Source organism: Rutilus rutilus (genome assembly GCF_951802725.1).
Source record: "Rutilus rutilus genome assembly, chromosome: 13".
Classification (NCBI taxonomy): domain Eukaryota; kingdom Metazoa; phylum Chordata; class Actinopteri; order Cypriniformes; family Leuciscidae; genus Rutilus; species Rutilus rutilus.
The window spans coordinates 37,172,213-37,316,391 of NC_140218.1; the positions used below are offsets into that span (position 1 = coordinate 37,172,213).

A 144,179-nucleotide genomic window follows, 5' to 3' on the forward strand; every position below is an offset into this window, starting at 1 on the left:
AATTTTTCGTCAACGATACCAGGGACACCGAAACACCGGGGAACATGAAATTTGGTGGGCATGTAGCCCCACTAGACTTTTACGGAAAAATTTCGTTTGGTCCCCGGGGGCTACTTCAAACAAGGCTAATTAGGCTATTTAGTAGGCCTATATTTAGGGCTGTGACGGTGGCAGGTTTTTTTGGGGGGGGGGGGGGGGGGGGGGGGGGGGGGGGGGGGTTTATAAAAAAAACAAAAAAAAACTTGTTTTATATTTCCACACAAAGACGCGTGATATAGGCTACACTCTGCGCTTTGAGAGGGATGTGGGACACGAGCAGGAAAACACGAAGATATTGATCTCTTTATGATATCTTCGTGTTTTCTACTTGATGTAAATTGGTTTGAAGAGCGCATTTTATCCTCCACAAGGGCGAGATATTTAGGCTATGTTTGAGATTGCGCTGCCAGAGAAAGTGAAACTAAAAATCACCCGCGCGTGTGAAACGCGCTTTACAGCTAAACTCGCGCCCTATGTCTAATATAACAAGCACTGTGTTAAAAAGAATTTGACATGCAAGTACAAATGTAGGCTATCTGTCCTACAGCGTTTTTCTACTTTACCACAAAGAATACGAATATAATAGGCCTAATTAAAAGCGAACCAAGAAACGTTTATAATCCCTTTAGAAAATGGGTGAGTGAGACGTGAGTGAAGATTTGGGAAAAGAAACAAGATATTCCATGCAGGGATGAGTCACGATTTTTGGATATTCGATTAGTTTATTTAATTATAGAATATTGAATAGGTTGTGCGATATTCTCTAAAATAAAATCTCCATGTTCTGGCGCTGATGCGACGTGTGCATGTAACCAGAGACGCTGCCAATAACATACAGCTTTCACAAAGAACCGGCAAAAGTAATGATTATGAATGTGTCAAATATATCAATGAGACATTTTAATAGAATAACTAATGGAGTAATATATTGTTAAATTCGCTGATATTCGGGTGACCAGATCGCAATCCAGAATTTAAAGCCGACAAAGCTATGGGTTCACGCACAACTCTCTCATTCGTCGTGACGTTATAACATTTCGTCTCGTCTCGTTTTGGTCAACGAAAATGAAGAGACATTTTAGCATAGTTTTTATTTTTTAAACCACATTTAGTCTCGTTTTTATTCGTCAACGATATTGCATTATGCATGTATTTTAGTCATCGTCACATGACCATGCATTTACGTCTAGTCTCGTCTCGTTTTCGTCAGGTGATAACGGTTCGTTGACGACAATATTTCGTCATAATTTTCGTTGACGAAAGCAACACTAGCCCCCCCAAACCCAAAAAATTCAGTTTTTTCCTAAATAACTACCTGAACCGTGGCACCGAGGATAAAGAAATTTTTATGGTATGTTGGTCTTAAGGGCCCACATCAACCTAGCCCATAATCACTCATTAGTGATTTGCGCCCCTTCCCATAAAAAATGAAAATGCAATATTATTCTGCTTTAATCGCCCCTATCTTCAGTTGAGATGTTCAGAACTGCACCATATTTCATGTGTATGATTAACTTGACATCCTCTGGGGGTATGCTAAGTTTCGTAGAATTTCATCCATGGGGGGGTATAAAATAAATTCATTTATGTGCACATTTAGTGACTGTACACTCATCGGCCTGTAGATGGTGCTGTTGAGCGAAGGGTTGCTGGTTTAGGATGATACTGTCACACACACACATGCAGGAATACAAACAAACGCGAGCATGCACACACACTGACATCCACACGCACAGACACACACACACAAACACACGCGCACACACATGTACGCACGCATACATACACGCACAGACACACACACACACACACACACACACACACACACACAGACACAGACACACACATACACAAACACACACACATACACACACACACACAGACAGACATGCACATACTACTACTTTTTTTAGGTATCAGCCATATTACCCGATTTACCAATACCCAATGTGTTATGCTTGGGCAGTATACTAATGAGGTGGGTGGGACATGTTTCATGCCATGTTAGATCACATCCTGAGAGTCTACGCTTTCAGAAAATATATAGTTTATATTATTATTTATTTGTTCTTCCCTTTTATTATACAACAGTTTCAACATTATGCATGTGACAGTTAGACTTATATTGGTAGATACAATGCCTTAAACATAGATAAAATTAGTATCAGTGAATTAATTTACATAACTTTTAATGTAACCTCTGTCCTCTGATTCTTGCAAAATCCTCACATTTCATATAATATTTTACATCCTATGAATACATTTTGGCAGCGTTATGGACATAACATGAAATACACACACTTTACAAGTGTCCTACAAACTCTGTAAATTATTAAACAAACTACCAATGTAGCATGAAAAAGACTTGCTTAAACACAATAAGTGTGTTTTTGAAGCTCATTTTTATAATACATTATGTAGGGAAAACCACTGTTATGAATGTGACATTTTCACATTACGGATGTTAAGTGTCTAAACTAATGACTTTTGATATAAAACTTAAATAGTAATAGCAAATAATTACAAAACTCTAAATCATCCATTCCTGTGACACACTTATTGTGTCACAGGAATACTCCAGACAGTCTTTTAAAATATACAACTTATATACATAAACACGCAATACAGCCAAATTGCTCCACATCATTTATTTTTGTGGAAAGCCAGTGCAGGCCTGAGCGGCGGTCATATTTTGTACCGCCATGCGGGACATCTAGTTAGTGTTAATGTCGAGCCCTGAATTATATTATATTATATTATATTATATTATATTATATTATATTATATTATATTATATTATATTATATTATATTATATTATATTATATTATATTAATCTGATTAGTTGACAAAGATTCTAAGGTGTGCAATTATTTTCTGGGAAACGCACGGCTAAAGTAGTTCCAGGCAGGTCTTGACTGCATTACATGTCCATATCACTTCGCCAAATGATTTCAGTTAATTCAAAGGTCCTTAAAGCAACAACAGCAAAAGAACCAAAACCCCCCTGTGAAAAAGACATTCAGCATTCAGTGATATGGCTTCTCTGTCATGTGTCTGTATAACAGCAAACCCAGGAGTGTGTCCAGTCAGAACATATGAACCAAGAAAGTGTGCCTGGATACGTTTCGTGTCGTGTGCCGATGACAGTGACTGTGCCAACAATGAGAAATGCTGCAACAATGGATGTGGACTTCAGTGTATGGCTCCAGTTATAGGTATTTTTATATTATATTATATTATATGGCTAAAAATGTTTGATGGTGTTTTTAAACGAAACCCCTGCTCTCCGGTTGGGAAGCGCTGGTTTAGAACAGGGGTGTTCAATCCTCGTCCTCTTAGGGACCCACCAATCTGCACTTTTTATGTGTCTCTATCTGACAGTCTTAGAACAGTTCTCATCTAATGAGCTGATGAATGCTTGACTTTGATTGGTTGAGGAAGATTCTAAGGTGTGCAATTATTTTCAGGGAAACGCACAGCTAAAGTAGTTCCAGGCAGGTCTTGACCGCATTACATGTCCATATCACTTCGCCAAATGATTTCAGTTATTTCAAAGGTCCTTACAGCAAATTATTTCCTTGTTTTTTGGAAATAATGATTAGCAGAATAATTGACTCCGGTCCGTTGCATTTTGAGAAAATAATGCACACCCGAGGTGTTTGTTGCTGTAAAACGTATTTCAATAATATATACAACTTACAAATATATTTTTTTACATTGAAAAAAAAAAAACATTCAGCATTCAGTGATATGGCTTCTCTGTCATGTGTCTGTTTAACAGTAAAGCCAGGAGTGTGTCCAAGCACAAATGATAAAGCAGAAAAGTGTGCCGTGATGGGTTTAGCGCTGTGTGCCGACGACAGTCAGTGTCCCAACAATGAGAAATGCTGCAGCAGTGCATGCGGTGGACGTCAGTGTGTGGCTCCAGTTACAGGTATTATATTATTATATTATACTACAGGTCTGTTGAATGCTTTAATCTGATTGGTTGACAAAGATTCTAAGGTGTGCAATTATTTTCTGGGAAACGCACGGCTAAAGTAGTTCCAGGCAGATCTTGACCGCATTACATGTCCATATCACTTCGCCAAATGATTTCAGTTAATTCAAAGGTCCTTACAGCAACAACAGCAAAATAACCAAAAGCCCCTGTGAAAAAGATATTCAGTGATATGGCTTCTCTGTCATGTGTCTGTATAACAGCAAACCCAGGAGTGTGTCCAATCAAAACATATAAACCAGGAATGTGTGCCCGGATAAGTTTCGTGTCGTGTGCCGATGACAGTGACTGTGCCAACAATGAGAAATGCTGCAGCAATGGATGTGGACTTCAGTGTATGGCTCCAGTTACAGGTATTTTTATATTATATTATATCATATTATATTAAAAGTGGCCCTGGACTTTCTGGCACAGAGCGGCCCACCACAACCGGTCCACAACAAATCACACCATAAACCCACCAGATCATTATGCACGGAGCAATTTTTAACAGCACTTAGTAACATAAAAATATAATATAATACCGAAATATAAATGCTATATATATATATATATATATATATATATATATATATTATTATTATTATTATTATTATTATTATTATTATTTTTTATTGAAATGCTTATCATTAACATTAACCCTCTGGGGACCAAGGTGTTTTTGGAGCCCTTGAGATGTTCTGACATGCCTTGAAATTTGTGCTTTTTTCAGTTATTTATAAACATGTTAATGGCAAAGGTGTAAAATCACTCTATATAGCACAAACAGGGCTACCAAAATATGCGAGCAATGTGTATGTAGATGTTTGTATTTTTAAGAGAATAATGTTTATGCGTGGTTATTGGAAAAAATTTAAATGAAAGTGGCTGAATTAAGACCACAAAACACATATTAAATATGTGTCCACAAGACTTTTGTCTAATTGATGTTGTACCTTTGAGTACTGGCTTCAAAATTATGTGAAAATAGTCTTGCTTTATCATTCACAAAAAAAAAATACATTGATTTAAATGGTGTAAAACAGGTTTTGCTTGGAAAGCCAATATGCGAGGGGGCGTGAAGGAGTAGTTTACACCTGGGTTGTCCCACCCACTCTGCATAATGACTCTGCATAATTAGCCATTCATTCAGGTGTGACACTGACTGAGCCACAATGCAAGTACAATGTATTTAGAAGAATACTTATATTGACCATTTAAGATTTCGCTTACATCTATCTTGTAAATATGTTTTGCTATTTTATTAAAAATGTTACAATTACAACAATAATTACAATTTCAACAATATTTCAAGTGTACTCTTTCTTTGTAAAAAAAAAAAAAGAAAGAAAAAAAAGATTATAGGCCTACATTTTATCATATGTATTCATTAGTTTGAATATAGCCAACATTGGAACATCTAACATCTTAGTCTATGACTTTATTTTTGACAAAAATAGTGTGACTAACGCCTGACTAACGTTGTTTTATTGAAATATCAGGGCATATAAATGTTAATTTATGTTGCTTATACAAATACATTTTATTTCAACATATTTCAGTCGATTTTTACTCATCTCAGTAGGCTATGGCAAAGCAGTTTATTCTTTCACAAACAGACGCGCGATTCATATTTAGGCTAAACACTCTTTACAAATATGTACCCTTCATTCATCTCACAGAAACGCGAGTCATATTATAGAAATGCGATTCATCTTTTTGCGGTTTACATAGGCCTACACTAACGTTATTCCATAACGTTATTCCACACTTGAGAAAAGAAAACAGCCTACCTCACTCCTCAGCGCGATCTGCTGCTCATATCAGGATATTTCTCCTCATCAGCACTGTGGAAACTTTTCTCCATAAAGGCTATAATGTCTCACTCGTGACGCGCTTTGTTTACAGCTGATGTGGGTGTTTCACAGATCTGAAATGGTTCTCGGAATTTGCATTTGAAAAGCACGCGCTCTCCGGGGAGTGGTCACATTACTGTGAATCATCTCGTAATGAGGTTGACTGGAGTCGCTCTCTTTGTATACAGATTACAGAAACTAAGAATATTTGTTTTTTATATAAATTACTTCAATTAAAAGATGCGATCTCAAGTTTTATGCCCGTGGGTCTGTTTGCCTGTTTGACTGAATTTTCGCGGAGTTATAGATCATTTTCGAACGCGTTTCAAATGGGAGTTTACTGACAGAGAGAAGGCAGAAATCGCATCATGTTAATTTTTCTTTATTTGTCAAAAAGCAAAACACTTTATTTTTATTGTGAGTATACAGAAAAAAAATAGAAACTGAACAGGATCGATTGATGTATTACACGAAAATGAAAGATCAAAATTAACAGAGCATTTAGTGTTTATTTTCATTGCTAAAAAAAAAAAACGAGCAAAACGCGCGGGCGCGTTTTTGGTCCCCAGAGGATTAATGAATACTAGTCAAGTCAAGTCAAGTCAAGTCATCTTCATTTATATAGCGCTTTTAACAACGTAGATTGTTTCAAAGCAGCTTCACAGAGATAAGCGTATATAGTTTAAGGTAACAGAGATTGTTTTGGCTTTATAGCAGAGTTAAGTTATTTTCCATCTAAAGTTAGTTTTGATGTATTTGCTTCCGTCGCAACGATCATTTGTTATTAAATTAGGGGCCGCTAAGACGACACCATTCTCTCTACACAGACTTTAAACGCGAACCTGTGAGAAACGCTGATGGCGTTCACATGCGCATTTAGAATGGGTTCTATAGTTATGTGCATTTGAAAATATGCAGGTTTGGAATTCCCTACAAGCCAAGCCTAAACAAAGTACTTGTCTTTCCTTAAAAATTTTGATAAAGAATTTTATTTTATTTTGTTGCTTTGGGGTAGGAACGCGAAACAAATTTTCCCGACAACGCCTTATCTGTATAGTGGTAGAGGGTTCCTCCATAGGGAGAGACTAGTTGGCACTTCAGCACTGCGTTGTCATCGGTCCAGGCGAAGGTCCTTCGTCAGATCTGGATACGGCCTGGATCCGGCAGGCTGCAGGAAAACCTCGGGATAAACACAGACACTAAAATTAGCGTAGATGCCATTCTTCTCATGATGTAACGAGTACATCAGGAGTTATGGGGAGTGTTCCCGGTTCCGGCTGACCTAATCTATGCAGCCTAACATTAAATTATAGAAGTCTATAATGTATTATGTGAATGCTAGGTATATAATAATAATATAATATATAATAATATAATAATAATAATATAATATAATATAATAATTAATAAATGTGTCTTTCCTGGTGTATATGGCAACTAGTAAATGCTCTGGTATGGTCTAGAACAGTGTTTCCCAACCTTTTTTCAGTCTGTGCAAAATGCAGGCATGAAAACTGGTCAGGGGTAAAAAAGGTGAGAAGGATATCGCAGCAAAAAATCCAATCCAATCAACTTTATACATATCACATTTTTAAAAACAAGGTTACCAAAGTTGCACAAAGAATAAATAGAAAATATAATAACTAGAGATGCAAAAACCGGAATTGGCCCATTTTCACGTGATCGGCTGTGACCGGCGTCCGGCCGGTCAGTCTGACAAATGCCGATTTTATGCCGGTCAAATGCACTCGGGCGCCGCATGATTAATATAGGGCTGCAACAAACGATTATTTTGATAATCGATTAATCTAACGATTATTAGAGCGATTAATCGACTGATCGTCGATTATTTCACCGACTAATCAGTAAGTTTGGAACGATTATTCAGCTTTTTCAATTAGTTAAAACACTGAGTTATACATATTCTAAGTATAATATAAAAAAGAAAATCACTTCAGCTTTTGAAATGGTTGTTTTAATGAACTTTGAGCCAACTAAACGGGTCATTCTCTTTAAGTTTTCAGATTTCTGTCCAACTCAAATTACACACAAATGCTCTCTAAGCATTGTTTAAATATTCTGTTCTCTTTCAATAGAAAAAAAATAAACAAAAATTAATCAGCTGCATTACAGACAAACTTAATCTGCAAACAATTATTATAAGAATAAAATAAAATAAAAATTGACATGATAATTGAGCTGACAGAGACAATCTCATTCACCTTTAATTTTTGAAAGTATTTTGTAGCTGTCCAACAGTTTGAATCCCAAAAACATCGTAAAAGTGTGTGAATTTAGTCTTTTTTTTTTTTTAAACGAACAGGTACATAAAAAACTAGGCTATTGTGGGTGCGTTCGTTAATTGCCTCTGAGAGCACCAGAGCGGGCAGGCGGGCGGAAGTTCAAAAGCACAATGCAGGGCTCACAAAATCGCCTGCCCGACTACATTGAAAAAAAAAACATTCAGCATTCAGTGATATGGCTTCTCTGTCATGTGTCTGTATAACAGCAAACCCAGGAGTGTGTCCAATCAGAACATATGAACCAGGAAAGTGTGCCCGGATACGTTTCGTGTCGTGTGCCGATGACAGTGACTGTGCCAACAATGAGAAATGCTGCAGTAATGGATGTGGACTTCAGTGTATGGCTCCAGTTACAGGTATTTTTATATTATATTATATTATATTATATTATATTATATTATATTATATTATATTATATTATAGGGCTAAAAAGTGGCCCTGGACTTTCCGGCACAGAGCGGCCCACCACAACCGGTCCACAACAAATCACACCATAAACCCACCAGCTCATTATGCACAGAGCAATTTTTAACAGCACTTACTAACATAAAAATATAACACAATACAGAAATATAAATGCTATTTTTTTATTTTTTTTATTGAAATGGTTATTAACATTAATGGATAATAATTAATAAATGTGTCTTTCCTGGTGTATATGGCAACTAGTAAATGCTCTGGTATGGTCTAGAACAGTGTTTCCCAACCTTGTCACGGCACCCTTTGAAATTTTTCACAAATTTGTGGCACCCTACACTACTGTTGTCACGACACTACTTTGATACGAGACCTTGAAATGTAGCAATTTTCAATAGCACAGGGAAGAACCGCCTACTGTCATAGAGATATTTTTTATATTATCTAAAAAAAAAATTGTCCATCCATTGAAAATCAAGGAATTTCTTCTGAAGAGATCATTTTATATGATGACATATTTGATTATGGCTTTTATTCATATATAAACATTGTTCAATTACCATTGCAAATCTCACCTAAATGTTTGTTTACTGTGTATTTGTGTTTTTATATGGGGATCATTTTGTTATAATTGCACAAGATAGCTTGTTTTAATATATTTTTTAATGTAATCATTTCACAGTTAATCTTCAAATTAATGTAGAAACAACATAAAGACAGTATATTGTAAATAATTGTTTAATGGCATCTTTCTATGAATGAAGGCCAGTATCACTGATACCAATTCTGATACTGATGTCTTCAATTATTTATTTATTTTCAATTAAAAAAAATAATTATGGCCATTCAACACTACAGTATAATTGAAAGCTATCAATTGTAACATTTATTTGGCTCCAAAAAATATAACAACTGTTAATTTAAGTGAACTTAAAACAATTAAGTCCGTTGCATTTTGAGAAAATAATGCACACCCGAGGTGTTCGTTGCTGTAAAACGTATTCCAATAATATACAACTTACAAATATATTTTTTTACATTTAAAAACAAAACAAAAAACATTCAGCATTCAGTGATATGGCTTCTCTGTCATGTGTCTGTTTAACAGTAAAGCCAGGAGTGTGTCCAAGCACAGATCATGAAACAGCAAAGTGTGCCGTGATGGGTTTAGCGCTGTGTGCCGACGACAGTCAGTGTCCCAACAATGAGAAATGCTGCAGCAGTGCATGCGGTGGACGTCAGTGTGTGGCTCCAGTTACAGGTATTATATTATTATATTATACTACAGGTCTGTTGAATGCTTTAATCTGATTAGTTGACAAAGATTCTAAGGTGTGCAATTATTTTCTGGGAAACGCACGGCTAAAGTAGTTCCAGGCAGGTCTTGACTGCATTACATGTCCATATCACTTCGCCAAATGATTTCAGTTATTTCAAAGGTCCTTACAGCAACAACAGCAAAAGCCCCAGTGAAAAAGATATTCAGCATTCAGTGATATGGCTTCTCTGTCATGTGTCTGTATAACAGCAAACCCAGGAGTGTGTCCAATCAGAACATATGAACCAGGAAAGTGTGCCCGGATACATTTCGTGTCGTGTGCCGATGACAGTGACTGTGCCAACAATGAGAAATGCTGCAACAATGGATGTGGACTTCAGTGTATGGCTGCAGTTATAGGTATTTTTATATATTATATTATATTATATTATATTAAAGCAATATCTCACTCTAGCAGTGCGATATGGCTGTACATGGCTGTACAGCATGGTTGTGGCGGAGTGCCATAGGTAATCACAGTCATGGCGTTTTTTTCCACTGGGCCTTCCCAAGGCTCGAAATTGCGACCATTTTGGTCGCATATGCTCCTGAAATTTAATCTGTGCGACCTAAAAATATATTTGGGAGCATTTGTGCGAGTGCAAATAATGGTTGTGGTGCGACCTGTTTTCATTTCTCTAAAAAACGTTTGCAAATTACTTCACAGTGTGTACCTTATATGCGCTGATACGCGATGGCCGGACCGTCATTCTATCCAACGTTATATAACCAATCCCGGGGTTTTTCCTGCATTGATTTTTTTTGGTGGCCGCCAAAGCCTTTGATCGGTGCGTGAGTGACTGCTGCGCTTGACGAGAGAAAGCCCCGGCCGCGCGCGCGCACTCTCACGTCTTCAAACAACACGAGCGCTGTCTTGCTCTCTCTCCCTCGCGCATATTAATCAAAATCATTTGACACGATAGAAAAAGGGCGGAAGACCGAAGTTTCACGTGGAGCATTCGGAGATTTTTTTTTTCTCCTAAATTACCGCGGAGTGTGAATTGTGCTAAAAAATAAACTACCGGGATAATCACACAACGCTTGCTGTATGCTACACATCCACTAATGACATTCGCGATTCGATTCGCGAACTAATGACTAATTTGAACCGATTCACTTTAATGAATGGTTAAAACAACTGATCTGTCCAACACACTCACGAGACGTCTGAATCGGTGTATAACAAATCGGTACCACTTTACAATAATGTTCCACTTATTAAATTCTAGTTAACACAGTTGTACTATTAATAAACTGCACTTTGTTAATTTGTTAACCATTGTTAATGTTAATTTCAACATTTGGGCTACTAATAGCCTACATTATTGAATTTTTTTTATTTTATTTGTTAACATAGTTATTATTGCACTGTGAACATTAATGAACAATGAACAGCTGTATTTTTATTAACTAAGATTAACAAAGATTAATACAGCATATTAATAGCAATAGAGTGCCAAGTGCCAAGCAAAAAATGCAGGGACAGGTGTGTGGCAAACAAATCAGGTTCAATTATTAAGGCTTTTAATCGGCAGGATACGTCAAATATAACCATACTGTCTATGCATATAACACCGCATACACCATCGCCAAAGAAGAGCTTGCCTTCACTAAATTTATGTCAAATGACAAATCATGTGCCAATATCATCGGGGTGAGATGATATAGAGCCAGAAGACCAAATTTCAAATCTTGGCCACAGGATGAAATAAAATTTGTTAATATATAATTTGTAGTTGTGGTGCTCCTTAATTTTTGGTGGATGCTCCTAAATTTTTGCTGGTGCTCCTAACTTTTTGAAGTTGGGAGCACCAGTGCTACCAAGTAAAAAAGTTAATTTCGAGCCCTGATTCCATTTTACTGATGAAAGCTACAGTTGCTTGAACGCCCGGAGAGTGCGATGATGGAGGATAAACTTGTGGTGCTCTCGCGGGTTACCAGGAGCTTAACGACTTCACGAACCGTAACTACCACAATGTTAACAGAAAGTAAATAAAGCGTTTACTTGACTGACAGGACAGCTGTTTCAGTGGTTGCCTAGCAACATTAAAAACGCAGCGCATTGCTCGTTCTGTGTGATGGGGCAGTGCTGTGTGCCTCACGTTTTCAAACCTGAAAAATGCTTTAGGTGTGATCGGGGCCTAACCATATCATGTGTTAAAAATATAAAAACTCTTCAAACTTTTTATCGGCAGTTTGTTGTGTTAAGCTTCACCAGAACGCGGACGCACTGAAGCGTTTTTTTTTTTTATAGTTCAAAGTTTGATTGACAGATCAGATTGACAATTAATGTTATACCTTGACAAACTATACATCATTTAAAAGATATAAGACTCAAGTTTCAGTATTTGATCACTATTGTATTCTGAGAAACTTATAGTGATAGTTATTTCTTAATTTGTGTCAGGAGTTATGAAATGAAAAAATGAGGTGATACCTTTAATATGAATTATGACCGTCAGTCGCTCCCATTCAGAAAAAAAACTCCTGTGCTGTCGTCATGACAGCGCTTGACAAAACAACGTCCCTCAGGGCTTTTAGCTCAAAAATTTGCAGATTTGGAGAAATATTGATAAAGATAAAGATGTTTTGAAGACAATAAACATGATTGCAAAGATATTTGATTTACCTGTGTTCTACGAGCCATGCCAGGTATTTTCATAATAATAGATTATATTTATAATGTAATTCTAATCAATATAGACTTTATCATCGTGCAGAATACTATAAAATAATATATTTTCTGTCAGATTTTTTTTAATCTGAAGCCAAATCAGATCACAGAATGTTATTTAAAACACTCGACTTGCATTATAAAGTAAGTTTGGAGCACAAACATGGTTTCAATCTCATAAACTGTCATGTATTGATGGTGTGCTAAGCTAACATGCTAGCTAGCCCTAGGTGCACCTGCCACCTAGCAGTTATTCTTTTATGATTTTTTTCTAAATAGGAATGCTTACTGAAATGTTTCTTTATTCAAGAAGGGCATTTGATACAATTTCAAATGTGAAGTGAGAACTTTGATAAAAGAAATGAGGGATTGAAACAGCGTGAATAGCCAGTCGTTAGTAACTATAATGCAGACCAAAGAAATGCATATTTAGAGCCATAACCAGGCTGGAGAGGTGTGAATGTGTGCAGGAGAGACTGAGACTGAATAGGGCTCGTTTGCACCACAAATAGAGACTATAGACTGAATAGAAGACTTAGAACAGAGGTCCCCAACCCCCGGGCCGCGGACCGGTACTGGTCCGTGGGACATTTGGTACCGGGCCTCACAGAAAGAATATATAACTTAACGTATTTTCTGGACTATAAATCGCTCCGGAGTATATGTCGCATCAGTAAAAAAATGCGTCATGAAGAAGAAAAAACATAATATAGCCTAAGTCGCACTGGACTATAAGTCACATTAATTTAGAAATGTAGCCTATTTCACAAAAAAAAAATAAAAAAAAAATAATAATAATAATAATAATTGTTCGGATGGGACAGTTCACCCAGGACGTGAGCGCTCTGAAAGCGGCACAAAAAGACTGCTTTAAAACTTTCACAGAGAACTCAGACAGAAAGCAAAAAGCCTGTCTTTAAATTGTATTTCGTTTTTTATTAATTGTATCTTAATTTTAATCAATGTTTCATCACCCAATTGCCTGGATTTAATAAGAAGTAGGCTAAATATAATAGAAAATATTTAATCAGGACACGGAGGCGCGGGCGCGTGAACTGGAGCTGATCTCATAAATTAACCGAAATTCAGCGTATAAGGTAGCCTACTTGGCTCACAGACCTGAGACATAGAAAGCTTGAAATGTCTAATTTTAAACAGAACAATTCAAAACAAAAGAAAACTGACTGTTCTCTGCTTATGTAATTCGTAAATGGGCATTTCTCTCTGGCGCGTTCACAGGCATACTGCGAAGATCGAGTCAGCATTGTCAACTTCATCTTTGCACAGAAAACTCTTGTTTATTATTAAACAATTAAAATGTCTCCTACTATATTTTACATATTCATAATCATTAATTTTGGTTCTTAAAATCGGTTCTTTGTGACAGCTTTTAGGTGCTTTATTGGCAGCGCCACCCTTACATCGCATCAGCACCGTAAACATGGAGATTTTTTTCTTTTGGGGGGCTTTTTGTTTGTGTTCAGGCTTTCTCAGTTGTCTTTAGGCGCGATATTACGAGTACCCTGCTAATAAAATTGCAAGTAAGCCTACACATTGGATTCACGTTTATTATTATATTTAATTATTTTTTATATTTTTTTTATATTTTGTTGTATTTATCCGCCGCACCTTAAAGGCCGGTCCGTGAAAATATTGTCTGATATTAAACCGGTCCGTGGCGCAAAAAAGGTTGGGGACCGCTGACTTAGAAGATGGAAATAAACATCAGTTACATTTTAGAGTCTAATCAAAATAAAGTCATATGACATGATCTTGAAAAACATTTAACTAAATACAGAGTTTTAGACTTATCATCTTCAGATTTTAAATATAACATGGTCAGACATGTGGCTTTAGCTGCAGCGCATTTCTAGATTGATACAGTGGCAACTTCAATTTTATTTTCATGAAGATGTTTTATAAAAATAAATTTCTAATAACTTTACAAAACTTTGAAGCTATGTATAACTATAGCGTCAACAGCTCGACCTTCTTACCGTCAGTAATACATTTATCATCCACTATCGATAGCAACTTACTATAAATGTAACGTTGATGAAATCAGAATCATTCTCTCGTTTTAGTGACTCCCTAGTTATTTTTTTGTTGATGTTTTAATCAGGCTTCTTGTCCGGTCGGGCAAGAAAAATTCTCTTTTGTCCCTTCAAAACTTGACGTTAATGTGTTAATTATGAACGCCGCTAGCATAGCTAGCGAAAGTGGTCATATAGGGATTGTCAAAGTGTTTTTTTTTTTTTTTTTCGTCATCTACTGAATTTTTCGTCAACGATACCAGGGACACCGAAACACCGGGGAACATGAAATTTGGTGGGCATGTAGCCCCACTAGACTTTTACGGAAAAATTTCGTTTGGTCCCCGGGGGCTACTCCCCCCCCCGCGCTGGGCCCCCCCAAACCCAAAAAATGCAGTTTTTTCCTAAATAACTACCTGAACCGTGGCACCGAGGATGAAGAAATTTTTATGGTATGTTGGTCTTAAGGGCCCACATCAACCTAGCCCATAATCACTCATTAGTGATTTGCGCCCCTTCCCATAAAAAATGAAAATGCAATATTATTCTGCTTTAATCGCCCCTATCTTCAGTTGAGATGTTCAGAACTGCACCATATTTCATGTGTATGATTAACTTGACATCCTCTGGGGGTATGCTAAGTTGCCGTATGATTTCATCCATGGGGGGGTATAAAATAAATTCATTTATGTGCACATTTAGTGACTGTACACTCATCGGCCTATAGATGGTGCTGTTGAGCGAAGGGTTGCTGGTTTAGGATGATACTGTCACACACACACATGCAGGAATACAAACAAACGCGAGCATGCACACACACTGACATCCACACGCACAGACACACGCGCACACACACATGTACGCGCACACACATGTACGCACGCATACATACACGCACAGACACACACACACACACACACACAGACACACACATACACAAACACACACACATACACACACACACAGACAGACATGCACATACTACTACTTTTTTTAGGTATCAGCCATATTACCCGATTTACCAATACCCAATGTGTTATGCTTGGGCAGTATACTAATGAGGTGGGTGGGACATGTTTCATGCCATGTTAGATCACATCCTGAGAGTCTACGCTTTCAGAAAATATATAGTTTATATTATTATTTATTTGTTCTTCCCTTTTATTATACAACAGTTTCAACATTATGCATGTGACAGTTAGACTTATATTGGTAGATACAATGCCTTAAACATAGATAAAATTAGTATCAGTGAATTAATTTACATAACTTTTAATGTAACCTCTGTCCTCTGATTCTTGCAAAATCCTCACATTTCATATAATATTTTACATCCTATGAATACATTTTAGCAGCGTTATGGACATAACATGAAATACACACACTTTACAAGTGTCCTACAAACTCTGTAAATTATTAAACAAACTACCAATGTAGCATGAAAAAGACTTGCTTGAACACAATAAGTGTGTTTTTGAAGCTCATTTTTATAATACATTATGTAGGGAAAACCACTGTTATGAATGTGACATTTTCACATTACGGATGTTAAGTGTCTAAACTAATGACTTTTGATATAAAACTTAAATAGTAATAGCAAATAATTACAAAACTCTAAATTATCCATGATCCACAGGAATACTCCAGACAGTCTTTTAAAATATACAACTTATATACATAAACACGCAATACAGCCAAATTGCTCCACATCATTTATTTTTGTGGAAAGCCAGTGCAGGCCTGAGCGGCGGTCATATTTTGTACCGCCATGCGGGACATCTAGTTAGTGTTAATGTCGAGCCCTGAATTATATTATATTATATTATATTATATTATATTATATTATATTATATTATATTATATTATATTATATTATATTATATTATATTATATTAATCTGATTAGTTGACAAAGATTCTAAGGTGTGCAATTATTTTCAGGGAAACGCACGGCTAAAGTAGTTCCAGGCAGGTCTTGACTGCATTACATGTCCATATCACTTCGCCAAATGATTTCAGTTAATTCAAAGGTCCTTAAAGCAACAACAGCAAAAGAACCAAAAGCCCCCTGTGAAAAAGACATTCAGCATTCAGTGATATGGCTTCTCTGTCATGTGTCTGTATAACAGCAAACCCAGGAGTGTGTCCAATCAGAACATATGAACCAAGAAAGTGTGCCTGGATACGTTTCCCGTCGTGTGCCGATGACAGTGACTGTGCCAACAATGAGAAATGCTGCAACAATGGATGTGGACTTCAGTGTATGGCTGCAGTTATAGGTATTTTTATATTATTTTATATTATATGGCTAAAAATGTTTGATGGTGTTTTTAAACGAAGCCCCTGCTCTCCGGTTGGGAAGCGCTGGTTTAGAACAGGGGTGTTCAATCCTGGTCCTCTTAGGGACCCACCAATCTGCACTTTTTATGTGTCTCTATCTGACAGTCTTAGAACAGTTCTCATCTAATGAGCTGATGAATGCTTGGCTTTGATTGGTTGAGGAAGATTCTAAGGTGTGCAATTATTTTCAGGGAAACGCACAGGCTAAAGTAGTTCCAGGCAGGTCTTGACCGCATTACATGTCCATATCACTTCGCCAAATGATTTCAGTTAATTCAAAGGTCCTTAAAGCAACAACAGCAAAAGAACCAAAAGCCCCCTGTGAAAAAGACATTCAGCATTCAGTGATATGGCTTCTCTGTCATGTGTCTGTATAACAGCAAACCCAGGAGTGTGTCCAATCAGAACATATGAACCAAGAAAGTGTGCCTGGATACGTTTCCCGTCGTGTGCCGATGACAGTGACTGTGCCAACAATGAGAAATGCTGCAACAATGGATGTGGACTTCAGTGTATGGCTGCAGTTATAGGTATTTTTATATTATTTTATATTATATGGCTAAAAATGTTTGATGGTGTTTTTAAACGAAGCCCCTGCTCTCCGGTTGGGAAGCGCTGGTTTAGAACAGGGGTGTTCAATCCTGGTCCTCTTAGGGACCCACCAATCTGCACTTTTTATGTGTCTCTATCTGACAGTCTTAGAACAGTTCTCATCTAATGAGCTGATGAATGCTTGGCTTTGATTGGTTGAGGAAGATTCTAAGGTGTGCAATTATTTTCAGGGAAACGCACAGGCTAAAGTAGTTCCAGGCAGGTCTTGACCGCATTACATGTCCATATCACTTCGCCAAATGATTTCAGTTATTTCAAAGGTCCTTACAGCAAATTATTTCCTTGTTTTTTGGAAATAATGATTAGCAGAATAATTGACTCCGGTCCGTTGCATTTTGAGAAAATAATGCACACCCGAAGTGTTCGTTGCTGTAAAACGTATTCCAATAATATATACAACTTACAAATATATTTTTTTACATTGAAAAAAAAAAAACATTCAGCATTCAGTGATATGGCTTCTCTGTCATGTGTCTGTTTAACAGTAAAGCCAGGAGTGTGTCCAAGCACAGATCATGAAGCAGAAAAGTGTGCCGTGATGGGTTTAGCGCTGTGTGCCGACGACAGTCAGTGTCCCAACAATGAGAAATGCTGCAGCAGTGCATGCGGTGGACGTCAGTGTGTGGCTCCAGTTACAGGTATTATATTATATTATTCTACAGGTCTGTTGAATGCTTTAATCTAATTGGTTGACAAAGATTCTAAGGTGTGCAATTATTTTCTGGGAAACGCACAGGCTAAAGTAGTTCCAGGCAGGTCTTGACCGCATTACATGTCCATATCACTTCGCCAAATGATTTCAGTTAATTCAAAGGTCCTTACAGCAACAACAGCAAAAGAACCAAAAGCCCCTGTGAAAAAGACATTCAGCATTCAGTGATATGGCTTCTCTGTCATGTGTCTGTATAACAGCAAACCCAGGAGTGTGTCCAATTAGAACATATGAACCAAGAAAGTGTGCCTGGATACATTTCGTGTCGTGTGCCGATGACAGTGACTGTGCCAACAATGAGAAATGCTGCAACAATGGATGTGGACTTCAGTGTATGGCTGCAGTTATAGGTATTTTTATATTATTTTATATTATATGGCTAAAAATGTTTGATGGTGTTTTTAAACGAAGCCCCTGCTCTCCGGTTGGGAAGCGCTGGTTTAGAACAGGGGTGTTCAATCCTGGTTCTCTTAGGGACCCACCAATCTGCACTTTTTATGTGTCTCTATCTGACAGTCTTAGAACAGTTCTCATCTAATGAGCTGATGAATGCTTGACTTTGATTGGTTGAGGAAGATTCTAAGGTGTGCAATTATTTTCTGGGAAACGCACAGGCTAAAGTTGTTCCAGGCAGGTCTTGACCGCATTACATGTCCATATCACTTCGCCAAATGATTTCAGTTATTTCAAAGGTCCTTACAGCAAATTATTTCCTTGTTTTTTGGAAATAATGATTAGCAGAATAATTGACTCCGGTCCGTTGCATTTTGAGAAAATAATGCACACCCGAGGTGTTCGTTGCTGTAAAACGTATTTCAATAATATATACAACTTACAAATATATTTTTTTACATTGAAAAAAAAAAAACATTCAGCATTCAGTGATATGGCTTCTCTGTCATGTGTCTGTTTAACAGTAAAGCCAGGAGTGTGTCCAAGCACAAATGATGAAGCAGAAAAGTGTGCCGTGATGGGTTTAGCGCTGTGTGCCGACGACAGTCAGTGTCCCAACAATGAGAAATGCTGCAGCAGTGCATGCGGTGGACGTCAGTGTGTGGCTCCAGTTACAGGTATTATATTATATTATATTATACTACAGGTCTGTTGAATGCTTTAATCTGATTGGTTGACAAAGATTCTAAGGTGTGCAATTATTTTCTGGGAAACTAAAGCTAAAGTAGTTCCAGGCAGGTCTTGACCGCATTACATGTCCATATCACTTCGCCAAATGATTTCAGTTATTTCAAAGGTCCTTACAGCAACAACAGCAAAATAACCAAAACCCCCTGTGAAAAAGATATTCAGTGATATGGCTTCTCTGTCATGTGTCTGTATAACAGCAAACCCAGGAGTGTGTCCAATCAAAACATATAAACCAGGAACGTGTGCCCGGATACGTTTCGTGTCGTGTGCCGATGACAGTGACTGTGCCAACAATGAGAAATGCTGCAGTAATGGATGTGGACTTCAGTGTATGGCTGCAGTTACAGGTATTTTTATATTATATTATTTCATATTATATTAAAAGTGGCCCTGGACTTTCTGGCACAGAGCGGCCCACCACAACCGGTCCACAACAAATCACACCATAAACCCACCAGCTCATTATGCACGGAGCAATTTTTAACAGCACTTAGTAACATAAAAATATAATATAATACCGAAATATAAATGCTATATATATATATATATATATATATATATATATATATATATATATATATATATATATATATTTTTTTTTTATTATTATTATTTATTATTTTTTTTTATTGAAATGCTTATCATTAACATTAATGAATAATAGTCAAGTCAAGTCATCTTCATTTATATAGCGCTTTTAACAACGTAGATTGTTTCAAAGCAGCTTCACAGAGATAAGCGTATATAGTTTAAGGTAACAGAGATTGTTTTGGCTTTATAGCAGAGTTAAGTTATTTTCCATGTAAAGTTAGTTTTGATTTATTTGCTTCCGTCGCAACGATCATTTGTTATTAAATTAGGGGCCGCTAAGACGACACCATTCTCTCTACACAGACTTTAAACGCGAACCTGTGAGAAACGCTGATGGCGTTCACATGCGCATTTAGAATGGGTTCTATAGTTATGTGCATTTGAAAATATGCAGGTTTGGAATTCCCTACAAGCCAAGCCTAAACAAAGTACTTGTCTTTCCTTATAAATTTTGATAAAGAATTTTATTTTATTTTGTTGCTTTGGGGTAGGAACGCGAAACAAATTTTCCCGACAACGCCTTATCTGTATAGTGGTAGAGGGTTCCTCCATAGGGAGAGACTAGTTGGCACTTCAGCACTGCGCTGTCATCGGTCCAGGCGAAGGTCCTTCGTCAGATCTGGATACGGCCTGGATCCGGCAGGCTGCAGGAAAACCTCGGGATAAACACAGACACTAAAATTAGCGTAGATGCCATTCTTCTCATGATGTAACGAGTACATCAGGAGTTATGGGGAGTGTTCCCGGTTCCGGCTGACCTAATCTATGCAGCCTAACATTAAATTATAGAAGTCTATAATGTATTATGTGAATTCTAGGTATATAATAATAATTAATAAATGTGTCTTTCCTGGTGTATATGGCAACTAGTAAATGCTCTGGTATGGTCTAGAACAGTGTTTCCCAACCTTTTTTCAGTCTGTGCAAAATGCAGGCATGAAAACTGGTCAGGGGTAAAAAAGGTGAGAAGGATATCACAGCAAAAAATCCAATCCAATCAACTTTATACATATCACATTTAAAAAAACAAGGTTACCAAAGTGCTGCACAAAGAATAAATAGAAAATATAATAACTAGAGATGCAAAAACCGGAATTGGCCCATTTTCACGTGATCGGCTGTGACCGGTGCCCGGCCGGTCAGTCTGACAAATGCCGATTTTATGCCGGTCAAATGCACTCGGGCGCCGCATGATTAATATCGCGCAACATCAGCACCACACGTGCACACGGAACACACATGTAAGAAACCTCGTGAATTACGTCCGTTCAGACCGCAAGCGCGTATTTATTTTCGGCGTGCATGTTAATCAATGAGTGCATTCACAACAGGAGCAGGAGCGTCGCGAGCAGTGAAGCGCGTGTTTCGGCGCCGAGTCTATTTGCTGCACTGCTCACGCTCAATTAAAGGGAAAGCACACTTTTGATGGACAAAATAGCCTAAATAGGGTTTCACAAAAAAAGTGCCCAAAATGCACAGAATTTGCGTGTTTTAACAGGGTATCCGCGGGGTCTTGAAAAGTATTAAAAGGTGATAAATCAATTTTGGGAAAATTAAGACCCTTAAAAAGTATTAAAAAGTCTTATCACGGCTTTATAAAGTCTTAAATTTTGAAAGTATTTTGTAGCTGTCCAACAGTTTGAATCCCAAAAACATCGTAAAAGTGTGTGAATTTAGTCATTTAAAAAAAAAAACGCACAGGTACATAAAAAACTAGGCTATTGTGTAGTTCGTAAATTGCCTCTGAGAGCACCAGAGCGGGCAGGCGGGCGGAAGTTCAAAAGCACAATGCAGGGCTCGCAAAATCGCCTGCCCGACTACATTGAAAAAAAAAACATTCAGCATTCAGTGATATGGCTTCTCTGTCATGTGTCTGTTTAACAGTAAAGCCAGGAGTGTGTCCAAGCACAGATCATGAAGCAGCAAAGTGTGCCGTGATGGGTTTAGCGCTGTGTGCCGACGACAGTCAGTGTCCCAACAATGAGAAATGCTGCAGCAGTGCATGCGGTGGACGTCAGTGTGTGGCTCCAGTTACAGGTATTATATTATACTACAGGTCTGTTGAATGCTTTAATCTGATTAGTTGGCAAAGATTCTAAGGTGTGCAGTTATTTTCTGGGAAACGCACGACTAAAGTAGTTCCAGGCAGGTCTTGACTGCATTACATGTCCATATCACTTCGCCAAATGATTTCAGTTATTTCAAAGGTCCTTACAGCAACAACAGCAAAAGCCCCAGTGAAAAAGATATTCAGCATTCAGTGATATGGCTTCTCTGTCATGTGTCTGTATAACAGCAAACCCAGGAGTGTGTCCAATCAGAACATATGAACCAAGAAAGTGTGCCTGGATACGTTTCCCGTCGTGTGCCGATGACAGTGACTGTGCCAGCAATGAGAAATGCTGCAACAATGGATGTGGACTTCAGTGTATGGCTGCAGTTATAGGTATTTTTATATATTATATTATATTATATTAAAGCAATATCTCACTCTAGCAGTGCGATATGGCTGTACAGCATGGTTGTGGCGGAGTGCCATAGGTAATCACAGTCATGGCGTTTTTTTCCACTGGGCCTTCCGTTTTACTGATGAAAGCTACAGTTGCTTGAACGCCCGGAGAGTGCGATGATGGAGGATAAACTTGTGGTGCTCTCGCGGGTTACCAGGAGCTTAACGACTTCACGAACCGTAACTACCACAATGTTAACAGAAAGTAAATAAAGCGTTTACTTGACTGACAGGACAGCTGTTTCAGTGGTTGCCCCTGACAGGACAGCTGTTTCAGTGGTTGCCTAGCAACATTAAAAACGCAGCGCATTGCTCGTTCTGTGTGATGGGGCACAAATTAAAAATATAAAAACTCTTTAAACTTTTTATCGGCAGTTTGTTGTGTTAAGCTTCACCAGAACGCGGACGCACTGAAGCGTTTTTTTTTTTTTATATAGTTCAAAGTTACTATCAGATTGACAATTAATGTTATACCTTGACAAACTATACATCATTAAAAAGATATAAGACTCAAGTTTCAGTATTTGATCACTATTGTATTCTGAGAAACATATAGTGATAGTTATTTCTTAATTTGTGTCAGGAGTTATGAAATGAAAAAATTAGGTGATACCTTTAATATGAATTATGACTGTCAGTCGCTCCCATTCAGAAAAAAAACTCCCGTGCTGTCGTCATGACAGCGCTTGACAAAACAACGTCCCTCAGGGCTTTTAGCTCAAAAATGTGCAGATTTGGAGAAATATTGATAGATTCTCATAGGTTTTTACATCAGATTTCTATGGACAGGAATAATATTTATTGAATTTATACCCAAATGCGTCGATGTAATCATTATGAGTGCTGGATACTCTGATGTACTGTGTTTTCAATCCATACCAGCAGCCTGAGGGCACCCTATGCACAGTATAGTCCATATATGGAATACATGAAGAAGAGCCATAATCATGTGACATTCCAGGAAGTCCCTGACACATACAAAGCTAACAGAGATCGTTGTAACATGCAGATAAAGATGTTTTGAAGACAATAAACATGATTGCAATGATATTTGATTTACCTGTGTTCTACGAGCCATGCCAGGTATTTTCATAATAATAGATTATATTTATAATGTAATTCTAATCGATATAGACTTTATCATCGTGCAGAATACTATAAAATAATATATTTTCTGTCAGATTTTTTTTAATCTGAAGCCAAATCAGATCACAGAATGTTATTTAAAACACTCGACTTGCATTATAAAGTAAGTTTGGAGCACAAACATGGTTTTAATCTCATAAACTGTCATGTATTGATGGTGTGCTAAGCTAACATGCTAGCTAGCCCTAGGTGCACCTGCCACCTAGCAGTTATTCTTGTATGATTTTTTTCTAAATAGGAATGCTTACTGAAATGTTTCTTTATTCAAGAAGGGCATTTGATACAATTTCAAATGTGAAGTGAGAACTTTGATAAAAGAAATGAGGGATTGAAACAGCGTGAATAGCCAGTCGTTAGTAACTATAATGCAGACCAAAGAAATGCATATTTAGAGCCATAACCAGGCTGGAGAGGTGTGAATGTGTGCAGGAGAGACTGAGACTGAATAGGGCTCGTTTGCACCACAAATAGAGACTATAGACTGAATAGATGACTTAGAAGATGGAAATAAACATCAGTTACATTTTAGAGTCTAATCAAAATAAAGTCATATGACATGATCTTGAAAAACATTTAACTAAATACAGAGTTTTAGACTTATCATCTTCAGATTTTAAATATAACATGGTCAGACATGTGGCTTTAGCTGCAGCGCATTTCTAGATTGATACAGTGGCAACTTCAATTTTATTTTCATGAAGATGTTTTATAAAAATAAATTTCTAATAACTTTACAAAACTTTGAAGCTATGTATAACTATAGCGTCAACAGCTCGACCTTCTTACCGTCAGTAATACATTTATCATCCACTATCGATAGCAACTTACAATAAATGTAACGTTGATGAAATCAGAATAATTCTCTCGTTTTAGTGACTCCCTAGTTATTTTTTTGTTGATGTTTTAATCAGGCTTCTTGTCCGGTCGGGCAAGAAAAATTATCTTTTGTCCCTTCAAAACTTGACGTTAATGTGTTAATTATGACCGTCGCTAGCATAGCTAGCGAAAGCGGTCATATAGGGATTGTCAAAGTTTTTTTTGTTTTGTTTTTTCGTCATTTACTGAATTTTTCGTCAACGATACCAGGGACACCGAAACACCGGGGAACATGAAATTTGGTGGGCATGTAGCCCCACTAGACTTTTACGGAAAAATTTCGTTTGGTCCCCGGGGGCTACTCCCCCCCCCCGCGCTGGGCCCCCCCAAACCCAAAAAATGCAGTTTTTTCCTAAATAACTACCTGAACCGTGGCACCGAGGATGAAGAAATTTTTATGGTATGTTGGTCTTAAGGGCCCACATCAACCTAGCCCATAATCACTCATTAGTGATTTGCGCCCCTTCCCATAAAAAATGAAAATGCAATATTATTCTGCTTTAATCGCCCCTATCTTCAGTTGAGATGTTCAGAACTGCACCATATTTCATGTGTATGATTAACTTGACATCCTCTGGGGGTATGCTAAGTTTCGTAGAATTTCATCCATGGGGGGGTATAAAATAAATTCATTTATGTGCACATTTAGTGACTGTACACTCATCGGCCTGTAGATGGTGCTGTTGAGCGAAGGGTTGCTGGTTTAGGATGATACTGTCACACACACACATGCAGGAATACAAACAAATGCAAGCATGCACACACACTGACATCCACACGCACAGACACACATGTACGCGCACACACATGTACGCGCGCATACATACACGCACAGACACACACACACACACACACACACACACAGACACACACATACACAAACACACAGACAGACATGCACATACTACTATTTTTTTAGGTATCAGCCATATTACCCGATTTACCAATACCCAATGTGTTATGCTTGGGCAGTATACTAATGAGGTGGGTGGGACATGTTTCATGCCATGTTAGATCACATCCTGAGAGTCTACGCTTTCAGAAAATATATAGTTTATATTATTATTTATTTGTTCTTCCCTTTTATTATACAACAGTTTCAACATTATGCATGTGACAGTTAGACTTATATTGGTAGATACAATGCCTTAAACATAGATAAAATTAGTATCAGTGAATTAATTTACATAACTTTTAATGTAACCTCTGTCCTCTGATTCTTGCAAAATCCTCACATTTCATATAATATTTTACATCCTATGAATACATTTTAGCAGCGTTATGGACATAACATGAAATACACACACTTTACAAGTGTCCTACAAACTCTGTAAATTATTAAACAAACTACCAATGTAGCATGAAAAAGACTTGCTTGAACACAATAAGTGTGTTTTTGAAGCTCATTTTTATAATACATTATGTAGGGAAAACCACTGTTATGAATGTGACATTTTCACATTACGGATGTTAAGTGTCTAAACTAATGACTTTTGATATAAAACTTAAATAGTAATAGCAAATAATTACAAAACTCTAAATTATCCATGATCCACAGGAATACTCCAGACAGTCTTTTAAAATATACAACTTATATACATAAACACGCAATACAGCCAAATTGCTCCACGTCATTTATTTTTGTGGAAAGCCAGTGCAGGCCTGAGTGGCGGTCATATTTTGTACCGCCATGCGGGACATCTAGTTAGTGTTAATGTCGAGCCCTGAATTATATTATATTATATTATATTATATTATATTATATTATATTATATTATATTATATTATATTATATTATATTATATTAATCTGATTAGTTGACAAAGATTCTAAGGTGTGCAATTATTTTCTGGGAAACGCACGGCTAAAGTAGTTCCAGGCAGGTCTTGACCGCATTACATGTCCATATCACTTCGCCAAATGATTTCAGTTAATTCAAAGGTCCTTAAAGCAACAACAGCAAAAGAAACAAAACCCCCCTGTGAAAAAGACATTCAGCATTCAGTGATATGGCTTCTCTGTCATGTGTCTGTTTAACAGTAAAGCCAGGAGTGTGTCCAATCAGAACATATGAACCAAGAAAGTGTGCCTGGATACGTTTCGTGTCGTGTGCCGATGACAGTGACTGTGCCAACAATGAGAAATGCTGCAACAATGGATGTGGACTTCAGTGTATGGCTGCAGTTATAGGTATTTTTATATTATATTATATTATATTATATTATATTATATTATATTATATGGCTAAAAATGTTTGATGGTGTTTTTACACGAAACCCCTGCTCTCCGGTTGGGAAGCGCTGGTTTAGAACAGGGGTGTTCAATCCTGGTCCTCTTAGGGACCCACCAATCTGCACTTTTTATGTGTCTCTATCTGACAGTCTTAGAACAGTTCTCATCTAATGAGCTGATGAATGCTTGACTTTGATTGGTTGAGGAAGATTCTAAGGTGTGCAATTATTTTCAGGGAAACGCACAGGCTAAAGTAGTTCCAGGCAGGTCTTGACTGCATTACATATCCATATCACTTCGCCAAATGATTTCAGTTATTTCAAAGGTCCTTACAGCAAATTATTTCCTTGTTTTTTGGAAATAATGATTAGCAGAATAATTGACTCCGGTCCGTTGCATTTTGAGAAAATAATGCACACCCGAAGTGTTCGTTGCTGTAAAACGTATTCCAATAATATATACAACTTACAAATATATTTTTTTACATTGAAAAAAAAAAAACATTCAGCATTCAGTGATATGGCTTCTCTGTCATGTGTCTGTTTAACAGTAAAGCCAGGAGTGTGTCCAAGCACAGATCATGAAGCAGAAAAGTGTGCCGTGATGGGTTTAGCGCTGTGTGCCGACGACAGTCAGTGTCCCAACAATGAGAAATGCTGCAGCAGTGCATGCGGTGGACGTCAGTGTGTGGCTCCAGTTACAGGTATTATATTATATTATATTATACTACAGGTCTGTTGAATGCTTTAATCTGATTGGTTGACAAAGATTCTAAGGTGTGCAATTATTTTCTGGGAAACGCACGGCTAAAGTTGTTCCAGGCAGGTCTTGACCGCCTGTCCATATGTCCATATCACTTCGCCAAATGATTTCAGTTATTTCAAAGGTCCTTACAGCAACAACAGCAAAATAACCAAAACCCCCCTGTGAAAAAGATATTCAGTGATATGGCTTCTCTGTCATGTGTCTGTATAACAGCAAACCCAGGAGTGTGTCCAATCAAAACATATAAACCAGGAATGTGTGCCCGGATACGTTTCGTGTCGTGTGCCGATGACAGTGACTGTGCCAACAATGAGAAATGCTGCAACAATGGATGTGGACTTCAGTGTATGGCTGCAGTTACAGGTATTTTTATATTATATTATTTCATATTATATTAAAAGTGGCCCTGGACTTTCTGACACAGAGCGGCCCACCACAACCGGTCCACAACAAATCACACCATAAACCCACCAGCTCATTATGCACGGAGCAATTTTTAACAGCACTTAGTAACATAAAAATATAATATAATACCGAAATATAAATGCTATACATATATATATATATATATATATATTTATTATTATTATTATTATTTTTTTTTTTTATTGAAATGCTTATCATTAACATTAATGAATAATAGTCAAGTCAAGTCATCTTCATTTATATAGCGCTTTTAACAACGTAGATTGTTTCAAAGCAGCTTCACAGAGATAAGCGTATATAGTTTAAGGTAACAGATATTGTTTTGGCTTTATAGCAGAGTTAAGTTATTTTCCATCTAAAGTTAGTTTTGATTGATTTGCTTCCGTCGCAACGATCATTTGTTATTAAATTAGGGGCCGCTAAGACGACACCATTCCCTCTACACAGACTTTAAACGCGAACCTGTGAGAAACGCTGATGGCGTTCAGATGCGCATTTAGAATGGGTTCTATAGTTATGTGCATTTGAAAATATGCAGGTTTGGAATTCCCTACAAGCCAAGCCTAAACAAAGTACTTGTCTTTCCTTATAAATTTTGATAAAGAATTTTATTTTATTTTGTTGCTTTGGGGTAGGAACGCGAAACAAATTTTCCCGACAACGCCTTATCTGTATAGTGGTAGAGGGTTCCTCCATAGGGAGAGACTAGTTGGCACTTCAGCACTGCGCTGTCATCGGTCCAGGCGAAGGTCCTTCGTCAGATCTGGATACGGCCTGGATCCGGCAGGCTGCAGGAAAACCTCGGGATAAACACAGACACTAAAATTAGCGTAGATGCCATTCTTCTCATGATGTAACGAGTACATCAGGATTTATGGGGAGTGTTCCCGGTTCCGGCTGACCTAATCTATGCAGCCTAACATTAAATTATAGAAGTCTATAATGTATTATGTGAATTCTAGGTATATAATAATAATTAATAAATGTGTCTTTCCTGGTGTATATGGCAACTAGTAAATGCTCTGGTATGGTCTAGAACCGTGTTTCCCAACCTTTTTTCAGTCTGTGCAAAATGCAGGCATGAAAACTGGTCAGGGGTAAAAAAGGTGAGAAGGATATCGCAGCAAAAAATCCAATCCAATCAACTTTATACATATCACATTTAAAAAAACAAGGTTACCAAAGTGCTGCACAAAGAATAAATAGAAAATATAATAACTAGAGATGCAAAAACCGGAATTGGCCCATTTTCACGTGATCGGCCGTGACCGGTGCCAGGCCGGTCAGTCTGACAAATGCAGATTTTATGCCGGTCAAATGCACTCGGGCGCCGCATGATTAATATAGGGCTGCAACAAACGATTATTTTGATAATCGATTAATCTAACGATTATTAGAGCGATTAATCGACTGATCGTCGATTATTTCACCGACTAATCAGTAAGTTTGGAACGATTATTCAGCTTTTTTAATTAGTTAAAACACTGAGTTATACATATTCTAAGTATAATATAAAAAAGAAAATCACTTCAGCTTTTGAAATGGTTGTTTTAATGAACTTTGAGCCAACTAAACGGGTCATTCTCTTTAAGTTTTCAGATTTCTGTCCAACTCAAATTACACACAAATGCTCTCTAAGCATTGTTTAAATATTCTGTTCTCTTTCAATAGAAAAAAATAAACAAAAATTAATCAGCTGCATTACAGACAAACTTAATCTGCAAACAATTATTATAAGAATAAAATAAAATAAAAATTGACATGATAATTGAGCTGACAGAGACGTTCTCATTCACCTTTAATTTACAGTATGAAAAATTAACTGACATGATATTCTTCATAACATCTCCTTTTGTAAGTCTTCATGAATATGGAACAAAATACAGGCAAGTGATAAGACTGTAATACCTAATAGTGTTACAATAATAAAAACAGCCCTGACTCCTAAGCTAGATCAAGCTTTATTCTACGCAAAAATAAATCATCACATTACTGTAAATATATTATTATTGTTAATATTATTAATATTATTAGTTGTATTGCATTCTCTAATAAAGAAATGTACTGCTAGTTATTTAGCTCCAGCTGGAGAACATTCACCTCTCACCGGCTCCTCTTGTTTCCTCTTTAAGTGCTTTAACATGCATGTTGTTGTCCCGTGAAAAGCAAGTTCTGCCTTGCATGTATTGCACACAACAGCATTCTTGGTTTGAAGTTTTGTGAAACTTTCACACACCTTGCTAGTTCGGATTCGTTTGCACTCCGTCATAATTCGCGCTGTTTTCTTCTACCGCAATAGCATTTGTAACGGCTGCATTACACTCTAGCGCTACAGCGCCGTAGCGGTCAAATCGCGATATTGCAGGCCCTTACATTAGGTCACGTGAGATCAAACGACTATGTTCGACAATGTCGACTAATCGTTTCAGCCCATGATTAATATCGCGCAACATCAGCATCACACGTGCACACGGAACACACATGTAAGAAACCTCGTGAATTACGTCCGTTCAGACCGCAAGCGCGTATTTATTTTCGGCGTGCATGTTAATCAATGAGTGCATTCACAATAGGAGCAGGAGCGTCGCGAGCAGTGAAGCGCGTGTTTCGGCGCCGAGTCTATTTGCTGCACTGCTCACGCTCAATTAAAGGGAAAGCACACTTTTGATGGACAAAATAGCCTAAATAGGGTTTCACAAAAAAAGTGCCCAAAATGCACAGAATTTGCGTGTTTTAACAGGGTATCCGCGGGGTCTTGAAAAGTATTAAAAGGTGATAAATCAATTTTGGGAAAATTAAGACCCTTAAAAAGTATTAAAAAGTCTTATCACGGCTTTATAAAGTCTTAAATTTTGAAAGTATTTTGTAGCTGTCCAACAGTTTGAATCCCAAAAACATCGTAAAAGTGTGTGAATTTAGTCATTTAAAAAAAAAAACGCACAGGTACATAAAAAACTAGGCTATTGTGGGTGCGTTCGTAAATTGCCTCTGAGAGCACCAGAGCGGGCAGGCGGGCGGAAGTTCAAAAGCACAATGCAGGGCTCGCAAAATCGCCTGCCCGACTTCATTGAAAAAAAAAACATTCAGCATTCAGTGATATGGCTTCTCTGTCATGTGTCTGTTTAACAGTAAAGCCAGGAGTGTGTCCAAGCACAGATCATGAAGCAGCAAAGTGTGCCGTGATGGGTTTAGCGCTGTGTGCCGACGACAGTCAGTGTCCCAACAATGAGAAATGCTGCAGCAGTGCATGCGGTGGACGTCAGTGTGTGGCTCCAGTTACAGGTATTATATAATATAATATAATACCGTATTTTCCGCACTATAAGGCGCACCGGATTATAAGGCGCACCTTCAATGAATGGCCTATTTTAGAACTGTTTTCATATATAGGGCGCACCGGATTATAAGGCGCATAGAATAGAAGATACTGCAGTCAAACGTTTGACTGGGTTTGCGTTATGCAGTGGTCACCAACCTTTTCAAGCCTAAGATCACATCCAAAGTCCAAATGAATACCAAGATACCTTGTTTATACTCGACGCGTCCGCATGAGCGCGAAGTTAATAAAAAAAATAATATCCGTCTGCTCGGGCAGATTCGGCTTAACAGCGCGCGCGCCTCTGAATCCGAAGATGCATGACTTTGAGCCGAATCTGCCCGAGCAAACGGATATTAGTAGTACATCTCATCACACCGGCACCCAGTTTGCGCGTCTAAATCAGTTATATGGTCTGGTGTTCAGTCTAAAACAAAACAGTTGCGTCAAGTATAAATGCCTCGTCTGTTTGGGGAGTTGCGCGCGCAGTCAGCGGAGGCTCGCGCTCCGGTGTCAGGCGAAAGTATAAACAGGGTTTAAGTCAGCGGTTGTTTAACAGACGTTAACATAAGGCGCCAGATCCATATATAAGGCGCTCCGGATTATAAGGCGCATTGTCGTTTTTTGAAAAAAATAAAGGCTTTTAAGTGCGCCTTATAGTGCGGAAAATACGGTATTTTATATTATATTATACTACAGGTCTGTTGAATGCTTTAATCTGATTAGTTGACAAAGATTCTAAGGTGTGCAGTTATTTTCTGGGAAACGCACGGCTAAAGTAGTTCCAGGCAGGTCTTGACTGCATTACATGTCCATCACTTCGCCAAATGATTTCAGTTATTTCAAAGGTCCTTACAGCAACAACAGCAAAAGCCCCAGTGAAAAAGATATTCAGCATTCAGTGATATGGCTTCTCTGTCATGTGTCTGTATAACAGCAAACCCAGGAGTGTGTCCAATCAGAACATATGAACCAAGAAAGTGTGCCTGGATACGTTTCCCGTCGTGTGCCGATGACAGTGACTGTGCCAGCAATGAGAAATGCTGCAACAATGGATGTGGACTTCAGTGTATGGCTGCAGTTATAGGTATTTTTATATATTATATTATATTATATTAAAGCAATATCTCACTCTAGCAGTGCGATATGGCTGTACAGCATGGTTGTGGCGGAGTGCCATAGGTAATCACAGTCATGGCGTTTTTTTCCACTGGGCCTTCCGTTTTACTGATGAAAGCTACAGTTGCTTGAACGCCCGGAGAGTGCGATGATGGAGGATAAACTTGTGGTGCTCTCGCGGGTTACCAGGAGCTTAACGACTTCACGAACCGTAACTACCACAATGTTAACAGAAAGTAAATAAAGCGTTTACTTGACTGACAGGACAGCTGTTTCAGTGGTTGCCTAGCAACATTAAAAACGCAGCGCATTGCTCGTTCTGTGTGATGGGGCACAAATTAAAAATATAAAAACTCTTTAAACTTTTTATCGGCAGTTTGTTGTGTTAAGCTTCACCAGAACGCGGACGCACTGAAGCGTTTTTTTTTTTATATAGTTCAAAGTTACTATCAGATTGACAATTAATGTTATACCTTGACAAACTATACATCATTAAAAAGATATAAGACTCAAGTTTCAGTATTTGATCACTATTGTATTCTGAGAAACATATAGTGATAGTTATTTCTTAATTTGTGTCAGGAGTTATGAAATGAAAAAATTAGGTGATACCTTTAATATGAATTATGACTGTCAGTCGCTCCCATTCAGAAAAAAAAACTCCTGTGCTGTCGTCATGACAGCGCTTGACAAAACAACGTCCCTCAGGGCTTTTAGCTCAAAAATGTGCAGATTTGGAGAAATATTGATAGATTCTCATAGGTTTTTACATCAGATTTCTATGGACAGGAATAATATTTATTGAATTTATACCCAAATGCGTCGATGTAATCATTATGAGTGCTGGATACTCTGATGTACTGTGTTTTCAATCCATACCAGCAGCCTGAGGGCACCCTATGCACAGTATAGTCCATATATGGAATACATGAAGAAGAGCCATAATCATGTGACATTCCAGGAAGTCCCTGACACATACAAAGCTAACAGAGATCGTTGTAACATGCAGATAAAGATGTTTTGAAGACAATAAACATGATTGCAATGATATTTGATTTACCTGTGTTCTACGAGCCATGCCAGGTATTTTCATAATAATAGATTATATTTATAATGTAATTCTAATCAATATAGACTTTATCATCGTGCAGAATACTATAAAATAATATATTTTCTGTCAGATTTTTTTTAATCTGAAGCCAAATCAGATCACAGAATGTTATTTAAAACACTCGACTTGCATTATAAAGTAAGTTTGGAGCACAAACATGGTTTTAATCTCATAAACTGTCATGTATTGATGGTGTGCTAAGCTAACATGCTAGCTAGCCCTAGGTGCACCTGCCACCTAGCAGTTATTCTTTTATGATTTTTTTCTAAATAGGAATGCTTACTGAAATGTTTCTTTATTCAAGAAGGGCATTTGATACAATTTCAAATGTGAAGTGAGAACTTTGATAAAAGAAATGAGGGATTGAAACAGCGTGAATAGCCAGTCGTTAGTAACTATAATGCAGACCAAAGAAATGCATATTTAGAGCCATAACCAGGCTGGAGAGGTGTGAATGTGTGCAGGAGAGACTGAGACTGAATAGGGCTCGTTTGCACCACAAATAGAGACTATAGACTGAATAGATGACTTAGAAGATGGAAATAAACATCAGTTACATTTTAGAGTCTAATCAAAATAAAGTCATATGACATGATCTTGAAAAACATTTAACTAAATACAGAGTTTTAGACTTATCATCTTCAGATTTTAAATATAACATGGTCAGACATGTGGCTTTAGCTGCAGCGCATTTCTAGATTGATACAGTGGCAACTTCAATTTTATTTTCATGAAGATGTTTTATAAAAATAAATTTCTAATAACTTTACAAAACTTTGAAGCTATGTATAACTATAGCGTCAACAGCTCGACCTTCTTACCGTCAGTAATACATTTATCATCCACTATCGATAGCAACTTACAATAAATGTAACGTTGATGAAATCAGAATCATTCTCTCGTTTTAGTGACTCCCTAGTTATTTTTTTGTTGATGTTTTAATCAGGCTTCTTGTCCGGTCGGGCCAGAAAAATTATCTTTTGTCCCTTCAAAACTTGACGTTAATGCGTTAATTATGACCGCCGCTAGCATAGCTAGCGAAAGCGGTCATATAGGGATTGTCAAAGTTTTTTTTGATTTGGTTTTTCGTCATCTACTGAATTTTTCGTCAACGATACCAGGGACACCGAAACACCGGGGAACATGAAATTTGGTGGGCATGTAGCCCCACTAGACTTTTACGGAAAAAATTTGTTTGGTCCCCGGGGGCTATTACTTTTTTTAGGTATCAGCCATATACCGGATTTACCAATACCCAATGTGTTATGCTTGGGCAGTATACTAATGAGGTGGGTGGGACATGTTTCATGCCATGTTAGATCACATCCTGAGAGTCTACGCTTTCAGAAAATATATAGTTTATATTATTATTTATTTGTTCTTCCCTTTTATTATACAACAGTTTCAACATTATGCATGTGACAGTTAGACTTATATTGGTAGATACAATGCCTTAAACATAGATAAAATTAGTATCAGTGAATTAATTTACATAACTTTTAATGTAACCTCTGTCCTCTGATTCTTGCAAAATCCTCAAATTTCATATAATATTTTACATCCTATGAATACATTTTAGCAGCGTTATGGACATAACATGAAATACACACACTTTACAAGTGTCCTACAAACTCTGTAAATTATTAAACAAACTACCAATGTAGCATGAAAAAGACTTGCTTGAACACAATAAGTGTGTTTTTGAAGCTCATTTTTATAATACATTATGTAGGGAAAACCACTGTTATGAATGTGACATTTTCACATTACGGATGTTAAGTGTCTAAACTAATGACTTTTGATATAAAACTTAAATAGTAATAGCAAATAATTACAAAACTCTAAATTATCCATGATCCACAGGAATACTCCAGACAGTCTTTTAAAATATACAACTTATATACATAAACACGCAATACAGCCAAATTGCTCCACATCATTTATTTTTGTGGAAAGCCAGTGCAGGCCTGAGCGGCGGTCATATTTTGTACCGCCATGCGGGACATCTAGTTAGTGTTAATGTCGAGCCCTGAATTATATTATATTATATTATATTATATTATATTATATTATATTATATTATATTATATTATATTATATTATATTATATTATATTATATTATATTAATCTGATTAGTTGACAAAGATTCTAAGGTGTGCAATTATTTTCTGGGAAACACACGGCTAAAGTAGTTCCAGGCAGGTCTTGACCGCATTACATGTCTATATCACTTCGCCAAATGATTTCAGTTATTTCAAAGGTCCTTACAGCAAATTATTTCCTTGTTTTTTGGAAATAATGATTAGCAGAATAATTGACTCCGGTCCGTTGCATTTTGAGAAAATAATGCACACCCGAGGTGTTCGTTGCTGTAAAACGTATTCCAATAATATATACAACTTACAAATATATTTTTTTACATTGAAAAAAAAAAAACATTCAGCATTCAGTGATATGGCTTCTCTGTCATGTGTCTGTTTAACAGTAAAGCCAGGAGTGTGTCCAAGCACAAATGATGAAGCAGAAAAGTGTGCCGTGATGGGTTTAGCGCTGTGTGCCGACGACAGTCAGTGTCCCAACAATGAGAAATGCTGCAGCAGTGCATGCGGTGGACGTCAGTGTGTGGCTCCAGTTACAGGTATTATATTATTATATTATACTACAGGTCTGTTGAATGCTTTAATCTGATTGGTTGACAAAGATTCTAAGGTGTGCAATTATTTTCTGGGAAACGCACGGCTAAAGTAGTTCCAGGCAGGTCTTGACCGCATTACATGTCCATATCACTCCGCCAAATGATTTCAGTTATTTCAAAGGTCCTTACAGCAACAACAGCAAAAGAACCAAAAGCCCAAAAAAATTAAAAGTACATTGCCAGAAGATCATAATTTAATTACAATATTCTCAAATGCGTACACATTAAAAGATAACAAAAAGCTGGTTTCTAGATTGTATGGAAGTATGCAAGCTTCCAAGAATCATTCATCAATATACATCAAACAAAAATGGGAGAAAGAATCTGGCTCACAAATAACAGATGAAGACTGGACAGATATATGTGTGATACAGACAAATACCACAAACTCAAGATCCTGGAGGGAATTTGGATGGAAGAATTTAGTAAGATTTTTTATAACTCCCAAATTAACAGCACTTCATACAGGCTCACAGAGCCGTAGCTTTTGCTGGAGACAATGTGAAACCCCGATGGCTAATCACTATCATATTTTCTGGGCATGCCCAAAAATAAAATTATTTTGGCAAGGAGTAGTGGCAGAGATTGGGAAAATATTGGGAGTAGAGGTTGATTTTTCGTTCACTACTATATATTTAGGTAAAATACCAGGAAATGTTTTAGACAAGGATAAATATTTATTAAAAATATTGTTAGCAAGCAGTAGGAAAGCAATAACCCGTAAATGGTTGCAGATTGACCCTCCAACTAAGGCTCAATGGCTAGGGATCATTAACGAAATATACAGTATGGAGAGACTTACATTTATATTAAGGCTCAAACTGGACAAATGTAACAAGTTGTGGGAAAAATGGATTATGTATGTAAACCATTGAGGAAAGTGTGATATTGTATATCAAGATGTTGGAATTATTTTGTGATACTGTCTGATATTGTAGCATCCATGATAACTTTGTGTTCTTTGTTCCAATAAAAAAAAAAAAGAACCAAAAGCCCCTGTGAAAAAGATATTCAGTGATATGGCTTCTCTGTCATGTGTCTGTATAACAGCAAACCCAGGAGTGTGTCCAATCAGAACATATAAACCAGGAATGTGTGCCCGGATACGTTTCGTGTCGTGTGCCGATGACAGTGACTGTGCCAACAATGAGAAATGCTGCAGTAATGGATGTGGACTTCAGTGTATGGCTGCAGTTATAGGTATTTTTATATTATATTATATTATATTATATTATATTAAAAGTGGCCCTGGACTTTCTGGCACAGAGCGGCCCACCACAACCGGTCCACAACAAATCACACCATAAACCCACCAGCTCATTATGCACAGAGCAATTTTTAACAGCACTTAGTAACATAAAAATATAACACAATACAGAAATATAAATGCTATATATATATATATATATTAGGGCCGCAACGACGCGTCGACGTCATCGTTTACGTCGACTATGAAAATACGTCGACACGCATGAAATGCGTCGACGCATCACAAAAATTATTTACGTTTAAATATCGAGTAATGGCGGCTTCTGCTCTCGCTCATGGTGAAAATGACAGACCACGATCATCCAAAGTATGGGAATACTTTAAACTACGGCCGAACAGAAAGGTGCTTTGTTCACTATGCAAACTATGCCCCATTCGGCGACAATAAAATGGACTTTAATTTATAACTTAAACTTCAATCTGTCAATGAAGCTTTCAGTGCATTTGCCAGTTTTTAAAAGTTGTGTATGCAATGCACATGTACTATAGACTAGAGACCTGCACTCCCGCGGGACAGTCTATGGACCCAACGCAACAGAGTGCGGCGCGGGAACATAGATCTGATGGCCGAGTGCGGGCGGTAATGCACTCGTGTGTGTGCTGGTTGCGGGAGAATAAAACGATTCGTGGGACTCCCGCAAAATAGAAATATCTATAAATTGAACATCTAAAAACGAATAAATTCTCATTCATCTGTTGCACAAAAGCAACAATAACAACTAAAACAAAATAGAAACGATTTACAGGCCAGAGTCTCTATCTATTTATAACATGTTTGCAGCGTTGAACAATGTAGCCAATCACAGACATTGCTGTGTGATTTCTTGAACGCAATGTCCAATCAGATGCATTTAAGATAGAATTCCCTCACCGCTCAAAATTGACTTTTTGTTCAGTGCTGAATTCTGCATACTAGCAAATCATCTGGTTATAGCAAACAAAGTGTAGATATTATGAAAGATTCATTGTGCAGCCAGTTTCATTTATAATAACAGAGATTTGTGAGATCACGATGAACTGAGATGTCAGCTTTTTAGGAATTATTAAGGGAGAAATCCATCCCGCGCAGGTCTCTAATGTAGACTTTAAAAACAAACGACTAACGTTATATTTACATTAACAGTAGCCTAGGCTGCAATCTAGTGTATGTGAACCTTTTTGCAGATAAACACAAGTGCATTTAATGGACAAGTTAATTGAGTAAATCATACTCCCACTAAGGTAATTAATAACAGACCATAGAAAACACATTTCCTAAATAGGCCTGTGACTGTATACATCTTACATTTTATGAAATAGTTCCATTAGTTAAAAATAAAGTTTAAAATGCTTCCTGTTCGCATATTTCATAATAAAATGACAATAACCCTTTCAGAATTTTTTTTTTTTTGTCATCATTCATAGATTTCATGTTAAAATAATATACAGATGCACTACACTCTTCAAAATACAGCTGATATATTGTTGTACTTTATTATTTATTGGAAAGTTTGCCAATGGATAGATCAGCTAATCCCAAAAATAATCATTAGATTAATCGGGAAAAATAATCGTTAGATTAGTCGACTAATCGAAGAAATAATCGATAGATTAATGGACAACAAAAATAATCGTTAGATGCAGCCCTAATATATATATATATATATATATATATTTTTTTTTTTTTTTGAAATGCTTATCATTAACATTAATGAATAATAATTAATAAATGTGTCTTTCCTGGTGTATATGGCAACTAGTAAATGCTCTGGTATGGTCTAGAACAGTGTTTCCCAACCTTTTTTCAGTCTGTGCAAAATGCAGGCATGAAAACTGGTCAGGGGTAAAAAAGGTGAGAAGGATATCACAGCAAAAAATCCAATCCAATCAACTTTATACATATCACATTTAAAAAAACAAGGTTACCAAAGTGCTGCACAAAGAATAAATAGAAAATATAATAACTAGAGATGCAAAAACCGGAATTGGCCCATTTTCACGTGATCGGCTGTGACCGGTGCCCGGCCGGTCAGTCTGACAAATGCCGATTTTATGCCGGTCAAATGCACTCGGGCGCCGCATGATTAATATCGCGCAACATCAGCACCACACGTGCACACGGAACACACATGTAAGAAACCTCGTGAATTACGTCCGTTCAGATCGCAAGCGCGTATTTATTTTCGGCGTGCATGTTAATCAATGAGTGCATTCACAACAGGAGCAGGAGCGTCGCGAGCAGTGAAGCGCGTGTTTCGGCGCCGAGTCTATTTGCTGCACTGCTCACGCTCAATTAAAGGGAAAGCACACTTTTGATGGACAAAATAGCCTAAATAGGGTTTCACAAAAAAAGTGCCCAAAATGCACAGAATTTGCGTGTTTTAACAGGGTATCCGCGGGGTCTTGAAAAGTATTAAAAGGTGATAAATCAATTTTGGGAAAATTAAGACCCTTAAAAAGTATTAAAAAGTCTTATTAAATTTTAAAAATATTTTGTAGCTGTCCAACAGTTTGAATCCCAAAAACATCGTAAAAGTGTGTGAATTTAGTCATTTTTAAAAAAAAACGAACAGGTACATAAAAAACTAGGCTATTGTGGGTGCGTTCGTAAATTGCCTCTGAGAGCACCAGAGCGGGCAGGCGGGCGGAAGTTCAAAAGCACAATGCAGGGCTCGCAAAATCGCCTGCCCGACTACTAGGGGTGTGACGAGATCTCGTGTTACGAGATCTCGCGAGATTAAAACGCGACGAGATTTCTCGTCGAGGTAAAACTTTGTCTCGTGAGTTGTTGTGATGTCAGTGTGATGGAGCGTGAGGGTGAAATTAGTAGCCTATTGAAGATGCCCCTGCCACTTTTAAATCATTTATGTTCCGGGCCAATCACACACACACTCCGCGCGCACACACACACTCACTGTCCCTCGCTCACTCACTCGCGCGCACACACACACACACACACACACACACACGCTCACTGGCGGGCGCACACACGCACACTCACTGTTGCTCGCACTCTCACTCACCCACGCACACTCACTCTCGCTCACACTCAACCCGTCGTGGAGGACCGTTAAAGTTAAACATGCTGTCATGATGTCCTGGAGCATCGCAGACGCGTAGGTTGTCGCCCACTATGACACACTATTCGAAATGAAACGATCGAATCTTGCGTCCCGACGCCCGTTGTCCTTTACGAATCTCCACGAAACGGATCGTGCCAAAATCGCGCTAAAATATTGTAATCTGAACCAGGCAGGTAATAAACATTTGACCTATCACGCAAAGAACCTATTAAAGCACTAAGACATGGGAACAGTATAGCTAACATTCACATATCACAAGTCATATCGACATCGCAATATTAAACAATGTTATCGCACATCGCAGCTTTTCCTCATATCGTGCAGCCCTAGTTAGCTACTGCCCAAAGGTCTCAAATGCTGCCAGAAATCGTCGACATGCTTATATTCTTGAAAAAGAACATGACCAAAATCTTAGTCTGTTCTGTGTAGTTAATTTTATCTCTTTTTCATGCTTGAAAAAAAAAATTGTTTCTGTTTGAACTTGTAGTTTTGAGAGAGCAGTACTTTGATTATGGATACACACTTACTGTTTGCATTTAAAGTGTTATTTCAGTTATTTATATTTATTTTATTTATACTGTTTTATTTTTCTTTATGTTCGATTTGTGGAAAGGAGTTAGATTTCTCATGTGAAATCGTACAGGGGAGAAGCCAGACAGTAGAGTTTATAGCAAAACATTTTGCAGTGTTTGCATGTCCTTTACTGCATAGAATTCATTAAAATAGAAGTAAAATAACATTCATTACAAGTTGATTTCAAAATGAACCAGGGTAGCCGCGGGGTCTTAAATGTCTTAAAAAGGTCTTAAATGTCATGTTCCTAAATTAAGGCCTTAAAAAGTCTTAAATTCCGTGGTCCAAGTCTTAATTTTTTTAACGAAGGTCTTAAATTTCATTATACTAGCCTATTTATTCAAAGTCAACCAGACTGCAACGCAAGGTGAAATGGGGGGGGAAAACAACAACGTAAAAATTCAACAGGGTTTAGCGTAACGTCAGAGAACGTCTTGGAGTATACGCAAACAGTAGTTTGGATTTTTGCGCCGGCGGGATCAACCTTCAATCAGTCGAGAGGAGAGACATCATGGGGAAGTGTCGTTTTGTTCAGATTACAGTGAGCGAGTGTGTGTGTGTGTATGTGTGTGCGCGTGTGTGTGTGTGTGTGTTTGTGTGCGCGCGAGTGTGTGCGCGACTGCGCGTGCGAGAGCGATTGTGAGTGTGTGGGTGTGTGTGCGCGAGTGAGCGAGAGTGTGTGTGTGTGTGTGCGAGTGAATGTTTGCGTGTGACGGCACGCAATGACTGGTCGGAAAGCAACGTGTAGTCTGACATGTTTCTTGTCCACGACACGACAAGACTTTATGAGTCAAAATCGTGTAATCTGACAGATTGACACCGTGACTATTGTAACAGACACAAAAGTCTTGTAATCTAAACCAGACATTATCTATCTGACTGTCGCACTGTGTCTCTCTCGCTATTCTATCTATATCTCTCTTACCTATCTGTCTACCCCTCTCTTTCTCTCTATCTATCTATCTATCTATCTATCTATCTATCTATCTATCTATCTATCTATCTGTCTATCTATCTATCTGTCTGTCTATCTATCTATCTCTCTCTCATTGTGTGTCTCTTTTTATCTATCTACCCCTCTCTAACTTATGTCTCTCTATCCCTCCCTCCCTCGTTTTTAAGGTGTATTTACATTTCTTTTTATTCTTGAAAATGTAAATGGTTGAAGCAATTTGAATGCTGGGAAACTTTACTAAGACGATTTGAAAAGTTAGTTTATCTGTTTATTGTTATGAATGTTTGATATTTACCAAAAACATCACTTTGCAGTGTATTGTTGAATGAGTTTTTTTATAATAAATGTATTTTTAATTAAAACATTTGTTAGTAATAGTCATTGGGATTTGATCTGGTGTTTTACGACTGCATAATGGGTGCGATGTAGGTCTTAATTTTCATTAAAGTGGTCTTAAAAAGGTCTTAAAAAAGTCTTAAATTTGGGGTGATCAAACCTGGGGAAACCCTGTGAACCTAAATTGTTTTGCATTTTGTGATTTTCAGTTGAATAAAAGACTATTTTCCATTCATATATTTCATCATTGAGGATTTCTTAAAAATTGTGTAAAAATCTCGTCTCGTCTCGTCTCGTGGAGTAAGCATCTCGTCACACCCCTACCGACTACATTGAAAAAAAAAAACATTCAGCATTCAGTGATATGGCTTCTCTGTCATGTGTCTGTTTAACAGTTAAGCCAGGTGTGTGTCCAAGCACAAATGATAAAGCAGAAAAGTGTGCCGTGATGGGTTTAGCGCTGTGTGCCGACGACAGTCAGTGTCCCAACAATGAGAAATGCTGCAGCAGTGCATGCGGTGGACGTCAGTGTGTGGCTCCAGTTACAGGTATTATATTATATTATATTATACTACAGGTCTGTTGAATGCTTTAATCTGATTGGTTGACAAAGATTCTAAGGTGTGCAATTATTTTCTGGGAAATGCACTGTTAGGGGTTAACAGTTTAGGACCCAAGGACCAGATGTTTGAAAGAAGACCCGGAGTCAGAATTATAAAAAATTGAAGAAAAGTTTTACTGAAGATAGTTTGCAGTTTCATCAGCAGCAGTCAGCTTCAAGACTCACACAGGAGTTCGTAGGCCGCCCCGTTTACAGTTACAACGATCACAGCAGTTATACCATTTCCAAGGTCTAAGCTACGTCATTGCTTACAGGTTGAATGATTCTCATTGGCTAAGAAACAGATAAACATAGTAATTTTCCACACATATACAGATAGACAGAAGCATATCTCCATAGATTATGCAGCTGACACTCGGACCCTGAAGTTAGGCACGTCGTGACCTTCCAGGTCGCAGATTTGGGTTGCTGGGTGCCAGCATGTCCCGAACAACAACTCAATCTCCAATAATGCCAGTGGTTCCTTAACCTGTAACCAAGAAGACTAACACACACACTGACACACAGCTTTTCCAAGGCTGGATTTGGCCAGGCTCTAACTATAAACAGGAGTCTCGTCTCAAAACATCGAGATAAGCGTACTTCCTCTCAAGGATAGGAAACTTTAGTCTAACTGGAAAGTAAGGCTTTAACTGAGAAATGGTCCCTTAAACTATAGACTTCAGACCCCTATGTGTTTTAACATGTTGAAGACCTTTCTCAAACACAAAACATGTCCCTATTTAATTTCTGGAAGCCGGGCTAAATAAGAAAGCACTGTTACTGCATTCAGATATCAAATACAGACATTAAAGAATACATTAAAAGATCATTTCAGTGATCACACTGGTAACTTCTATAACAAAGTAAAATCGCCAGAGAAGTCATTCAATTCACTTGATATTTAGAAGGAAAAATATTGATTAATACCTTGATTATAATCACTCATTACATATACATTGAAGCAGCAGTGGAGTCCAATCCACTCCCTTCAGCACGGCTAAAGTAGTTAGAGGCAGGTCTTGACCGCATTACATGTCCATATCACTTCGCCAAATGATTTCAGTTATTTCAAAGGTCCTTACAGCAACAACAGCAAAAGAACCAAAAGCCCCTGTGAAAAAGATATTCAGTAATATGGCTTCTCTGTCATGTGTCTGTATAACAGCAAACCCAGGAGTGTGTCCAATCAGAACATATGAACCAGGAAAGTGTGCCCGGATACGTTTCGTGTCGTGTGCCGATGACAGTGACTGTGCCAACAATGAGAAATGCTGCAGCAATGGATGTGGACTTCAGTGTATGGCTGCAGTTACAGGTATTTTTATATTATATTATATTATATTATATTATATTATATTATATTATATTATATTATATTATATTATATTATATTATATTATATGGCTAAAAAGTGGCCCTGGACTTTCTGGCACAGAGCGGCCCACCACAACCGGTCCACAACAAATCACACCATAAACCCACCAGCTCATTATGCACAGAGCAATTTTTAACAGCACTTACTAACATAAAAATATAACACAATACAGAAATATACATGCTATTTTTTTTTTTTTATTGAAATGGTTATTAACATTAATGAATAATAATTAATAAATGTGTCTTTCCTGGTGTATATGGCAACTAGTAAATGCTCTGGTATGGTCTAGAACAGTGTTTCCCAACCTTGTCACGGCACCCTTCGAAATTTTTCACAAATTTGTGGCACCCTACACTACTGTTGTCACGACACTACTTTGATACGAGACCTTGAAATGTAGCAATTTTCAATACCACAGGGAAGAACCGCCTACTGTCATATAGATATTTTTAATATTATCTAAAAAAAAATTGTCCATCCATTGAAAATCAAGGAATTTCTTCTGAAGAGATCATTTTATATGATGACATATTTGATTATGGCTTTTATTCATATATAAACATTGTTCAATTACCATTGCAAATCTCACCTAAATGTTTGTTTACTGTGTATTTGTGTTTTTATATGGGGATCATTTTGTTATAATTGCACAAGATAGCTTGTTTTAATATATTTTTTAATGTAATCATTTCACAGTTAATCTTCAAATTAATGTAGAAACAACATGAAGACAGTATATTGTAAATAATTGTTTAATGGCATCTTTCTATGAATGAAGACCAGTATCACTGATACCAATTCTGATACTGATGTCTTCAATTATTTATTTTCAATTTTAAAAATTAATTATGGCCATTCAACACTACAGTATAATTGAAAGCTATCAATTGTAACATTTATTTGGCTCCAAAAAATATAACAACTGTTAATTTAAGTGAACTTAAAACAATTAAGTCTGTTGCATTTTGAGAAAATAATGCACACCCGAGGTGTTCGTTGCTGTAAAACGTATTCCAATAATATATACAACTTACAAATATATTTTTTTACATTTAAAAACAAAACAAAAAACATTCAGCATTCAGCGATATGGCTTCTCTGTCATGTGTCTGTTTAACAGTAAAGCCAGGAGTGTGTCCAAGCACAGATCATGAAGCAGCAAAGTGTGCCGTGATGGGTTTAGCGCTGTGTGCCGACGACAGTCAGTGTCCCAACAATGAGAAATGCTGCAGCAGTGCATGCGGTGGACGTCAGTGTGTGGCTCCAGTTACAGGTATTATATTATACTACAGGTCTGTTGAATGCTTTAATCTGATTAGTTGACAAAGATTCTAAGGTGTGCAATTATTTTCTGGGAAACGCACGGCTAAAGTAGTTCCAGGCAGGTCTTGACTGCATTACATGTCCATCACTTCGCCAAATGATTTCAGTTATTTCAAAGGTCCTTACAGCAACAACAGCAAAAGCCCCAGTGAAAAAGATATTCAGCATTCAGTGATATGGCTTCTCTGTCATGTGTCTGTATAACAGCAAACCCAGGAGTGTGTCCAATCAGAACATATGAACCAGGAAAGTGTGCCCGGATACATTTCGTGTCGTGTGCCGATGACAGTGACTGTGCCAGCAATGAGAAATGCTGCAACAATGGATGTGGACTTCAGTGTATGGCTGCAGTTATAGGTATTTTTATATATTATATTATATTATATTAAAGCAATATCTCACTCTAGCAGTGCGATATGGCTGTACAGCATGGTTGTGGCGGAGTGCCATAGGTAATCACAGTCATGGCGTTTTTTTCCACTGGGCCTTCCGTTTTACTGATGAAAGCTACAGTTGCTTGAACGCCCGGAGAGTGCGATGATGGAGGATAAACTTGTGGTGCTCTCGCGGGTTACCAGGAGCTTAACGACTTCACGAACCGTAACTACCACAATGTTAACAGAAAGTAAATAAAGCGTTTACTTGACTGACAGGACAGCTGTTTCAGTGGTTGCCTAGCAACATTAAAAACGCAGCGCATTGCTCGTTCTGTGTGATGGGGCAGTGCTGTGTGCCTCACGTTTTCAAACCTGAAAAATGCTTTAGGTGTGATTGGGGCCTAACCATATCATGTGTTAAAATATAAAAACTCTTTAAACTTTTTATCGGCAGTTTGTTGTGTTAAGCTTCACCAGAATGCGGACGCACTGAAGCGTTTATTTTTTTAATAGTTCAAAGTTTGATTGACAGATCAGATTGACAATTAATGTTATACCTTGACAAACTATACATCATTAAAAAGATATAAGACTCAAGTTTCAGTATTTGATCACTATTGTATTCTGAGAAACTTATAGTGATGGTTATTTCTTAATTTGTGTCAGGAGTTATGAAATGAAAAAATGAGGTGATACCTTTAATATGAATTATGACCGTCAGTCGCTCCCATTCAGAAAAAAAACTCCTGTGCTGTCGTCATGACAGCGCTTGACAAAACAACGTCCCTCAGGGCTTTTAGCTCAAAAATGTGCAGATTTGGAGAAATATTGATAAAGATAAAGATAAAGATGTTTTGAAGACAATAAACATGATTGCAATGATATTTGATTTACCTGTGTTCTACGAGCCATGCCAGGTATTTTCATAATAATAGATTATATTTATAATGTAATTCTAATCGATATAGACTTTTATCATCGTGCAGAATACTATAAAATAATATATTTTCTGTCAGATTTTTTTTAATCTGAAGCCAAATCAGATCACAGAATGTTATTTAAAACACTCGACTTGCATTATAAAGTAAGTTTGGAGCACAAACATGGTTTTAATCTCATAAATTGTCGTGTATTGATGGTGTGCTAAGCTAACATGCTAGCTAGCCCTAGGTGCACCTGCCACCTAGCAGTTATTCTTTTATGATTTTTTTCTAAATAGGAATGCTTACTGAAATGTTTCTTTATTCAAGAAGGGCATTTGATACAATTTCAAATGTGAAGTGAGAACTTTGATAAAAGAAATGAGGGATTGAAACAGCGTGAATAGCCAGTCATTAGTAACTATAATGCAGACCAAAGAAATGCATATTTAGAGCCATAACCAGGCTGGAGAGGTGTGAATGTGTGCAGGAGAGACTGAGACTGAATAGGGCTCGTTTGCACCACAAATAGAGACTATAGACTGAATAGATGACTTAGAAGATGGAAATAAACATCAGTTACATTTTAGAGTCTAATCAAAATAAAGTCATATGACATGATCTTGAAAAACATTTAACTAAATACAGAGTTTTAGACTTATCATCTTCAGATTTTAAATATAACATGGTCAGACATGTGGCTTTAGCTGCAGCGCATTTCTAGATTGATACAGTGGCAACTTCAATTTTATTTTCATGAAGATGTTTTATAAAAATAAATTTCTAATAACTTTACAAAACTTTGAAGCTATGTATAACTATAGCGTCAACAGCTCGACCTTCTTACCGTCAGTAATACATTTATCATCCACTATCGATAGCAACTTACAATAAATGTAACGTTGATGAAATCAGAATCATTCTCTCGTTTTAGTGACTCCCTAGTTATTTTTTTGTTGATGTTTTAATCAGGCTTCTTGTCCGGTCGGGCCAGAAAAATTCTCTTTTGTCCCTTCAAAACTTGACGTTAATGTGTTAATTATGAACGCCGCTAGCATAGCTAGCGAAAGCGGTCATATAGGGATTGTCAAAGTTTTTTTTTTTTTTTTTTTTTCGTCATCTACTGAATTTTTCGTCAACGATACCAGGGACACCGAAACACCGGGGAACATGAAATTTGGTGGGCATGTAGCCCCACTAGACTTTTACGGAAAAATTTCGTTTGGTCCCCGGGGGCTACTCCCCCCCCCCGCGCTGGGCCCCCCCAAACCCAAAAAATGCAGTTTTTTCCTAAATAACTACCTGAACCGTGGCACCGAGGATGAAGAAATTTTTATGGTATGTTGGTCTTAAGGGCCCACATCAACCTAGCCCATAATCACTCATTAGTGATTTGCGCCCCTTCCCATAAAAAATGAAAATGTAATATTATTCTGCTTTAATCGCCCCTATCTTCAGTTGAGATGTTCAGAACTGCACCATATTTCATGTGTATGATTAACTTGACATCCTCTGGGGGTATGCTAAGTTGCCGTATGATTTCATCCATGGGGGGGTATAAAATAAATTCATTTATGTGCACATTTAGTGACTGTACACTTATCGGCCTATAGATGGTGCTGTTGAGCGAAGGGTTGCTGGTTTAGGATGATACTGTCACACACACACATGCAGGAATACAAACAAACGCGAGCATGCACACACTGACATCCACACGCACAGACACACGCGCACACACACATGTACGCGCACACACATGTACGCACGCATACATACACGCACAGACACACACATACACAAACACACACACATACACACACACAGACAGACATGCACATACTACTACTTTTTTTAGGTATCAGCCATATTACCCGATTTACCAATACCCAATGTGTTATGCTTGGGCAGTATACTAATGAGGTGGGTGGGACATGTTTCATGCCATGTTAGATCACATCCTGAGAGTCTACGCTTTCAGAAAATATATAGTTTATATTATTATTTATTTGTTCTTCCCTTTTATTATACAACAGTTTCAACATTATGCATGTGACAGTTAGACTTATATTGGTAGATACAATGCCTTAAACATAGATAAAATTAGTATCAGTGAATTAATTTACATAACTTTTAATGTAACCTCTGTCCTCTGATTCTTGCAAAATCCTCACATTTCATATAATATTTTACATCCTATGAATACATTTTAGCAGCGTTATGGACATAACATGAAATACACACACTTTACAAGTGTCCTACAAACTCTGTAAATTATTAAACAAACTACCAATGTAGCATGAAAAAGACTTGCTTGAACACAATAAGTGTGTTTTTGAAGCTCATTTCTATAATACATTATGTAGGGAAAACCACTGTTATGAATGTGACATTTTCACATTACGGATGTTAAGTGTCTAAACTAATGACTTTTGATATAAAACTTAAATAGTAATAGCAAATAATTACAAAACTCTAAATTATCCATGATCCACAGGAATACTCCAGACAGTCTTTTAAAATATACAACTTATATACATAAACACGCAATACAGCCAAATTGCTCCACGTCATTTATTTTTGTGGAAAGCCAGTGCAGGCCTGAGCGGCGGTCATATTTTGTACCGCCATGCGGGACATCTAGTTAGTGTTAATGTCGAGCCCTGAATTATATTATATTATATTATATTATATTATATTATATTATATTATATTATATTATATTATATTATATTATATTATATTATATTAATCTGATTAGTTGACAAAGATTCTAAGGTGTGCAATTATTTTCAGGGAAACGCACGGCTAAAGTAGTTCCAGGCAGGTCTTGACTGCATTACATGTCCATATCACTTCGCCAAATGATTTCAGTTAATTCAAAGGTCCTTAAAGCAACAACAGCAAAAGAACCAAAAGCCCCCTGTGAAAAAGACATTCAGCATTCAGTGATATGGCTTCTCTGTCATGTGTCTGTATAACAGCAAACCCAGGAGTGTGTCCAATCAGAACATATGAACCAAGAAAGTGTGCCTGGATACGTTTCCCGTCGTGTGCCGATGACAGTGACTGTGCCAACAATGAGAAATGCTGCAACAATGGATGTGGACTTCAGTGTATGGCTGCAGTTATAGGTATTTTTATATTATTTTATATTATATGGCTAAAAATGTTTGATGGTGTTTTTAAACGAAGCCCCTGCTCTCCGGTTGGGAAGCGCTGGTTTAGAACAGGGGTGTTCAATCCTGGTCCTCTTAGGGACCCACCAATCTGCACTTTTTATGTGTCTCTATCTGACAGTCTTAGAACAGTTCTCATCTAATGAGCTGATGAATGCTTGACTTTGATTGGTTGAGGAAGATTCTAAGGTGTGCAGTTATTTTCAGGGAAACGCACAGGCTAAAGTAGTTCCAGGCAGGTCTTGACCGCATTACATGTCCATATCACTTCGCCAAATGATTTCAGTTATTTCAAAGGTCCTTACAGCAAATTATTTCCTTGTTTTTTGGAAATAATGATTAGCAGAATAATTGACTCCGGTCCGTTGCATTTTGAGAAAATAATGCACACCCGAGGTGTTCGTTGCTGTAAAACGTATTCCAATAATATATACAACTTACAAATATATTTTTTTACATTGAAAAAAAAAAAACATTCAGCATTCAGTGATATGGCTTCTCTGTCATGTGTCTGTTTAACAGTAAAGCCAGGAGTGTGTCCAAGCACAAATGATAAAGCAGAAAAGTGTGCCGTGATGGGTTTAGCGCTGTGTGCCGACGACAGTCAGTGTCCCAACAATGAGAAATGCTGCAGCAGTGCATGCGGTGGACGTCAGTGTGTGGCTCCAGTTACAGGTATTATATTATATTATTCTACAGGTCTGTTGAATGCTTTAATCTAATTGGTTGACAAAGATTCTAAGGTGTGCAATTATTTTCTGGGAAACGCACAGGCTAAAGTAGTTCCAGGCAGGTCTTGACCGCATTACATGTCCATATCACTTCGCCAAATGATTTCAGTTAATTCAAAGGTCCTTACAGCAACAACAGCAAAAGAACCAAAAGCCCCTGTGAAAAAGACATTCAGCATTCAGTGATATGGCTTCTCTGTCATGTGTCTGTATAACAGCAAACCCAGGAGTGTGTCCAATCAGAACATATGAACCAAGAAAGTGTGCCTGGATACGTTTCCCGTCGTGTGCCGATGACAGTGACTGTGCCAACAATGAGAAATGCTGCAACAATGGATGTGGACTTCAGTGTATGGCTGCAGTTATAGGTATTTTTATATTATTTTATATTATATGGCTAAAAATGTTTGATGGTGTTTTTACACGAAACCCCTGCTCTCCGGTTGGGAAGCGCTGGTTTAGAACAGGGGTGTTCAATCCTGGTCCTCTTAGGGACCCACCAATCTGCACTTTTTATGTGTCTCTATCTGACAGTCTTAGAACAGTTCTCATCTAATGAGCTGATGAATGCTTGACTTTGATTGGTTGAGGAAGATTCTAAGGTGTGCAATTATTTTCTGGGAAACGCACAGGCTAAAGTTGTTCCAGGCAGGTCTTGACCGCATTACATGTCCATATCACTTCGCCAAATGATTTCAGTTATTTCAAAGGTCCTTACAGCAAATTATTTCCTTGTTTTTTGGAAATAATGATTAGCAGAATAATTGACTCCGGTCCGTTGCATTTTGAGAAAATAATGCACACCCGAGGTGTTCGTTGCTGTAAAACGTATTTCAATAATATATACAACTTACAAATATATTTTTTTACATTGAAAAAAAAAAAACATTCAGCATTCAGTGATATGGCTTCTCTGTCATGTGTCTGTTTAACAGTAAAGCCAGGAGTGTGTCCAAGCACAAATGATGAAGCAGAAAAGTGTGCCGTGATGGGTTTAGCGCTGTGTGCCGACGACAGTCAGTGTCCCAACAATGAGAAATGCTGCAGCAGTGCATGCGGTGGACGTCAGTGTGTGGCTCCAGTTACAGGTATTATATTATATTATATTATATTATACTACAGGTCTGTTGAATGCTTTAATCTGATTGGTTGACAAAGATTCTAAGGTGTGCAATTATTTTCTGGGAAACTAAAGCTAAAGTTGTTCCAGGCAGGTCTTGACCGCATTACATGTCCATATCACTTCGCCAAATGATTTCAGTTATTTCAAAGGTCCTTACAGCAACAACAGCAAAATAACCAAAAGCCCCTGTGAAAAAGATATTCAGTGATATGGCTTCTCTGTCATGTGTCTGTATAACAGCAAACCCAGGAGTGTGTCCAATCAAAACATATAAACCAGGAATGTGTGCCCGGATACGTTTCGTGTCGTGTGCCGATGACAGTGACTGTGCCAACAATGAGAAATGCTGCAGTAATGGATGTGGACTTCAGTGTATGGCTGCAGTTATAGGTATTTTTATATTATATTATTTCATATTATATTAAAAGTGGCCCTGGACTTTCTGGCACAGAGCGGCCCACCACAACCGGTCCACAACAAATCACACCATAAACCCACCAGCTCATTATGCACGGAGCAATTTTTAACAGCACTTAGTAACATAAAAATATAATATAATACCGAAATATAAATGCTATATATATATATATATATATTTATTATTATTTATTATTTTTTTTTATTGAAATGCTTATCATTAACATTAATGAATAATAGTCAAGTCAAGTCATCTTCATTTATATAGCGCTTTTAACAACGTAGATTGTTTCAAAGCAGCTTCACAGAGATAAGCGTATATAGTTTAAGGTAACAGATATTGTTTTGGCTTTATAGCAGAGTTAAGTTATTTTCCATGTAAAGTTAGTTTTGATTTATTTGCTTCCGTCGCAACGATCATTTGTTATTAAATTAGGGGCCGCTAAGACGACACCATTCTCTCTACACAGACTTTAAACGCGAACCTGTGAGAAACGCTGATGGCGTTCACATGCGCATTTAGAATGGGTTCTATAGTTATGTGCATTTGAAAATATGCAGGTTTGGAATTCCCTACAAGCCAAGCCTAAACAAAGTACTTGTCTTTCCTTATAAATTTTGATAAAGAATTTTATTTTATTTTGTTGCTTTGGGGTAGGAACGCGAAACAAATTTTCCCGACAACGCCTTATCTGTATAGTGGTAGAGGGTTCCTCCATAGGGAGAGACTAGTTGGCACTTCAGCACTGCGCTGTCATCGGTCCAGGCGAAGGTCCTTCGTCAGATCTGGATACGGCCTGGATCCGGCAGGCTGCAGGAAAACCTCGGGATAAACACAGACACTAAAATTAGCGTAGATGCCATTCTTCTCATGATGTAACGAGTACATCAGGATTTATGGGGAGTGTTCCCGGTTCCGGCTGACCTAATCTATGCAGCCTAACATTAAATTATAGAAGTCTATAATGTATTATGTGAATTCTAGGTATATAATAATAATTAATAAATGTGTCTTTCCTGGTGTATATGGCAACTAGTAAATGCTCTGGTATGGTCTAGAACCGTGTTTCCCAACCTTTTTTCAGTCTGTGCAAAATGCAGGCATGAAAACTGGTCAGGGGTAAAAAAGGTGAGAAGGATATCGCAGCAAAAAATCCAATCCAATCAACTTTATACATATCACATTTAAAAAAACAAGGTTACCAAAGTGCTGCACAAAGAATAAATAGAAAATATAATAACTAGAGATGCAAAAACCGGAATTGGCCCATTTTCACGTGATCGGCCGTGACCGGCGTCCGGCCGGTCAGTCTGACAAATGCCGATTTTATGCCGGTCAAATGCACTCGGGCGCCGCATGATTAATATAGGGCTGCAACAAACGATTATTTTGATAATCGATTAATCTAACGATTATTAGAGCGATTAATCGACTGATCGTCGATTATTTCACCGACTAATCAGTAAGTTTGGAACGATTATTCAGCTTTTTCAATTAGTTAAAACACTGAGTTATACATATTCTAAGTATAATATAAAAAAGAAAATCACTTCAGCTTTTGAAATGGTTGTTTTAATGAACTTTGAGCCAACTAAACGGGTCATTCTCTTTAAGTTTTCAGATTTCTGTCCAACTCAAATTACACACAAATGCTCTCTAAGCATTGTTTAAATATTCTGTTCTCTTTCAATAGAAAAAATTAACAAAAATTAATCAGCTGCATTACAGACAAACTTAATCTGCAAACAATTATTATAAGAATAAAATAAAATAAAAATTGACATGATAATTGAGCTGACAGAGACGTTCTCATTCACCTTTAATTTACAGTATGAAAAATTAACTGACATGATATTCTTCATAACATCTCCTTTTGTAAGTCTTCATGAATATGGAACAAAATACAGGCAAGTGATAAGACTGTAATACCTAATAGTGTTACAATAATAAAAACAGCCCTGACTCCTAAGCTAGATCAAGCTTTATTCTACGCAAAAATAAATCATCACATTACTGTAAATATATTATTATTGTTAATATTATTAATATTATTAGTTGTATTGCATTCTCTAATAAAGAAATGTACTGCTAGTTATTTAGCTCCAGCTGGAGAACATTCACCTCTCACCGGCTCCTCTTGTTTCCTCTTTAAGTGCTTTAACATGCATGTTGTTGTCCCGTGAAAAGCAAGTTCTGCCTTGCATGTATTGCACACAACAGCATTCTTGGTTTGAAGTTTTGTGAAACTTTCACACACCTTGCTAGTTCGGATTCGTTTGCACTCCGTCATAATTCGCGCTGTTTTCTTCTACCGCAATAGCATTTGTAACGGCTGCATTACACTCTAGCGCTACAGCGCCGTAACGGTCAAATCGCGATATTGCAGGCCCTTACATTAGGTCACGTGAGATCAAACGACTATGTTCGACAATGTCGACTAATCGTTTCAGCCCATGATTAATATCGCGCAACATCAGCATCACACGTGCACACGGAACACACATGTAAGAAACCTCGTGAATTACGTCCGTTCAGACCGCAAGCGCGTATTTATTTTCGGCGTGCATGTTAATCAATGAGTGCATTCACAACAGGAGCAGGAGCGTCGCGAGCAGTGAAGCGCGTGTTTCGGCGCCGAGTCTATTTGCTGCACTGCTCACGCTCAATTAAAGGGAAAGCACACTTTTGATGGACAAAATAGCCTAAATAGGGTTTCACAAAAAAAGTGCCCAAAATGCACAGAATTTGCGTGTTTTAACAGGGTATCCGCGGGGTCTTGAAAAGTATTAAAAGGTGATAAATCAATTTTGGGAAAATTAAGACCCTTAAAAAGTATTAAAAAGTCTTATCACGGCTTTATAAAGTCTTAAATTTTGAAAGTATTTTGTAGCTGTCCAACAGTTTGAATCCCAAAAACATCGTAAAAGTGTGTGAATTTAGTCATTTTAAAAAAAAAAAACGAACAGGTACATAAAAAACTAGGCTATTGTGGGTGCGTTCGTAAATTGCCTCTGAGAGCACCAGAGCGGGTTCAAAAGCACAATGCAGGGCTCGCAAAATCGCCTGCCCGACTACATTGAAAAAAAAAACATTCAGCATTCAGTGATATGGCTTCTCTGTCATGTGTCTGTTTAACAGTAAAGCCAGGAGTGTGTCCAAGCACAGATCATGAAGCAGCAAAGTGTGCCGTGATGGGTTTAGCGCTGTGTGCCGACGACAGTCAGTGTCCCAACAATGAGAAATGCTGCAGCAGTGCATGCGGTGGACGTCAGTGTGTGGCTCCAGTTACAGGTATTATATAATATAATATAATATTTTATATTATGTTATACTACAGGTCTGTTGAATGCTTTAATCTGATTAGTTGGCAAAGATTCTAAGGTGTGCAGTTATTTTCTGGGAAACGCACGGCTAAAGTAGTTCCAGGCAGGTCTTGACTGCATTACATGTCCATATCACTCCGCCAAATGATTTCAGTTATTTCAAAGGTCCTTACAGAAACAACAGCAAAAGCCCCAGTGAAAAAGATATTCAGCATTCAGTGATTTGGCTTCTCTGTCATGTGTCTGTATAACAGCAAACCCAGGAGTGTGTCCAATCAGAACATATGAACCAGGAAAGTGTGCCCGGATACGTTTCCCGTCGTGTGCCGATGACAGTGACTGTGCCAACAATGAGAAATGCTGCAACAATGGATGTGGACTTCAGTGTATGGCTCCAGTTACAGGTATTTTTATATTATATTATATTATATTATATTATATTATATTATATGGCTAAAAAGTGGCCCTGGACTTTCTGGCACAGAGCGGCCCACCACAACCGGTCGACAACAAATCACACCATAAACCCACCAGCTCATTATGCTCAGAGCAATTTTTAACAGCACTTACTAACATAAAAATATAACACAATACAGAAATATAAATGCTATTTTTTTTTTTTTTTTATTGAAATGCTTATTAACATTAATGAATAATAATTAATAAATGTGTCTTTCCTGGTGTATATGGCAACTAGTAAATGCTCTGGTATGGTCTAGAACAGTGTTTCCCAACCTTGTCACGGCACCCTTCGAAATTTTTCACAAATTTGTGGCACCCTACACTACTGTTGTCACGACACTACTTTGATACGATACCTTGAAATGTAGCAATTTTCAATAGCACAGGGAAGAACCGCCTACTGTCATAGAGATATTTTTTATATTATCTAAAAAAAAATTGTCCATCCATTGAAAATCAAGGAATTTCTTCTGAAGAGATCATTTTATATGATGACATATTTGATTATGGCTTTTATTCATATATAAACATTGTTCAATTACCATTGCAAATCTCACCTAAATGTTTGTTTACTGTGTATTTGTGTTTTTATATGGGGATCATTTTGTTATAATTGCACAAGATAGCTTGTTTTAATATATTTTTTAATGCAATCATTTCACAGTTAATCTTCAAATTAATGTAGAAACAACATAAAGACAGTATATTGTAAATAATTGTTTAATGGCATCTTTCTATGAATGAAGGCCAGTATCACTGATACCAATTCTGATACTGATGTCTTCAATTATTTATTTATTTTCAATTTTAAAAATTAATTATGGCCATTCAACACTACAGTATAATTGAAAGCTATCAATTGTAACATTTATTTGGCTCCAAAAAATATAACAACTGTTAATTTAAGTGAACTTAAAACAATTAAGTCCGTTGCATTTTGAGAAAATAATGCACACCCGAGGTGTTCGTTGCTGTAAAACGTATTCCAATAATATATACAACTTACAAATATATTTTTTTACATTTAAAAAAAAAAAAAAAAAAAAAACATTCAGCATTCAGTGATATGGCTTCTCTGTCATGTGTCTGTTTAACAGTAAAGCCAGGAGTGTGTCCAAGCACAGATCATGAAACAGCAAAGTGTGCCGTGATGGGTTTAGCGCTGTGTGCCGACGACAGTCAGTGTCCCAACAATGAGAAATGCTGCAGCAGTGCATGCGGTGGACGTCAGTGTGTGGCTCCAGTTACAGGTATTATATAATATAATATAATATAATATTTTATATTATATTATACTACAGGTCTGTTGAATGCTTTAATCTGATTAGTTGACAAAGATTCTAAGGTGTGCAGTTATTTTCTGGGAAACGCACGGCTAAAGTAGTTCCAGGCAGGTCTTGACTGCATTACATGTCCATCACTTCGCCAAATGATTTCAGTTATTTCAAAGGTCCTTACAGCAACAACAGCAAAAGCCCCAGTGAAAAAGATATTCAGCATTCAGTGATATGGCTTCTCTGTCATGTGTCTGTATAACATCAAACCCAGGAGTGTGTCCAATCAGAACATATGAACCAAGAAAGTGTGCCTGGATACGTTTCCCGTCGTGTGCCGATGACAGTGACTGTGCCAGCAATGAGAAATGCTGCAACAATGGATGTGGACTTCAGTGTATGGCTGCAGTTATAGGTATTTTTATATATTATATTATATTATATTAAAGCAATATCTCACTCTAGCAGTGCGATATGGCTGTACAGCATGGTTGTGGCGGAGTGCCATAGGTAATCACAGTCATGGCGTTTTTTTCCACTGGGCCTTCCGTTTTACTGATGAAAGCTACAGTTGCTTGAACGCCCGGAGAGTGCGATGATGGAGGATAAACTTGTGGTGCTCTCGCGGGTTACCAGGAGCTTAACGACTTCACGAACCGTAACTACCACAATGTTAACAGAAAGTAAATAAAGCGTTTACTTGACTGACAGGACAGCTGTTTCAGTGGTTGCCTACAGATGGTGGACAACCAGAATGAGACTTTTACCGCCGCCGTTCCCGCGGCGGCAAAATTGGGATGTGTATTTGCTGCCTTTTACCGCTGAGTGGCGCTGTAATCACAGACTTTGAAAAGTGTCAGTTTATTCTCTTTATGACGTAATCTGCCGCGGCAGTAATCTGAGCTGAGAGGCCACAGATAAATTCAAGATAAATATTGTGGTTAAACGAATTCAAATTCATTAAATTTAAACAAAGTAGACACGTTAAAATTGTGTGCCCAGTTTTTCTATAATTTAGAAAGGCTATGTCAATAGGTTACTTGTCATTTACTTACATAAAATTAAAACATTTTCAGGACTTGCAGTTACTAACCGATGTTAGTCGGTTTAAGCATTCTTTGTTATATTCAGAATTAAATAGGCTTACATGTTGTTATGATTATCAATTGAATTATTTAATAAATAATCAACCACAATGCCTATTAGCCTACTGCCGCAGCAAAAATAAACCAGTCGAATTTCAAAGTCGTTCGCGAAATGACTAGGCTATACCGGGTGGCGCAAGTGACAGGGCAAAACAGCAGCAACTGCGGCATTTTAAAAGGTAAGTTTCCTATCTGTTTATTTAAAAAAATAAAAAAAAAAATAAAAAAAAATGGCGCAAGATCTTGTAAAAAAAAAAAGAAAAAGTTTTTCATTATTTGAACAAAAATGAGACTGATTGAATATGTAAAAATATAAACAAACAAAGCAGAGAATAAAACAAACTTTTAGGGAAAAAATATAGGCCTATTATGCTACAACAGAATTGGTTAACATTAACGAAAGCAAAATATGTAAAAATACATTTAAAACAAAATAAAAGAAAACAAATTCGTGGCCGAATTCAAATCGGTTCAAATCCCGAACAAACAGTAGTAGACCTAGGCTATTCAGACGATAGCTCTGTGGTCAATGCATTAACCTCTCCCTCTCGAAACTTCAAACGATCTGAGATCGAATCTCAGTGTAGCTGACAGTGTTTATGTTTTTCCGTTCTTGATGCTTAAATATGCATCTGTTTATTAAAGTCAATCCTCTTGTTTAATTATCAATTGTACATTACAACATAAATTTGCAACATTCCAGTTGAGCCGCTGCAAAGACGACACATCTGATGAAGGAAGACTGTCAGCCGATTGCACCAGAAAATGAAGAACACACACTGGAACGTTAGGCCATATCGCAACGAGTGAATCGTGGCCGAGTGGTTGAACTTACGTTACGATCATTTAGATGACACGGGTTCGAATCCCGAACTAACTTGGACTACTGATATTTTTATATTAGCCTATTAATGCGTTTAAACGACAAACAATAAAATCAGAACCAGTATTCTGTTGCGTTCATGGTTTCAGTGGCAGTAACAAATAGCTTTTGTTCCTTCAAAGATACAACATGCCTTGCTGAATTCACCTTACAATAAAACGAGGTGGGTCGCGAATTAAAGAGCTCTGTATCTGCTAAATTGAAATTGTGTGTGGAAAACCTTTAAATACAATCAATAAAACTACAATATATCATTTAATAAGATATAGGGCCTACTGTACATAGGCTATGGACTTTTGGAGATTTTGAGATTAATCCTTAAAAGAATTTTGCCTTTGCCTGCTCATCAGGCTGGCTCCGACACTCTCCATATGAAAGACGGAACATTAACACCTCTGTCCTGCACCCCCACGATAAAGCAACTATTGCCTTCTCCAAACCCCCCACAGGCTAGCTGAGTTTGCAAAACAAAACAAAGAGTTTGCCACTCGTCGTGGTGTGCCAAAACACTTAATTATAAACTTCAATATTTCATTCAAAACAATCTCAAAACGCTTTGTGACATTTTGAAAAACCGTGGATGCATTACTGCCACTGGAACCATAAACGCAACAGAATACTGGTTCTGATTTTATTGTTTGTCGTTTAAACGCATTAATGCATTAATAGGCTAATATAAAAAGTAGGCTATTAGTACTCCATATCAGTAGTCCAAGTAAGTTCGGGATTCGAACCCGTGTCATCTAAATGATCGTAACGTAAGTTCAACCACTCGGCCACGATTCACTCGTTGCGACATGGCCTAACGTTCCAGTGTGTGTTCGCTCAAACGAGAGAGAAGCGCTCTTCATTCAAATGAACGCGCCGCCGCGTTTGTCCAACACTAATTCAACATGCCAGAATAAAACCTGGCTTTAGAACAATGCATAGCGCCACTCGTCGTGGTGTGCCAAAAAAATTACAATAATTTAGTTTCATTTATTTCAGTGTTAATGTTTGAGTTAAAAAAAAAATCCTCTACAAATTAAATTAACACAAAGTCGGCTATAAGAGTCCTTTATAGGCTACGTAAAAAAGCAAAGGGCTTACAGTCTTAACATTTAGGCTACTTTGCTTAAATTCGATACATTTATTTTCAGTAGGGCCTAATAAATTTGTAGGGATGTAATTTCAGTATGCTTTACCAACGCTATGTATTCAGCTAAAGTTCCAAGAGGTCTGGTCTCTATATTTCCTTCCCAGCTGACACTAATATGCAAGTGCACAGCAAAATTCTATTCTAAAAAAAAAGTCTATAGGCCTACTATACTGCCTGAATTTAAATAAGAGAAGCAAATATAACAGACACTAATCATGGAGGCGCCCGCGCGGTCACTTGCATTGCACGTCAGCTGGAGCGCATCTCATCCTAACTTAACGAAACTCAGCGTATGCCTCACACAGACATGATAAATACATCAAATACACAAAGCTTGAAATGTCTTCAAACGAAATAATTCAAAACGAAAAGAAAAAGGCTACTCTCTGATTATGTCTATATGTGCATCTCTCTCTAGGTGCGTTCACTACAAATATGGCGATCGTCAACTTCAACTTTGCAGTCGACACTGTCAGAAAACACTAGTTTATTGATAAAAATCAATGCACGCATCACCGTATTTACAAATACACATCTTGCTTGTTGCACGCACACATGTCGAAAAAACGAAATATTATGTTGAAATAACATTATTATTAATAATACATCTTTTAGAATATTTGATTAAATGCTGATTGTTGCGCTTGTTCAATTTAATAAAATTAAAACTTTAATTGTGATAATTAAAATAATTGAAAATGAAATATTTAGTGGCCAAGTTTTGCTAATTTATTATATAGGCTATTATATGCCTATTGCCTATATTAAGTAGGTCATATTAAGACAAGGCATGTATTAGTTATTTTAGCTGTTATGAGAAAAATAAATCTAACGAAATCTAAAATCTAAATCTAATAAATCAAAAAAATAAATAAATCTAACGCCAGTTCAACATGCCAGAATAAAACTTGATTTTTGAACAATGCGTAACGCCACTCGGCCTGGTGTGCCAAAACACTACATTTTAAACTTCAATGTTTAATTCAAAACAATCTCAAAACGCGTTGTGACATTTTTTTAAAGCAGTAGCCTAGCCTATACATTAAGGGCATTGAAACCAGGATCTTAACTAAAACGCGTTCCGAGTAATCTCTCAAAAATTATGCCACACTACTCCATGTATTTTTTTTTTAAGGACTGCTTTTGAAATCACTATAAATTACTATGCAATTGTATCGCTCACGAGAGCTCTTCATTTATCTAATTTCTCAATAGAATAGTAAAAATATTCCGCGTCATTGCTCCTAATATCGTCTCTATTTTTAACTTTTGATTCTATTTTTTCAGTTCTAAAATGTATTCTATCTTTGGTTCTATTCTGTTGTAGCCTAATAGGCCTATTTATATATATGAAAAATATGCCTATTAGGCTTAGGGTTTTATATTTAACCCACTTACATTTTAAAATGCGGCAATTGCTGCTGTTTTGCACAATGTCCCTTTGCGCCACCTGGCGGTCATTTCGGGAACGACTTTGAAATGCGGCTGGTTTATTTTCGCCGCGGTGATTTCGCCGCGGCAGCTGGCGCGGCGGTAATAGGCATTTTGGTTGTCCACCATCTGTAGCAACATTAAAAACGCAGCGCATTGCTCGTTCTGTGTGATGGGGCACAAATTAAAAATATAAAAACTCTTTAAACTTTTTATCGGCAGTTTGTTGTGTTAAGCTTCACCAGAACGCGGACGCACTGAAGCGTTTTTTTTTTTTTATATAGTTCAAAGTTACTATCAGATTGACAATTAATGTTATACCTTGACAAACTATACATCATTAAAAAGATATAAGACTCAAGTTTCAGTATTTGATCACTATTGTATTCTGAGAAACATATAGTGATAGTTATTTCTTAATTTGTGTCAGGAGTTATGAAATGAAAAAATTAGGTGATACCTTTAATATGAATTATGACCGTCAGTCGCTCCCATTCAGAAAAAAAACTCCTGTGCTGTCGTCATGACAGCGCTTGACAAAACAACGTCCCTCAGGGCTTTTAGCTCAAAAATGTGCAGATTTGGAGAAATATTGATAGATTCTCATAGGTTTTTACATCAGATTTCTATGGACAGGAATAATATTTATTGAATTTATACCCAAATGCGTCGATGTAATCATTATGAGTGCTGGATACTCTGATGTACTGTGTTTTCAATCCATACCAGCAGCCTGAGGGCACCCTATGCACAGTATAGTCCATATATGGAATACATGAAGAAGAGCCATAATCATGTGACATTCCAGGAAGTCCCTGACACATACAAAGCTAACAGAGATCGTTGTAACATGCAGATAAAGATGTTTTGAAGACAATAAACATGATTGCAATGATATTTGATTTACCTGTGTTCTACGAGCCATGCCAGGTATTTTCATAATAATAGATTATATTTATAATGTAATTCTAATCGATATAGACTTTATCATCGTGCAGAATACTATAAAATAATATATTTTCTGTCAGATTTTTTTTAATCTGAAGCCAAATCAGATCACAGAATGTTATTTAAAACACTCGACTTGCATTATAAAGTAAGTTTGGAGCACAAACATGGTTTTAATCTCATAAACTGTCATGTATTGATGGTGTGCTAAGCTAACATGCTAGCTAGCCCTAGGTGCACCTGCCACCTAGCAGTTATTCTTTTATGATTTTTTTCTAAATAGGAATGCTTACTGAAATGTTTCTTTATTCAAGAAGGGCATTTGATACAATTTCAAATGTGAAGTGAGAACTTTGATAAAAGAAATGAGGGATTGAAACAGCGTGAATAGCCAGTCGTTAGTAACTATAATGCAGACCAAAGAAATGCATATTTAGAGCCATAACCAGGCTGGAGAGGTGTGAATGTGTGCAGGAGAGACTGAGACTGAATAGGGCTCGTTTGCACCACAAATAGAGACTATAGACTGAATAGATGACTTAGAAGATGGAAATAAACATCAGTTACATTTTAGAGTCTAATCAAAATAAAGTCATATGACATGATCTTGAAAAACATTTAACTAAATACAGAGTTTTAGACTTATCATCTTCAGATTTTAAATATAACATGGTCAGACATGTGGCTTTAGCTGCAGCGCATTTCTAGATTGATACAGTGGCAACTTCAATTTTATTTTCATGAAGATGTTTTATAAAAATAAATTTCTAATAACTTTACAAAACTTTGAAGCTATGTATAACTATAGCGTCAACAGCTCGACCTTCTTACCGTCAGTAATACATTTATCATCCACTATCGATAGCAACTTACAATAAATGTAACGTTGATGAAATCAGAATCATTCTCTCGTTTTAGTGACTCCCTAGTTATTTTTTTGTTGATGTTTTAATCAGGCTTCTTGTCCGGTCGGGCAAGAAAAATTATCTTTTGTCCCTTCAAAACTTGACGTTAATGTGTTAATTATGACCGCCGCTAGCATAGCTAGCGAAAGCGGTCATATAGGGATTGTCAAAGTTTTTTTTGATTAGTTTTTTCGTCATCTACTGAATTTTTCGTCAACGATACCAGGGACACCGAAACACCGGGGAACATGAAATTTGGTGGGCATGTAGCCCCACTAGACTTTTACGGAAAAATTTTGTTTGGTCCCCGGGGGCTATTACTTTTTTTAGGTATCAGCCATATACCGGATTTACCAATACCCAATGTGTTATGCTTGGGCAGTATACTAATGAGGTGGGTGGGACATGTTTCATGCCATGTTAGATCACATCCTGAGAGTCTACGCTTTCAGAAAATATATAGTTTATATTATTATTTATTTGTTCTTCCCTTTTATTATACAACAGTTTCAACATTATGCATGTGACAGTTAGACTTATATTGGTAGATACAATGCCTTAAACATAGATAAAATTAGTATCAGTGAATTAATTTACATAACTTTTAATGTAACCTCTGTCCTCTGATTCTTGCAAAATCCTCAAATTTCATATAATATTTTACATCCTATGAATACATTTTAGCAGCGTTATGGACATAACATGAAATACACACACTTTACAAGTGTCCTACAAACTCTGTAAATTATTAAACAAACTACCAATGTAGCATGAAAAAGACTTGCTTGAACACAATAAGTGTGTTTTTGAAGCTCATTTTTATAATACATTATGTAGGGAAAACCACTGTTATGAATGTGACATTTTCACATTACGGATGTTAAGTGTCTAAACTAATGACTTTTGATATAAAACTTAAATAGTAATAGCAAATAATTACAAAACTCTAAATTATCCATGATCCACAGGAATACTCCAGACAGTCTTTTAAAATATACAACTTATATACATAAACACGCAATACAGCCAAATTGCTCCACATCATTTATTTTTGTGGAAAGCCAGTGCAGGCCTGAGCGGCGGTCATATTTTGTACCGCCATGCGGGACATCTAGTTAGTGTTAATGTCGAGCCCTGAATTATATTATATTATATTATATTATATTATATTATATTATATTATATTATATTATATTATATTAATTATATTATATTATATTATATTATATTATATTATATTATATTATATTAATCTGATTAGTTGACAAAGATTCTAAGGTGTGCAATTATTTTCTGGGAAACACACGGCTAAAGTAGTTCCAGGCAGGTCTTGACCGCATTACATGTCTATATCACTTCGCCAAATGATTTCAGTTATTTCAAAGGTCCTTACAGCAAATTATTTCCTTGTTTTTTGGAAATAATGATTAGCAGAATAATTGACTCCGGTCCGTTGCATTTTGAGAAAATAATGCACACCCGAGGTGTTCGTTGCTGTAAAACGTATTCCAATAATATATACAACTTACAAATATATTTTTTTACATTGAAAAAAAAAAAACATTCAGCATTCAGTGATATGGCTTCTCTGTCATGTGTCTGTTTAACAGTAAAGCCAGGAGTGTGTCCAAGCACAAATGATGAAGCAGAAAAGTGTGCCGTGATGGGTTTAGCGCTGTGTGCCGACGACAGTCAGTGTCCCAACAATGAGAAATGCTGCAGCAGTGCATGCGGTGGACGTCAGTGTGTGGCTCCAGTTACAGGTATTATATTATTATATTATACTACAGGTCTGTTGAATGCTTTAATCTGATTGGTTGACAAAGATTCTAAGGTGTGCAATTATTTTCTGGGAAACGCACGGCTAAAGTAGTTCCAGGCAGGTCTTGACCGCATTACATGTCCATATCACTCCGCCAAATGATTTCAGTTATTTCAAAGGTCCTTACAGCAACAACAGCAAAAGAACCAAAAGCCCAAAAAAATTAAAAGTACATTGCCAGAAGATCATAATTTAATTACAATATTCTCAAATGCGTACACATTAAAAGATAACAAAAAGCTGGTTTCTAGATTGTATGGAAGTATGCAAGCTTCCAAGAATCATTCATCAATATACATCAAACAAAAATGGGAGAAAGAATCTGGCTCACAAATAACAGATGAAGACTGGACAGATATATGTGTGATACAGACAAATACCACAAACTCAAGATCCTGGAGGGAATTTGGATGGAAGAATTTAGTAAGATTTTTTATAACTCCCAAATTAACAGCACTTCATACAGGCTCACAGAGCCGTAGCTTTTGCTGGAGACAATGTGAAACCCCGATGGCTAATCACTATCATATTTTCTGGGCATGCCCAAAAATAAAATTATTTTGGCAAGGAGTAGTGGCAGAGATTGGGAAAATATTGGGAGTAGAGGTTGATTTTTCGTTCACTACTATATATTTAGGTAAAATACCAGGAAATGTTTTAGACAAGGATAAATATTTATTAAAAATATTGTTAGCAAGCAGTAGGAAAGCAATAACCCGTAAATGGTTGCAGATTGACCCTCCAACTAAGGCTCAATGGCTAGGGATCATTAACGAAATATACAGTATGGAGAGACTTACATTTATATTAAGGCTCAAACTGGACAAATGTAACAAGTTGTGGGAAAAATGGATTATGTATGTAAACCATTGAGGAAAGTGTGATATTGTATATCAAGATGTTGGAATTATTTTGTGATACTGTCTGATATTGTAGCATCCATGATAACTTTGTGTTCTTTGTTCCAATAAAAAAAAAAAAGAAAAAAAAAAAAGAACCAAAAGCCCCTGTGAAAAAGATATTCAGTGATATGGCTTCTCTGTCATGTGTCTGTATAACAGCAAACCCAGGAGTGTGTCCAATCAGAACATATAAACCAGGAATGTGTGCCCGGATACGTTTCGTGTCGTGTGCCGATGACAGTGACTGTGCCAACAATGAGAAATGCTGCAGTAATGGATGTGGACTTCAGTGTATGGCTGCAGTTACAGGTATTTTTATATTATATTATATTATATTATATTAAAAGTGGCCCTGGACTTTCTGGCACAGAGCGGCCCACCACAACCGGTCCACAACAAATCACACCATAAACCCACCAGCTCATTATGCACAGAGCAATTTTTAACAGCACTTAGTAACATAAAAATATAACACAATACAGAAATATAAATGCTATATATATATATATATATTAGGGCCGCAACGACGCGTCGACGTCATCGTTTACGTCGACTATGAAAATACGTCGACACGCATGAAATGCGTCGACGCATCACAAAAATTATTTACGTTTAAATATCGAGTAATGGCGGCTTCTGCTCTCGCTCATGGTGAAAATGACAGACCACGATCATCCAAAGTATGGGAATACTTTAAACTACGGCCGAACAGAAAGGTGCTTTGTTCACTATGCAAACTATGCCCCATTCGGCGACAATAAAATGGACTTTAATTTATAACTTAAACTTCAATCTGTCAATGAAGCTTTCAGTGCATTTGCCAGTTTTTAAAAGTTGTGTATGCAATGCACATGTACTATAGACTAGAGACCTGCACTCCCGCGGGACAGTCTATGGACCCAACGCAACAGAGTGCGGCGCGGGAACATAGATCTGATGGCCGAGTGCGGGCGGTAATGCACTCGTTAAATTAGTCGACTAATCGAAGAAATAATCGATAGATTAATCGACAACAAAAATAATCGTTAGATGCAGCCCTAATATATATATATATAATTTATTTTATATATATATATATATATATATATATATATATATATAATTATTATTATTATTATTATTATTATTTATTTATTTATTTTTTGAAATGCTTATCATTAACATTAATGAATAATAATTAATAAATGTGTCTTTCCTGGTGTATATGGCAACTAGTAAATGCTCTGGTATGGTCTAGAACAGTGTTTCCCCACCTTTTTTCAGTCTTTGCAAAATGCAGGCATGAAAACTGGTCAGGGGTAAAAAAGGTGAGAAGGATATCGCAGCAAAAAATCCAATCCAATCAACTTTATACATATCACATTTTAAAAAACAAGGTTACCAAAGTGCTGCACAAAGAATAAATAGAAAATATAATAACTAGAGATGCAGAAATCGGAATTGGCCCATTTTCACGTGATCGGCTGTGACCGGTGTCCGGCTGGTCAGTCTGACAAATGCCGATTTTATGCCGGTCAAATGCACTCGGGCGCCGCATGATTAATATCGCGCAACATCAGCACCACACGTGCACACGGAACACACATGTAAGAAACCTCATGAATTACGTCCGTTCAGACCGCAAGCGCGTATTTATTTTCGGCGTGCATGTTAATCAATGAGTGCATTCACAACAGGAGCAGGAGCGTCGCGAGCAGCGCAGTGCGAAGCGCGTGTTTCGGCGCCGAGTCTATTTGCTGCACTGCTCACGCTCAATTAAAGGGAAAGCACACTTTTGATGGACAAAATAGCCTAAATAGGGTTTCACAAAAAAAATGCCCAAAATGCACAGAATTTGCGTGTTTTAACAGGGTATCCGCGGGGTCTTGAAAAGTATTAAAAGGTGATAAATCAATTTTGGGAAAATTAAGACCCTTAAAAAGTCTTATCACGGCTTTATAAAGTCTTAAATTTTGAAAGTATTTTGTAGCTGTCCAACAGTTTGAATCCCAAAAACATCGTAAAAGTGTGTGAATTTAGTCATTTTTTTTAAAAAACGAACAGGTACATAAAAAACTAGGCTATTGTGGGTGCGTTCGTTAATTGCCTCTGAGAGCACCAGAGCGGGCAGGCGGGCGGAAGTTCAAAAGCACAATGCAGGGCTCGCAAAATCACCTGCCCGACTACATTGAAAAAAAAAACATTCAGCATTCAGTGATATGGCTTCTCTGTCATGTGTCTGTTTAACAGTAAAGCCAGGAGTGTGTCCAAGCACAAATGATGAAGCAGAAAAGTGTGCCGTGATGGGTTTAGCGCTGTGTGCCGACGACAGTCAGTGTCCCAACAATGAGAAATGCTGCAGCAGTGCATGCGGTGGACGTCAGTGTGTGGCTCCAGTTACAGGTATAATATTATATTATTTTATACTACAGGTCTGTTGAATGCTTTAATCTGATTGTTTGACAAAGATTCTAAGGTGTGCAATTATTTTCTGGGAAATGCACTGTTAGGGGTTAACAGTTTAGGACCCAAGGACCAGATGTTTGAAAGAAGACCCGGAGTCAGAATTATAAAAAATTGAAGAAAAGTTTTACTGAAGATAGTTTGCAGTTTCATCAGCAGCAGTCAGCTTCAAGACTCACACAGGAGTTCGTAGGCCGCCCCGTTTACAGTTACAACAATCACAGCAGTTATACCATTTCCAAGGTCTAAGCTACGTCATTGCTTACAGGTTGAATGATTCTCATTGGCTAAGAAACAGATAAACATAGTAATTTTCCACACATATACAGATAGACAGAAGCATATCTCCATAGATTATGCAACTGACACTCGGACCCTGAAGTTAGGCACGTCGTGACCTTCCAGGTCGCAGATTTGGGTTGCTGGGTGCCAGCATGTCCCGAACAACAACTCAATCTCCAATAATGCCAGTGGTTCCTTAACCTGTAACCAAGAAGACTAACACACACACCGACACACAGCTTTTCCAAGGCTGGATTTGGCCAGGCTCTAACTATAAACAGGAGTCTCGTCTCAAAACATCGAGATAATGCGTACTTCCTCTCAAGGATAGGAAACTTTAGTCTAACTGGAAAGTCAAGTCAAGTCATCTTCATTTATATAGCGCTTTTAACAATGTAGATTGTCTCAAAGCAGCTTTACAGAGATAAATGTATAGTTTAACGTAAGATTAAAAGTAAGGCTTTAACTGAGAAATGGTACCTTAAACTATAGACTTCAGACCCCTATGTGTTTTAACATGTTGAAGACCTTTCTCAAACACAAAACATGTCCCTATTTAAGTTCTGGAAGCCGGGCTAAATAAGAAAGCACTGTTACTGCATTCAGATATCAAATACAGACATTAAAGAATACATTAAAAGATCATTTCAGTGATCACACTGGTAACTTCTATAACAAAGTAAAATCGCCAGAGAAGTCATTCAATTCACTTGATATTTAGAATATTGATTAATACCTTGATTATAATCACTCATTACATATACATGGAAGCAGCAGTGGAGTCCAATCCACTCCCTTCAGCACGGCTAAAGTACCGTATTTTCCGCACTATAAGGCGCACTTAAAAGCCTTTATTTTTTTCAAAAAACGACAGTGCGCCTTATAATCCGGAGCGCCTTATATATGGATCTGGCGCCTTATGTTAACGTCTGTTAAACAACCGCTGACTTAAACCTTGTTTATACTTTCGCCTGACACCGGAGCGCGAGCCTCCGCTGACTGCGCGCGCAACTCCCCAAACAGACGAGGCATTTATACTTGACGCAACTGTTTTGTTTTAGACTGAACACCAGACCATATAACTGATTTAGACGCGCAAACTGGGAGCCGGTGTGATGAGATGTACTACTAATATCCGTCTGCTCGGGCAGATTCGGCTCAAAGTCATGCATCTTCGGATTCAGAGGCGCGCGCGCTGTTAAGCCGAATCTGCCCGAGCAGACGGATATTATTTTTTTTATTAACTTCGCGCTCATGCGGACGCGTCGAGTATAAACAAGGTATCTTGGTTTACATTTGGACTTTGGATGTGATCTTAGGGTTGAAAAGGTTGGTGACCACTGCATAACGCAAACCCAGTCAAACGTTTGACTGCAGTATCTTCTATTCTATGCGCCTTATAATCCGGTGCGCCCTATATATGAAAACAGTTCTAAAATAGGCCATTCATTGAAGGTGCGCCTTATAATCCGGTGCGCCTTATAGTGCGGACAATACGGTAGTTAGAGGCAGGTCTTGACCGCATTACATGTCCATATCACTTCGCTAATGATTTCAGTTATTTCAAAGGTCCTTACAGCAACAACAGCAAAAGAACCAAAAGCCCCTGTGAAAAAGATATTCAGTGATATGGCTTCTCTGTCATGTGTCTGTATAACAGCAAACCCAGGAGTGTGTCCAATCAGAACATATGAACCAAGAAAGTGTGCCCGGATACGTTTCGTGTCGTGTGCCGATGACAGTGACTGTGCCAACAATGAGAAATGCTGCAGTAATGGATGTGGACTTCAGTGTATGGCTGCAGTTACAGGTATTTTTATATTATATTATATTATATTATATTATATTATATTATATTATATTATAGGGCTAAAAAGTGGCCCTGGACTTTCTGACACAGAGCGGCCCACCACAACCGGTCCACAACAAATCACACCATAAACCCACCAGCTCATTATGCACAGAGCAATTTTTAACAGCACTTACTAACATAAAAATATAACACAATACAGAAATATAAATGCTATTTTTTTTTTTTATTGAAATGCTTATTAACATTAATGAATAATAATTAATAAATGTGTCTTTCCTGGTGTATATGGCAACTAGTAAATGCTCTGGTATGGTCTAGAACAGTGTTTCCCAACCTTTTTCCCAACCTTGTCACGGCACCCTTCGAAATTTTTCACAAATTTGTGGCACCCTACACTACTGTTGTCACGACACTACTTTGATACGATACCTTGAAATGTAGCAATTTTCAATACCACAGGGAAGAACCGCCTACTGTCATAGAGATATTTTTTATATTATCTAAAAAAAAAATTGTCCATCCATTGAAAATCAAGGAATTTCTTCTGAAGAGATCATTTTATATGATGACATATTTGATTATGGCTTTTATTCATATATAAACATTGTTCAATTACCATTGCAAATCTCACCTAAATGTTTGTTTACTGTGTATTTGTGTTTTTATATGGGGATCATTTTGTTATAATTGCACAAGATAGCTTGTTTTAATATATTTTTTAATGTAATCATTTCACAGTTAATCTTCAAATTAATGTAGAAACAACATAAAGACAGTATATTGTAAATAATTGTTTAATGGCATCTTTCTATGAATGAAGGCCAGTATCACTGATACCAATTCTGATACTGATGTCTTCAATTATTTATTTATTTTCAATTTTAAAAATTAATTATGGCCATTCAACACTACAGTATTATTGAAAGCTATAAATTGTAACATTTATTTGGCTCCAAAAAATATAACAACTGTTAATTTAAGTGAACTTAAAACAATTAAGTCCGTTGCATTTTGAGAAAATGATGCACACCCGAGGTGTTCGTTGCTGTAAAACGTATTCCAATAATATATACAACTTACAAATATATTTTTTTACATTTAAAAAAAAAACATTCAGCATTCAGTGATATGGCTTCTCTGTCATGTGTCTGTTTAACAGTAAAGCCAGGAGTGTGTCCAAGCACAGATCATGAAACAGCAAAGTGTGCCGTGATGGGTTTAGCGCTGTGTGCCGACGACAGTCAGTGTCCCAACAATGAGAAATGCTGCAGCAGTGCATGCGGTGGACGTCAGTGTGTGGCTCCAGTTACAGGTATTATATAATATAATATAATATTTTATATTATATTATACTACAGGTCTGTTGAATGCTTTAATCTGATTAGTTGACAAAGATTCTAAGGTGTGCAGTTATTTTCTGGGAAACGCACGGCTAAAGTAGTTCCAGGCAGGTCTTGACTGCATTACATGTCCATATCACTTCGCCAAATGATTTCAGTTATTTCAAAGGTCCTTACAGCAACAACAGCAAAAGCCCCAGTGAAAAAGATATTCAGCATTCAGTGATTTGGCTTCTCTGTCATGTGTCTGTATAACAGCAAACCCAGGAGTGTGTCCAATCAGAACATATGAACCAGGAAAGTGTGCCCGGATACATTTCGTGTCGTGTGCCGATGACAGTGACTGTGCCAACAATGAGAAATGCTGCAACAATGGATGTGGACTTCAGTGTATGGCTGCAGTTATAGGTATTTTTATATATTATATTATATTATATTAAAGCAATATCTCACTCTAGCAGTGCGATATGGCTGTACAGCATGGTTGTGGCGGAGTGCCATAGGTAATCACAGTCATGGCGTTTTTTTCCACTGGGCCTTCCGTTTTACTGATGAAAGCTACAGTTGCTTGAACGCCCGGAGAGTGCGATGATGGAGGATAAACTTGTGGTGCTCTCGCGGGTTACCAGGAGCTTAACGACTTCACGAACCGTAACTACCACAATGTTAACAGAAAGTAAATAAAGCGTTTACTTGACTGACAGGACAGCTGTTTCAGTGGTTGCCTAGCAACATTAAAAACGCAGCGCATTGCTCGTTCTGTGTGATGGGGCAGTGCTGTGTGCCTCACGTTTTCAAACCTGAAAAATGCTTTAGGTGTGATCGGGGCCTAACCATATCATGTGTTAAAAATAGGGGTGTAACGATTCATTTTAACAACGATTCGATTCGATCCGCGATTCGTGGTTGTCGATACGATTCAAGGACGATATTGGTTCATTTAGAACGATCCGATCCGAAACGATTCAGTGACTTGAAATCGATTCAGTGACTTTTTAGCCAAAAATTCTTGTAAGGGAATCAGGTATCAATTAATTATAGATATAAACAAACAAGTAAACAACAATTAATGTAAAATGCATTCACATTTTATTTTAATAAGTAGGACTGAACGATTATGACAAAAATGATAATTGTTGATTATTCCCTTGAAATTGTAATTGTGATTATTAATTACGATTATCACAACATAGAATGATGTTTTGAATAGTTTGGCCATGGGACCCACATTTCCCCATGGTCATCAAGCCGCGACCCACCTTTTTAGGAATTATATAAGCCTATTATAATACATTTGTTTACACAAAAATTGTTGACACACAAGTTCTGTCCCCCTTTACTTAACAATTTTTTTTTAAGAATATGACAAATACTGATAGACAGTAGGCACTGCGAGGTTAAGCTATTAAATAGCAGTCCCAAACTAGTTTTTGTTAATACAATCTTGGTATGAGCCACCACAGTCATATAAAAATATACAAAACCAGTAAGTGGCATTTTGTTATGGAAACAAACAACAATGCTACCATGGTGATACACAATACTTAGAAGAACTGGTAAAGAAACATGGAAACTGCTCCTGATAAATAGCAACACACATGACGTACCAATAACGAAATTTATTGGTATTTTACTTTTATTTCTTAACTTACTAATTTACGACGTTGCATGCTCGTATTTCTTTTGCGCTTTAGTGAAGTGATACAGCGCGCTCCGGCGCATTTGCGCGTGCAATTGAAGAGTGTGCGCTACTGCAGTATAGCGGCTGAGAGGACAGGACAGTCCGTTTTTCTGAGGCGAGAGACTTTGCGCTGCTTGTTGTCTTTGCGCTGCTTGTTGTCTTTGCGCTGCTTGTTGTCTTTGCGCTGCTGCTGGCGCGTCACGCATGGCGACGACGACACAGATAGGCAGACTGAATCGAGTAACGTTTAACGCCTTTATCATTAAAAGTGCAAAGAAAAAACATCCATATAAAGTCTAACGTGCTTAAATCCAATGCGCTATTTCCTAGTATCGATACAATCGATTCATTACCTTTTAAAACGATATTAGATCGATATGTCGTCTGGAAGGCCAACTTGCCGAGCACAGATCGATCCAGTTGGATCGTAGGAATATAAATCGATACATCGATGTAGTTGATGAATCGTTACACCCCTAGTTAAAAATATAAAAACTCTTTAAACTTTTTATCGGCAGTTTGTTGTGTTAAGCTTCACCAGAACGCGGACGCACTGAAGCGTTTTTTTTTTTAATAGTTCAAAGTTTGATTGACAGATCAGATTGACAATTAATGTTATACCTTGACAAACTATACATCATTAAAAAGATATAAGACTCTAGTTTCAGTATTTGATCACTATTGTATTCTGAGAAACTTATAGTGATAGTTATTTCTTCATTTGTGTCAGGAGTTATGAAATGAAAAAATGAGGTGATACCTTTAATATGAATTATGACCGTCAGCCGCTCCCATTCAGAAAAAAAACTCCTGTGCTGTCGTCATGACAGCGCTTGACAAAACAACGTCCCTCAGGGCTTTTAGCTCAAAACTGTGCAGATTTGGAGAAATATTGATAAAGATAAAGATGTTTTGAAGACAATAAACATGATTGCAAAGATATTTGATTTACCTGTGTTCTACGAGCCATGCCAGGTATTTTCATAATAATAGATTATATTTATAATGTAATTCTAATCGATATAGACTTCATCATCGTGCAGAATACTATAAAATAATATATTTTCTGTCAGATTTTTTTTAATCTGAAGCCAAATCAGATCACAGAATGTTATTTAAAACACTCGACTTGCATTATAAAGTAAGTTTGGAGCACAAACATGGTTTTAATCTCATAAACTGTCATGTATTGATGGTGTGCTAAGCTAACATGCTAGCTAGCCCTAGGTGCACCTGCCACCTAGCAGTTATTCTTGTATGATTTTTTTCTAAATAGGAATGCTTACTGAAATGTTTCTTTATTCAAGAAGGGCATTTGATACAATTTCAAATGTGAAGTGAGAACTTTGATAAAAGAAATGAGGGATTGAAACAGCGTGAATAGCCAGTCGTTAGTAACTATAATGCAGACCAAAGAAATGCATATTTAGAGCCATAACCAGGCTGGAGAGGTGTGAATGTGTGCAGGAGAGACTGAGACTGAATAGGGCTCGTTTGCACCACAAATAGAGACTATAGACTGAATAGATGACTTAGAAGATGGAAATAAACATCAGTTACATTTTAGAGTCTAATCAAAATAAAGTCATATGACATGATCTTGAAAAACATTTAACTAAATACAGAGTTTTAGACTTATCATCTTCAGATTTTAAATATAACATGGTCAGACATGTGGCTTTAGCTGCAGCACATTTCTAGATTGATACAGTGGCAACTTCAATTTTATTTTCATGAAGATGTTTTATGAAAATAAATTTCTAATAACTTTACAAAACTTTGAAGCTATGTATAACTATAGCGTCAACAGCTCGACCTTCTTACCGTCAGTAATACATTTATCATCCACTATCGATAGCAACTTACAATAAATGTAACGTTGATGAAATCAGAATCATTCTCTCGTTTTAGTGACTCCCTAGTTATTTTTTTGTTGATGTTTTAATCAGGCTTCTTGTCCGGTCGGGCAAGAAAAATTCTCTTTTGTCCCTTCAAAACTTGACGTTAATGTGTTAATTATGACCGCCGCTAGCATAGCTAGCGAAAGCGGTCATATAGGGATTGTCAAAGTTTTTTTTTTTTTTTTTTTTTGTCATCTACTGAATTTTTCGTCAACGATACCAGGGACACCAAAACACCGGGGAACATGAAATTTGGTGGGCATGTAGCCCCACTAGACTTTTACGGAAAAATTTTGTTTGGTCCCCGGGGGCTACTACTTTTTTTAGGTATCAGCCATATACCCGATTTACCAATACCCAATGTGTTATGCTTGGGCAGTATACTAATGAGGTGGGTGGGACATGTTTCATGCCATGTTAGATCACATCCTGAGAGTCTACGCTTTCAGAAAATATATAGTTTATATTATTATTTATTTGTTCTTCCCTTTTATTATACAACAGTTTCAACATTATGCATGTGACAGTTAGACTTATATTGGTAGATACAATGCCTTAAACATAGATAAAATTAGTATCAGTGAATTAATTTACATAACTTTTAATGTAACCTCTGTCCTCTGATTCTTGCAAAATCCTCACATTTCATATAATATTTTACATCCTATGAATACATTTTAGCAGCGTTATGGACATAACATGAAATACACACACTTTACAAGTGTCCTACAAACTCTGTAAATTATTAAACAAACTACCAATGTAGCATGAAAAAGACTTGCTTGAACACAATAAGTGTGTTTTTGAAGCTCATTTTTATAATACATTATGTAGGGAAAACCACTGTTATGAATGTGACATTTTCACATTACGGATGTTAAGTGTCTAAACTAATGACTTTTGATATAAAACTTAAATAGTAATAGCAAATAATTACAAAACTCTAAATTATCCATGATCCACAGGAATACTCCAGACAGTCTTTTAAAATATACAACTTATATACATAAACACGCAATACAGCCAAATTGCTCCACATCATTTATTTTTGTGGAAAGCCAGTGCAGGCCTGAGCGGCGGTCATATTTTGTACCGCCATGCGGGACATCTAGTTAGTGTTAATGTCGAGCCCTGAATTATATTATATTATATTATATTATATTATATTATATTATATTATATTATATTATATTATATTATATTATATTATATTAATCTGATTAGTTGACAAAGATTCTAAGGTGTGCAATTATTTTCTGGGAAACGCACGGCTAAAGTAGTTCCAGGCAGGTCTTGACCGCATTACATGTCCATATCACTTCGCCAAATGATTTCAGTTAATTCAAAGGTCCTTAAAGCAACAACAGCAAAAGAACCAAAACCCCCCTGTGAAAAAGACATTCAGCATTCAGTGATATGGCTTCTCTGTCATGTGTCTGTATAACAGCAAACCCAGGAGTGTGTCCAATCAGAACATATGAACCAAGAACGTGTGCCTGGATACGTTTCGTGTCGTGTGCCGATGACAGTGACTGTGCCAACAATGAGAAATGCTGCAACAATGGATGTGGACTTCAGTGTATGGCTGCAGTTATAGGTATTTTTATATTATATTATATTATATGCTAAAAATGTTTGATGGTGTTTTTACACGAAACCCCTGCTCTCCGGTTGGGAAGCGCTGGTTTAGAACAGGGGTGTTCAATCCTCGTCCTCTTAGGGACCCACCAATCTGCACTTTTTATGTGTCTCTATCTGAAAGTCTTAGAACAGTTCTCATCTAATGAGCTGATGAATGCTTGACTTTTATTGGTTGAGGAAGATTCTAAGGTGTGCAATTATTTTCAGGGAAACGCACAGGCTAAAGTAGTTCCAGGCAGGTCTTGACCGCATTACATGTCCATATCACTTCGCCAAATGATTTCAGTTATTTCAAAGGTCCTTACAGCAAATTATTTCCTTGTTTTTTGGAAATAATGATTAGCAGAATAATTGACTCCGGTCTGTTGCATTTTGAGAAAATAATGCACACCCGAGGTGTTCGTTGCTGTAAAACGTATTCCAATAATATATACAACTTACAAATATATTTTTTTACATAAAAAAAACAAACATTCAGCATTCAGTGATATGGCTTCTCTGTCATGTGTCTGTTTAACAGTAAAGCCAGGAGTGTGTCCAAGCACAAATGATGAAGCAGAAAAGTGTGCCGTGATGGGTTTAGCGCTGTGTGCCGACGACAGTGAGTGTCCCAACAATGAGAAATGCTGCAGCAGTGCATGCGGTGGACGTCAGTGTGTGGCTCCAGTTACAGGTATTATATTATATTATATTATACTACAGGTCTGTTGAATGCTTTAATCTGATTGGTTGACAAAGATTCTAAGGTGTGCAATTATTTTCAGGGAAACGCACGACTAAAGTAGTTAGAGGCAGGTCTTGACCGCATTACATGTCCATATCACTTTGCCAAATGATTTTAGTTATTTCAAAGGTCCTTACAGCAACAACAGCAAAAGAACCTAAAGCCCCAGTGAAAAAGATATTCAGTGATATGGCTTCTCTGTCATGTGTCTGTATAACAGCAAACCCAGGAGTGTGTCCAATCAGAACATATGAACCAGGAAAGTGTGCCCGGATACATTTCGTGTCGTGTGCCGATGACAGTGACTGTGCCAACAATGAGAAATGCTGCAACAATGGATGTGGACTTCAGTGTATGGCTGCAGTTATAGGTATTTTTATATTATATTATCTATACTATAGCCTACTACATTAGATTACAACATTACATTACTTAACACTATGGGGCTGTAGAATGCTTGAATCTGATTGGTCCATATCACTTCGCCAAATGATTTCAGTTATTTCAAAGGTCCTTACAGCAACAACAGCAAAAGAACCAAAACCCACGACGACACTGACCAAGCAAATAAATATAGTAAACCACAGGATAAAAACAACCAATTATTTCCTTGTTTTTTTGGAAATACTGTAATTATAAAGCAGAATAATTGACTCCTGTCTGTTGAATTATTAGGTGTTTATTGCTTTAGATCAGAAATGAAATGAAAGAAACAGCAAGTTACACACTGAATAAAACATTTTAAAGTAGAAAGACTGAAATAGTTATTTTGTAAAACATATTCCAATATTATAAACAACTTCCAAAAAGCGTACTTACTAAAGTTGTAAATAATATATACAAATTACAAATATACTTGTTTAAAAAAAACATTCAGCATTCAGTGATATGGCTTCTCTGTCATGTGTCTGTATAACAGCAAACCCAGGAGTGTGTCCAATCAGAACACATGAAGCAGGAAAGTGTGCCTGGATACGTTTCGTGTCGTGTGCCGATGACAGTGACTGTGCCAACAATGAGAAATGCTGCAGCAATGGATGTGGACTTCAGTGTATGGCTCCAGTTATAGGTATTTTTATATTATATTATATGGCTAAAAATATTTGATGGTGTTTTTACACGAAACCCCTGCTCTCTGGTTGGGAAGCGCTGGTTTAGAACAGGGGTGTTCAATCCTGGTCCTCTTAGGGACCCACCAATCTGCACTTTTTATGTGTCTCTATCTGACAGTCTTAGCAGGGTGGCCGCGGGTCCTTAAAAAGTCTTAAAATGTCTTAAATAAAGTTTTCCTAATAAAAGGCCTTAAAAAGTATTAAAATGTCTTAAATTCAGATTCGATAGGTCTTAAATATTTCTGGTCACGTTGCCGCTAAAATTTCTCCAGTCTGACGCACCTAATGTCCGTCAAATAACCAGTGAAGCATCGAATCGCGATAATGATTCAGATTTTATTACATAAACAGATATTGATAATGATAATGTAGGCTTTTTCTGGTAACGCCGTTTCGTTGTTTCAAATGTAGGCGCGTTGCGCGTGGAAAGCACGCTCATAATGTAAGAGCCGGCGCGCCCACAACATTGCCCAACATCAAATGGCAAACGTAAAATGCAAGCAGAACGAAACTGCTCGTTATTGTGTGGTTGAAGGACCGTTTATCAGTTTGGACCAGTGCAGCGCGAGCCGATCGTGATCATGCGACACTGTTACTACACAACGCTAATACGAGATGCAGTAAAGAAAGCATTTGTATTCGCCACAGAAGTATTAACATCGCTGCGAGATCTAGTGAGAAGCATTCACATTTCTCCGTTATTAACGGATCAAACAGCGCTGACGTGGAAACCTGGAAGAAACATTGTGCCATGAATGAACTATCAGTGTCCACAGATCAGCAACATTCACCATGGATTTACTGTAGTAACACTACTAACTGCAACCATGGACGTTTGGCAGGAATAGTAGGCTATAATGCCTTCAAGTAACACGTCGGTTTTATTTTGACATTATGAATATAATTGCTGCCCTCAAATGTTAATCTGAACTAAAATAAACCTTTGTTTATAACTATTACAATTAGAGCCCGACCGATATGGATTTTTGGGGGCCGATGCCGATACCGATAAAAAAAGGCCAGATACCGATATATCGGCCGATATTATTTATGTGTATATTATAATACAGTAGCAATATTATTTAGGCCTATGTATATTATAGTACAGTAAGTTTGGACACACTTTCCAATTGGTGTGTACAAACTTTTGATGGGTACTGTATATAGAATACACAGTATAAACAGAATAAATATATAAACGTTTTGCAATGATCACTCAAATGTGGTGATCAAACACTTGTGTGACAAAGATAGGCTATGTAATGGAGGCAGGGTGAATGATAGAATGAGAATTTGAGCTGTAACCAAACTAGTTTGCATTGCATTTTATATTTTATTATATTCTAAATACTGTTGCATAATCTTCACTAACGACTTTGTCCTTTTAATTTAGTCACCTTATTTAAAACATAACTTGTATCAATAAATATATCAAAAGTGTCACTGACAAAACCTTATCTTCTATTTTTAATCTTAATTTCTCTAATATCTACCAGTGGAGGAAGAACTCAGATCTTTTTAGTAGTAAAATTAATCATATAATGAAAACGTTTATAATTACATAATGTACAGTAGTTTTATACTATTTTAAATTAGTAAGCAAAATGTACTAAACGTGAAACTAGGCTAGCCTACACTTAATGCAAAATGGCCCTATATAAAGTGTTATAATTATATAAATTATTGGAGTAGGGCTGGACCCGAATATTCGAATATTTGTTCGGTGGGTTGGTAGTGGATTTGAAAATTTGACATTTGAATATTCGTTGTTTTTTTTCACATCTGGGATCCCCCGCGAAACGGTTCTCATTCGTGCTTGAATAAGGCCGGCAACACACTGACTGCGTGGCATGGCCGTTTTTATTTCGGCTCCCATGTTAACAGGTTGGAGTTTGCACACTGCCTGCGTGAGACACGCGTCTCTCAGGCCCGGCTCGAGCCCATAGACAGCTCGAGCCACGCGGAAAACGCGTGCAGTGCATGCTAGAAATATAACCGACGTCTGAGTGTTCCAGCAACGGTGTTCTCTGGCTAGAGCGCAGAACAGCGGAGTTTGTATGGACAAAGTGCATGTCTGAGCTTGTGTTTTGGGTTAAGCTGCGTTGCTTTGACATTGTGGAAAATAGAATAATAGAAACAAAATGTATTAGCCTTTTTACCCGTTATTATCAATTTAAATTAATCTCGTTTTTTAATTTAACAATTTCGTTTTTCTTTATTTAAATTTCGTTTTTTCTTTATTTAAATTTCCTTTTTCTTTATTTAAATTTCGTTTAATTACTTTATTTAAATTTTGTAATTTCTTTATTTAAATTTCGTTTTTCTTTATTTAAATTTCGTTTTTCTTTATTTAAATTTAGTTTTTTCTTTATTTAAATTTCCTTTTTCTTTATTTAAATTTCGTTTAATTTCTTTATTTAAATTTTGTAATTTCTTTATTTAAATTTCGTTTTTCTTTATTTAAATTTCGTTTTTCTTTATTTAAATTTCGTTTTTTCTTTATTTAAATTTCGTTTTTCTTTATTTAAATTTCGTTTTTCTTTATTTAAATCTACCCTTTACTGTCAGTAATTTGTTAGTCAGAAAAATATTAGATTACCTTAAAAGTATTGCTTAATTTAACAGACCTGTGTGTGTGCGTTTTATATCACTGCAGTGTCCTTCTAGGACGCATTCTCTGCCCGCGGGAGGTGCGCCGCTTCCAGCTCGCGCTGTTCTGTAGTTTACTAAACGTGTATTAATTCTGAACGTGTCGCATCTCGCGTGTCCATCTATATTGCACCAAATGCCACAATGCACTCCCTTGAGAAGTCGATTGGATTAAATAATAAAAATGCAAACGGACATACAGACACATAGAGAATCCTACCTTTATTAGAGAGAAAAATATGTTCAGCACCGTCTATCCGATGTCCATTACTACCGAAGCTTCGAAGCTCAAAAAGCTTTAACACTGTGTCTACACCAGAAGCGGCTGTTATTTTTTGCCACTTTTGCCAGTTCTTTGTGACAGCTTTTAGGTGCTTTATTGGCAGCGTCATCCTTACATAAATCATGCACGGCGCACGCTGCATTTTTTTTTTAAATATTAATTTATCGGCCATTATAAATGCCGATACCGATAGTTAGGAAAATGCCTAATATCGGCCGATAATATCGGCCTGCCGATATATCGGTCGGGCTCTAATTACAATATGACATTTCATTTTTTCCAAGGAGCTGTTTTGTTTTATATGCTCCTAAGAATAGTCAATTATAGCTCTAGAATTGCTCAAAGTAAAAAAAAAAAAAAAAATCATACTTTATGATGTTATTTTTAATATAAAAAAGAATAAAACATTTAAATCAAGGACATTTCTCTGGCATTTATTTCTTTATGCTGTATCAAAAACGTACCGAACCGAACCATGACACAAGTGTATCGTATCGAACTGAACCGTGAATTTTGTGAACCGTTACACCCCTAATATATACTTATGTAATATAATTTGTATTTCCATCACAGGTTTGGTCTTAAATTTCATTCAAAGTGGCATTAAAAAGGTCTTAAAAAGTCTTAAATTTAACTTGTTCATATCTGTAGACACCCTGCTTAGAACAGTTCTCATCTAATGAGCTGATGAATGCTTGACTTTGATTGGTTGAGGAAGATTCTAAGGTGTGCAATTATTTTCAGGGAAATGCACAGGCTAAAGTAGTTCCAGGCAGGTCTTGTCCGCATTACATGTCCATATCACTTCGCCAAATGATTTCAGTTATTTCAAAGGTCCTTACAGCAAATTATTTCCTTGTTTTTTGGAAAAAATGATAAGAATAATAATTGACTCCGGTCCGTTGCATTTTGAGAAATTAATGCACACCCGAGGTGTTCGTTGCTGTAAAACGTATCCCAATAATATATACAACTTACAAATATATTTTTTAACATTGAAAAAAAAAAAACATTCAGCATTCAGTGATATGGCTTCTCTGTCATGTGTCTGTTTAACAGTAAAGCCAGGAGTGTGTCCAAGCACAAATCATGAAGCAGCAAAGTGTGCCGTGATGGGTTTAGCGCTGTGTGCCGACGACAGTGAGTGTCCCAACAATGAGAAATGCTGCAGCAGTGCATGCGGTGGACGTCAGTGTGTGGCTCCAGTTACAGGTATTATATTATATTATATTATACTACAGGTCTGTTGAATGCTTTAATCTGATTGGTTGACAAAGATTCTAAGATGTGCAATTATTTTCTGGGAAACGCACGGCTAAAGTAATTCCAGGCAGGTCTTGACCGCATTACATGTCCATATCACTTCGCCAAATGATTTCAGTTATTTCAAAGTTCCTTACAGCAACAACAGCAAAAGAACCAAAACCCCCTGTGAAAAAGATATTCAGTGATATGGCTTCTCTGTCATGTGTCTGTATAACAGCAAACCCAGGAGTGTGTCCAATCAGAACATATGAACCAGGAAAGTGTGCACGGATACATTTCGTGTCGTGTGCCGATGACAGTGACTGTGCCAACAATGAGAAATGCTGCAGTAATGGATGTGGACTTCAGTGTATGACTGCAGATACAGGTATTTTTATATTATATTATATTATATTATATTATATTATATTATATTATATTATATTATATTATATTATATTATATTATATTATAGGGCTAAAAAGTGGCCCTGGACTTTCTGGCACAGAGCGGCCCACCACAACCGGTCCACAACAATTCACACCATAAACCCACCAGCTCATTAAGCACAGAACAAATTTTTAACAGCACTTACTAACATAAAAATATAACACAATACAGAAATATAATTGCTATTGTTTTTTTTTTTATTGAAATGCTTATTATTATTAATGAATAATGATTCATAAATGTGTCTTTCCTGGTGTATATGGCAACTAGTAAATGCTCTGTTATGGGCTAGAACAGTGTTTCCCAAGCTTTTTTCAGTCACAGCACCCTTTGAAATTTTTCACAAATTTGTGGCACCCTACACTACTGTTGTCACGACGCTACATTGATACGATACCTTGAAATGTAGCAATTTTCAATACCACAGGGAAGAACCACCTACTGTCATATGCAGTGAGGAAAATAAGTATTTGAACACCCTGCTATTTTGCAAGTTCTCCCACTTAGAAATCATGGAGGGGTCTGAAATTGTCATCGTAGGTGCATGTCCACTGTGAGAGACATAATCAAAAAAAAAAATCCAGAAATCACAATGTATGATTTTTTAACTATTTATTTGTATAATACAGCTGCAAATAAGTATTTGAACACCTGAGAAAATCAATGTTAATATTTGGTACAGACAGTAGCCTTTGTTTGCAATTACAGAGGTCAAACGTATCCTGTAGTTTTTCACCAGGTTTGCACACACTGCAGGAGGGATTTTGGCCCACTCCTCCACACAGATCTTCTCTAGATCAGTCAGGTTTCTGGGCTGTCGCTGAGAAACACGGAGTTTGAGCTCCCTCCAAAGATTCTCTTTTGGGTTTAGGTCTGGAGACTGGCTAGGCCACGCCAGAACCATGATATGCTTCTTACAGAGCCACTCCTTGGTTATCCTGGCTGTGTGCTTCGGGTCATTGTCATGTTGGAAGACCCAGCCTCGACCCATCTTCAATGCTCTAACTGAGGGAAGGAGGTTGTTCCCCAAAATCTCGCAATACATGGCCCCGGTCATCCTCTCCTTAATACAGTGCAGTCGCCCTGTCCCATGTGCAGAAAAACACCCCCAAAACATGATGCTACCACCCCCATGCTTCACAGTAGGGATGGTGTTCTTGGGATGGTACTCATCATTCTTCTTCCTCCAAACACGTTTAGTGGAATTATGACCAAAATGTTCTATTTTGGTCTCATCTGACCACATGACTTTCTCCCATGACTCCTCTGGATCATCCAAATGGTCATTGGCAAACTTAAGACAGGCCTTGACATGTGCTGGTTTAAGCAGGGGAACCTTCCGTGCCATGCATGATTTCAAACCATGACGTCTTAGTGTATAACCAACAGTAACCTTGGAAACGGTGGTCCCAGCTCTTTTCAGGTCATTGACCAGCTCCTCCCGTGTAGTTCTGGGCTGATTTCTCACCTTTCTTAGGATGATTGAGACCCCACGAGGTGAGATCTTGCATGGAGCCCCAGTCCGAGGGAGATTGACAGTCATGTTTAGCTTCTTCCATTTTCTAATGATTGCTCCAACAGTGGACCTTTTTTCACCAAGTTGCTTGGCAATTTCCCCGTAGCCCTTTCCAGCCAGGCATGAAAACTCCTCACCTTTCGGCGAAAATCGCCGTTTTAAAACCTAAAAGGGTCACCTACGTGATTTGTGCAGATCCGATGAGAAAATATTTATTGGGGGTGGGGGGGTCGTGGTCGAGGCCGAGGCCAGCATTTATCCCCTATAAAGTTACCATAAACTTCGCAGCTTTAAAAAACAATCATCATTCCTAATGCCGAAACATGACAGCCAATATGAGTCAGAGTAACGTTAGGGCAGAAATGTTTTCAAAGTCTTTTACACGTGAGTCTGACAACTGCCGATCAAGGAACCGCACGTCGGAAAGCAAGCCTGAGGTAAGTTAGTTTACAATGTTAACTGTCCTGTCAGATACAGACAGCAATGTTGCCAATGGCATTATTTTTACATTTTGACATAGTGGGCGAGATGATATAGCGAGCGGGCGCGGGCGCCGTGATCGCTGAGCGAGCAGGAACAAGTTAAGCAGTGTTATTCATTGCGCGGCTCGCGAGCCTCATGTGGCCAGCCAAGCTTTAATTTGTGGCTCGCATGGCGGTAAATAATACGGTGATATGATAATGCATTCACTAGAGATATTTCATAAAAACATTAATAACAAGTACATAACCCGTTAAAAACTTAAAGTGTCAGCTCTATTACAAATAATTTCGATCGGATTGAAAGGGGTGGTTTACAGAGAGAACGTGAAAAAACTTGATCGATTGAAAACCGAAACTGAAAGGACGACGTATGACGCGCGGAACGAGCTGTTCTCCTGATGAATAAAGTGTCATATAAATGAGTATCCTTTCATTCTATAATTCTCCTTTCACTCAGCATCTGTGAAGTGAGGCAGGACAACGGCTCACCAGTCCTTGTTTCAGATTATCATACAGACGACTGGTTTGGGGCATTTTTAATAAGTGATAAATAGTAGTAAATAGTTTTTTTTTTCTCTGACACCCGATGAAACACGTAGATCAGCGGCCCATTGGTTCTTTTCTTGATTTACACTGGGCTAGCCCAATCACATCTTTAATGTGAAGTATAGAAATATACTCTTTCCAGTATAGACATTAGTACAAAACTAATTATGAAAGTTTCCTCTATTTTTTAATGCATTTGTTTTACAATATATGGCTATTACTATCATGGGATTAATATTATAACTATTATTGTAGCAGTAATGTAGACAGACACTGTAACTAAAAGAGTTTTGAAAATTTCTTTGTTTAATTTGCACCAGATTGATGAATTTAACATTAAAAAGCACAAAATTTTCTTAAGGGGGAGCATGCCCCCGAACCCCCCTAGAGTGCCAGAGGTCCACTCATCACAGTGATCCAAAAGTCCTGTGACAAACACTGGTAATACTATGCCAATGCAGCTTACAGGTTTTTGGGGGGCATTTATCACTATGGAGTATAATTCAATTTTATTAATAAGTCAGAATTTCATCTGTTCGAGTTAACTCTTACGCGTTACTCACTCATTACATTTTTGGGGGGTGGGGGGTATATATGCCGCATGCCCGCATCCTTCTCACCTTTTTTACCCCTGACCTGTTTTCATGCCTGCCAGCCTTGTGGAGGTGTACAATTTTGTCTCTAGTGTCTTTGGACAGCTCTTTGGTCTTGGCCATGTTAGTAGTTGGATTCTTACTGATTGTTTGGGGTGGACAGGTGTCTTTATTCAGCTAACGACCTCAAACAGGTGCATCTAATTTAGGATAATAAATGGAGTGGAGGTGGACATTTTAAAGGCAGACTAACAGGTCTTTGAGGAATCAGAGGAATTCAGAATTCTAGCTGATAGACAGGTGTTCAAATACTTATTTGCAGCTGTATCATACAAATAAATAGTTAAAATCATATATTGTGATTTCTGGATTTTTTTTTTAGATTATGTCTCTCACAGTGGACATGCACCTACGATGACAATTTCAGACCCGTCCATGATTTCCAAGTGGGAGAACTTGCAAAATAGCAGGGTGTTCAAATACTTATTTTCCTCACTGTAGATATTTTTAATATTATCTAATATTATCTAAGGCAGCGCGTTCTCTTTTGTCTTTTTGCGCTTGCATGTTTTGAAAGCATTTGCATGAAGAAGAACGTGATCATATAATGTAACGCTAGCCAAAGGATGACAGAAAAAACGGATGCTGCGTGAATTGCGTTAATAACGCGTTGAACTGAAAACATGAATCGCATGTCATGTACCGTTGACAGCACGGACATAACCGGACATGGAAAACGTACGATTTGCACTTTTATTATAAATTTGTCTGCGTAATTTGTTGTTATTAGAGACATCCGAGATTGATACATCTTCTTTTTTTTCTTTTTTCTTTTTTTTAAACACATTTTAGAAATGTAAAATATTTGATGGTGTTTTTACACGAAACCCCTGCTCTCCGGTTGGGAAGCGCTGGTTTAGAACAGGGTTGTTCAATCCTGGTCCTCTTAGGGACCCACCAATCTGCACTTTTTATGTGTCTCTATCTGACAGTCTTAGAACAGTTCTCATCTAATGAGCTGATGAATGCTTGACTTTGATTGGTCGAGGAAGATTCTAGGTGTGCAATTATTTTCAGGGAAACGCACAGCTAAAGTAGTTCCAGGCCGGTCTTTACCGCATTACATGTCCATATCACTTCGCCAAATGATTTCAGTTATTTCAAAGGTCCTTAAAGCAAATTATTTGCTTGTTTTTTGGAAATAATGATTAGCAGAATAATTGATTCCGGTTGCATTTTGAGAAAATAATGCACACCCGAGGTGTTCGTTGCTGTAAAACGTATTCCAATAATATATACAACTTACAAATATATTTTTTTACATAAAAAAAAAAAAAAAAAAAAACCTTCAGCATTCAGTGATATGGCTTCTCTGTCATGTGTCTGTTTAACAGTAAAGCCAGGAGTGTGTCCAAGCACAGATCATGAAGCAGCAAAGTGTGCCATGATGGGCTTAGTGCTGTGTGCCGACGACAGTGAGTGTCCCAACAATGAGAAATGCTGCAGCAGTGCATGCGGTGGACGTCAGTGTGTGGCTCCAGTTACAGGTATAATATAATATAATATAATATAATATTTTATATTATACTACAGGTCTGTTGAATGCTTTAATCTGATTGGTTGAGGAAGATTCTAAGGTGTGCAATTATTTTCTGGGAAACGCACGGCTAAAGTAGTTCCAAGTAGTTCCAGGCAGGTCTTGACCATCATGGACCTTGTCCATATCACCTCGCCAAATGATTTCAGTTATTTCAAAGGTCCTTACAGCAGTTTTTATGTAGGCACACACAGACATCAATAATTCGCGTATGAATCTCAGCAATGGGGACAAACAGATCACCTCTGATCATAAGCTCATTATTTATTCATGCAGCATTGTATGATGGGAGCCATGAATGAGTTTTGATTGGTGGCACCCAGAATGCACTGCAACATGCTTTATAATTGTCACCATTGTTGAGATTCACAGGCTGATTATTGATGTCTGTGTGTCTAAAAACTAAATCAAAACAAAAAAAAATCTTTTTTGTATATGAAACACGTTTAAGAAATCTTTGGATAACATTGTAAAAGTTCAAAATATTATGCTGTGCAAGAACAGTGCTGCTATAATTAATAAAGTAAACCTAGACGTCCGAGATTGATACATCATCTTTTTTTTTTTTTTTTTTTTTTTTACACATTTTAGAAATGTAAAAATTAGGGATGTGCACGAATATTCGATCTGTAATTATTATTCGAAAAATAAAATACTATTCGAATTTTACTACCATATTTTCCGCACTATAAGGCGCACCGGATTATAAGGCGCACCTTCAATGAATGGCCTATTTTAGAACTGTTTTCATATATAGGGCGCACCGGATTATAAGGCGCATAGAATAGAAGATACTGCAGTCAAACGTTTGACTGGGTTTGCGTTATGCAGTGGTCACCAACCTTTTCAAGCCTAAGATCACATCCAAAGTCCAAATGTAAACCAAGATACCTTGTTTATACTCGACGCGTCCGCATGAGCGCGGGCAGATTCGGCTTAACAGCGCGCGCGCGCCTCTAAATCCGAAGATGCATGACTTTGAGCCGAATCTGCCCGAGCAGACGGATATTAGTAGTACATCTCATCACACCGGCTCCCAGTTTGCGCGTCTAAATCAGTTATATGGTCTGGTGTTCAGTCTAAAACAAAACAGTTGCGTCAAGTATAAATGCCTCGTCTGTTTGGGGAGTTGCGCGCGCAGTCAGCGGAGGCTCGCGCTCCGGTGTCAGGCGAAAGTATAAACAAGGTTTAAGTCAGCGGTTGTTTAACAGACGTTAACATAAGGCGCCAGATCCATATATAAGGCGCTCCGGATTATAAGGCGCACTGTCGTTTTTTGAAAAAAATAAAGGCTTTTAAGTGCGCCTTATAGTGCGGAAAATACGGTACGTTGCTTTGCTGGCCGTTAATGCAGTGAATCCATGATAAATCCAAATCACTAACTCGCAGTTATAATTAAATGCACTGGGTGGCGCTGTGGAGCGTGTTTAACAAGTGGATTGTATTTGATCACATAATGTCTGCCTCATTACTTAGATGAAAATTATATTACAAAATGGAAGTACTTTTAATCAAATTAATTAATGAATCTGAGTTATCATAATATCACCACTGTAATGAGAAATCACAATGACAACACAACACGGAGGAAGGGGACACCACCACCCGGACACCAACACCATCACCTTCGGCTCTTAGCAACTGAAACAGGGACACAAACACACACACGATCAAAGGGGATTCACTCAACAGAAAGAAAATCAATATAATATTTAAATGAAAAGAACGAACTGAAATAATCTTGATCACAAGATAGACAAACTGCCAGAACCAGCAATGGTTCCAGAATGGCAGTACACAAGAAAAAAAAAAATTATATATATATATATATAAATTCTAAAAAAGACACTTCTCAATAAACCAAGAAAAAAAAATCTGTATAATTGACATACAATGAGACCTTGGCCAAGGAAAACAAATTCAGTAATAAGACAGTCAAACAACTATAAATACATCTTTAACTAAATTAGTTTATCTAATGAGATAAACTAAAGTCAATAAAAAAATAAAATTCCAACTCTTAACTAAATTGAAAGCAACATAACGAAAAGGAAAGAAAACAACTTAATCAGCCAAATTATAATTGCAAAGAGCCAAGCCCCTCAGTTTCACGTTAGTCAAACAGCTATGCAAGACGGGCGTGCAGCAATCGAGTAAAGTGGCTGGTACAATGTTCAAAACATGCACGTTAGGCAAACAGTGGTCCAGGCAAAACAGCAGCTAGTGTTTAATGAATGCTCTGCAGCTGAAGTCAATCTCCGGTTGAACCAGTCCAGTTCCTGTTATTTTATAAAAAAAATAGTTAACCAGGGCTCCAGACTAACTTTTTTTATTAGGAGCGCTGTAGCCCCTGACTTAAAATTTTAGGAGCGCAAGCAGAAAATTTAGGGGCACACCTTCACATTTTCCCCCTAAATAACTATTACAGACAAATGCTTTGATAATAAATAGATTAAGCGTACAGAAATTATGGTGCAATTTTATTTTAAGATCACAGGGCTCCAGACTAACATCTGAGGGCCGCGGCTCTAAGTTCTACAGAAAGTATTTGGTAGCACTGTGGGATGACAAAGCACTGAGATAAATTTGAGGTGTATAGATAAAGTTAAATTTAATTATTATCCTTCATAATGTCTTAATATTATTTCAAAAGCAAAATGAGTGACAAAATAGATATTAGGGAGTGAAAATAGCCAATAAGCACCCTCAGCAGCTGTTTACAAAGGTAATTTAGTCTTCTTTTAAAAAAAAAATAAGTGTGAGTTTTCCTACTTCTTGAAACTTTCAGTTTTATAAATAGAGACAATCTTTAAAGGATGAACAAAAATGTTTTGGTCGACACATTAAAAAAACAAACATTTTAATAGGATATAGTTTTGAAGTGCTGTAAAAAGATGTGTAGGCTACTTTCATAACCACAGTATACCATAGTTATAGTTATGCCTGGTTCAGAATACGCAATTTTTTTGTCTGTTACTATAGTCAATGTATCAGATTACACGATTTCGACTCCTAAAAATCTTGTCATGTCCTGGACAAGAAACATTGTCAGACTACACATTGCTTTACAACCAGTCATCTCGAGCCGTCTCACACACATATTCACTCGCACATGTACACACGCACTCACTCACATACACGCACATAGACTAACGCACGCACGCACGCACACACTCACTCACTCGCGCACACACTCTCTCACTCTCTCTCTCTCGCTCGCTCGCTCACTCACTCACTCGCGCGCGGGCGCACACACACACACACACACACACACACACACTCATTCACTCGCGCGCACACACACACTCATTCACTCGGAACCCTTCATGGAGGACCGTTAAAAAATTAAACATGCTAGTCTTCTTGTCGTGATGTCGTAAACAAAGCATCGCAGACGCGACGTCGGTTGTCGCCCACTATGAACGAGATGAAATTTACTGGTCGCACTGGATGTAAAATTTAGTCGCACACTCTCAAATTTTGGTCGCAAAATGCGACCATTTGGTCGCAGTCTGGAGCCCTGTTAACCCCAAATAAAACAAATAAATCCTACACCATGTAGCCTACATACCGATCAAGCAGCGTTTCGTATCAACCCGGTACAAACAGTACAGGTAGCTTTCGGTAACATCCGCTTTTGAATGCGTTGAACGACGGGGTGGAGGACTGGCCCGCCAACCGGAGATCTACGAGTGTTCAATACATAGTAAACATAACGGCAGCTGATAACAATGGAATAAGGGCAGAGACACCAGAGCCGCTACGTTACCTGTAGCACAGCAGAGCAACGCGCGGAGTGAGTGACCCGGAAGTATGACACACTTCCATCACCAGCGAGCAAGAGGGTAGTCAGAGGGACTACTACCTGTATTTATGGGGGGAGCCTGTGGCAGTGATTGGCCAAAAGAACGCCAGCTCGCTACGAGTTAACTCATACTGCTACAATCAGTTTAATTATATCAAGTGCTGTGAGAAAAGGCTATAAATCTCCACCTCCAACATCCTCACACTCATAGCCTACTAGCCGAGACTCCTTCTTTATGTGTACAGATGTGACGTAATGACGTAAAGACATGCTCGAATTTCCCGCAGAAATCCACCAGTACCACTGGAATTAAAAGCATTATTACAAGCTTAACATTCTGAATCGAGCTAAGGCAAGCAGATAGTTTTGAACATCGGCTGGTTATGTACTTGCTCAAAAATTTATTTTGGATAATTTAGGGGTGGGCGATATCTCGATATTTAAAATATATCGAGATATTTTTTAAACACGATATGGAGGCTGTACAGAACTCGTCTAAAAAAAGGACAAGTGGCTCCATTATATGGAGATTAGGGGTGTAACGATACATGTATTCGTATTGAACTGTTCGGTACGAGACTTTCGGTTCGGTTTTCGGTAGCAGCTACGCATTTTTCCTGCCGACTAAAATTTCGTTATTTCAAATGTAGGCGCGTTGCGCGTGGCAAGCGCGCTCATAATGTAAGAGGCGCCGGCGCGACCACAACATTGCCCAACATCAAATGGCAAACGTTATGCAAGCGGAACGAAACTGCTCGTTATTGTGTGGCTGAAGGACCGTTTATCAGTTTGGACCAGTGCAGCGCGAGCCGATCGTGATCATGCGACACTGTTACTACACAGCGCTAATAAGAGATCCAGTAAAGAAAGCATTTTGAATTCGCCACAGAAGTATTAACATCGCTGCGAGATCTAGTGAGAAGCATTCACATTTCTCCGTTATTAACGGATCAAACAGCGCTGACGTGGAAAGCAGGAGAAACATTGTGCCATGAATGAACTATCCTGTGTCCACAGATCAGCAACATTCACCATGGATTTACTGTAGTAACACTAACTGCAACCATGGAAGTTTGGCAGGAATAGTAGGCTATAATGCCTTCAAGTAACATTACGTCGGTTTTATTTTGACATTATGACTACAATTGCCTCAAATGTTAATCTGAACTAAAATAAACCTTTGTTTATAACTACTATTACATTTCATTTTTTCCAAGGGGCTGTTTTGTTTTATATGCTCCTAAGAAGTCAATTATAGCTCCAGAATTGCTCAAAGTAAAAAAATATCATACTTTATGATGTTAGTTTTAATTATATATATTTGAACTTTTATTATAAATTTGTGTGCGTAATTTGTTGTTATTAGAGACATCCGAGATGGATACTACATCTTTTTTTTTTTTTTGCATCTCAGAAATGTAAAAATGTTTAGGGTGTTCAATCCTCGTCCTCTTAGGGACCCACCAATCTGCACTTTTTATGTGTCTCTATCTGACAGTCTTAGAACAGTTCTCATTTAATGAGCTGATGAATGCTTGAATTTGATTGGTTGACGAAAATTCGAAGGTGTGCAATTATTTTCTGGGAAACGCACAGGCTAAAGTAGTTCCAGGCAGGTCTTGACCGCATTACATGTCCATATCACTTCGCCAAATGATTTCAATTATTTCAAAGGTCCTTACAGCAAATTATTTCCTTGTTTTTTGGAAATAATGATTAGCAGAATAATTGAAAGAAAAAATATTGAAAAAATAATAATGCACACCCGTTCGTTGCTGTAAAACGTATTCCAATAATATATACAACTTACAAAAAACATTTTTTTTACATTGAAAAAACAAAACAAAAAAAAACATTCAGCATTCAGTGATATGGCTTCTCTGTCATGTGTCTGTTTAACAGTAAAGCCAGGAGTGTGTCCAAGCACAAATGATGAAGCAGAAAAGTCTGCCGTGATGGGTTTAGCGCTGTGTGCCGACGACAGTCAGTGTCCCAACAATGAGAAATGCTGCAGCATTGCATGCGGTGGACGTCAGTGTGTGGCTCCAGTTGCAGGTATAATATTATGTTATGTTATGTTATGTTATGTTATGTTATGTTATGTTATGTTATTATACTACAGGTCTGTTGAATGCTTTAATCTGATTGGTTGACAAAGATTCTAAGGTGTGCAATTATTTTCAGGGAAACGCACGGCTAAAGTAGTTCCAGGTCCTTACAGCAACAACAGCAAAAGAACCAAAACCCCCAGTGAAATAAACATTCAGTGATTTGGCTTCTCTATCATGTGCAGAGGTGACAAAAGTACTCACTTTCCGTACTCAAGTAGAAGTACAGATACTTGTGTTAAAAATACTCTGGTAAAATAGAAGTACTGATTTAACTTCTTTACTCAAGTAAAAGTAACAAAAGTACAGGCTTGGGAATTTACTTAAAGTATAAAAGTAAAAGTAGCCTTGCGAATGACAACCATTTTTTATGCAAAGCAAAAATTTCATGAAATAAGGCCATGAAACCCATACTGATTATTTATTCACACGACTTTTGAAAATTGTATCACATAGCCTAGAATATTTGCTTCAAAATTATGTGAAAATCATCCTGACAACTCACTCAGATAAAACAATATATCGATTTTAAATTTGTAAGACATGTTTTGTGTAAGAAAGCTTTATGCGAGGAGAATCATTATTAATATTGATGGCTTTCACACCTGAGAAAGACAAAGACCCTCCCGTAATGGCCCTCTCAGGTGTTATCAGGCCCTATCATTATGAGCAACCTTGCACAAAGAATGAGGAGATTTAAAAAAGAATGTTTTGATTGTTTGGATTTATTTACAACAAAACATAATCCAAAGATAAACAACAAATGACAAAAAAGCGCATTATTTAACACACTGATCTAAAGACAGAGACTTGAACAGTCACACACCTTTGTGCCATTCCTGAAACGTACATTCCTGTCATTTCCAAGGTGTTTGATTTTTCACTTTCCCATGTTCATGTACAGAGACTCATGTGAATGTTGAAGTCAACAGGACTCCTCAGTGGGGCATCTGGTCCCTGTAAAAAACAACAACAACAACAAAAACAGCTGTGAACATGCTGATATCAAGAGAAACCATAGGGCTGCACGATTTTGGGAATACATTTTAGATTTTTCTGGTTAAAATTACTTTTTAAAAATCACAAAATACACACACACACACACACATATATATATATATATATATTAGGGCTGGGGGAATTAACGTGTTAATCTTTACGATTAATTTGAGATGTTTAACGCGTTAAAAAAAAGAACACAATTAACGCAGCATTTTTTTTTTGCATCGTTTTAGTGACTTTCTGTTGCAGCTGCTATTGCGAGTGTGCCGAACCAAGTCACCCTGTCATGATGGAGAAGTACAAGGACGGAGTTTTAGGAGGAATGTTTGCATTTAAAAAGTTGCCTGATGGCGCGTTTGACAAAACAAAGATGCTGTGTACAATTAGCAAAGCAGAATTCAAATACCATACCAGTTGGTTTGATGCTGGATGCACCGAATTTTCGGCTGCCGAATGGCTTTTAAATTTTTTGGCCGAAAGAAAAAAAAGGCCGAAAATATAAGCCAAATATATGCCGCCCATCCGTGTTCTGCGATCAGGTTTCACGAGCGGGTCTTTTCTGCTCTGTGTGTGAGCCGTGCTCTCCATTCTGTGTGTGTGTGTGTGTCGGCGCGCTGCTGCTCTCTCTGCTTAATGTTTCGCTCCGTGTTTGCGCTGCGTGTTCTGCTCTGTCGTTCACGGCCCAAACGCTCCAATCATGTACCGATCACGCACTCGAAAAGCAAAGTCTGCTCAAATAACGTGAAATTTCTCTGTAGTAGACTTCTGTTTGCAATAGCCCTACAGAGCTGGTATAGTCATGCTGGACAACATTGGTAAAATGACCTGCTCTGATCACATGCTCTGGTAATAATAGCTTTGTAGGACTATATTTTATTTAGATAATTAGTAAAAAAAAAATTAAATAAAAATCTGTTAAATTGATTGATTATTGAAAAATAATAATATATTGATGTTTAATATTTTAATATAGGGCTATTTTCTGTTCCTTTTTTTTCCTGTGTTGTTTAATTTAATTAGGTGATTCTAAGTTTAAATATTGATGATTACAAGCTTCGGGGAAATGCAATTAATTCCAATAAATTACAGCAAATTGTGCAATTAATTAGAATTAAACTAATTAATGGCGGGAGTAGAGACAAGCAAGGAAAATGACAACAGCGAAGAACCTGTGCCTAAAGAGAACTGTAGGCCTACGTCTGAAATATGGCAATATTTCAGCATGCACAGAGTCCAAATTAAAACAATTCCCCATCTTAAGTACACATTGATGGCCTAAGACACGAAACGAGCGGTTTGTGTGAGAAAACGAACAGCATTTATATCGTTTTTACCTCTTATACACAGCCACGTCCAAGTGATCTGATCTGACGTGTACGCAGACTGGTGCATAGATATATACACTAGAAGTCGCCTTGTCTACGGCAGTTCATTGGAACGAATGTCTTTAAGGTGACATCTAGTGTATATATTTCTATGCACCAGTCTGCGTACACGTCACACACCAGGATGCGCGCGCGCCCTCAGATCACTTGGACGTGGCTGTGTATAAGAGGTAAAAATGATATAAATACTGTTCGTTTTCTCACACAAACCGCTCGTTTCGTGTCTTAGGCCATCAATGTGTACTTACGATGGGCAATTGTTTAATTTGGACGACGGGGAATTGTTTTAATTTGGACTCTGTGCATGCTCTTTGAGACAGTGACCATAGACCTTCATTATATGACTGACAGACAAGAACGGTTTGACCCTAAAAATATCAAAATTGAAACTACTGCGGGAAAAAAGACACCTACATCTTGGATGCCCTTGAGGTAAGCTAAAACATACCAAAATTTAATTTCAAAGTGAACTATCCCTTTAACTCTTTATGAAAAAACTGAGATATTCTTCTGAAGATATATATAATATCTATTAGCCTACCTGTTTATTTTAGTATGATCATTACATATATAAATGATAAATAAAAAAATAATAATAAAAAATAGCATTTCTCTAGGGAAATGTAATATCGCAAGAAATATCGTTATCGCAATGCTCAACAACAATATATATATATATATATATATATATATATATATATATAATGAACACCAGGTTTGTTGTACCTTGTAGGCATAGGCTGCAGTGCTGCATAAAATAATAATAACAATAGCCTATAGCAGGCGGCCTACACTAGAGAAAATGTTTCAAATGTTTCCATTTGTTATGATGTTATGAAATGAGATTGGAGTAAAAACATGAAGCCTAATGTTTGGTGCGTTTTGCTTTTCAAACGCCCAGCACGTTATTTACTGAAGCGATCGAGCCGCTCCAAACTATGAAACATTATTGTTACCATATGCATATCTACGTTTGAGCAGATATCCACAAACACAGTATTTAACAGTAAACACGGGTCTAAACATTATAATATTCAGCATATATCCAGCAAAAGTTTATGCAACAATAACATTAACTAATATAATTCAGAATACATTTCTTACCTTACATCTTTCTTGTCTTCAAATTGCATTCTTCTTCTTCTGAGATAAATCCAATGTAAGCTGACTAAGCTCACAGTGTGTCTTCCAAACTCGACGAAAAGCAGAGACTGATGAAGTTTGGTGCTTTGTGTTTGAGGTAATGAGCACGTTCGCATTCCTTCTCGTGGAGATTTGCATGTCAATCTCTTTTGCGGGCGTGGTCACATTAAAACTAATGAGCAAGGGTTTGAGAAACTGGACATCTTGTTGGTTTTATACAAATTACTTAAGCAGAGAATATTTGTTTTCAGTTTGAATCCGATCATTTAAAAGTACACACTTAAATGTTTATAAAGATATATGGCTCATAAATGTGTGACAAGTATTTGCTGAGTTTTGTTTTAGTTTATAGACGTACTGAAGAAAAAAAAGTTCACCGAGACAGAGAGGCAGAAAGCACACCCTGTTTATTTTCTTTATTTTATAAAAGCACAATGTTTCGTTTTGATTGTAAGTGGACACATACAAAAGTAGACATCTCACAGATAATTTTTTCATATTTCTTTTTTCTGTATGACCATAAATGACAGTAATTTAAGTTTATTGTGCTACTATGTGAAGAAAATATAGTACGGCACGTTTGCCGACCCCAGAGGGTTAAATGGATGTCTGCCAATAGGCCTAAAACATCACATAGCCTATATGATTATTGTGACAGACTGGGACTCCAGGTTAATAAGATTCTGACTGAGTAGCAAGATATGAATTCAATTGACCCTTCGCTAAGCCACGCCCGAAAACCGCCACTGGCCAATCGTGGCTTAGCAACCGTAACTAGGCGCGGGAGGTCTGGCAAGCTTTCGAGCGAGGGAAACATGCCCATGCGTTATGCGTATGGATTGTGCAAATCTGATACCCAGTATCCTAAAAGTTTGGACGGGGTGGTGGATTTTGTTCCCTTCCCGAAACCTAAAACCCAAGGGGAGAAATGCCGGGCGTCATCTTTATTTATATAGCATTTTTAACAATGTAGATTGTTCCAAAGCAGCTTTACATTGATAATAGGAAATTAAAAGTAAAGTGTTTTGGCTTTATAGCAGCTCTAGAATAAAGTTATTGTCCAGCTCGTGGATCAAGCAGTGTGATTAAAGGCAAGACGGAGGCTCACTGACATAATTTAACGTTACTTAAAAATATATTTCAGCATTTTGTTAATCGACGGCTAAACTAGTAGCCTACCCCAATCCGATCGCGGCTCTCCCGGTGTTAGTTCTAGTAAAAGTAAAAGGTAGTTAGTAAAAGGAGGGAACATCAGGGGGCTTGCCGGAGATCTCCAAGGAAAAGGTTGGTATGCAAACTTAATCAGTTCATAACAGTAACGTTAGTCACTTATGTGACCCACGACGTGTGAGCTGTAGCCTGGCGCACTAAAAATATAAGCGGGAGAATGTTATCATTGCACAGTGGTCAGGCTAATGTCTTGTGTTTATTCCACAATACTTATGGATAAGCTGTTTGATTTATAAATATTAGATTTTCAAATTTCACTGACCCTGCTGTGCATGCACATAGCTGTTCCTCAATTTGTGTGTTTCCCATTTGAATGGTCAGCGTATGAGGCGCTGCTGCTTGCGCTGGGACCTAACGTTATAGGCTTTAGCTTCAATTTTGATGAAATTATTCTCTAATCGTTTGCATATTATGTCGTGGATATATCCCTCGAATGCATACTGCAGTCCCTTTTGTCTTGCTCTCTCAGATTTTCACCTGTTCGCCAAAAATGACTAATTATCTCCTTGGGAATGTCTGAAACGGTGCATACATACTGTAATAGACGTGCCAGGCGCAAAAGCTTGACAGGCGTAGCAACAGTAACTAAGGAGGGCGGGGCTTAGCGAAGGGTCAATTGTGATTCTGTGAGAATTCACAGATCCAGTTTCTCTTTTTTAATCTTACCTTAACATTTAAAGGAATCTACATGTATGTAATGATTTGCCGCGAATGAATGCTGCCGAATCTGTCAAGTCGTCTTGTAGTGGTGCGTCAAATGCAGCGTATATTCCCATCCAATTGACCGTTCGCAAAGACCCACCCCCTTTAGTTACAGTTGCTATGTCTGACAAGTGACGCCGTTCTCACGCAGTGAAAAATACATTGCGGAGCAGAGATGCCACTATCAGCATATCAGAATTATTTCTGAAGGATCATGCGACACTGAAGACTGGAGTAATGATGCTGAAAATTTAGCTTTGATCACTGGAATAAATTACAGTTTACAATATTCACATAGAAAACAGATATTTTACATTGTAATAATATTTCACAATATTTTTACCGTAAGGATGAATTTATTTGATCAAAAATAGGCTTCAGACTGTAGCTGTATTTTTATCAAATAAATTCAACCTTTTTTAAAAACATAAAAAATTTGTAATTATTTCTAACTATTGACCACCAGTGTAGATAGCTGTATATAAAACAATGTGAACCAATTACCAAATCATATTTTAAATAGGCTGACACTTTCCTTACCATGGACTTAAAAGTGAAAGTCGTCAGATTTAGCCTGCTTCAGTGTAAGTTTGAGGATAATATTTTGAGTTTTATTATTTTCTTAGACAAGTGAAATTACTGAAGAAAGCCTGGAAACAGATACAGACATTCACTCTTATCTTCTGTCTGATATGCTGAAAACTGTAATGTAATGTTTTTTGTGCATTAGTGACAAATAACGTAAACATGAGATGGCCAGTAGTAGTTTGCATCCCTAGAAATTAATGTTTTTTTTTTTTTTTTTACACAAGTGGGCCATGCTGGCCATTCGTCTAGGCTGACGGAAAGATAGGCTATGTACATTTTCTATAATTCGTTCTTTATATATATTTACGTAGCAATGGACCAAACCAAGTTGTACAACCTACCAGGAAAAGTCCAGGTGAAACAGATGCCCAGTCTGCCCCAGCCAGGAGTGTGTCCAAGCAGAAAATATAAACCAGGAAAGTGTGACCGGATAAGTTTCCCGTCGTGTGCCGATGACAGTGACTGTGCCAACAATGAGAAATGCTGCAACAATGGATGTGGACTTCAGTGTATGGCTCCAGTTACAGGTATTTTTATATTATATTATATTATATTATATTATATTATATTATGTTATGTTATGTTATATTATATTATATTATATTATATTATATTATATTATATTATATTATATTATATTATATGGCTCAAAAGTGGCCCTGGACTTTCTGACACAGAGCGGCCCACCACAACCGGTCCACAACAAATCACACCATAAACCCACCAGCTCATTATGCACAGAGCAATTTTTAACAGAACTTACTAACATAAAAATATAACACAATACAGAAATATAAATGATATATATATATTTTTTTTTATTGAAATGCTTATCATTAACATTAATGAATAATAATTAATAAATGTGTCTTTCCTGGTGTATATGGCAACTAGTAAATGCTCTGGTATGGTCTAGAACAGTGTTTCCCAACCTTGTCACGGCACCCTTTGAATTTTTTCACAAATTTGTGGCACCCTACACTACTGTTGTCACGACACTACTTTGATACGATACCTTGAAATGTATCAATTTTCAATACAGATATTTTTAATATTATCTAAAAAAAATTGTCCATCCATTGAAAATCAAGGAATTTCTATGGGATCAATATCCCGTCTAAAGTATTGCAGCCACGGATCAAAAAATAATAAGCGTGAATCAAAAATGTAAAAACACATGTAAAAATATATTGCGCAAACTGAAAAAAATAATGCAAAATTATCAGAATTGCAAACAACGTGGTCACAGATCAAAATATAATAAGCGTGAATCAAGAAATAACAAGCATGAATAAAAACTTTAAACACATTAAAAGTTATTTTGCACAAAACTTAAACTTATTGCTTTTTTTGCTTTCTTAAAAAGTATGTTTTCCTTGGTTTTATTACTCTGTACTTTGTGCTCTCTTGCATTTTCTGCTCATATTTTACTCTTTTGTACGCTTGTGCTGTTTTTCTCTTCGCTCTTCTTTCAATGTTCTGCGCTTGCTTTCCCAAATGTTGCAGTTCGGGTTTCATGTAAATTAGGGCGGGCTTAAGCGTCACCATTGGTCCACTAGTTCTAGATTGACAGCTCCTCCTCTAGCCAATCAATCAAAGAGGGGAGTTGAAGTCACACCAATGCGACTTACCATGACGTTCACGCGCGCACGAAACTTCTGCGATGGTACCTCAACGTATCTATTCAGTCAGTACAGTAGCCTACACTTTAGTAATGTTTCTGTTTAACGTTAAATATAAAATGACCTGTCCCTGATCCCTCACACGCAAAGCAGACAGCCTCAGACAGTAAAACTATAGCTATTTATGCCTTGAGTATTTTGTGCTGTACATCTGACGCTTGTCACGAATGTCACTAAATGGCCAGACTAAATCTGAATCTCTATCCATACAGGCGATGTACCCTAATGAAGGGAATCCAGTGTGTGCCGAAAACTGTTCCCATGATGGTCAGTCCCTGCCGGATAGAAATGCTGCTCAACACCTGTGATCTTGCATGCAGTGAAACTGCTGACTTAACCACCGGAAAGAGTTGTGAGAATGATTTAGCATAGTACATACTTTCTTTTACTTGAATCAATTCAATGCTTCATTTTTGTCTCTCTTCTCTTGCATGCTTAATATTTTTATGCTTTTGAGAAAAAAAAAAATTACCAAAATTTTAGCTAAAATTAGTGTGTTGAAATATGCATAAGCATATGAACATGGCTAGATGGCTAATTCAAAATAATAACCCCATGACCTAAGTAACAACCTGAAGTAAAAAAAAAAAGCTAATTTGCTTTGCCAGGTGTGTTTCTGAATTGCACATATGTAGAACTAATCATATTAGAGAAAGATGATGTAATGAGTCATGTTACCTTTGCCATGTACCTATCCTATATAAACTGTTGTATTCTTTTTGCCGATGGGATTCTCTGTGATTGATATGAGGTCCTCTCAGCCGTGAATAAAGCATATTCAAAGGCATCATTTGGAGTCTTTCTAATCACTGCTGTGTCTCAGGCTAGACATTAGATATCTTACTTCTACTCTCAAATGATAGTGCTGAAGTGGAACAAGTGGAGAGACGTCAAGTAGAGTACAAATTTGCAGGTGTCTAAAAGGAGACCCATACATATTGATAGGGCTAGGCGATAAAATGATAACTATAATTATCGCGATATAATTTTTCTCGATAAATCGATATCAAGAGTTCGATAAATGTTCGATAATGTTTATGCACCAAAAGCGGAACGAAACTCATCTGAACAGCGCGCCACACGGACCATTTATCCGCTCGGCTCAAAGTCCAAACGGAGCAGATGCGTTTACTCTGATCGGTCTCGGTCACGAGATCCAGTGAGAAGCGCTTGAATTCAGCGAAGAACACAAATGTCTCAGTGATTTAAACCAGTTTAGGGGAGATGAAACAGCGCTGACAAACAGGAGAAACACTGTGCGCAACGATACTGTCAGAAGGCTTTTCCGTCTACAAATTCCCATCATTTACCATGGATTTACTGTAACGTTAGCCTAGTAATATTAACTGCACCATGAAATGTGGGATATATACATATTGAATTGTATTATATTATTAATGTAGGCAATGTATTAAAGGACTAATGGAATATAATTACAGTATTTAATAATGTATTTAGGCTACTGTTTTTCATACAAATACCATAGAAACCATAAAGTTACATTTTGCCATGATAGTGAGGTGCTGTAGGCTGTGCCTGGTTTTATCTGTGGTTATCATGATCTAAATGCATGATACTGGATGACCATTGGTTAAGTTTAATAAAACTCAAACAGTCAGAATATTCAATTTTACCAAATAAAAATTAGCACATGCAGAAACTAAGAAATTAATTGTCCAATAAAGATATTTATTTTGTTAAGGAAAAATGACAAATGTTTGAATGTTCTACCTCAGATTTGTGAAATGTTCACCTGTTTGGCAAGAGTTTGTCATGATATGTTCTGACAATAAAGAGTAGTTTAAAACCACAATTAACGCTCTGGTTTCTACAACTTTCACTTAGGAGCAAAAATCTGCCTTTAAACTTGAAAGAAATAAAGATTCTGCTTTTATCGTGCTAATTATCGATATCGACTGATATAAAAAAATTATCTATATTATTATATATTTTTTTGGCCATATCGCCCAGCCCTACATATTGATCAGTGGTACTTTTAGATTAAGAACCAGTGAGTTACTACAAATGCAGAGGTTCTTTCACATACAGTAATTAAAACAGAATGGCACAGTTTGAGTGGGATGAAAAAAAACAAAAACATTACATTCTTCCTCAAAATGCTGCAAACCGTTTTCAACACGTTATGGGTTTCCAGTCAGTTTGTTATGGGAAAGTTAACCAGTGTTGAAGAGCTGCTTCAGTCTCCAGTCTGGTGGTCTTTATGGGGTCAGCCCACAGGCAAATGCATGAAAATGTACTTCAAAACACATATTTGAATATCAAGTCAAGTCATCTTCATTTATATAGCGCTTTTAACAATGTAGATTGTTTCAAGCATAAGCAAATGTATAATTTAAGGTAACAGAGATTGTTTTGGCTTTATAGCGGTTCTTTAATAAAGTTATTTTCCAGCTAAAGTTAGTTTTGATTGAATCGCTTTCGTCGCAACAATCATTTGTTATTAAATTAGGGGCCGCTAAGACGACGCCATTCCCTCTACACATACTTTAAACGTGAACCTGTGATAAACGCTGATGGCGTTCACATGCGCATTAAGAATTGGTTCTATAGTTATGTGCGTTTGAATATATGTGTGCAGGTTTGTAATTCCCTACAAACCAAGCCTAAATACTTGTCTTTCCTTATACATTTTGATACAGGATTTTATTTTATTTTGTCACTTCGGGGATAGATACGCGTAACGAATTTTCCCGACAACGCTTTATCTGTATAGTGGTAAAGGGATCCTCCATAGGGAGAGACTAGTTGTCATCGGGTCCAGGCGAAGGTCCTTCGTCAGATCTGGATACGGCCTGGATCCGGCAGGCTGCGGGAAAACCTCGGTATAAACAAAGACACTAAAATTAGCGTAGATGCCATTCTTCTCATGATGTAACGAGTACATCAGGATTTATGGGAAGTGTTCCCGGTTCCGGCTGACCTAATCTATGCAGCCTAACATTGAATTATAGAAGTCTATAATGTATTATGTGAATGCTAGGTCAAAGAGATGTGTCTTTAATCTAGCTTTGAACTGACAGAGTGTGTCTGCTTCCCGGACAATGGTAGGAAGACTGTTCCAGAGTTTTGATGCTAAATAGGAAAAGGATCAGCAGTCCTTTTTGATATTCTAGGTATTATCAACTGGCTGGCATTTTGAGATCGCAATAGACGTGAAGGACTATAATGCGTTAAGAGCTCGCTCAAGTACTGCGGAGCTAAACTATTTAGTGCTTTGTAAGTAATCAGCAATATTTTAAAATGTATACGATGTTTAATAGGGAGCCAATGCAGTGTTGACAGAACCGGGCTAATATGGTCATACTTCCTGGTTCTAGTAAGAACTCGAGCTGCTGCGTTTTGAACCAGCTGTAGTTTGTTTATTAAGCATGCAGGGCAACCACCCATAATAGCATTACAATAATCTAGCCTTGATGTCATGAACGCATGAACTAATTGTTCCGCATTTGTCAATGAGAGCATATGGCGTAATTTAGATATATTTTTAAGATGGAAAGATGCGGTTTTACAAATACTAGACACGTGACTTTCAAATGAAAGATTGGTATCAAAGAGCACCCCAGGTTCCTAACCGACGACGAAGACTTAACAGAGCAGCCATCAAGTGTTAGACAGTATTCTAGGTTATTACGTGAGGAAGTTTTTGTGCAAACACACGTCTTCGGCAATTGTGTGCGGCAGCCCCTTTCTCCCTACTCTGTAACTGAGCAGATATGAAGCCCGTAATGAGTCTTTCGTAGACCCAACGCATGAATGAAACTGCATTTTTTTGGGGCTTTTCTGCAACTCCTCCAACTTTGCTTTAAAAAATGTAAGGGGCTTTTGACTTAAATTGCCATGTTTCGTGTGCAGGTGACGACAGAGATAAGACGGCTTCAGACAACTGTTTGCTAGAACTTCACTGCACAACACGCACTGAGGCTTCGGGCAATCTGTATCACTGATCCAAGTGAAGCCCAGACCCAGATAATTGTCATCATATTTCCTTCTTTTTTTCCCCGTCTGGTGTTCACCCTCATCACCTCTTTTTTGCCATCTCCTTCCCTCCTCTTCGGTTTCCTCCGGCGCATCTTCTGACTCCCGCTCATTTTCTTTCTCTATTCTCTCCGTCTCTGTTGCCTCCAAATCCTCACTCAGCGCGGTCTGTAATGGGAGAGAGAAGAGACGAGCGTCCCGCAAGTAGCTCAAGTGCAAATGACGAACACCTGTGTCTTATTGCCGTGATCCGCGTGGAGAGACCGCTTATAAGCTGCGCGCTGGAACGAGAGAGAGAGACTGGAGAGAAAATTGGACGCAGAGAAAGAAAACCGGTGGATCCGAGCTCTCATTTTTTAACTGTTTTGTGCCGTCGCGGTTGCCACAGTGAATGCGTGTTGTGCACGACTTTTGTTTGTTTTGTTTTATTTTAATAAAGTACGAGTCCCAGTCACGCCGACCCCTGTCTTCTTCCTTCCTGACTCTTGAACCTCATCACACTTTTATTTCATTAAAATGAATTAACTGCAAGAAAAGTAAGGTTTAATACTATATTGGTTATCATAGATGTTACTGTGTGTCGAATTCATTGTTGTGATATTTTACGTCGCAGTTTTACGTGTTCTAAACAATTGTTGTAAAAGTACATTCGAACATACCCACATCATTTGCCAAAATACTGATTCATCTTTATGTATAACACATGCTATATTTATTTACATGGCCATAAACACCAGACGTGATAAACAATGTCAATAAACTAGACACAAACCTAAAGCAATAATACTTTCCTTGCATAAACATAACTATTACCGAATGCTACATTTGGAAAATATAAGATTAAGCATGCTTTGTCGACAGAACCAGCTGCAATCGGTAAAGAATAATTGTGTTCCATGACGACTGCACGAAACAAGCTAACGTGTGTTGCTTGATAGACGCTACAACTACAACTTCCACATTTGTCCAGGACTCCACGCAGTATGAGCGGAAACCGAGGGTAACGCGGATATGACGCAATTGACTGGCGACTCCCAGCTCCCCCCTGCTCTAACGCCCCGTTTCCTTGGTTAAAATCGCAATTTTCTCACGATTTAAAAATAGTTGGAAACATTTGGGATATTGTAAGTAATCAACTTAACAAAATATATAACACTGGCCTTGAGATTATGGGATATTTTAATGCAAAATTCTTACATATTGTACCTTTAAGCATATTTATAATATATATATGGAATGAATGAAATGAGTTGGCACGCATATAGCCTAGCCTGCAGTGCATAAAAGAAGAGCAGTGCGTAGAAGACAGCAGCTGTCTTCTTCTACGTTTCTATCAAAAACTAATAAATTATAGTTTTTTTTATTTAAAATAAAAGCGATTACAAAGGAAATGTTTACTGTTCATGTTTTTTTATTGTATGGAAAAATCCCACTTAAAAAAACAGACCGCCATTACATTTTTCCTCTCGCGCACCCCCTGGTGGCAGCTCGCGTACCACACTTTGGGAATCCCTGTTCTAAGCTATCCGGGATGCTGAGATGATGAAACTGATCAGGAACATTATTAATAAAGCAATCTTTAGTGGCAGAAGTGATTGGTCTAACATATTTATAACACGGAGTCGGCTTTGCAGCCTTGGCTAAATGTAATTTACATGAGACTAGATAATGATCTGAGATGTCATCGCTCTGCTGCAGAATTTCAACGGCATCAACATCTATTCCATGTGATAATATTAGATCTAGAGTATGATTACGACAATGAGTAGGTCCTGACACGTGTTGTCTAACTCCAATAGAGTTCAGAATATCTTTAAATGCCAATCCCAATGCATCTTTGTCGTTATCTACATGTATATTAAAATCACCAACAATTAGTACTTTATCTGCAGCCAGTACTAACTCTGATAGAAAGTCCGCAAATTCTTTGATAAAGTCTGTATGGTGCCCTGGTGGCCTGTATACAGTAGCCAGCACAAATCTCAAACGCGATTTATCGTTTACACTATATATTTTTACATTAAGCACCAACACTTCAAAAGAAGTATATTTAAAACTTGATTTCTTAGTGGTTTTGAAAATATTACTATAAATTACAGCAACACACTCCCCCTTTGCATTTCAGACGAGGTTCATGTTTATAACAGTAATCTTGCGGGGTGGACTCATTTAAAGTAATGTAATCGTTTGGTTTTAGCCAGGTTTCTGTCAAACACAGCACATCTAGGTTATTATCTGAAATTATATCATTAACAATGAGTGCTTTTGGAGTAAGGGATCGAATATTCAGCAACCCAAGCTTTAAAGGGACACTCCACCCATTTGCATTAAGCTTTGCATTGTTAGAAACCCAGTCATACTATTGAATGGTCGTGCAACACTTTCTCATTTTCCCCTGAGACGGGAGAAATCAGTTATTTACCTTCTACACTTCCTCCTACAATGACGCAAAAATCGTCATTTTGCGTCATTGTAGGAGGAAGTGTAAGAGGGGGGGATTTCTGTTGAGACTACAAGCACTAGTTCCTCATCTTTCCCAGGGGGCGGGACCCGCTCACGCTACAGACCTATTACAGATCAGTGGGTGGGACTTTACTCTCTGAAACTGAAAGCAATATCCTCCATCTTGTTTGAAGCTAAGCTAACAGGCGCTGTGGAGACAGATGTAAAGTTATGACAATAGCGAAGGAGAGTGCTCAATATGATATAGAAGAAGAGGATTTCGGAAGTCTGATGCTTGAATCAGGTGTATGTGGCTACCTTTACAAGCCGCATTATAGCGAAGAGCAGCCGAGGCAGAAGACCTGCCTGCCGCGGACGAGGAGCCCGGACTGGCTCGAGTTAGGGCGGACTGGTGGCGCCGGTGATCTCACTATGCAACTCATAGACTGTAAGATGCAACTACGAACACAGAGATAGAGTCCGTCTGCGGCAAAATATTTCAACGATGACAATTTCTCCTGGACGAAATCTCTGAATCAGACGAGGACACGGACGTTTGTGTTGAGAACTATCAAGTCAAGTCAAGTCATTTTCATTTATATAGCGCTTTTAACAATGTAGATTGTCTCAAAGCAGCTTTACAGAGATAAATGTATAATTTAACGTAAGATTGTTTTGGCTTTATAGCGGTTCTTTAATAAAGTTATTTTCCAGCTAAAGTTAGTTTTGATTGATTCGCTTCCGTCGCAACGATCATTTGTTTTTAAATTAGGGCCGCCAAGACGACACCATTCTCTCTACACAGACTTTAAACGCAAACCTGTGAGAAACGCTGATGGCGTTCAGATGCGCATTAAGAACATCCTAGTTCTATCCTAGTTTCGCACCGCATATGTTCTGACTGAACATCCAGGTACCATGCAATAATTCACCTTTTCGAAAGAAATACAAACGAGGAGTAATGAGTTCGCCAACTAACTAGACATTTTGTGTGAATGTGAAATTAATTTCAAGCTCTGGTGGTAGCTAGCCTTGTAGACGGAAGAGTGATTTCTCTTATAGGCAGATATGCGCTTTCTGGATTAGTGGGAGTGGCTTGCGGAGCTGTGCAATGTGGTGCATTGTGGGAGTTGTTGTCTTTCATACAAATGCGTCCTGAAGTTATTTTTTGTCTTTCCTCGGTCACGAAGGCACCAAATTCAAAATTTATTTTACATTTCGACTACATATATGACCCACTTTAAATAAAAAACAATGTTCAAATGGGTGGAATGCCCCTTTAACATTTGCTCATCTGTATTATAGCTGTTTTTTATTTGTTGAACATTAATAAAATTTTTAACCTTAGATGGGTTTGGACGTTTTTTGGATTTCCAAATTCGGGGAACAGACACAGTCTCTATATGATGATATCTAGGTGAAAGAGGCTCTATGTGATGGGATTTATCTGACCTTGGTGATGCAAGGCTGCTAGCAGACAGTCGGTTAAGCCAGTCTGTCTGCTTCCTGACCTGGTGCCCAATTTGTCATTTTTTTATCTCTAAGACTATGAGCCAAATTACTAGAGAGAAGAGCAGCACCATCCCAGGAGGGATGAATACCATCTCTTTTAAACAGGTCAGGCTTGCCCCAAAAACTTTTCCAATTGTCTATGAATTCTATATTATTAAGAAAGACACCACCTCGACAGCCAGCCATTGAGTGAACACAATCTACTAACTATCTCATCACTCCTGCGAACAGGAAGGGGGCCAGAGCAAATTACAGTGCCTGACATCGTACTTGCGAGTTCACACACCTCTTTAATATTAATTTTGGTGATCTCCGACTGGCGGAGTTGAACATCATTAGTGCCGACGTGAATAATGATCTTAGAGAATTTACGATTAGCATTAGCCAGCACTTTTAAATTTGCTTTGATGTCAGGCGCTCTGGCTCCCGGCAAACATGTGACTATGGTGGCTGGTGTCTCTATTTTCACGTTCCGTGTGATCGAATCACCAATTACTAGGGCACAATCAACAGAATTCTCAGTGGGTGTTTCACTGAGCGGGGCAAATCGATTTGTTATGGTAATCGGAACGGAAGTGTGGTTTTTTGATCCGTGACTAGAGCGATCCCTCACTGTCACCCATTTGCCCGGCTGCACAGGCTCTACTTCAGCTGGAACCGAATCATGTAAAGAGTTCACTATGCTAGGCGCATCCAAAATAGTATCTAAAGCTCTAGCACTCTTACTATCCTCAATTGAAGTTTGGATGCATGTCTCTAGTTCTGAAATCTTCTTCGTCAGCCTAACTGTCTCCTTGCATTTATCACATATAAATCCAATATTGCCGACAGAGAAGGCTATGCTAAACATGTGACATGATGAAGTGCAGGTGACAATAACAGGACAAGACATTACTCACCGTGTTTGTTGACTGATTCTTACTCACCTGGGCGTGCAAGATAAAAATAAATAAATAACTGAGCGCACAGGCGCGTTAACAGGCTAGCGAATTACTAGCGTGTTGTGCTAATACGGAAGCTAGCGATGTCAGGTTAATCTGAGATGTTGGGTAAGCTGTATTTAGTAGTATAAACAACTAGAAATGATAGTAAATGATGGTTCAAAACAGAAAGAAATACGAGGCTAAGACAGAACTTACAGCACCGAAGCAAACAAACTCACAGCAGGCAGCGAGGCAGACAGGAGCAATCGATCAGCGATCAAGCCTTTAATCAGTACATTACAGAAATTGGAAAATACTTGCCACATTCTTAGACATTCATTTTCAGTTGGATTGTAGTGTCTGTGTTTCTGTGACACTTGGTCACGCTCTCAAAGAGGTGGTGTAAACTGAGACGACTTAACATCACGCTCTTCCATGTATATTTATCCCAGATGCTCGAACCATGCAGTTCCCGTGAGAAATGTTCACATTCAAACTGGTTTTCTAAAAACACTGCAGAAAAAAGTCTTTGCTTATGTGATTCACAAAACAAAACAAAAAAGTAGCCAATCTGTGTTTGTGACTCACAAAACAAAACATAAAAAGGTGGCTAATCCATTTGTCTTGGAAGCTCATTTGTTCAACAAATGTTCAGAACAGTCACTTGGCATCGAGTCCTTCCAGGGCTGAAAAGCATCTTTAAACTAGCAGATGCCGTTTTAGAGTCATTATTCTCTCAGCTGCCTGCATATAAATTAGGCGACATCTATGCATTTACATCTATTAGGTGACATCTTACCCATGCATTTGCATTTTAATAATGGAAAGTGACCACTCCAGGGCGATCTACTACTGTGTTGTCAATGCCGGCCTGAGCCTTTTTGGGGGCCCTAAGTAAAATTTATCACCTGTCTTGATTGACACAAATGTCACGCTATAATGTTACATTATAAATGAATACAATGAGGTTATGTATTAATAAAAATTAAATACTTAATAAAAAATAGATACTTCAAAAAGTTTTAACTTTTTCTTTACTCTTTTACTAAATCTTTGAAACTTCTGAAAACAAACTGTCACAAAACATATTAAAGTCGGCATGAAACGGAAGTTGAGATTGTAATTTTTTTCTTGTGATGTATATCCGAGTGAAACGGCTTCTGAAATTAGAAAAAAATGTAGGGCGGGGCTTGATTTCGTCTTTTGGGAATTGATTGGATCAATGGAGGTTGGGCGTTGCAAACAAAATGGAGGCAGATTTGAATGCCAGTTTACATTCAGTTGTGGAGGATTTCTCTCCACCGGACTCCCCACCGTTACCGTCCCATGAAGGATTTTTTATTGAGGAGCCCGGCGACGAGAACGAGGACGAGCAGCTACATTTTCTAGACAGACACCGATAGCCGCACCCTCATCGGCTCTGGCTGCACCCTTTCGCCATGGCACGTGACCGAAAGAGAAGAGAGGTCGTTTCGAGGGGGGAGGGAAGGGTAATGTATTTGATTAAAGATTATAAGGGTACATGAAAAAAAAAAAAAAAATGAAGTGCACAGATAAATCATTTATAATAAACACTACAATATTACATATAAAAAGAAGATTTGTCAAATTTGATTTCATGCCGACTTTAAATAAATTATTTGCAAAATATCCTCCAACGTTTTGCAACACTTTGCAGTTTGAATGATGTCTTGTCTGAACATGACGGTGTATGTTTTCATGTTTCCACTGTTCGATCGCGCCCGCGCCTCTCACACACACACACACACACAACATATTCCAGCATTGCAATCTTGACATCACAGCCTGAGCCTGTTCATAATAGCCATATTAAAATCTAATAATAAAATTGTCAACCTAACATAAAAATGACACTGCTCTGTTTAAATAGTCAGTAGTATGCTGTAGTATCCATGCTGGTGGAACACTCTCCCCACCCTCATCCGGAATGCAGAATCCCTTACAACATTCAAAAAACAGCTGAAAACCCATCTCTTCCGTGAGCACTTAACTTCATAAAAAAATAAAATAAAACCCTTCCCTTTAAAATCTCACTTATCGAGCTTATGCTTATGCTTATGCTGGTTTGGAGCTCCGTCAAATTAATTCAGAAACCTTGATTTTCTTCTTTACACTCTTTTACAAACGAACATTTTCATTTTTATAGCGTGTGAACATATCTGGAATACTATTCTCTTTAAAAAACAATCGGATTGCTTTGATATCGCTACTTATATCCGAACTTCCGCTACTAGCCTTAGCCCGCTAGCATTGCACGCGTGGTCGCGCCTATCGATCGTTTTATTTACACCCGTATCACTGAAAGCTATAATTCGCCATTATAGCACATCTGCTATAATGGCGAATATAACGGATGTGTGTCTAACGTTACCTTTGAGTGCAGGTGAGGACACCTTCGAGCTGCATTCGGTGCAGTTAGAGCTTGAGTCCGTGGAGAAGCAGATCCGCGACCTACTAGAGAGACAGGCCGAACTGCGAGATCGGCGATCCGCGCTTGAAACATCTCGCGCCGATGCTCACAAGTCAGTGGTTAGTAACCTTTTGACTCCGACCTCGTCTACTCCGTTTGTTTCTCTGCACAGGACCCGAGCAGCCAGGACACGATCATCCCTGGTTTTGTTCACTCCGGCACCGACACATCACCATGGACCCTGGGTGATTCCGAAGCGGAAGACGCGAGCAAGGACCAGAGCTAGGACCTCTCCGCCCCTCCCGGTCTTCGAGATCTCCACCCGGAACCGCTTCTCCCCTCTACGCGAGACGGAACGCGACGATGTGATCATCGGCACTTCCATCGTCCGGCATGTCCACGCTTCCTCAGGTAAAGGTAAGGTGCGCACTCACTGCTTTCCTGGTGCTCGTGTTCTTGATGTCGCTGCGCAGGTCCCAGAGATCCTGAACGGTGACAAGCGCGTCGGAGCTGTCGTACTGCACGCGGGAACGAACGACATCAGGCTGCGGCAGACGGAGGTTCTGAAGAAGGACTACAGGAGCCTGATCGAGACGGTACGCAGCACATCGCCTGAAACAACGATCATCGTGTCTGGACCGCTTCCCACGTACCGACTAGGACATGAAAGGTTCAGTAGATTATTTGCTCTAAATGAATGGTTAATGTCATGGTGTAATGAACAGAGACTGCTCTTTGTAAATAATTGGAATCTGTTCTGGGAGCGATCTAGGCACTTCCGTGCTGATGGCCTTCACCCCAGCAGAATCGGAGCGGCTCTTCTGTCGGACAACATCTCCAAAGCGTTGCACACCATATGACAAGTAAGTCAAAGTCCAAATCACACTCTTTGCTGTCCAAACTTAATTGATATAAGTACCTATGTAGAACATTATATTGAAACTGTGTCTATTCCTCGTTTAGTGAGGTCAAACATTAAATCTACTGTAGGATCTAGGAAAAATCTAATTGTGATTAAACCAGAAAATCTCAATATTAGTGAACAAAAACAATTTATTAAGCTAGGTCTTCTTAACATTAGATCGCTCACACCTAAGGCGGTTATTGTAAATGAAATGGTCACAGATAATAGTTTCGATGTACTTTGCCTTACTGAAACCTGGCTTAAACCAAATGATTATTTGCTAGCTTCCTCAACACCAGATTGTGTCGCCACCTATAGCGGCCTTGGGACAATGCTGTCTTGCAGCCCGACAGGATGTGCTGGAGGTTTGTATTGCTGGTACTGCAAAGGGGGCAGAGTTCTTCAGTGCCGAACCACTGGTGGAGGTTTCTGGGACAAGGTAGGGTGTCATAGGTGGATCTAATCAGGAAGCTGAGCCTGGCTTGGGGTATCTTCCACAGATCAGACCATGACAAATGCCTGTCTGTGACAACTTCCCATGACATCCAGCCTCCCTGCCGGCTCTGAGACACCGCCTTGATGTTAAGGCGCTCCTACTCGGTCCTTGTCACTTCTGCCACCTTCCTTGGAGGCCTTTGACCAGAAGAGGGGGGTCTCGCTCCTCCCAAGGCCTGCTCGACCCTCCTGGACTCTGCCGACTATTTCACAATGTTTCAGCCTGCTAATTGCCATTTCGACTCTTCCTGGGCTTTCCACTTCCTCCCTGTTTGTATATTAGGGCCAGCTGCTCTCACCAGTTGGTCAGTGGATTCCCTCAGCTCCAGCACCATCTGAGCCTTCTCCAGCTTGTATCCCAGGCCAATGGATCGCAGTGGCAGCTGTAGTGTGTTCCTGCCGAAGAGGCCTACGTCTGATAGGCATCTCGGCAGACCCAGTCACTTCCTGATGAATGAGTTTGCTAGCCCATCCATCTTGTCTGCCACCGAGGAGGGGACTTCGCTCATCTTCAGAGGCCACATCACCCATGGGTACAGTATGAACTGGTAGCTCCATACTTTATACTTGCCGGGGAGCTGGCTCTGATTGATCCTGGCGAGGCCATCTGTGAGCTGCTTCCTCACTGTTTCCCCCATCTGCCTATCAGAGAGGTCTGCTGTGTAATTACGACCCAGGCTACGGACGGGTTGATTTGCCAGCAAAGGGATGGAGAAGGGATGGAGAAGAAAATCTTGCCTTCAACATTCAGGAGTGTGATGCTCCTGAACTGGCTAATGGTGGTAGAGTTTGTTTCCTTCGGGATGAACACTGTAACAGCTCGTCGCCACTCTGAAGGGATGACTTTGTTCTTCCAGGCCACTCTCAGGAGGTTCCACAGATATCTCTGGACCCCTGGGCAGTACTTGTACAGCTTATAAGATATCCCGTTGGGGCCTGGAGCTGAGGCTGCTCTCGCTTTCCATACAACTTCTGCTACCTCACTGAGTTTGGGGAGATCAGCGTTGAACAGGAAGGATGGGGGGACTGGACGAGGAACATAACCTGGTGATCCCAGTGGCGTTGACTTCGCTGGGTCACTGTACTGCTCCCTGATGAAACTCTCCAGCTGTAATTGTGTGATCTTCAGCTTCCCGTTTCTCTTATCCTCCAGTAGTTGTCTCGCATGCTTGAAGGGTTTTTTGAAGAAGTTGCTCCTCTCCTTCTCCTTCCGCCTTCTGCGTTTGCGGATGCGCTCTGCCCTCCGAAGGCTGGCTAGGTTCTTCTTCACCTCCTCCCATAGTGGCTTCAGGCCCTCCTTCTCCTCTTTACTTGCCTTCCTCCACTGCTTTCGGAGCTGGCCACGCAGTGAGTGCTCTAGGATGAAGCTAAGGTCCTCATCGAGCTGCTGCCACACTGCCACCTCATTTGCTTTCGGCCATTTAACTAGCTGCCTCCGCCCAGGTTCTTTCCACTCTGTCCTTTGGCCTGGCTCCTGGTTGCTGGGGTTTGATGATGATGATTTCCTAAGGGTGTTTTCTCCTGCGCCACCCTCAGAGCAATTGCAATGGGCATGCAATTAAAAATGTGGATGAATTCAAATATTTGGGTGTTACCCTGGACCCAACTCTTAGTTTTAAAAAACATGTTAAAAGATTGAGTAGTACACTAAAATTTAATCTTATAAATTACAGATATATAAGAAACTCTCTTACCATTGAGGCATCAAATACTTACTTAAGTGCAATGATTGTTCCACATTTTTTGTATTGCATGACAAGTTGGTCCCAAGCGGGTAAGACAGTCTTAAGACCACTTGAATCATTATATAAAACAGCACTTAAGATCCATGATAAAAAAACGCGTCAATATCACCACTGCAAAATAATTACTAAGTACAATATTTTAAATTTTGGAAATTTGATAAAGCATTCAAATGTTTGCTTACTTTTTAAAATCATGTATAATGCTGTCGCTCCTCCTTTAAAAAAATGTATTACGCTCAACTCAGAAAAAAAAAGAGCTACTCGGTCAGCCACTAGAGGAGAGTGCAATATTCCCAATCGCAAAACTTCTTTTGGCAAATCAACTTTTTCTTTTGTGGCCATAACTCAGTGGAATACTCTCCCTACACACCTTATTACATGTACAAATCCTCTAACCTTTTCGAGTTTGACAAAGGCATGGTTACTGTCACAACAAAATTGTACACATTTATGAAGTGTGTGTGTGTGTGTGTGTGTGTGTGTGTGTGTGTGTGTTTTGGTTTAAGGAAGGGGGAACAATTGAGCATATGATAGTTTTAATTGAAAATTAAGTGTGACTGTAGTTGTAAAATTGTATATTTTAATGTTTTTTATTTTTATGAAATTTTGTTTTATTGTCTTATTGTTCTGTGAAGGGACTACGGGCGGAAAATAGCACTTGTGCTATAACCTGGCACAATGCATCTCTCCTTGTTTTGATACAAGGTTAATGTTATTTTGTGCATTGTCCCTGTTTAAATAAAATGAATCTGAATCAGAGGAATACGTGTCGACCAAGGACTACCATGTGTCCTCACCTTCTCCCATCCACACCTGCATCTTCTCAAAATCTTAAAATCATTGCCTGTGTCCGTTCCAGTCATTACCAAGAAGTCCGTCTGGTTTGGCCCTTCTATCCCGCCTCTCGAAGGGCCACCGGGTTGTTTTCCTTTATTCGTCTTCGTAGTTTGTTTAGGGTGTCCTGTTAACCCCCTGGGGTCAGCGGTATCGCCGGCGATACCAGCTCGCTTTTTTTCTTATCAGTTCAAAAGAGATTAATTTTGCTCTGTTGACTTTGATATTACAAACAAGTTTCATACATCAATCGATCCTGTTAAGTGTGTATTATTTTTGTGTATACTCACAATAAAAACAAAGTGTTGTGCTTTTTGTCAAATAAAGAAAAATAAACGTGATGCGAGTTCTGCCTTCTCTCTGTCAGTTAAAGAGCAACTTGCAGGTTAGAAGACCCAACAAGTCAATGTATAGAAAAATAATGTAGGAACTAGATTTTCTTAAAAAAAAAAATTATAAATACGCTACAGTGGCTTCTGGAGTCGTTTTTGTGAGAAAATTTTACTTCCGCATCTGAAAATGGGCGTGACGGGCGAGAGTCGTGACGTGGCACGAGGGAGAGCTGTCGGTTCAAACAACAGGGAAATATTTACATTTACATTTTACATTTAGTCATTTAGCAGACGCTTTTATCCAAAGCGACTTACAAATCAGGACTAAATTAAGCGAGTCATCATGAAGAGGCAAAAGACAACAACAACGCAAGAAGTGTTCAGAATACAAAGTTCAGGCATTATTCAGAGTAGCATAAGCATGATAAGTGGGATTTTAAGGGAAAGGTTTTTTTTTTTTTTTTTTTTTTTTATGAGTTTAGGTGCTCATGGAAGAGATGGGTTTTCAGCTGTTTTTTGAATGTTGTCAGGGATTCAGCATTCCGGATGAGGGTGGGGAGAGTGTTCCACCAGCATGGAACTGTGAATGAGAATGATCTGGAAAGTGATCTTGTGGCTTTCTGTGATGGAACCACGAGACGTCGCTTGTTGATTGATCGTAGGCGTCTGGTGGGGATGTAGGCTCGTAGGAGTGAGTGAAGGTAGGAGGGAGCTGAGCCTGTGATAGATCTGTAAGCAAGCGTCAATGCCTTGAACTTGATGCGAGCAGCGAGAGGTAGCCAGTGCAGAGAGATTAACAGAGGAGTGACGTGGGCCCTCTTGGGCTCGTTGAAGACAAGACGAGCTGCAGCATTCTGGATCATCTGAAGAGGTTTGGTAGCACATGCTGGAAGTCCGGCCAGAAGAGCATTGCAGTAGTCAAGCCTAGAAATGACCAGGGCCTGGACGAGGAGTTGTGTTGCGTGCTCAGTTAGGAAAGGCCTGATCTTCCTGATGTTGTGCAGCGCAAACCTGCATGATCGAGCTGTCTTTGAAATGTGATCTGTGAAGGTCAGCTGGTCATCAAACGTTACTCCCAGATTTCTGACCGACCTTGATGGTGTGATTGATGATGAATCAAGCTGGATGGTGAAGTCGTGCTGTAGAGACGGATTGGCAGGGAGGACGAGCAGCTCAGTCTTTGCCAGGTTGAGCTGCAGGTGATGTTCCTTCATCCATGTGGAGATGTCTGCCAGACAGCTCGAGACCCGTGCAGCTACTGTGGGATCATCTGGTCGAAATGAGAGGAAGAGTTGTGTGTCATCAGCATAGCAGTGGTAGGAGAAACCATGTGCCTGTATGATGTGTCCCAGTGATGTAGTGTAGATGGAGAAGAGGAGGGGACCGAGAACTGAACCCTGGGGAACCCCTGTGGTCAGTTGATGTGCTCTGGATACCTCGCCTCTCCATGCGACTTTGAAGGACCTACCTGTGAGATAGGATTCAAACCAGTCGAGTGAAGTTCCTGTGATGCCCAGTGATGAGAGGCTGGACATAAGGATCTGATGGTTCACGGTGTCGAAGGCAGCAGACAGATCAAGGAGAATGAGGAGTGAAGATTTGGAAGCAGCTTTTGCAATCCGTAGGGCTTCTGTGACCGACAGTAATGCAGTCTCAGTTGAATGCCCTTTCTTGAAGCCAGATTGGTTGACATCCAGCTGGTTGTTTAGAGACAAGAAGGATGTTACTTGGTTGAAAACAGCTCTTTCAAGTGTTTTTGCAATGAATGGTAGGAGAGAGATGGGTCTGTAATTCTCTACAAAAGATGTGTTTAGCGTTGGTTTTTTAAGCAGTGGAGTGACCCGAGCCTGCTTGAATGCTGTAGGGAAGGTGCCAGTATGGAGGGATGAGTTGATGATGTGTGTGAGTGCTGGTAGAAGTGTGGGAGAGATGGCTTGTAGAAGGTGTGAGGGGATGGGGTCTAGAGGGCAGGTGGTAGGGTGACTGGAGAGGAGAAGTGTAGATACTTCTTCCTCTGTTAGCGGCGAAAAGGAGGACAGAGGGGTATTGGCTGTGGAAGGGGTCGGTCTGGGTTCCTGTGTGTGTGGAGCTGAGAATTGACTGCTGATAGTTGTTGTTTTGTTGGTGAAGAAGTTTGCAAAATCATCGGCAGTTAAGGAGGAGGAGGGTGGTGGTGGAGGTGGACAGAGGAGTGAGTTGAATGTCTTGAAGAGTAGTCGTGCGTTGGAGGAGCTGTTGATCTTGTTGTGGAAATAAGAAGATTTTGCAGCATGAACATCAGCAGAAAAGGACGAGAGGAGAGATTTATACATACTCAGGTCAGATGAGTCTTTTGATTTGCGCCATTTCCTCTCCGCTGCCCTGAGTTCGGTCCGGTGTTCACGAAGAACCTCAGATAACCAGGGGTTAGAAGGAGTAGCGCGTGCTGGCCTGGAGGAGAGAGGGCAGATTTTGTCTAGAGTAGAGGTTAGTGTGGAGCATAGGGTATCCGTTGCAGTATTCACATCCAGAGATGAGAATTGTGAGGGTGGGGGAAGAGAAGAAGACACGGCAGAGGAGAGGTGGGAGGGGGAAAGTGAGCGTAGGTTTCGCCTGAGGGTGACTGGTGGTGGGGTTGGTGGCGCAGGGGTAGCGAGTTGTAGACTGAAGGTGATGAGGAAATGATCTGAAACATGGAGAGGCCTCACCAAAATGTTGTCTGTGATGCAGTTGCGTGTGTAGACCAGGTCCAGTTGGTTGCCTGATTTGTGAGTACCTGTGGTGATGTGTCGTTTGAGATCGAAGGAGGCTAGTAGAGAGGTGAAGTCTGTTGCATGTGGTTTTTCGAGATGAATGTTGAAGTCACCGAAGACTAGAAGTGGGGTGCCGTCCTCAGGGAAAGAGGACAGCAGCACATCCAGCTCCTCTACGAAGTTACCCAGCTGACCTGGGGGGCGATAAATTACTACAATATGGATCTTACTGGGAGTTGTAAGTGTGATAGCATGATATTCAAATGAATTGTTGTTGCATAGAGAAGAGAGCGCTGAGTATTTCCAATTGTTGGAAACGAGAAGCCCTGTCCCGCCACCCCTCCCAGACTGGCGAGGGGAGTGAGAAAAGGAGAAATTGCTAGAGAGAGCAGCGGGGGTTGCTGAGTCTTCAGGACGAATCCAGGTCTCAGTCAAGCCCAGGATACTGAGAGTAGAATGAGATGCAAAGGCTGGAATGAAGTCAGCTTTGTTGACTGCTGACTGACAATTCCATAGACCCACGGAAAGAGAGAGAGGAGTGTGTGAGGATGAGAGAATGGGACGCAGATTAGTAGTATCGCGCTGCCTTGTGCGCGTGATGAAAGGGCGTTGTCGAACGATAACAGGAATGTGTTGAAAACACATGCTGATTCGGGAGAAAGATAAGATAAGAAGTGGAAAGGGAAAAGGCGAATTTTAAGTGCCTTTCTGGTGTCCCTGCTCGGTGGAGTCGCGCAGGTAGAGTCGATGGTCTTTACCCGAGTCGGTCTTCACACGAGGAGACTGAACACGAGAGCTGAACGCTTCCGCTGACGCTTCCGCGACAGCGCGCAAAATACACAGATATACAGAAGAATGCTTTCACCGCTTGAGTGAGTACAGCTGGTTCGGTCTTGCAATTAAGTGGATAACGCGATAATGGGCCAACTTTCGCTTTGAAAGTGCTAGGAGCAGAGGCTTAAAGTGCAAATTAGGCTTTAACAATAATAATTTTCACTCGCGGCTGTTTGTTTAATGTGGCAACGCGTCCAACTAAAATACACAATTATGTGAAGTTAAAAATATAAGGGAAGCTGAGAATCGAAGATGGGCTTACCTTGACTACAAAGCAACGCTGACAATAACAAGAGAGCAGAGTATTCCAGAAAACACACAGTTGCGCGTTTCAGTCGAGCCTCTTGTTGCTCGCTTGTTCTCATGTCATTGCAAAATATGGATTGCAATGACATTTCGGACGCTGAGGAAATTGTTGACGGACCACAGCCATACAATTATGAGCCTGCTAGGCTGCCAAGAGAGCAGGGACAGGCCAGGATCAATGTTAGACAGAACATATTGGAACTTACAATAACAGAAACTAAGCTTTGATCAGGCGTTTGTCATGCTCATTAATATCCGCCCAGACTAACGTTACGTGATATAACTTAGCGGTTTCTCATCGAGAGACAGAGAGATATTTATTCCTGCTAACATTTTTTGTTCCATAGGTGCTTGTGTGGGAAATGCGAGGCAATGTTTACAGCTGAGGAAAGTCAGTGTTGCAGGGAGGTGGATGCATACTGGGCCTTAGTGGAAAATGCCAAACTTGCATGGTTGCAGTTAGTGTTACTACAGTAAAGCCATGGTGAATGTTGCTGATCTGTGGACACTGGATAGTTCGTTCATTCATTGCACAATGTTTATTCCTGGTTTCCACGTCAGCGCTGTTTGATCCGTTAATAACGGAGAAATGTGAATATTTCTCACTAGATCTCGCAGCGATGTTATTACTTCAGTGGCGAATTCAAATGCTTGATTTACTGGATCTCGCAGTTACAGTGTTGCTTGATCAGGCTCGCGCTGCACTGGTCCAAACTGATAAACAGTCCACACAAACACAATAACGAGTAGCTCAGTTTCGTTCCGCTTACATTGCGTTTGCCAGTTGATGTTGTGCTCGCGCCTACATCCGGCGGGAGAACCCGAAGATGCGTGCACTGAAAGAGCTCAGGTTACAAATTACAATGGATGTGAATGAAGAAACCGAGTTCTCCGGAGTGAAATGTGCGCCACAAACGACCGAGTGTGCGGTGACAGACGCGGCAGTGAAGTCTGCTCTCTTCACCTGAACAAAACGCACCCAAGAACGAAAAGCCTTGTTTTTCCTAAAAAGAAAATGATGGACACGATGTCCTAACAGGCTGGATTTTGTGCAACCAGCACAAACACAATAATTTACCATTATGGCTTCTCTAAAACTCGATCTAAAACTTTCTCTGTCGCTCACTACTGCTCTAACTACTACACCCACAATGAGAGCGCTGGCTGAACGCGAGCTCATATTTACCTCGGCATACGTCATATGACGCGTTGCTATAGGGGGAAAGGCGTATTCCAGAGCCTAGCACATTTTCATCAAAATCTCTACAACCAATTAGATTTCATTAGTAATTTCTACATATGTGTTTTTAAAAAACCTCTTCAGACAAAATCAAGTATTAATTCAGTTATAAATTTAACCTGCAAGTTGCTCTTTAAGTCCATTCTGAAACGCGTCCGAAAATGAACTGTAACTCAGCGAATACTCAGTCAAACAGGCATACAGACGCACAGGCATGAAGCTTGAATTCTCTCCTTTTAAATGAAGTAATTTATATAAAAAACAAATATTCTCAGCTTGTGAAATCTGTATGAAAAGAGAGCGATTCCAGTCGAGCTCATTAGAGCTCATTCAAATGTAATGTGACCACGCCCCGGAGAGCGCGCGCTATTCAAACGCAAATTCTGAGAACCATTTCAGACCTGTGAAACGCCCACACATCAGCTGTAAACACAGCGCGCCGCGAGTGAGGCATAATATAGCCTACCTAATAATCCTGGAGAAAAGTTTCCTCAGAACAGTGCTGATATGAGGAGCATTAGATCCCGCTGAGGAGTGAGGTAGGCTAAGTTATCATTTCTCAAGTGTTAATGTGGAATAACGTTAGTGTAGGCCTATGTAAACCGCAAAAAGATGAATCGCGTTTCTATAATATGAATCGCGTTTCTGTGAGATGAATGTAGGGTACATATTTGTAAAGACTGTTTAGCCTAAATATGAATCACGTGTCTGTGTGTGAAAGAATAAACCGCTTTAATCAACTAAAATGCTTTGCTATACTGAGATGAGTAAAAATCGACTGAAATATGTTGAAATAAAATGTCTTTGTATAAGCAACGTATTAAACTGCAAATTAACATTTATATGCCCTAATATTTCATAAAAACAACGTTACAGTCAGGCGAAATATGAAAGAACATTTTGTTGACTAGCATTTTCTTGTCTTGAATTATTCATTCATTCAATTATGACACTTGTTTAAGTTAATTAATATGTAAAAAACAAAACAAAAAAAAACCCTATTGGGGGCCTCAGCCTCAGGCCGGACCTGTGTGTTTTGCTGCTGGCATCTGTGGGACACTCAGAGTGTGTCCACCAAAGCGTTTTTTCACGCGGCTGGCGTGTTTTTTCAATTTTTTTCAATGGGAACGCCGCATTTTAAAAACGCCATGAGCGTAATGAGGTGCTGAGCGCTTTTTACAGGTCACCGAGAGTTGAAGAATGTTTAACTTTGGGTAAGACGCAGCGCTCATCACTGTCACTTTTTACCCAACCGTCCAATCACAGTGGAGGAGGGGCGGGACTAATACCACACCGACCAACCGCCACATTCTGCTTGTACAATGTCAACAGATGACAACAACAAGCATAATAACGGAACAAAATAATTTAAAACAAGAGCGTGAGAAAATACGTTACATTGTATCGACATTTTAATATAGAATCAACACAATATAACAAAATATGTGTGAAATGAGATACTAGTAACACTTTCGCGGATATTCCGTATCATAACAAGCAAAGTGTATCAACTAAAAAAAAACGCAACGCTGCCAAAACGCTCTCAAGCGCCCACAGCTAGGCGTTTCCAGCTGGCTAAAAACGCTTTGGTGGACACACGGCCTTAGGCACCTGTTGACGTTTTACAAGCAGAATGTGGCGGTTGGTCGGTTTGGTATAAGTCCCTCCCCTTCCTCCACTGTGATTGGACGTTTTGGTAAAAAGTGACAGTGATGAGCGCTGCGTTTTACCCAAAGTTGAACATTCTTCAACTCTAGGCGACCTGTAAAGAATGCTCAGCGCTTCAGCGTGAAGACGCTCAGCGCCTTGTTATGCTCATGCCGTTTTAAAAACGCAGCGCTCCCATTGAAAACAATTGAAAAAACACGCCAGCTGCGTGAAAAAACGCTTTGGTGGACACACGGCCTAAGTGTTGTATTTGTTTCAGCCGCTCTTTTCAAACTGCAAAAATAAATACAACAGAACAAACATATAAATTAACTAAACGGTGCTTTTCAGGTTTTTCATGTAGGTTTAAACGAGATTTTCAGGTACAGAAATTATAATAGAATGTATAACTATAGCTATAGGTCAACCTTTTTTCAAGTTAAGAGCAGTTAAAGATGCGTAAATAATTTTGAAATGTTGAAAATATAAAACATTAAATACTGTTATTTGAAATTATTTTAAAAATGAAAAGATACTTTATGTGAAATTAAACCCGCCAGGAGGTGGCAGCAAGTCACTGTTAATAAGTGAGTCAATGACAATCAACCGATTCATTCAAACGGCTGAGATCCATTCAGGAAGGAAGCATTTTACTGTCTTAATGAGTGAGTCATTTAATCATTGATTCAGCTGATTCGTTCAAAAAGCACGTTGTGTGTTGTTCAGAGACGTAAAACAGTTAGGCCGGGAGCCAGGTCCACTCCTCAGGATGTTTTTTGCTACCTTTTTTCATTATTATTTCCTATAGAGCATCACAGTCCCGCCCACAGCCCGAGAGCGCTTCGGTGCCGGAAGTAAATTTCCCATTCATTTCTCCCATTGACGTTTTCGAAAATCCGTATCTAAAGAGTTTTAGAGCATGTCTTAGGATAACCAGCTACGGCTGAACTCATAGGCATACAACATATCATTTCGAGGGAAAAAACGGCGAGAAAATCCAAAAAAAGTCAAAGGTACAAGACTGTGTACATATTTTCATTTCCGAGCGAAGAAACTACTCATCCCATAAACCACCGCGCCTCACTGAAGTCGACTGAAGCCACAACCGAGAAAGAGCCTTTAGAGCGACTTTAAAATCTGACGACAGCCACGCGAACTTTTTCTTGTGCCGTTTATAGCAGTTCTTTCAGTAGTAATTGTGTAAATAGACTGGAAAGCATGGCTGGCGGTCCGCGGCTCACGGGTGCAGATCTGGCAGTCCGCGCGGCGTTCTGCTCATCAGTTTCAGCGGCCCACGGGCAGGTTGCTGACAAATGCCTCAACAATTTCCCACTTGTGGTCCATGCTCATTTTATTCATGAAGTTATAGTTCATCCTTAATTTTAATAACATTTAATGTATTTTCTTAATAACAACAAGTGAAAATTAAAAAGTGAAGGTCAGCAAACCAGAAAGTGCATCATATTCAGTTTATTAACTTGCCATAAATTATTACACAAATGTTCAGTAAATGCATGAAGAGCTCTCTATGGCTCTGGGTATGCCTAAGCTAAATATTGTTTTGACAGTGGCATCATAAAATGCTTGATATGACTCATACCATATATGAAGACTCCTCGGTTCAAATGTCACATCAGTGATACCGTGCAAAAAAACGCAACAGTTTTTTTATTTTTTTTATTTATCTTGAGTCTTCACGAACTTTTGCGGGGTTTACACAAGCTCCACCAATCAGATGCATCACTGTGGGATTGTGGGATTGTTTAGGATTGTGGGTAATGAAGTACTTCTCCAAGACATCGCGAATAAAAGGCATTTATCTCAAAACAAGGTTAGTGCCCCATGAACTTTTGGTGGTTATATGAGCATATATGAGCATAATTAGTACTGCCGTAGCTGGTTTTAAGTCTACCATGTATGGTTACGTTTTTATGGCTTATACCCCAACTGTCAATGGAGAAATTGTATTGAATTTTTACTTCCGGCACCGGCTGTGGGCGGGACTGTGATGGTCTATTATCTTATACCTTGGGCCAGCACAAGTTGATAACGACCACCCCCTACTCGGCCCCTCGGTTTGGTCTCAGGGGCCAAAAAACACCCTTTTTGGGAAAAGCTTTTGGCGGAATGATGTAATTGTGAATATTAAGTTACTGCAGCTACATAAATGGTCATATAACCCTAAAATTTTGCATGGTGTATCCTGACACATAGGGGAAACTAACAGAAAAATATTCTGAGGATTGCTGCCTTTTTGCTGTCAAATATCACCCTCAACATACCCCAAAAGACAAAAAAATGTCAAATTGTCATCAAAAGTTATAATTTTCAAGCATTTTATTATATATATCACTGCCTCAAATGTACATGAAAAACTTCCCAAGTTTATAAGCTTCAATTTAAGTCCAAGATGACCTTTCTATCTAGAGGATTACAGCTGGTATAACCAAAGGTCTCCACTGTACCTCAAATTTTAGAAAACAGAACTTTCACTTTGTGCGATGAAGGTCACCGCACGTTCAGTGGGTCGTGCGATGTCCACACTTGTGGTCCAGGAACGCCATCTCTGGCTGTGTCTGGCCGACATGAGGGAGGCTCATATATGAAGACATAATATGAAGGCTCATATTAGCACACTCTCGAGATCAGTTATGTGAACACAGGGACCTCGTGCTCAGGCACCTCAACCAGTTGGGTCTTCAGGTCAACTGGGAAAAGAGCAAAGTTGCCCTCGTGCAGAGGACCTCTTTTCTCTTTATGGAGTTGGATTCGGTCGCACAGACAACGTGCCTCACAGAGCAACGCCCTCAGTCAGTGCTGAACTGCTTGAACACCTTCAAAGGCAGGATGGCAGTCCCACTGAAATTATTTCAGAGGCTCCTGGCGCATATGGCAGCGGTAACTCTGCTCGGGCTGCTCCATATGAGACCGCTTCAGCACTGGCTTCATGGCTGAGTCCCAAGATGGGCGTGGCATTCCGGCACTCACCGGGTGACAGTCACACCAGCGTGCCACCAGACCTTCAGCCCGTGGTCAGACCCATCGTTCCTGCGGGCAGGAGTCCCCTTGGAACAGGTGTCCAGGCATGCTGTGGTGTTCACAGACGCCTCTTCCACCGGCTGGGGTGCCACGTACAACGGGCACGCAGTGTCAGGACTGTGGAGGGGCCCTCAACTGTATTGGCACATCAACTGCCTCGAGTTGCTAGCAGTACGTCTCGCTCTGAGCCGCTTAAAGAGGCGGTTACAGGGCAGAGACGTGCTGGTCCATACGGACAACACTGCGACCATTGTGTACATCAACCGACAAGGTGGTCTACGTTCCCGTCGCATGTCGCAACTCGCCCGCCATCTCCTCCTCTGGAGTCAGAAGCATCTGAGGTCGCTTAGTGCCATGTATGTCCCCAGTGTGCTCAAACGTGTGGCCGACGAGCTATCACGAGCTGTGCTCCCGGGAGAATGGCGACTCTACCCCCAGGCGGTTCAGCTGATTTGGAGAGAGTTCCAGAGACCTGTTTGCCTCCTCAGAGACCTCCCACTGCCAGCTGTTTTAACTCCCTGACCGAGGGAACACTGGGCACGGATGTACTGGCACACAGCTGGCCCTGGGGCCTCCGCAAATATGCGTTCCCCCCAGTGAGCCTACTTGCGCAGACCCTGTGCAAAGTCAGGGAGGACGAGGAGCAGGTCCTTCTGGTGGCCCCCTATTGGCCCTCCTGGATCTGGTTCCCAGAACTCATGCTCCTCGTGACAGTCCCTCCCTGGCCCATTCCTCTGAGAAAGGACCTTCTGTTTCAGAGACGGGGCTTTCCTTCTTGCAGCAAGGGTTGGAGCGAAGGCTGTCTCCCTCCACCCTCAAAGTACATGCTGCCGCTATTTCAGCTTATCACGACCACATAGATGGCAAATCAGTTGGAAAGCACGACCTGATCGTCAGGTTCCTTAGGAAGGCAAGACAGTTAAACCCTCCTCGCCCCCCCTCCATACCCTCTTGAGACCTTTCCCCTGTGATTCGAGCTCTTCAGGATGCTCCCTTTGAGCCTTTGCAGTCAGCAGACTTAAAGCTTCTCTCTTTGAAGACTTTGCTGATGATTGCACTGGCCTCTATCAAGAGGGTATGGGGCCTGAAAGCATTTTCGGTTGAACAATCATGCCTTGAGTTCGGGCCGGGTGACAACCATGTTGTACTGAGACCCCGGCCTGGCTATGTGCCCAAGGTTCCTACCACTCCCTTCAGAGATCAGGTGTTAGGCTGGGTTCCATATGTGTGACCCTACGGGGATCCCATATGTGTATTCTTCCACGGCTGCTCCTAATCGAAGTCCCGTGTCTTTCCCTTGGGCTAAGTTACACAATATTCATATGCAGTACAACCTTCGGGCTAGTCCATATGTATTTTTCCACATAACTCCCTCGAAGAATGTGGCTTCCGCAGCGTTCCCCTTCCATAGAAAGGGCATGCTTTCCCAGTGTTATCCAATAATCTCACTGTATGGGTTATCACAGAACAACAGTGACAGATACACACTGTGTAAGCCCTTTCCTATCGTCCTTCCAGGCAAGAAGGGGTACAGGCTTACACCGGGAGCTGGATGGGGTGCAGCAGCTGTGGCGCTTTGTTAGGGATTCCTATCAGTCGGTCACGACGTACGTCGAGAGTGACCGACCGATAAGGGAACGTCTCGGTTACATATGGTAACCCTCGTTCTCTCGGAAGGGAACGGAGACGTACATTCTGTCATCACATCTGCTACCAGGCTTGGCTCCTCAGCATAAAAGGAGCTCACCTCGCACCTGCTGCTCACTATACACCTGCGCTGCGAGGCTTAACAGCTGATGCAAATGATTGCATGCCAATGTGTATTAGCTCGTTTTAGTTTCACTCGAAGTAGATTGGCCTCTCTAGCAAGATTCCTATCAGTCAGTCACGATGTACGTCTCCTTTCCCTCCCTCAAGGAACGAGGGTTACCATATGTAACCGAGACGTTTCGCCATTTGGCTGTATAGAATGTTTACATGTACAGAAGGTTACTAACATTTACTCTATTGAAGGTTGGCTTTTTGATAACAGACTGCACACTAGGGTCATCTTTATTCCTTGTGTTGTGAGGACTTTGTGGACTTTAATAAATCTCACATTTGGTTAATTGATTTTGTGTGAATGTACCCTATGTTGCACCCTGATCCCAGTCCACCTAGGGGCATAACATTACTCACTTTTCATGCAATTCACTTCATATAGTATAGCAGTACATAAGTCAAGTCTCAACTCTTGTTTAAGACATTGTTCATATGCAAAAAAAAAGCTTCATCCCATATGGAATGGTAATGCTTGAAAGTTCTGTTTTCTCCGATTTGAGGTACAGTGGTTATACCAGCTGTAATCCTCTAGATAGAAATCTTCTATCATCTTGGACTTAAATTGAAGCTTATAAACTTGGGAAGTTTTTCATGTGCATTTGAGGCAGTGATATAATAAAATGCTTGAAAATTATCACTTTTGATGACAATTTGTCAGGCGGACAGACATTTTTTTGTCTTTTGGGGTATGTTGAGGGTGATATTTGACAGCAAAAAGGCAGCAATCCCCAGAATATTTTTCTGCTAGTTTCCCCTATGTGTCAGGATACACCATGCAAAATGTTAGGGTTATATGGCCATTTATGTAGCTGCAGAACCTTAATATTCACAATTACATCATTCCGCCAAAGGCTTTTCCCAAAAAGGGTGTTTTCTGGTCCCCGAGACCAAACTGGGCCGAGTTGGGGGTGGTCGTTATCAATTTGTGATGGCCCAAGGTATAAGATAATAGGAAATAATAGTGAAAAAAAGGTAGCAAAAAACATCCTGAGGAGTGGACCTGGCTCCCGGCCTAAGTGCTGTGGGCTTTGTTTGGAACTATTTTCGTTGGCGGATTAGAGCGAAACAGGCGATTTGATGTCTAAAATGTAAGTCACTTAATATTAACTTGTTTATTAAACTGTACGTTGTATAAAATCAATGTCACATTTGTAATCATGCTGATATTTGGAGAAAAACGGCGCTCTTCATGTAATTGGTTAACCATGTTAAATAATTTAATATAAAATACATATTGGGGGGCATTTTGGGATGTATTGGGATGCCATTGAATCTGGGGGGCATTGTAATAGACTAAATCACACAGTAAAAGCGTAAATTACACACTGTGCACGCATGCTAGCCTAATCTTGATAATGTCAGATCGTTAAACCAACAATTTCGATAGATGATCATAGATGATATATATTGCACATGGTCACCCCTACTACTGCACTGTAACAATTGGGCAAGTTCCCCGTCAGCTGACTCGGGCGTCGTTCACACTGGCCCCGGGCCATCCGGCAATCCTTATAGTCGAATCCTGCATTGGGATTAGTATATTATGTAGTTAAAAGTATTATTCTCATCATCAAAAGTACATTTGTCATTTCCTCTACCAGTGATACTGTAAATCTGAGTAACTTTTAATCCTTTTGTCTTTCTTCCTCAGAAGTGACACAAAGACACACAGTCCTGTATTTAGTTCACTGGAGAACATCAAGGGAAAGACCCTCAGACGTGACATAACAGGATAAATGCGGCTGCAGGTAAAATTATTAGATGGTTTGTTTGATTTTGTACCAATATTAGCTTTTTTTTTTAAACCTACAATTGTGTGATGTGACGTGTAGCCAATTATGGTGTCCCCATACTGGGAATTTGTGCTCTTCATTTCACCCATTCAAGTGCACACACACACGGTATACACGCACCTGGAGCAGTGGGCAGCCATTTTTGCTTTGGCGCCCGGGAACTATTGGGTACAGGGCTCCAGACTGGAAAAGTATGTGAAGTTCGCAGCTCATTGCAGTAAACTAGCACAACGAATGAATGAATATTTTATTAGATGCATGCCGGGCTGCTATTGAGGGACATCGACATTATATTGGCACACCCAATATAATATAATATAATACATATACAATATAATACATGACGCAGAACAAAATGAACTGTGATTGGTTGCATTACATGTCAGTCGAACGTCCTCTTTGGCGGTCCTTGGCCAACAAAAGCTGCAATAGAGTCCAGATCTTCTGCTGTCAGTCTGAATGTCTGGCTACGCGAGACTATGGCGCGACCACAACATTGCCCAGCATCAAATGGCAAACGAAATGAAAGCAGAACGAAACTGCAGTACTCATTAAATTGATTTCATTTTGTAGTATTAGTACTTTTTGAACAGGATTCTGTGATAACCATGATAATTTTTGTCACTATAATCATGAAATGAAGAAAATTGTGTCATCGTCCACCTTAAGTAAGGCAGATCAATACTATTGTTGAGTATTAAATATCCCCAACTAAGCAAGCCAAAAGCCAAGGCAACAATGGCAAGAAACCCAAATTCCATCAGTGACAGAATGGAGGAAGAAAAAAACCTTGTGAGAACCCATACTTTTTTTTCTGTAACTGCATTCTTTGGATTCAGTGCTCTAATTTTTTTATGTAGTGTCTAACGAATTATCTGTAGTGTTTATAATGTTGGCTCGCTGTGTGTATGATCTGAGAGCATTATTTGATTATGAGCACAGATAAAATGGTTTTGAGGCAATTGTTTGATTTTGCCAGACGAGAGGTTCTCTGAATGTTGTTTGAAAATTTGGTTTTGTGTTTTGAGAGAGTGATGGTTTCAAGAAATGTGTTTTAGCAATTCAGAAAAACTGTAAAAGCAACATTGATACAGTGCTGCAGTGAGATAATTAAGAGAATATGTAAGTGATTGTTGAGCATTACTGATGAACACCTGCTGTTAACAAGCAGATTCACTGAAGGAAAGAGGAACAACAAGAACAGAAAATAGAGAAACACAAACTACAACTGACTTCCAACCATTACACATTATTGCACGTATTACTAACCAGTTTTACTTTATTGCTGCCATACGCCTACAGAAGCTCTCATTGAGAATTAACAGATGTTTAAATATTGAAGTTTAATTGAAAATGTTTGGTTTGAGATGATCATTATGGAGATCAGTGTTTGCTTTAGTTGGGCTCTTGACCCTTGACATTTTAACTTCAGTTTTTCTTTCTGACTTCTTTGTGTTTTTGCAAGCCACATTTGTTATAGCAAAAAAACAAAAACAACAGATGATGATCATTGAATGCTGATAGTTGATAGTGTTGAATTTGACATAACCATCATCTCTGGATTCTTGTTCTTGTTTCTCTGTCCTTCAGTGATTCTGCTTATCAGGTGTTAATCAGTGTCTCAATTCACTCACTTCTTTTCATTCACTCTGTCAAGTGGACTATATTAGTGAACAGTATGTATGAACAGTAGGGAATAGTGAATGAGGGTATAGGGTGTGATTGTGAAAACAGTGTCGACTTTGAGCACTGTTAATTCACAGTATATTCCTGAAGGCTATTTTCTCAAAACCGACAAATATTACCCATAATGCATTGTTTTCTATGGTTTTAATAGAAATTTGTATGTTACTGTCAGAATTTGCCCATTTTTTTACAGCAAGGTTGTAAAACGATGTTTTTTGAAGCCTAAAAAGCGCATCCATCCATCATAAAAGTAATCCATATGACTCCAGGGTTTAATAAAGGCCTTCCGAAGTGAAGCGGTGCATTTTCGTAAGAAAAATATCTATAGTTATAACTTCATAAACTATAATCATTGGCTTCCGGTAGTGGCCGTACACAAGTCTAGTCTAGTTCGTAAGAGTGACCTTTGACCCGACGCATGACGTAGGATGTAGGAGTAGCGTAAGCTTAGGTGAGAGTAGTCGCCCCTCACGGTTCAAACCAATAGGGCTGGGCAACAAACTCAAGCTCCTCTGACATTTCTCTTTAAAAATTTCATTTTAGACTTCAATACGTCAATACGTCATGAAAAGCTTTGAAGAGCTTGGATATTTTTTTAATACAACTGTGTTTGGTTGAAAGAAGAAAGTCATATATGATTAGGGTGCATTAGTGAGTAAATTATGGGATAATTTAATTTTTTGGGTGAACTAACCATTTAACTAATGTTTTCATCAAACTATTTAACACATGGGTTATTTCATATCATACCTGAATTAAGATCTGTGTGACATTGTCTACAGCACTGGATAACACTTTTCACCCCACAATTACTACAAAATTACATCCAAGGTCAAAAAGTAAGGAAAATATATGTCATCATTAAGAGGAGAACTTGTGATCTTGTCTAGTTGTGTTCTGGTACAGTCAGTAAAGCATCCTCTGGATCTCTGTCCACATCCACATTCTGAAACATCACAAGAAGATGATCAGTATCACACAAATTCATATCTCAAACAAAGAAAGGAGGATGCTGAAAAATAGAAGATAATATATGGTTTGTGAAATCATGCACTTTTTAATCACAAAGAATGTACACAAATACTGCGGTTATATGTTTGTGCAAGCTTACAAATCAGATTAATGTATATATTCTATATTTACTGAAACATCCTTCAAAATGTTCCAGTGTTTTTTGCAAAGAAAGCAACCCAGGAACAATGCATCTTGATATTTATACTCTCACAATGGGGGCAATCAGATCTTAGGTGTGGGCAAGACCCAAGCATTTGGTGCAGCACAGTATTATGGCATGACAAGTGCTGACAATAAACTTGCTTAAACCGAACAGATAAAAATTACAAAGGAAACCAATAGGGTCTGGTTGCAGACTTACACTTGCACTCTAAGACCAGGACAGCATTTAACACTTTTAGACATACACTCACGAACGTCCCTCAGCACTCGGGGGAATCCCCACTGCCATTTTGAAGTGCGTTCAAGTTCGTCAAGTGGACGAGGGAAGTGTATTTGGACAGACCCTCGACCCCTCGATTTGGACAGAGGGAGCGAGTCTACCCAATATGTACAGCAGGTCGCGCTTAATTTACTCCCACCCCACACAACTCTAGTGTATGATATTGGAGTTATTTTGACATCTAACTGCATTTAATACTTGTAGCTACCTTAAGTGTCAAGTGGAATATAGACATAAGATTGGTCTTGTTTTAAAGAAGACATTTGGCAGATTTTTGTAGAAGGGAAATAAATTTAGAAAGTGAAACAGAAAAAAAGTTACAGAAGTTTGAGTTTATGAAAATGTACAATGTAAAAATTTAATTATTCATATTTTATATAAAATATATATTTTTTCAAAACTTGTTGGACTCTAAAACTGCAAGAAAATGAAAGCCAAGAATCTGAACAAGTTGTGTTTCAAATTTTAGGTTGATATCTCAAAAAATGAGCTTTCAGTAAGACTCTGTTTGGGCGCAGTACCAAACCTTTTCACTAGGTGACAACCAGACTCCATTACTGCCCATATAAGGGCGCCTCCATTTCCATATATGTTTTGAGTGATCTGAACCATGCATTTCCACAATTTTCATACAATTATGAAGTAGACATCCTATTCAGAAGTAGTATGGGAAGTTTGGCAGCATTTGATATTAAAGGGATAGTTCACCCAAAAATGAAAATTCTGTCATCATTTACTCACCCTCAAGTTGTTTCAAACCTGAAAGAATTAATTTTTTCTGCTGAACACAAAAGAAGATATTTTGAAAAATGTCTGTAACCAAACAGTTGATGGACCCCATTGATTTCCATAGTATTTTTTTTTTTTCTACTATGGAAGTCAATGGGGTCCATCAACTGTTTGGTTACAGACATTTTTCAAAATATCTTCTTTTGTGTTCAGCAGAAAAAATTCATTCTTACAGGTTTGAAACATCTTGGGGGTGAGTAAATGATGACAGAATTTTCATTTTTGGGTGAACTAGGCCTATCCCTTTAATTCATCCTCTAATAAACATAAAAAGAACGGGTTAACCCTTTTTAAGGGTTGTCAGTTAAAATAAGTTACACAAAAATGTCCATGTACAAAAGCGTAATAATGTATGATTTGCAAAAATAAACACTGCTGCTTCTGTGTAGATGAGAGAATCAAAGTGTATGCACACGCTACATTGATTATGGCCAAGCATGCGGCCTTAAAAATAGCATATGAATAACATGCGCAACGCGCCACTGACTTTAAACTAGTTTTTTTCGGTCAGTGGCGGAATTGTTTTCTAAACCTGCAAAATAGCATGAGGGAACGTTTGCGCTCCTCTTTGCGCTGAACCGCCCCGGGAAGACTATACTGGATGTTGCTTTATCTAAAAGGCATTATTGAATATATTGTAATATATATATAACAGAATATGTTAATGCAATATAATATTTAATATATTTTTCAGTATTTACACCATATTGATCATAAATATATAGCAATATTTTTTTGTTCTATAAGGGCAGTGATGTCATCATCCAGATCAGTTCCCCAACTAAGCAAGCCGCAGGCAACAGTGGCAAGGAACCCAAACTCCTTTAGGTGACAGAAATTGAGAATAAAAAACCTTGGGAGAACCCAGGCTCAGTCGGGGGAACAGTTCTCCTCTGGCCAAACGAACCAATATGGTGTGATTATGATTTCTGGCTGCATCACAAGTCTGATTGCCGATGGATCATTCAGAATATATAATCCAGTTCCTTTTGCATGAGGATTGGGATGCATCATACGCTGGGGGTTGAAGCTGGCCATAGGGTCAGAGGACTTCGACAAGGTCTTCACAGGGGATTTGTCTCTCGGGCTTATCTAGTCGTTGTGGTCTCTGCTAACATTAGGTACCGTAAAATACAGGATCGTCCCATATTTAAAGGTAAAATGACGAGTTCCATATAAAATCACTGCGGGACGTGATTTGTCTCCTATTTTTCATACACACAGTTGAATAAACACAAAGATTTTGCAGTGTGGAGAATACTAATAGCAAATATAAAGAAACCAATTTCACAAGTAGATGAAAAATGGGTTGAGAATGGGTTTCCCTTATTTTGCCACAATGAAGGTGGCGACTCTAATTGATTGTCAAATGTGTTAAAATGAAAGATAAAATTAAATGTTCATACATTTACGAAAGGCAATAACTGTAAATAAAAGGTGAAATTTCAATAAGAGATGAAACCAGATTTAAAGTCAACAAAAAATATGCTGAGTGAGAGTAGAACTAAGAATTTTGAAAATGTACCAATTATTTGTAAAAATAGTAGAACCCCAATTCCATGCAATAAAATTAAGAATTTGTGATTTGTTAATTCTCTTGAACCTTTATTTAACTGACAAAAGTACAAAGAAAAAATGTCCAATGTATTCATTGGCCAAATTAATTGCATTTTGTAAACAGATTTTGATGGCTGCAACACACTCCAAAAAAGTTGGGACAGAGGCAAAATAAAAGCGAAAAGATACAGAATATTTAAGTTAAGCTGTTTTGAAACAGTCCATAATAAGCAGGTGAACTGGTGGTGAGGGTACTGTGAACGAGTGTAAAAGGAGCATCCACCAAAAGCCTCAGTCTTTGCAAGCAGAGATGGGTCATGGCTCATCACTTTGTTCCAAATTTCATGAGAAATTTCTCAATGCAAGATTGTTCCACAGAGTCGTTTACACGCGCTCTCTCATCTCATACCTTGTAGAAGCACCTTTTGGTGCAAAAATCTTTTGAATTACTAAGCTATATACAGTATATGATCCGTATATGTATATGATTTACCATGTATAATTTTGTGAAAAGATTCAGGGAGACCAGAGAAATCTCAGTCCGTATAAGGTAAGGCAGGAGACCTTCGAGCCTTAAGATGGCATTGCATGAGTAACCATCATGCTACTGTGTTAAATATCGCCACATGGGCTTTTCTACTTTGGAAAAGCATTGTTAACTTCACACAATCTACTGCTGCATCAAGAAAAGCAACTTGTTACCAAGGAGAAAGCCATACATCAACTCTATGCAGAGATGCCGCAGAGTTCTCTGGACCTGAGCTCATCTCAGATGCTTTAAAAGACAGTGTAAATCTGTGCTGCAGTAAGATTAATCCACGTTTCAGCATGTTTTTGGGAAAAACGGACATCGAGTTATCAGGTATTTAATTAGTGACAGGTGCAAGAGCAAACATCTGTCATTGTATGGGGGTTCAGCAGTGCAAATATGTGAAGGTACATTGATGTGGAGGAGTAAATAGAGACATATACTGCCATCAAGATGACATCTTTCCTGGGAAGAAAGACAAGACACTCTGATGTAGCATGTGAGTAGCTACACTGTAGAACGGATGTGCTTGACTGGCCTATACAGTGAGGAAAATAAGTATTTGAACACCCTGCTATTTTGCAAGTTCTCCCACTTAGAAATCATGGAGGGGTCTGAAATTGTCATCGTAGGTGCATGTCCACTGTGAGAGACATAATCTAAAAAAAAAAATCCAGAAATCACAATGTATGATTTTTTAACTATTTATTTGTATGATACAGCTGCAAATAAGTATTTGAACACCAGAGAAAATCAATGTTAATATTTGGTACAGTAGCCTTTGTTTGCAATTACAGAGGTCAAACGTTTCCTGTAGTTTTTCACCAGGTTTGCACACACTGCAGGAGGGATTTTGGCCCACTCCTCCACACAGATCTTCTCTACATCAGTCAGGTTTCTGGGCTGTCGCTGAGAAACACGGAGTTTGAGCTCCCTCCAAAGATTCTCTATTGGGTTTAGGTCTGGAGACTGGCTAGGCCACGCCAGAACCTTGATATGCTTCTTACAGAGCCACTCCTTGGTTATCCTGGCTGTGTGCTTCGGGTCATTGTCATGTTGGAAGACCCAGCCTCGACCCATCTTCAATGCTCTAACTGAGGGAAGGAGGTTGTTCCCCAAATCTCGCAATACATGGGCCCGGTCATCCTCTCCTTAATACAGTGCAGTCGCCCTGTCCTATGTGCAGAAAAACACCCCCCAAAGCATGATGCTACCACCCCCATGCTTCACAGTAGGGATGGTGTTCTTTGGATGGTACTCATCATTCTTCTTCCTCCAAACACGTTTAGTGGAATTATGACCAAAAAGTTCTATTTTGGTCTCATCTGACCACATGACTTTCTCCCATGACTCCTCTGGATCATCCAAATGGTCATTGGCAAACTTAAGACGGGCCTTGACATGTGCTGGTTTAAACAGGGGAACCTTCCGTGCCATGCATGATTTCAAACCATGACGTCTTAGTGTATAACCAACAGTAACCTTGGAAACGGTGGTCCCAGCTCTTTTCAGGTCATTGACCAGCTCCTCCCGTGTAGTTCTGGGCTGATTTCTCACCTTTCTTAGGATCATTGAGACCCCACGAGGTGAGATCTTGCATGGAGCCCCAGTCCGAGGGAGATTGAGAGTCATGTTTAGCTTCTTCCATTTTCTAATGATTGCTCCAACAGCGGAACTTTTTTAACCAAGCTGCTTGGCAATTTCCCCGTAGCCCTTTCCAGTCTTGTGGAGGTGTACAATTTTGTCTCTAGTGTCTTTGGACAGCTCTTTGGTCTTGGCCATGTTAGTAGTTGGATTCTTACTGATTGTATGGGGTGGACAGGTGTCTTTATGCAGCTAACGACCTCAAACAGGTGCATCTAATTTAGGATAATAAATGGAGTGGAGGTGGACATTTTAAAGGCAGACTAACAGGTCTTTGAGGGTCAGAATTCTAGCTGATAGACAGGTGTTCAAATACTTATTTGCAGCTGTATCATACAAATAAATAGTTAAAAAATCATATATTGTGATTTCTTTTTTTTTAGATTATGTCTCTCACAGTGGACATGCACCTACGATGACAATTTCAGACCCCTCCATGATTTCCAAGTGGGAGAACTTGCAAAATAGCAGGGTGTTCAAATACTTATTTTCCTCACTGTACCTGCAGTCCAGATCTGCCTCTTATTGAAAATGTATGGCCCATCATGAAAAGGAGAATAAAAAAAAGTGGACCATGGACTGCTGAGCTACTGTCTTGTATCAGGAGAGATTTGGCAAAAAATCTACTTGGAAACCTGCAACAATTAGTATCCTCAATTCCCAACTGATTAAAAAGTGTAATCAAAAGGAAAGGTGATGTGACACAGTTGTAAACATGCCTCTGTCCTTACTTTTTTGAAGTGTGTTTTAGCCATCAAAATAAAAACTTGTTTATATTTACCAAATGCAATTAAGTTGGTCAGTGAAAACATTGAGAATCGTTTCTTTGTACTTTTGTCAGTTAAATAAAGGTTCAAGAGAATTAACAAATCACAGACTCTTGATTTTATTGCAATTTACAAAATGTCCCAATGTTTCTAGAAATGGGTTTGTACTGTACCAAATTGATTAAAAACCCCTGTAACTGGAGAATTGCACTGCTCTTTATTTCAGAAGTGCTACAGTATGAGAGTATTACTGTGCTCACCACAGGTCTGTTTCTGTGTGTGTTCACTGCTTCGACTTTCAGGAAAATGGACTCAACATCACAGCCTGGAAACACAATAGAAAAATGTATAATTTTATGATCTAATTGATCTTTATGTAAATAGTTATATTGCAGAAGAGAGTAAGAGAGTCTGACCATAGGCAACAGGAGTGAGTTTCATCACCGTGTGCAGAGGACACTTCAGATAAGGCAGCTCATCTAGAAGGACGTCAGGACAGAGCAGTAGTTAAAAAGACTCTGTTCAGCCAAATTTAAGGAAAACTGTAAATATCAGTGATCGACAAAACATTTGTGAACTAACTGTATTTCTGCATTGATTACTGATGGTCTGTTCAGCTAAGTCATAATTACACACAAGCACAATCTGACTAACAACACTCAAGCAGTTTTTATTGAAGACTATAAATTATCATTATAATCATTTACAGTGCAGGCTGGAAAAAGTAAACTAACCCCTGAATTTAACAATTTGTAGTTCTTTAGCAGCAGCACAACTTCAACCAAATCTTTCCTGTTGCTGCTTATAAAATCTACACCACATTAAAGCAGCACTCAGTAGCTTCGGGATTTCTTCGCTGTATTCTCGCTTTTTGCTCGCAGGTTTCTCTCTAGAGCTCCCCCACAGCTTCGGAAAAGATATTTGACAACACTGTTGTAAAAACTCGTTGGTGATTCTCATACACCAGAGGCTTTAGATCAACGACATCAAAGCAGATGGGACATTCTTTAAAACGTCTTCTTCCTTCGGGTTCGGACAGCGTGAGGGAGCGCAATAATGACAGTATTTGAGCAGGTTTCTTTTGGCCGTAAAGCATTTGTTTACATCGCGAGACCTGATATCACGCGATACTTCCTGCCGCGGCGGCCGGTGGCCCCATAGATATCATATATAAACGCTAGATGTCTTATGGCGCAGTCACTTCCGGCATCATCGTTCGGCCATCTTGTGACAGTGCTCTGTGCATTAAGGTGAATGATCAGCACGCACACAAATCCTCTTATCTCGCTGAAATCTTGACGGATTTACAAACGGTTTGGTTTCTTACAAACGTTATTAACGTGGCTATAATTCCGAATGCTTGAAAATGTATGTTATAATTTTTCATATGTATGCAGTGTATGTATGCAGTGTCATAACTACATCTCTGACGTTTATAACAAACCAAACCATTTGAAAATCGGTAGAAAAATGAGCAAGTTATGGTTATTTAAAAGTACATGCACCATTGAAATAGTGAGCGAGTACACTGTCGCAAGATGGCCGCCACGTGCGGACGTCGACCTCCATTGGCCAGCAGTGCGCACGAGACATCTAGCCTTTATATATGATATCTATGGGTGGCCCGCCGTCTCAAAGTTGCAAGTGCGAATTTTCCGCTCACGGGCACCAGGGGGGTGCGAAACGACCACCATTCAACCCGAAATAAGTAATATAACCATTCCAATGACTCCGAAGCTGTTCAGTTAAGGTAAAAAAGTTACTTAGTTCACCTTTAAAGATGTAACACCCTATAAAACAAAACAAATACTTTCACTTCATCAGTATTTCTTTGTTTTCTTTTCTGTCTGTTATTTACGACGTTTTGTCGAAATACTGACACTGGGGGTCGCCCTTGAGAGCCCCAAACACCTCCAATGTATTCAGAAAAGGCCAGTGGCGTGTGGAATTTGCAGAGCACGCCCCAGACATATATAAGGCAGCCTGCACACACACACTTCAGCTTTGTTCTTCAAGGTCTCTTGATTCTAAAGAGAAACAATTTCCATCCACCTCTGCAAAGAGACAGTAGGTGCTGGATCGTCAGCACAGAACAGTGGTCTCTCTCCAGTGTGCTCAGATAAGTGCAGAGAGCTCCCCTGGGTGGATCAGCAGCGTTCCGATAGAGGCAATTTCCTTAATAAAAGAGCAAATTTCCCTAAAAGAGATGCACGGCGAATCACGTCTTTTTAAAGATGCCTGAGGGTGACACAGAGGCTGATGCAGAGTTGCTTTCCCGGGCAGCCGTGAGCATCAGTGGTCTCCGCCGCCCTGTCCCGAATGCTAGATCAGATGTTATGGCTCAACCTCGCGGAGATGCGGGATGCAGAGAAAGTGCGCTTTTACAATCTCCCAAGGTGGCCTTTCGGGTCACACACACACACATGATGTTCATGGCCCTTGTCTTCACGATGGTCAGACATCGATAGAGCCTGTCTCTCTAGCTGAGACGAACAGCTTTACGGCCTCTACTTCATTGTACCAAAGAAGTGGTAGGTGGGTTCTAAATCGTCCTCTAAATTGCAGAAATCACGTTCTGAGTGAAAAATAAATACTTTAAAAATAAATACAGTTTTGCAGTTTGTAGGGTTGGGGGTCTTTTGCTGTTACTCTTAAGTTCCTCCATCATCTCTTTCAGGATTGCCTATTGGACTCAAATGCCCATTCTTAGGGAGAGTAGCAACAGTCCTGAATTTTCTTCATTTGTAGACAACTTGTCAAACCATGGAATAACGAACACCCTGTAATGCAATGCTGTTTTCTTAGACACAAATGAAAATCACAACACTTTCTATGAGTAATCAATGCAGAAATCCAGGGCTGCATTTCCCAAAGCATTGTGAGCCAAGTTGATTGTAGAGACCATTAGTTGCTGTGGTTCTACGATCTACTTAAGCTTAGAATGCTTTCGGGAATAGCAGGGTTTGCAAACTTTTTCTGTAAAGCTCATGTATTAGAGTAAATTAATGTTCCAGAAGTTTGTTCCAAGGTTTCACTATACCTGCACTTTTGTCCAGGAAGTATGCCAGCAGACAGCGCATGACAGCCTGATGACATATGACCAAAACATTCTCATGGCGCTCAAGCTCCATGATTACAGGCTCTAAACGCTGAACCAGATCCTCGTAGGACTGAACACACAAACACACACACACACAAGCACTGAAGTACTAAAAGAAGGATACAAATATATAACCTTTGCATTTAATGTAAATTGAATTGATTGTGGCATTTCTTTGTTGTTTAGAATCCAGTATTCCCGTAATTCTTTTGTCTTTTATGAGTTCAGTAAATTACTCTTCTGTCCAAACATACCACGCCAAAAACTGTTTCCATTGCAGTTTTGCGAAATCTTCCTTTTTCGAATTGCCTGAAAAAACACCTCAAAAGTAAAAACTTGCTTGCCATATATGGGAGATTTTGCGAAATTGACGTGTTTCCATTAGGCGTATATTCAATTCGCAATTTAAATTTGCGCAATTTGAAGGGTAATGGCAACGCGGCTAATATAATCTTCAGGAAGGCTCACTGCAAAACCTTTATCAGTAATGCACTGACTGACAGCCTGTGCAACACGCAAACACATAAAGCATCCAAAAAAATAATAATTTTGAAATCTCCCATTGCTGTTCAGTATCAGCACCCTTGGAATGCTGTTTGGGCAATCAAAATCAAGGTCCAAAAGTGTCCTTTCATACATGGTTGCCCAGCTGAGTTTTAACAAAGTCCCTTTCAAGGCAAGTCACTGCCTTATTCTTCTTGTCGCTTGCCACAATATACTCACCTCCCCCTTTGGATAGCGGTACCGATATTTGTCTTGGTCTCTGAGTGCAAACTCCTCAGGAAAGTGATCTTGAATCTCTTCGTACATCATCTCCTCACACACACCCTGCACATGAACACATGCACTTCATGACATATATATATATCATTCAAAATCAAACACACTCTGCAAAAGAACCAAAACAAATTGCAACTGTGGCTTTTGCCCAGTGGGCACAATCTTGTATGTGCAACTAGAAACAGGACTTGACTCACAGCATCAATCTCAT

General features: G+C 38.6%; 2 protein-coding genes across 2 annotated transcripts in view; one reads left to right on the top strand and one right to left on the bottom strand.

Moving 5' to 3' along the window:
* Positions 1–37,266: 37,266 nt before the first annotated feature.
* On the top strand, positions 37,267–103,420 carry LOC311303007 (uncharacterized protein). The gene is made up of 30 exons (XM_084429209.1): positions 37,267–37,414; positions 42,805–42,957; positions 44,179–44,328; positions 45,512–45,664; positions 45,922–46,071; positions 49,993–50,142; positions 50,710–50,862; positions 51,137–51,286; positions 51,854–52,006; positions 52,282–52,431; positions 55,598–55,750; positions 56,037–56,186; positions 57,342–57,494; positions 57,793–57,933; positions 65,579–65,731; positions 66,852–67,001; positions 68,922–69,074; positions 71,077–71,226; positions 72,389–72,541; positions 72,828–72,977; positions 77,599–77,748; positions 78,313–78,465; positions 78,737–78,886; positions 79,436–79,585; positions 83,620–83,772; positions 84,044–84,193; positions 88,787–88,939; positions 94,697–94,849; positions 101,264–101,479; positions 102,847–103,420. Exons 1-30 carry the CDS (start codon positions 37,306–37,308, stop codon positions 102,858–102,860), a joined length of 4,419 nt encoding a protein of 1,472 aa, XP_084285335.1. The 5' UTR covers positions 37,267–37,305; the 3' UTR covers positions 102,861–103,420.
* A 30,501-nt stretch (positions 103,421–133,921) lies between these two features.
* LOC311303053 (6-phosphofructo-2-kinase/fructose-2,6-bisphosphatase) overlaps positions 133,922–144,179 on the bottom strand; it is a 21,323-nt gene continuing 11,065 nt past the window's right edge. The window contains exons 8-13 of the mRNA XM_084429327.1: positions 144,166–144,179; positions 143,912–144,016; positions 143,129–143,258; positions 140,505–140,567; positions 140,349–140,413; positions 133,922–134,292 (exon numbers count right to left, since the gene is read on the bottom strand). The exon at positions 144,166–144,179 is cut by the window's right edge and continues 133 nt beyond it. Coding sequence (XP_084285453.1) covers positions 134,233–134,292; positions 140,349–140,413; positions 140,505–140,567; positions 143,129–143,258; positions 143,912–144,016; positions 144,166–144,179 — 437 coding nt within the window. The 3' untranslated portion in view covers positions 133,922–134,232. The remainder of the gene's footprint in view (positions 134,293–140,348; positions 140,414–140,504; positions 140,568–143,128; positions 143,259–143,911; positions 144,017–144,165) is intronic.

What these genes read in the sequence shown, in the direction of transcription:
- LOC311303007 (XM_084429209.1), top strand. Translation starts at nt 37,306, where the DNA reads ATGTGTGCCCGGATACGTTTCGTGTCGTGTGCCGATGACAGTGACTGT. An exon ending in GTGTATGGCTGCAGTTATAG is followed by an intron (nt 57,934 to 65,578) that starts GTATTTTTATAT and finishes TCTGTTTAACAG; the next exon opens with TAAAGCCAGGAGTGTGTCCA. An exon ending in GTGTATGGCTGCAGTTACAG is followed by an intron (nt 71,227 to 72,388) that starts GTATTTTTATAT and finishes TCTGTTTAACAG; the next exon opens with TAAAGCCAGGAGTGTGTCCA.